This window comes from Cyprinus carpio, chromosome B3, assembly GCF_018340385.1.
Source record: "Cyprinus carpio isolate SPL01 chromosome B3, ASM1834038v1, whole genome shotgun sequence".
NCBI classification, from domain to species: domain Eukaryota; kingdom Metazoa; phylum Chordata; class Actinopteri; order Cypriniformes; family Cyprinidae; genus Cyprinus; species Cyprinus carpio.
In genome coordinates, this window is record NC_056599.1 from 15,697,180 (window position 1) to 15,839,349 (window position 142,170).

At 37.5% G+C, this 142,170-nt stretch overlaps 11 protein-coding genes across 23 annotated transcripts in view; 6 read left to right on the top strand and 5 right to left on the bottom strand.

The window, feature by feature from the left end:
* LOC109102360 (receptor activity-modifying protein 1-like) overlaps positions 1-3,029 on the top strand; it is a 7,067-nt gene extending 4,038 nt beyond the window's left edge. Inside the window, exons 4-6 of the mRNA XM_019115713.2 lie at positions 1,187-1,216; positions 1,392-1,560; positions 1,655-3,029. Of these exons, the coding sequence (XP_018971258.1) occupies positions 1,187-1,216; positions 1,392-1,560; positions 1,655-1,904 (449 nt within the window). The 3' untranslated portion in view covers positions 1,905-3,029. The remainder of the gene's footprint in view (positions 1-1,186; positions 1,217-1,391; positions 1,561-1,654) is intronic.
* An 11,323-nt stretch (positions 3,030-14,352) lies between these two features.
* On the top strand, positions 14,353-35,380 carry LOC109045267 (multidrug resistance-associated protein 1-like). Its single transcript, XM_042719872.1, has 31 exons — positions 14,353-14,697; positions 18,578-18,754; positions 19,244-19,369; positions 20,278-20,415; positions 24,547-24,672; positions 24,780-24,841; positions 24,942-25,073; positions 25,323-25,529; positions 26,831-27,008; positions 27,084-27,245; positions 27,711-27,803; positions 28,109-28,312; positions 28,403-28,549; positions 28,631-28,718; positions 29,753-29,822; positions 29,945-30,071; positions 30,155-30,331; positions 30,487-30,654; positions 31,163-31,346; positions 31,427-31,499; positions 31,581-31,698; positions 32,004-32,211; positions 32,315-32,625; positions 32,708-32,907; positions 32,992-33,118; positions 33,220-33,321; positions 33,436-33,582; positions 33,663-33,820; positions 33,908-34,075; positions 34,161-34,355; positions 34,442-35,380. Exons 1-31 carry the CDS (start codon positions 14,656-14,658, stop codon positions 34,548-34,550), a joined length of 4,524 nt encoding a protein of 1,507 aa, XP_042575806.1. The 5' UTR covers positions 14,353-14,655; the 3' UTR covers positions 34,551-35,380.
* Positions 35,381-35,527: 147 nt separating this feature from the next.
* LOC109045274 (ATP-binding cassette, sub-family C (CFTR/MRP), member 1) lies at positions 35,528-56,850 on the bottom strand. Its single transcript, XM_042719875.1, is given in 32 exon segments — positions 35,528-36,974; positions 37,134-37,328; positions 37,414-37,580; positions 37,725-37,883; positions 38,002-38,148; positions 39,104-39,205; positions 39,283-39,409; positions 39,539-39,738; positions 39,900-40,210; positions 41,936-42,143; positions 42,236-42,359; positions 42,791-42,842; positions 45,412-45,598; positions 45,732-45,860; positions 46,009-46,185; positions 46,839-46,965; positions 48,027-48,096; positions 48,341-48,447; positions 48,538-48,572; positions 49,213-49,302; positions 49,433-49,636; positions 49,715-49,807; positions 49,886-50,047; positions 50,594-50,771; positions 51,179-51,406; positions 51,499-51,630; positions 51,887-51,948; positions 52,038-52,163; positions 54,017-54,154; positions 54,329-54,454; positions 54,584-54,760; positions 56,695-56,850. Coding segments are annotated over 32 exon segments (4,497 nt in total). The 5' UTR covers positions 56,743-56,850; the 3' UTR covers positions 35,528-36,865.
* Positions 56,851-58,188: 1,338 nt separating this feature from the next.
* Positions 58,189-72,859, top strand: myh11b (myosin, heavy chain 11b, smooth muscle). 2 transcript variants are annotated; one of them, XM_042719870.1, is made up of 42 exons: positions 58,189-58,252; positions 59,001-59,366; positions 59,976-60,132; positions 60,665-60,692; positions 61,017-61,116; positions 61,537-61,563; positions 61,762-61,854; positions 61,934-61,997; positions 62,130-62,228; positions 62,390-62,533; positions 62,618-62,713; positions 62,799-62,917; positions 63,084-63,236; positions 63,323-63,496; positions 63,600-63,773; positions 63,956-64,070; positions 64,220-64,419; positions 64,616-64,737; positions 64,846-64,915; positions 65,030-65,190; positions 65,323-65,431; positions 65,975-66,106; positions 66,204-66,410; positions 66,587-66,724; positions 66,838-66,961; positions 67,109-67,280; positions 67,366-67,578; positions 67,684-67,828; positions 67,991-68,197; positions 68,319-68,423; positions 68,704-68,856; positions 68,995-69,243; positions 69,328-69,540; positions 69,652-69,864; positions 70,030-70,191; positions 70,286-70,414; positions 70,488-70,576; positions 70,679-70,802; positions 70,896-71,104; positions 71,191-71,299; positions 71,390-71,562; positions 71,725-72,859. In XM_042719870.1, exons 2-42 carry the CDS (start codon positions 59,025-59,027, stop codon positions 71,906-71,908), a joined length of 5,997 nt encoding a protein of 1,998 aa, XP_042575804.1. In that variant the 5' UTR covers positions 58,189-58,252; positions 59,001-59,024; the 3' UTR covers positions 71,909-72,859. The 2 variants fall into 2 exon arrangements, with proteins under 2 accessions (XP_042575804.1, XP_042575805.1); XM_042719871.1 differs by having other exon boundaries at positions 71,390-71,591; positions 71,725-71,866.
* Position 72,860: 1 nt separating this feature from the next.
* On the bottom strand, positions 72,861-80,955 carry LOC109049717 (nuclear distribution protein nudE homolog 1-B-like). 2 transcript variants are annotated; one of them, XM_042719874.1, is made up of 10 exons: positions 80,608-80,955; positions 79,943-79,989; positions 79,631-79,735; positions 79,292-79,445; positions 75,881-76,029; positions 75,646-75,782; positions 75,274-75,477; positions 74,827-74,912; positions 74,571-74,716; positions 72,861-74,452 (listed from the first exon to the last, which is right to left on the bottom strand). In XM_042719874.1, exons 3-10 carry the CDS (start codon positions 79,714-79,716, stop codon positions 74,404-74,406), a joined length of 1,011 nt encoding a protein of 336 aa, XP_042575808.1. In that variant the 5' UTR covers positions 79,717-79,735; positions 79,943-79,989; positions 80,608-80,955; the 3' UTR covers positions 72,861-74,403. The 2 variants fall into 2 exon arrangements, with proteins under 2 accessions (XP_042575808.1, XP_018922928.2); XM_019067383.2 differs by lacking the exon at positions 79,943-79,989 and having other exon boundaries at positions 80,608-80,952.
* Positions 80,956-83,564: 2,609 nt separating this feature from the next.
* LOC109045304 (eukaryotic peptide chain release factor GTP-binding subunit ERF3A-like) lies at positions 83,565-91,210 on the bottom strand. The gene is made up of 14 exons (XM_042719876.1): positions 90,773-91,210; positions 89,523-89,564; positions 88,447-88,689; positions 87,852-87,885; positions 87,679-87,756; positions 87,358-87,538; positions 86,945-87,099; positions 86,697-86,837; positions 86,238-86,331; positions 85,136-85,216; positions 84,873-85,046; positions 84,646-84,735; positions 84,309-84,477; positions 83,565-84,214 (listed from the first exon to the last, which is right to left on the bottom strand). Exons 1-14 carry the CDS (start codon positions 90,966-90,968, stop codon positions 84,162-84,164), a joined length of 1,731 nt encoding a protein of 576 aa, XP_042575810.1. The 5' UTR covers positions 90,969-91,210; the 3' UTR covers positions 83,565-84,161.
* A 321-nt stretch (positions 91,211-91,531) lies between these two features.
* On the bottom strand, positions 91,532-107,294 carry LOC109073838 (pyridoxal-dependent decarboxylase domain-containing protein 1-like). 5 transcript variants are annotated; one of them, XM_042719878.1, is made up of 24 exons: positions 107,011-107,294; positions 106,161-106,234; positions 105,949-106,017; positions 105,704-105,778; positions 104,856-105,002; positions 104,091-104,280; positions 103,879-103,947; positions 101,411-101,489; positions 101,221-101,305; positions 101,038-101,086; positions 100,849-100,950; positions 100,592-100,717; positions 100,442-100,492; positions 98,932-99,012; positions 98,045-98,105; positions 96,023-96,093; positions 95,792-95,897; positions 95,235-95,406; positions 94,849-94,967; positions 94,636-94,757; positions 94,439-94,531; positions 93,352-93,448; positions 93,154-93,252; positions 91,532-93,012 (listed from the first exon to the last, which is right to left on the bottom strand). In XM_042719878.1, the coding sequence occupies exons 1-24, from the start codon at positions 107,029-107,031 to the stop codon at positions 92,783-92,785; spliced, it is 2,388 nt and encodes a 795-aa protein (XP_042575812.1). In that variant the 5' UTR covers positions 107,032-107,294; the 3' UTR covers positions 91,532-92,782. The 5 variants fall into 5 exon arrangements, with proteins under 5 accessions (XP_042575812.1, XP_042575811.1, XP_042575813.1 ...); XM_042719877.1 differs by having other exon boundaries at positions 104,856-105,005; positions 107,011-107,293; XM_042719879.1 differs by lacking the exon at positions 98,932-99,012 and adding an exon at positions 99,133-99,177 and having other exon boundaries at positions 104,856-105,005; positions 107,011-107,293.
* Positions 107,295-108,852: 1,558 nt separating this feature from the next.
* Positions 108,853-111,256, top strand: LOC109073835 (mpv17-like protein). 2 transcript variants are annotated; one of them, XM_042719882.1, is made up of 5 exons: positions 108,854-109,255; positions 109,344-109,630; positions 109,708-109,778; positions 110,485-110,514; positions 110,658-111,256. In XM_042719882.1, exons 2-5 carry the CDS (start codon positions 109,447-109,449, stop codon positions 110,841-110,843), a joined length of 471 nt encoding a protein of 156 aa, XP_042575816.1. In that variant the 5' UTR covers positions 108,854-109,255; positions 109,344-109,446; the 3' UTR covers positions 110,844-111,256. The 2 variants fall into 2 exon arrangements, with proteins under 2 accessions (XP_018945451.2, XP_042575816.1); XM_019089906.2 differs by having other exon boundaries at positions 108,853-109,630.
* Positions 111,257-115,928: 4,672 nt separating this feature from the next.
* Positions 115,929-117,516, top strand: LOC109073840 (transmembrane protein 238-like). Its single transcript, XM_019089910.2, has 2 exons — positions 115,929-116,700; positions 117,274-117,516. The coding sequence occupies exon 1, from the start codon at positions 116,198-116,200 to the stop codon at positions 116,684-116,686; it is 489 nt and encodes a 162-aa protein (XP_018945455.1). The 5' UTR covers positions 115,929-116,197; the 3' UTR covers positions 116,687-116,700; positions 117,274-117,516.
* A 927-nt stretch (positions 117,517-118,443) lies between these two features.
* Positions 118,444-125,796, top strand: rrn3 (RRN3 homolog, RNA polymerase I transcription factor). The gene is given in 18 exon segments (XM_042719884.1): positions 118,444-118,599; positions 118,819-118,939; positions 119,032-119,088; positions 119,420-119,509; positions 119,600-119,729; positions 119,813-119,872; positions 120,587-120,650; positions 120,738-120,807; positions 120,893-120,991; positions 121,070-121,162; positions 121,507-121,671; positions 122,404-122,500; positions 122,573-122,702; positions 122,933-123,117; positions 124,336-124,444; positions 124,534-124,686; positions 124,796-124,883; positions 125,095-125,796. Coding segments are annotated over 17 exon segments (1,839 nt in total). The 5' UTR covers positions 118,444-118,599; positions 118,819-118,843; the 3' UTR covers positions 125,248-125,796.
* Positions 125,797-126,794: 998 nt separating this feature from the next.
* LOC109101474 (syntaxin-binding protein 4-like) overlaps positions 126,795-142,170 on the bottom strand; it is a 46,514-nt gene continuing 31,138 nt past the window's right edge. For all 6 annotated transcript variants that reach the window (XM_042719889.1, XM_042719888.1, XM_042719886.1 and 3 more), the window contains exons 9-22: positions 141,353-141,459; positions 141,100-141,241; positions 140,887-140,959; positions 135,671-135,759; positions 133,710-133,806; positions 132,712-132,839; positions 132,269-132,361; positions 131,458-131,523; positions 130,649-130,837; positions 130,081-130,197; positions 129,648-129,697; positions 129,438-129,568; positions 129,197-129,251; positions 126,795-128,109 (exon numbers count right to left, since the gene is read on the bottom strand). In XM_042719889.1, coding sequence (XP_042575823.1) covers positions 128,046-128,109; positions 129,197-129,251; positions 129,438-129,568; positions 129,648-129,697; positions 130,081-130,197; positions 130,649-130,837; positions 131,458-131,523; positions 132,269-132,361; positions 132,712-132,839; positions 133,710-133,806; positions 135,671-135,759; positions 140,887-140,959; positions 141,100-141,241; positions 141,353-141,459 — 1,401 coding nt within the window. In that variant the 3' untranslated portion in view covers positions 126,795-128,045. The remainder of the gene's footprint in view (positions 128,110-129,196; positions 129,252-129,437; positions 129,569-129,647; positions 129,698-130,080; positions 130,198-130,648; positions 130,838-131,457; positions 131,524-132,268; positions 132,362-132,711; positions 132,840-133,709; positions 133,807-135,670; positions 135,760-140,886; positions 140,960-141,099; positions 141,242-141,352; positions 141,460-142,170) is intronic.

Below are 142,170 nucleotides of genomic sequence, written 5' to 3' on the forward strand. Positions count from 1 at the left end.
CTACTGTACAGACATGAATTTACATTTCCTCCAGCCTGGGGCTTTTGGTGCCAAAGGGCTTTTACATATGCCAAAAACGTTTTATATTAATAGGAAACAAGCAAGCCCAGCCCAGATTTAAAAAGTAACCCAAAAGTAACGTAACGCATTACTTCCAATAATAAGTAACTAAGTAACATAATTGGTTACTTTTTTAGGAAGTAACGCAATATTGTAATGCATTACTTTTAAAAGTAACTTTCCCCAACACTGCTTATGAATCAGTCTGAATGCAAGTTGATGCTTTCATCAACTCTAAATTAACCAAGAGCTACGCTACGATGTAGCGTGAATAAGGCTTACTGTGAGACAGAAGTAAACTTAAGGTTGTAGATAAACATGAGTTTTATAATTAATGGTATTTAAAGTAAACAAATACACAAATTAGCACTTTTATCGCTGAATACTCTTTTTTAAACACGTGTTAGTTTCATATTTTAATATTTAAGTCAGTGAATGGTCTAGGGTTTTTTTTTTTTTTTTCCAGTTGAAGACTGACTAGAAAAGAGAGAGAGTGAGTGAGAGAGAGAAAGGCGGCCAGAGGTGGAGCATTATTACGTGGGAAAATTAAAGCGTTCTCGGTCAGCAGCTTTCTGAACATCTGGTAACCGTGACTGCACATGTGGTGACGGCGCATCACGCTTCCACCCGTCGCGTTTCCTGTTGTGCCTCGCGTTCTTCCAAAAGTTCAGACACATTCAGCGGCGGGTTGAGACCAGCTCGCCAGCGCTCGTTTGCTCTGATATGAGGCTATCGTTCAGCTTCTTAGGCGTCTTACTGTCTGTTATCTGTGGTAAGTGTGTGTGTGTGTGTGTGTGTGTGTGCGCGCGCGCGCGAAAACTTCAGCTCTCATTTAACCTGAATTAGACACTGTATACAGTCCATGACAAATGCTTTGAAGGATGCAGATGACATGGTCACAAACGATCTAATAGGATGAATGCTATAAGTCGTCGTTTTTTGTCCTTTTTTTCTTCTTTTTACTGAAGCAAGTCATGTTTGTTATTATTTTTAATAACCAAAGGAAGAGAGTTGCATTTCATTGCAACATGTTTGGACACATCATGTGCACATTTTGCCTAATTATATTTACATATTTGTGTATATCTTTATGTTTGTATTTATTTACAGTACTTATATTTTTTAGATCCTGGCTACGGAGATGGAGGAACATTTGGTATGTACATTTGTTATCATAAGAAAGTTTATGTTAATGAACTAAGATAATTACTGTAGGTATCAGCTTGACTGTGACACTTAAGATAAACAGACAGCTCCATTATGCATGACAGGATGATTCACGTCAACTTACATCAAAGTTCATTATTTATTTCATTTTGTTTACATCATAGGCTGTGGTAACAAGATCAACTGTGACACATACTGTTCATTTTGTGTGAACAGTAACTTGAGAACCCAAGAATGCTATGAACTGCTGTTGCATTTGTGTGAATATAATTTTAATGCTGATATGGGGTCCATGAACAGTACCGACTGGTGTTCATTGGAAAATGTAAAAAGGTACATTCTAAGGATTCATTATCAAATGCCATATAATACTAGATGTGTTTGATAGTAGTTGGTGACTTTTTTTCTCCATCTGTCTCTCTGGCAGTGCATACAACAATTTCACTGTGTGTACGGAGTCTATTGCTGAATGTTTGCTGCTTCCCTGGCCGAATCAGTTGGTTGAACATACATTTGTGAAAATCCACAAAACCTATTTTCAAGAATGCCCCACCGAGGCACTGAGAGACCCCCCTCCCAGCATCATCCTTGCCCTTGTCATGACCCCCATATGCTTAATCCCTGTTATGGTGGTCCTAGTTGTTTTCAAGACTAAAAATGGAGACAGGAGGTCCTAGACGTCCAGGTGCAAGAAGATTTTATTCTTATTCCTCCTTCTGCTCTGTTTCTTCTTCATCCAAGATGGTATCCCACCCCGGGATAATTTCCTGACTCAACGCTCCCCAGTAAATGTGCACCTGGCCGTCTCCAGGATTGACTAAACCAGGATGGACGATGAGCATTTGTTCTGGGGGTGATCTCTGACTGGAAAATTTTACTGTATTTCAATGAAATAATTGATGGTTAGAAATGTATATTTATCATTAACATACAGCTAATGTGCATTACCGATATTTCACAGCATTATTATCTCCAAATTGCACATAAACGTTTTGTTGTCTTCAGGATGTAAATACATAATCCATTGAAATGTGAAATAGCAATGGAAAAATTATTAATTTGCAGTATTCAGACAAATTGTGTACATAACCAAATGTACAAAACAACAATGCAGAACCACAAATTTGTTTGGGTGTCCACTTTATGCACTGTAAGTAGTCTTTAACCCATGTTTTAATGTAGATTTTGATGTTAGTTAGGTGACAAGAGCTGTTTAGCTGACAATTAGTGTAACATCTTTGTGATTTCATTTCTATTTTGACACTAGTCATAACGATTGACTTTTTAAATTTATTATGACAGCTATTGAGGAATTAAGCATAAATGACTCAATTTGAATGCATGACGAAACAAAGCCGACTGAAAGCCACCCATTTCAATAGGCAGCTTAATAAATAACTGTTTATTTATGTAAGTTAATGACATGAGGTGACTCTGAAAAGTAAACTTTTAAGAGGGAAGGGAATGTCAGAAAATGGAGATTTATATAGATTGTAATGTCCACTTGCATTGTTCATGTTAATTTTACTGTACCACTCAAACAGAACTGCATTATACTTTGCTTACTATATAATTACTGTATCAGTGTAGTCACACGAAAGAGACTGACATTAGTGTTTTATAATTATTTCAGTAATTGATTATGAAGGACATTTTCAAGCTTAAGTCTGCAGATTGTTCTCTTTTTTTTTTTTTTATAGACCAACCATTTTAAGAGCCTGTAAACTATTTTACAATTTTATACTTCACCTCCTACTTCGATTGGACATGTTTTTAAATAATTAAACCACATTTTACCTAGAGTCTTTCGTTGTGATTTTAGTAAAAGTGTCCTTGTTTTGTGGTTTTCTGTGTTAATAATATATCATATTTTGTTGTGCCTCCTAACATAGAAAAGCTAGCTACATGTTACTTGCTTGTCTGTGACAGAGAGCTCAAATATTCAAGCTCAAAATTCCCCTCACACTTTAGTCAGAAGGGTGGATGTTGGAGTCTAAGAGCGGAAAAAGCTGGGATAGTGAGTAAGAAAGCTGATTGTCTAACATGTTCCAGTGAACTCTGTTAAAGTCAATTAAAAGTACAAGATCTTATTTGTATATAGAATGAAATACTGAAATTCTAAAGAAAAGGGGAAAAAACAGCTTAAACCATCCTAAACTGGTTTAATATGGTCTCCCAGGCAGTCTGGCCAGCAATACAAAACCTTAAACTTAAACTACCCTTACGAAAAATAAGTTTATTCAAGTGTGCTATTAGTATACTTCTTTAAAACTTAAAAATAGGAAAGTATGCTTTTAGTTTACTTTTATGTACTTCTCAGAAAAGGACTTTATGTACTCCTCATTTAAGTATACTTGACACTTACAAAAAGTCATACTTGGCATACTTATTAAAATATATTTGAGCTATACTTGTGCTCCTAGAATCCGTGTTTTCATTGTTATACGGTAGAGGGCGCTAGTACACATCTTCTGTACAGAAAAAAAACACAAGTGAAGAAGAAAAAGAAACACCAGATACTAACACATGTAATCTAACACGATCATCTGACATGAAACAGCATCAAAACTAATATTATGGAATAAAATGTCGACCGATGAAGAGGTAATAATAACAGTCAAGCTTTGGGGTGTTGATCGACTCCATCTACATTTTGATTATCATTCTGAATTCAATTCATAGTCTTTTTTCAGCTTTTTGTTCAAAATGTTATTTTTTTATTTTTTATGAATCTTACCCATATTAAATTGAGCTAGAATAAAGCAGATACCCTGTTCTTTCTTTGGATGTTTTGTATGTTCAGATATTCCTATAACAAAATATATACAAATTAAAACCTAAATAGGGACATAGTGGTATACTTAAAAGTATGATGTAAAGTTCACTTAAAGAAAACATTTGAGTATACTTGCAGTTTAAAACTACTAAACTAGTAGTTTACTGAAACTATACTTCAAAGTGTACAAAGTATTTAATTAGTAAACTATCAGTATACCTATAAGGTAACTTTTAGTATAATTGCAGTGCAAACTACAAACATAGAGGTAAACTAGTTGTGTACTGAAAGTTTGCTACTGTTATACTTAAAGTATACTTAAAATGTATACTTTTATATACTAGAAAGTGGGCCAATTTAGTCCCAATGAGTACTGAAACAGTACATTTACAAGTATAGTACCAGTACACTGACATTTGTATACTTACTACATAAAGTATACTTAAAAATATACTTGAACTTTACTTAAGTATACTTAATAAAATAAACTTTCTACTACTTTTTGGTAAGGGTAGTTTAAGATGTGTTTTTATACCGCCGAATGCCTTAACTCTGTACAACATTTTGTAGATGTGAGTCTCTTCCACTGTAAAACACAGACTCAAAGTCTTCAGTGAAACCTTGTGTTTGTGGGGACTCGGTTTGGCAGGGTGTGGTGGGAACAAGAGTAATCACCCTCCTCCTGCTTTGTCTCGTTCTTCGGCTGCTCTCCTCCAGCTCAGGTCAGGCCTTCCATAGGCCCAGCCCTCCTCCAGCAGCTCATCCAATCCGGTGTCAGTCTCACAGGTCCCGTGGGAGAGGACACACCTCACATCTTAACCATTCAGCCATTCACAGCTGGCCAGATGCTGTAGGCCTTCATTACTGCCAGCTCTCACTGTCAGATCCCAGGCACTGATCCAAAACACAGATGCACATCTGTACCCTTCCCTGGCCAGCAACTTATGCAATTAAGATTTTACAGTTGCATTGTACAACCCTGCTCACGAGCTTCTGACAGACCCGTTTTATTCCGTTAAAACTATTACACACGGAATTCACATTGGATACATTGATTAGCCTATATAAAACCTAATTTGAAAGCGTTTCCAAGTAGGCCTAAACTTTTCAATATATTTTGATTGTCCTGGTTTGAAGTTATGAACACTATTTTGTTAATTCATGTTTCTGTTTAAAAATGATTAGTTATAAGGAGATAGGTTTAAAAAACTTTTTAATTCAATGGACTGAAAGGGAACGGATGTTGAAAGCTTTTATGTGATATTGCTGCCACCCAGTGGTTAAGTTATTTAAAAGCTTAAGAGATATTTATTAATATTTGTTATTAAACTATTACTCTCTCAGTGTCAGTTTGCGCTCTTGTTGATCTTTGTGCATGTACACTCTAAAAAAATAAAGGTTCCAAAAGGGGGTTTTCACAATGATGCCACAGAAGAACCAGTTCTGGTTCCCCAAAGAACCTTTGAGTTCTTAAAAGAACCAGTTTTTCTTAGAGTGAAGAACATTTTGATAATATAAAGAACCTTTTTTTTTAATGTAAAGAAACTTTTGTGGAATTAAAAGGTTCCTTGGACGGTAACGATTCTTTGTGGAACCACTGATGCCAGTAAAGAACCTTTATTTTTAAGAGTGTATGGTGTATGTCATCATTAGGGCATTTTCTGCTATTCTTTGCTGCTCTTATTTATGCTTTTGTCAATGATGGTACATGGTTCAACCAAAATAATAGATTATTTGTCTTCAGTTTAATGTTCACAAAATGCAAGACAATCCAAAAGACATTATGTCTAGTTGAATGAGTCTTTATTGAGGCTCTTATCACAGACGGTGGCAAAAGAGATAAATGCATTTTCACTTATGCTTTCATATCGTGTACATGTTAATGCTGCTGAATCTCCAACACTGGTTTCCCGTCGAATCACTTCTGACCACTGGATGTGGAGTTGCAGCCTGTGGCTGAGTTAAGGATGAAGGATGTTGCATCTTTTGCAGTACCACCTAATATTCCAACAAAGAAACAATGTTCAAGGTGAAAAATTTTCTTTGGTTGCTCAGATTAATGGATTGAAAAATATTCATACCCAAAGCTGCACATGCTCCTCCTTTAACTGAAAAATTAAAGAATTAGAACAAAGTCAATTTAGACAAAGACACAGTAGAACAGCCAACTGAACTTCAACTGAAACCAAACTGATGATAATTCCAAATCATAAATGAATTATTTTCGCCTACTTATTTTTGATTATGATAAGGATGATGATATGGCTTACCAAAAGAAGAAACATTCAGTTTCTTTGTGGCAACAACACAAGTAGCTTGGGGAGGAAAAATAAACATGTCTGTAAAATACTGATGAATTTACTTAATTTAATATATTTCACTTAAATATGCTAAAATCTGAATAATGTTCAGTATTTCTTACTCTATGACTAATTTAGTTGACTTAAAGAATGCATCACCAAGTGCAGTTTATAGAAATAAAGAAACAAATACAAAACTAAAACATGATGATGACTTGACTTGAACATAACATGAACATGAATAATATGAACAAAAACCTGAACATAAACATGAACTTGACAAAGATTCATAAACAATACACAACAAACGTGAGGGCTTAAATACATGGACATGGGGAAACACATGACAACAACAACCAGTGAAAAATGAAACTGAAAATAAGGCAACAAGACAACATATCAATTAATTAAAAGATATGAAAACATGAACATAAAAAAGTACATTCCAGAGTACTTTCTATTCATAAAGAGACTTCTGCGCTTAGAGAGCAAAGACAGAGCCACTTCCCAGAGGTGGGTAGTAATGCTCTACATTTACTATGTTACATGTACTTCAGTAACTGTTTGGAGAGTGTGTTTATGTCCATTTACCAAACGGACAGAAACATTGCGGTATATATTTTTATTTTAAACCAATACTTCAAAACCACTGTTACAACAGAGTGCATTTTAATATGTTTATTTAAAAAAAAGGAACAGCAGGATTTCAACACACTATCTAACATGTGTGGACATAATGGGGAGAAAACATCCTTATTGTAACACATATGTATAGTTTAGTACATTACTCACCTGTGGCACCATTTCCTACAAAAGAAGAAACAGGTCCAATCGAACTACAAACTTCTAAAGAAAGAAAAGAAAATTAGCGCAAAAAAAAAAAAAAAACTTAAAGGGATAGTTTCCCCAAAAATGACAATTCTGACAATTCAATCTTCAAAATATCTTATTTTATCTTCAAAATAAGAAACCAACTCATACAGGTTTGGAACGACATGAGGGTTAAATGATGACAGAATTTTATTTTTTTGGTGAACTATCCGTTTAAATCTCATAATAACCTGAAAACAAAGATTAGAGACACTTACTGAAGGAATTCTCATCCTTTTTTTGCCCTTGTGTTCCCATGTTGGCAAAGCCTTGGAAAGATGTGCTTGCAACTTCAGCTTGTATTGATAAAACACTACACTAGAGTAAAAGAATCTGTGTTAAATACTTGAAAGAAATGAAACCAAAACCAAACTACAGACTGGTTGTACAAGAAACACAAACCTCTCACCTACTCTAATGATGTAAGGAGTCATTTATTTACGTATGTAATAACTATAACACAATCATACAACTCATTTTCACCATTACAACATTTTTCTTTCATACTAATAATTTCCCTGGGCGCCGCAGCATAAATGGCTGCCCACTGCTCCGGGTGTGTTTTCACGTGTTCACTGCTGTGTGTGTGCACTTTGGATGGGTTAAATGCAGAGCACAAATTCTGAGTATGGGTCACAATACTTGGCTGCATGTCACATCACTTTTAAATTTGTTTGATTTTTTTGTGTGTTTTTTTTACACTATTCTTCCAGCTGGAAGTCACTTCAGACACAGAAGACTAAAACACATTTATTTTAATATAAATACATTAATATCCATAATCATGTTTAAAGTCTTCTTCATGTCTTCTTCAGTTTGATTGGTTACACTCATACTGGCCTGACTGCAGCTGGACCATCCCTCTAAGTACACAGTCTGTATTCTCCTTCCAAAATCTATCAAAACAAATAAAAATAATTCACATAAGTAATAAAGATGACAAAACATATTTAATAATTATGAAAGCTTGTAAAACTCCTAGAATTAAATGCTCTGATACAAAGTAAAATGGATGCATGTTTTGAAAATCATTGGATGAGAGGTTTGAAGAGGGCGGGGCTTAAGGAAGGCCGGACTTGTCATGCAAATCCGTAAGATGTAGCTATCTCTGTTTACACCAATAGATGGCAGCAATACTTTTGAAATGCTTTGTTTTCATACAAGAAAACTGTATTTGTTTATTAGTGTTTTTTTATGGCTGTGTATTATATTTGCTTGTTTTGCTTGTTTCTTTTAAATAATACAAAAATATGCAGCCAATTTAATTATTCATTTTATTTAAAAGAACAATCATATTCCCTGCAGCACCTCAACACTTCAACTGTCTGTCAGGAATGCACAACCAGCATTGTAATTCACTAAAGAGCTGAAGAATGCGGTTATCAGATGAAGCACTGTATGTCAGACCAAGGTGTTTAAGGGAGCTCAGAGTTCAGTGTTTCACTGTGTCAGACTAGACTGTTGTTGATACAAGCCATTACCCATAGAGAGGGCCAGAGTGTTGTCAGCTCTGCTGGTGTGAAATGCGGTCTGGCCTGAGGTGAGCCAGTGTATTTCATTTGGACAATGACCATGGCGTTGTGGTTTCAGACAGGCAGCAGTGGTCAGAGGGGGAGGGTGGGATGCCATATGGTGAAAATATCTTTCACCAATGGCATGCTAGGAACTGTTTGTTGATCGCCATAGTGTTACAGAATATGTCTTCCCACTCTTGTGATGTTAGAGCATAAGAAAATACAAACAGTAGAGGCTATGATCACAAACAGTGAAAGTCTGCACTTTTGAATGAATAGATTAGAGTAAACAAACTTTATTTTTCTTCTGCAATTCTACAAGCTATTAAATATTATCACTGCTGGCCTTTCTCTTGTAGCGAAGAGTTAAATCAAGATGCTTCTGACGTTTATTACAGTTTCCCTCTAAGAATGGTTTAATGGTTTTACCTGCAAAAACATGTAAATCCCTGCAGACATTTTGCTGTTGTAATTATATATAATTATGCCACTGTAGCTAACGCAGCTGCAGCTGTCCTATGAATCACAATGAATTTAGTTATTACCAGCTCAAAAGCATATCTGAAAAAAAATGCAGTACACCATTCAAAAGTTTGGAGTCATTTTTTAAATGTTTTTGAAGCCTCTCATGCTCACCAAGGCTGCATTTATTTGATCATACTGTAAATAAAGTTAAAACAGTAATATTGTAAAATATAATTACAATTTAAAACAACAATTTTCTATTTTAATATATATTGAGATGTAAATAAAGTTAAGATTAATCAATTAATCACATCCAAAATAAAAGTTTTGTTTACAATATATGTATGTGTACAGGGTATATTTTTTTTTATATATATAAATATAATATGATATATTATGAAAATATTTACATGTATATACATTTATATATTTATATTCTTATATTTTATATTATATATAAATATATTTAAAATAAAACATAACATTTCTTCTTAAATATATTGCATGTGTGTGTATTTTATATATACATAATAAATATATATCACATTCACACATATTATGTAAACAAAACTTTTATTTTGGATGTGATCGTGATTAATCATTGATCATTTGACAGCCCTATTTCTATTTTAATTTATTCCTGTGATGCAAAGCTGAATTTTCAGCATCATTACTCCAGTCTTCAGTGTCACATGATCCTTCAGAAATCATCCTAATATGCCGATTTGCTGCTCAAGAAACATTTATTATTATTATCAATGTTAAAAATTGTTGCAATGCTTAATATTTTTGTAAAATACCTGATGCATTCTTTTCATGATTATTTGATGAATAGAAAGTTCAAAATCATTTATTTGAAATAGTAATATTTTGTAACATCGTAAAAGTCTGAACTGCTATTTTTGATTATTTTAATGCATCCTTGCTCAATAAAATTTAAGTTTGATTAATTTAAACTTTTTAACAGACATTTTATTTTAGGCTGTATGTTATTTAAAATCATGACCAATCAGTCAAACAAAAACTACTTGGTCAAGAAGTGACTTACCTCAAATAAATGCACCTCTTACTAAAATGTCTGTGTGTAGAATGCTGGACAGAAACTCATATGAAATCACTTTTGTTGTCCAGTCAGTTACTGGTATTGTCTTAAAATCTTCAGGGGAAATGTATTCAGAACCTCTGAAACCCTAAGAAAAGAAAACTGGCTCATCATCATGACTAAGTCTTTTGCCTTCGGGCCATCTCAGTTCCTGTAAACCATCAACATTAAATTGTTCATGTGTTTTTTTTTCTTTGTTTTTTTTTGTTATGGTAGATGAAGGTTGGTGTTATGGAAAATTGGGGGTAATGAAAGACAATGAAGTGGCAGGAGCAGTGATTTAGCTAGAGAATAATTTTCCACCTTTAGCAGCCAGAGCTCATCATAAGAGACATCAAACAATGTAAAAGGCACCTGAGCATGAACTGTGAGACCTTTTACATATTTGTTTTGTATATTTGTTATGTTCATTATTTGTGAGGGATTTTACTCAGTGAAAACCACAAAATGAGTAATGTGATGTTTTGTTTGTTTTTACTGTAAGCTGGCACAAATGGAAAAGTTAGCTGGTGTGATTGGAAAACACATGTGAAAGATTTGCTGAAGTATTCATGTGAAATGGTAAAAGTCTTCATCTCACATGGACTTTTGCATTGGTTGGTAAAAAAAATCCAAACTGGCCCAATTTTGTCTGACCTTAATGTTAAATTAATCCTTTGTTTATTGAACTGTCATTATGAACTGTTAGTTTGCATATCGGTATGGCAAATTACATGCAGCCTAATCCTTAGCATAAACATGATATTGCTTAATCAGGAATGACTGCCCTCTATGGAGGCTAACCACATTGTTTTCCCACATAAGAATGTTTCCTGTTCATGAGAAGAATAATTTTTTGTCTTTCAGTTTTGGTCGCCATCTGATGTGAGCATATTTTCACGTCGTCTGAGAACTCAAGCAGAAACTTACACTATTATTTTGACTAGACTGAGTTTGCTCCAGCGTGAGAAGCCAGAGGAAGTGTAGGTGATCTTCGTCTGGTTTACCACTGCATTGCTGCTGCTTTCAGCCTGTCTGGCGGAGGCCGCTTTTTCGCACTACAGCCGAATGCTGTAATTGAGAGTGTGGAGCTGGCAGGGATCCAACTAGAGGAAACAGTCAATCTCCTCACTGCATCCCCGCAGTCGTGAGTCACCTCCCACAACATCTTATACATAAAGGCCACCAATGTTTTCCTCAGTGGAGCTCGCTGTTGAGGCCTCTAAGGAAGCTGTGTCTATGTTTCTGACCCTCAGATGGCCCTTCCCTTCCTCTATCTGCTCCTTCCTTCTGTTTTGGTTTGGGACGTGCTCATGCGTTACGTTCAATTAGAAGGGTCCAGTAACAGGACAGAAAAGCCATGAGGCTCATGGAGCTCATTTTACTGAGAAGACAAATTTAGTGAATTAGAAAGTATTCTTACTTAAGTATTCTTATTTGATGCTCTGAAACCCTTCACCTTCCCCAGCTCCACCTGTATAGATCTGCCATGGGTTATAATATATGCTCTTTGTGCAGCAGCAGTATGTCTTAAATACTCACAGCACTGTATTGGCATATACATTGGCAGTAGCAAGTTCTTGTACTTGTTTTGCAGCAGCAGCAGCAATAATCTATAACAATAGCAATAACTAACAGCAGCAGCAGTGGCAGCAACGAAGACCAAATACATTAACATTGTCATATCTATTACTATGCTAAAATCTTCTGAGAGTTGTCATAATAGAACTGTCATTACAGTTGTTCACTAGAACATACAAATGATATTAGGATGTAATATAAGGTATTAGGAATGCGATTTTGCATTAAATACCCATGCTTGAATTGAAGTGACTGTCCTCTGTCCTGTAAGCATGTTCAGTGATGTGGTGTTTAAAGCAAGTATCCTGAGACCGCATGTTAAACCATTCAACTGACAAGCATACAACAGTCTCCAGATGTCATGTTTTAGGTTTACGGTATGAAATATTTTAATGAGGTTGTGCAACAATGTATAATCGTGTAAATTATCCCTCTATCCATAGCAATAGTCAAATTGTGTATTAGATTGTGTAATTAGATTGCGCCAGACTTTTACAAGGAGTTTAAGAAAGCTATAAAACAAGAAAATAGTAGAGACTCACCTGTTGTTGACTTTTTTTTACCTATAAAAGTTGTCCAAAAGCACACTGTTCCTGTTAACCTGTAAACAGTCTCTTCTTGTAAACAAAATCAGCAGGGGAAATTGCAGCTTACTTCGGTATTTTCAGCCAAAGGTCACTGTTGTGATCTTCATTTTCGGTGGACAATGCCAAAAGCACAGGCCAGTGGCTCTGAGCATACAAACATCTCCTCGAGTTTTGGAGAATGGAGAATGCTGGCTGTAAATGTGTGCATCCCTGAATATAAACATAATGTAGTTTAGTTACCCTGCCATGCAATTAAGTAATCAATACATAATAAATCATGAGGAAAATTCCAGTGACTGTGAAAGTCACCAACTATGCATGATATGTATGATTCAGATATATATACATATTTTGAGGCTTTTTGGAATAATGTTTCAGCAATTAAAAAAAATAGCATATAAATCAATTTGCTTTATGAAAATGATTGCAGTTCTTTTTACAAAAATGGTTTGTCCATAAAAATTCCACTGTCATCTGCAATGACCATTCATTAAGTGTGGAAACAGGCTGGGACAGCAACCATTAATGAAGACAGAAATAGTGAGCAATGTTTCACTGTAAAAACACTTATAAGCTGTAAAGTTCCATTGCAAATTAAATGTTTTTGTGGTTGTTTGCTCCAAAATCGCCATGTTTAGATGAATATTAAATGTTACTACCAATCAAAAAGACCACTATTCTCATTTCTTACAGATGAGACATTTTCCCATGTTCCATTAACATCCTTGTGTTTGTTTTGATGACTGTCTAGTCGGAGTTGAATGGAAAATAAAGACAGAAGCTTATGTCATAATTCCACCATATGTACAGGAATGAGGGAATGGTTTGAAGTGGATGTGTGTCAGTTACAGTGCTTCATTAAAGCATAGATCTCCCAAAATGAAAATTCCCCTTTTTAAATTCTCTACTATGCATTTTTGCAGCCAAAAAAGAGGGAAAAGTGGGGGTAATGGGACTGGGAAATGGGATTTAGTCACAAGTGGGATTCATTTTGTACTCTTTAGAGCTTAAAAGTTCAAAGAATCCAAACAATAGCAAATGTATTGCTTCAGCACAGAGAAAGACTTAACTGCTGGACATAAACATTATGTAATCCCATAGAGCAGCATGTTTGACATGCTAGCCCTTATCTACACACTCACATACAACTAAATACACGACCTTTCTCAGTTTCTGCACACTGAGATGTTGCATTCCTCACACTAGTGTCAGTTGTTCTAATATCTGGTAAGCGGCATCCAGTTTAACCAGCTTCTGCAGCTCAAAAGGCAGCGTTGGGCTGCTTTTCAAGAGTCCTTCTATCGACTGGACCCCCGGCAGAACCTCCAGACACATTCACTGAGCTTCTCTCATTCTCAACTCAGTGCTGGAGCAGACACAAAAAGTGAAGGATAACAGGAGTTAAAAGGATTTTTAAAGAGAAAAACAGGCCTATTCTGATAAATAAACAAATATGCAACCATTTGCATGGTAAAAGAGAGTATGACACGGACTGCATTAAATCCATGTTTACCTTGCAACAAAAACATAGTGCAGTGAATATTTGGATAACATGAAACCAGTACAATTCAACTGAGTATGCTGACCTATTTTGGTTCTGTGTTTGGTTCTAACAAAAAAAATCATAAATTCTGATATCATATCCGAATTCTTATATTTTTGGGACGAACAAATAAATAAATAACTTTCTGTCAAGAATACCAGTAGCCTCATTGAACCCCACATAAAATGCCATTAGATCCACCTGTAAACAGTGACTCACATTCCTTATTTGCCATAAAGCATTTTCCCTGTCCATTAAAAAGCAGCATGAAGGGTGGAAGGGTGGTGTTGGGGTAGTTTACAGAAGCAAGACCTGAAGGAGAGAGGGGTGTGGCCACGCCTGCGGTGCTCTCATCTCCTCCAGGGGAGTGTCTGTGGTACTGTGGCCTCGGCACACGTGGGCCAGAGCGACGAAAGAGAGCAGGGAAGATAGTTTTACAGAGTCCAAATCTTCCACCCACCTGGCAGGCCGGCTCTCATAAACAGGACAGCTACACAAACCTGGTGTCAGACTGTAGCTTTGACAAGATTCAAGTCAGAACACAGGAGGCTGGCTTACCAAAAAGGGGCTGAAACACACACTCAGGCACAACTACTGTCAAATACACTTACACTGTCAACAGAAACTACATATAGAGGGGACTGGGACACTGCTGAGTTCAGGGAGCAGGGATTTACTACAGGAAGTGACGTGAAGAAGAGAAGAACCTGGATGGACACCCTCTGCAGTCTCAGTGGCCTGGACCCTCTCTGGGTGAGTCTCAGATAACTGATGGAGAGGGGATATATAACTATAATGAGATAAACTCAATCTATTCAATAGCCATTTAAAACCTAAGAAGTTCAACAGATATGAAGGTTTTTTTTAAAAAAAAAAATAACTGCTTGTTAGTGAGATAACACAAACTGTGCCTAGACATCCATTTCTGTTATTTATGCTCCTTTATTCTTGTAAGTGATCATGGTTTTTGACAGTAACAGTCATTTGGGGTGAGTCATGCATTTTTCAACCAATGATTCATTGAATAAGACTGAATGCGGGACCTTAAATGTGCTTTAACTTCTCAGGGTGTTTACATTCAAACAGCTGTACTCTGCTATCATTAAGAGTGCAGTGCATGTAACTGTACTTTATCCCATATTTTGAACAATGATACAGATCGGATGATAACCAGTGTTGGAATTCAGGTAATAATAAAAGATTAATGCACTCCTTATTTTGGATAGTATAGTAGGTCCTTTAAAATCAGGTGTAGTGATATTGGTGTGTGTGAAAGAGCCAAACAAATGTTGTCCCAGGCCCTGTGCCCACTAAGGTTCTCCATGGTACTGCATACTCATTTAGCAATATTTACCATTTCACAATGATGATGGAACAGATGATGCACATTCAATCAGTAACTGACCGCATTCTGAGAATGATTTCAAAATGCTACATTTGCATCCCAGCTAATATGAAACATTCTCAGGACATTCTCTAAATCTGTAACTTAAATGTTCTTGCAGTAATGTTAACAGAACAATCTTTCAATGTTATCAGATATACAATGTTAACATGAAAATGATTTATACATTATCAGACATACAAGACAGTTCAATATGTCTATTTCTTTGAATGGGAGAAACTGCAACCGCCAATACAATGAAAATCCCGCCTTATAAATAAAAGAGCCAATGATCAGTTGGAAAACTCATCGCATCACTGCAGCTGCCATTCCCATAGAAACAGTCAGTGTCCTTAGACATGACTGGGACTACACATTTTTAATGCTATTTCAGCACCATAATCAACATTCATTAAACCGTACATGTCATATTTTTGTTGCAGTTTTGAAAAGTTATGTAAATGTGGGTTTTGAACGCAGTATTTGAAGATTTAGTTACGTTCTCATTCAGATTGTGTTGGTTTTGCGTGCCTGAAATAGCTGCCCGGAGGCATTCCAAATGTGGCCGTTGAGCGAACCAACTTTCCTTGAAAAGGACTTTTGTTTAATAGTCTCTGATGTGTCATTAGTTATAATTGCTTATTTAATCATTTTACTTTGTATTTTACTGTTCTTAGAATGTATTTTTGTCCAGTCCTGTGTAACGCAATGAATGTTTTCCAGAACATTTGTATAATCAAGGAAAATGTTCCAGAACTTATGAAGATAACATTTTCATAACATAATGGGTACATAGGAACCACATTCTTAGAATATTAAATCGTTAGCTGGGAAAACGTGGAATGAGATGAAGAAGTCAAAGTCATAAGCTCATGTCTATTGAAGCATGTCTGACAGCAGCAATCTGGCTGAACCTTTTGAACCTTAAGTTAGACTAACTTGTTATGGGTAGCGTGAGAGATTGTTATTAGCTTCCAACTGGCCATTTCCAAAAGAAGTGACCAGAGATTTTTGAATTGCAAGCCATTCTCATAAATGTCCTCCAAATAAATCCAAACATTAGCGGTGTCATTTTTAAACTGTTTTTAAACGTTATTTGTGCTGACCGGCAGTCTGAACTCCTACACTTGCAGGAAGGGTACACACACCACTCTGAATCACTTCCTGAGACTGTGGTTGCCATTGGGTTTAGACCAGTGCAAACATAGTCTTAGAGGATGCAGGACGGGTAGAAGCTGGTGTCTTTATGCTCCATTGAACTCCTTGTGGAAAACTGTGACTGTGACTAGGCTCTGCCACGTGAACGAGAATCTCTTTCCCTTCCTGGGCCCAGACCGCAGTACACCCCCTCATAGATGAGGACATATCCTGACCAAAACAACAATGTAACGAACCGAGTGTCTCATCTTGAACCTGTAGTGTGTGTCTGGATTGCACTTGCAAGGTTTTAGATACTGGTCTAAATAAAGGTAAAATGCTAGAAGACTCAAATAGATCACTTAAACATTTTTCATCATTTACTCACCACGTCCAATTCATAATAGGCTCTTCTGTGGGACACAAAAGGAACTTTGTGATTTTTTTGTGATTTTTTTTTTTTTTTGCCAGAATGAATGAAATATCATAAAAGTGGTCCATGTGACTTTTATGCTATATTGCATATGAATTCATTATTTTACGTGAGATAAAGACCCTCAGTTCAAGCGGCACGTGAACCGATCATCTCTTCCTCTTTACTAGTTATAGCATAAAATAAACATGAATGAACATCAGAAGGTATCTTGTTTCAACCATGTACAGACGTCAATACACAACATTTTTCAAGTTCAAGTCCACCGACATAAATCTACTCTTCTGTCTGGTTTGTTTGTTGGACAAAATTGCAGATTTGGCGTTATGATTGGTCAATACGAAAAATCTAAAAATAAAAATTCAATCAGTGAAAAAGCTTTGTTTGTGTTTCATGTAAGAAAAAGGTTTGGCATACACAAGGCCAAGAAAATATGATTATTTATGAGGAAGACAATATACTGAGAAAAATTTAAAACTAAACCTCAGGCTGTATTGCTGTATGTGCGTGAGCAAAGAAGCTTACACAGAGATGTGTTTGGTGCTCATGGTCCTTCTCATGTCTCATATGGACTTTACATTTTGGCTTGCCAAAGGTACACTTCTTTTATACTGCCATAACACAGGACTCCTTCCAACCAGCATGCAGTATTTATCAGAGCTGTGCCATTGCCGAAATAACCACAGCATAAAACACAGCCAAGCAAGTTCTCATCAGTCCAGAGAAAGAAAAAAGAGCTGCGTTTGGACGTCAGCCTGTTTTCCAACATAGAAAGGCCATAAATAACTGAAGAGATAGAGTGTGAATTACTGATCTATGAATAGAACAAACTTGTGAAATTCAGCTTGAGAGAGAAGTCTTAGCAATGATGCCAAACTGGGATTTTGCCCATATTTTATGTAATCAAAATGCACAGAACAGTATTTTTGTCACAGACCACAGCTTTGCTTTGCTTTACTCTGATATTCAAACTGTCACTCAGCAGAACCAGTGTGCACAAGCTGTTACTCAACATCAATTTGTGTACACACTACAGTATGTGCTTTGAAAATTGATCTGCTGCTGGCGGTGCTTCTAAGTGGAAAAAAATATCAGTCTACAACAGCAAAATATTGAAAGTATTTGTTTCTTTGTAAGTTACATTTGTGGAAATTGTGAATTTTCTACAATCAGAATGTGTAATTCTAAAAAAAATAGTGCACCTTTAATATATAGAGTGACAAGTCATGTACATCTGTGGAGGCAAAACATTTTTTTTTTATTCATTTTTTTTTTTACATTACATGCCCAAGACAAATCCAGCAATACTCATCTTAAACTCACTTGGCAACAAAATTATTTTCCAAAGCACAGAAAAACAGTGAAGATTTATTACACTAATTTTACTTTTTTACTTTTGTGCAACTTCACACAATATGTCTGTTCTCCCTGCAAGAGAAAAATATAAATCACACACAGATATTATATACAGATATAAAACACACAGAGCCATTTGGACAGAACAAACACTAGGGAACATGAATGGACATCAAGGAATCTGATATATTTTTTTTTTTTTTTTTTTTTTTTTTTTTGCACAACATAATGAGTGCAAAGAATTAATACAATCTAATAAGATGTAAAATGTGCTTAAGTAGTTGTTTATAATTAGGGCTAATGGTTTAACATTGTGTTTTCAGGACTGGAATGTCACATGGTACACAGCACACCCAGACCTGACCCAGTGCTTCCAACACACAGTACTGGTGTGGTTCCCCTGCTTCTATCTCTGGGTTTGTGCCCCTTTCTACTGCTTGTACCTCAGATTCTATGACAATGGACGCATATCTTTATCCAGCCTTTGCTGTGCCAAGACGGTGAGTCATACTGGTCATATCAAGACCTCTATAGATTGAATATAGCATCAATCAGCTGATAAACTCAGAGGTTATTGCTATGTGCTCAGAAACGTTTAAATGGCTGACAGAGCATTTAAAAGCCAGGCAGTAAAAAGATTCTATGGGAAGAAAAACAGATCATATCAAGTTCAACACAATGATTATGTAAATCAATTCTAATAGAGCATACAGTACTGTTCAAAAGTTTCGGGGTCAGTCAGAATTGTTTTTTTTTGAAAGAAATTAACACTTATACTACATTTTAAAATATATTCAGATAGATTTATTTTAAATTACAATAACATAGCATAATGCATCTTTTGCTGTATTTTTAATCAAATAAATGCATCTAAAACATTATAAAATTGTACAACTCCAACCTTCTGAACAGTAGTGTAAGTAAAGGGAGGGGGCATGACACCACAGTCTTGCAGTTAATGCTTACATGTCCGTGTGTTTGTGTTGCAGGGTTTGGGTCTCTGTCTGGCCTCCTTTGGTTTGCTGGAGATGGTCTATTTGCTGGTGGAAAAGAGAAGAGACATAGAGCATCACATGGTCTTTCTCCTGAGCCCTATAATTCGCAGCTTTACCATGGTAAATCACACAATTACTATTCTCCTACCTCCAAAATAAAAATGGCTTTTAATTATATTCATAGTTGTGTAATCAGTGTAAAAGTATAAGGTATCAAGCTACACTGGACAGTGATTTTTTTTTTCTATTCATGGTTGTTGTGACTTTAACAACATGTTGATTAAGAAAAGAAAGTGAAGTGACATACAGCCAAGTATGGTGGCCCATACTCAGAATTCGTGCTCTGCATTTAACCCATCCAAAGTGCACACACACAGCAGTGAACACACACACACCATGAACACACAACCGGAGCAGTGGGCAGCAAGTTATGCTGTGGTGCCCGGGGAGCAGTTGGGGGTTCAGTGCCTTGCTCAAGGGCACCTCAGTCGTGGTATTGCCGGCCTGAGACTCGAACCCACAACCTTAGGGTTAGGAATTAAACTCTCTAACCATCAGGCCACGACTTCCCCACAAACACAAGATATGTTTTGAATTATGTATTTTTTACATTTTTTGTGGGGGGGGCTCTTTTAGAGGATAAGATTTATGATCTGTTATATTTAAGCTTGAATGAACAAATCTCTTTGTGGCTAGACGTCTGGCAGAAGTTTCCTGAAGGGATCAGGATAAATAAGCCTCTTTTACCTCTGGTCACAGCAGACAGCAGTGTCAACAGTGGTTGTAGTAAATTACTTTTTTTTCCAGATCTGCCCAACAAGATAAGTCAATTTTAAAGTCCTGACACAGACTAAACATGCACAGTAGCCTTTGCATACTAGTATGAAATCAATAGATTTTGGTTGAGAGATTTTTGTATCAACATGACTAAGCTGCCTAATGGTATTCTGTCCTGTTCTTCTAGTGTGTTTTGGATTTCTCAAATTGACCATGACTAGCAAACTGACCGAAATACACTCTGTCCTCAGATACTGGCAGTGTTGGTGATCCACTTGGAAAGGCTGAGGGGCTTTCGTTCCTCCATCTTTCTCTTTCTGTTTTGGACGCTGGCAGTGATCTGCTCACTGGTGCCTCTCAGAGCCAACATACAAACCATCATAGACGAGGTCTGTGCATTCCCAGTATATCCAACTATTGTATAAATGTAACATTCACACTTAAACTGAGGACAATAGAAGCAATTAAATAATCAAAAGAGCAACAAAATATAAGTGCTGTGACAAGTCCTGGATAGTCTACCTCAGTGCATGTAGCAAATTATTATTTTTTTTTTTATAATAAATAAAAAGAATAAAAAGTAGATTTTTTTGTAAATAGAAAACAAGTACATAGAAAAGTTTTAGAAATAGAATAGAGTGCTTGTGTTAGAGGGTCAAGTTTTTTAAATAAAAAAACAAGTAGATAGAAAATAAATAGAATACATTAGAATATAATAGAGTTCTTGTGTTAGAGGGACAAGTTTTTTATAATACAAAGGAAACAAGTATATAGAATACAAATAGAATTGAGAAGTATTAGAGGGTCAAGTGCAGATGGAAGAGATGTGTCTTTTGCAGCATAAAAAATGCTGTTTTTTCCATCAGGCTTTCTGATCTTACCAATCTTTTAGTTGATTAAAAAACTCAAGAGAGATATTTTGACTTATTCAATCTTGAGTGCTGCTCCCAATATAATTAGTAATTATTGCAAAATACTAGATTAAATCGGGAAAAAAAACACAAAATACTTGCAGTCACAGACATTTTGACCCCTATTTAAAGAGTTTATATTATAACAGCCACTAACGGTGCTTTGAGACTATAAAATAAAAAAGTGAATTTGACTTGTTGCCCTAAAATCTGAATCTCCGGCCCTATAAAATGCCTATGCTGTGTGATTCTCTATTCATGCAAGCGTAACACGGGCTCTCTCGTGGTTTTTTTAATGAATGTTACACAATAACACTCTCTAAATTTATCTGTGTTGTGTCTGAGAGTCTAAAACAGCGGTGCGTAAACAGAGTGCTTACAGATGGTGCTGTTCTCAGCACTGTCGTCTGGGCAGCCTGTCGGTTTTCCCTTTCCCCTTCCCTCAATGCCCTCTTTGTCTGGAGCTGAGGCTGTGCTGAGACCAGTCACAATCAGCGCTGGTGCTTTTCCAGACAGATAGGAGAAACCGCATATGTCTGCGGATCCCCTCAGTCTTTCTGTCTCTGGCCTGCTGTGATGCTCCCGCTCCATAATTATTTCACTGCATCTTGTCACAGAAGCAACAATCAACGTCTTGACATTGGAAAGGGAAATATACATGTAACTGAGTTTGCACAGTTTGCACACATACTGAATGTGGAATGTATAATCTTTAAGGCTATGTGCATATTTTGTAACATATTTATATCATGTGGCAACCAGAACTGATGAATAGTGATGACAGTGTGGCAACAAAATGGACCCATAGGCAATTCACTTTACAATAATGAACAAAATATCAACATTTAAAAAAACACTTCTCCTTTAGTGTAAGACACACAACAAATGCACCAGATCTACTTTATAAAATGTTATAAATATATGTTTAATATTTTATTACATATATATCACTAAATACGTGGCTACACTTCGCAATAAGGTTTAAGGCATTGATTTGTGCTGTACCTAAAGTAGCCATTCAAGCATTTCATTCAATCACTTCTTCACAGCACATTTAGTTCACAGACGTACAGTCATAAATAATCAAATATGAGTTTCATATTTCATATTTAAGACTTAAATTCAGCATTAGCAACTTACTTTTCAAGCTATCAGTCTAATCCTTCAGACTTTAAAGTTCTGGAGATCATATAAACCTTGGTTCATCATTCATTTTATTGATGACTCTTGTGAATCATTCTTTGCGATTTGTGAACTGATTCAGCTGATTCCCGAATCATTCACTGAAATTTGGTAACTGATTCAACGGGTTCTTTGAAAGTAATCAGTTCAAATAATTCAAACGCTTCAAAAGTTCATTTGTTCACGAGTTGGAGATCATTATTTTGTCTCATGGCGGCTCTTCAGTTCAGTTCAAGATGACGTTTCAGTGAAATGTAGTGGAGTTTAAAGTAAGATATTATGCTTTGGAATATACTGAAGTAAAAGTGGAAGTTTGAAAACATATAATTGAACTAAAATGTAAGTACAGTAAGGAAGTAAAAATACAGTAAGGAAATATAAAAAACAATAATGACTCAGTGATGACAGCCCATACGTTTACATAGGAACTGAAGCTTGGTTTGTGGTGGGATCTGTTGTGACCTAAATGAGCCCTCTGCCAATGGGCAGTGGGTCCAACAGCAACAGCAAAACAACTAGTGCTTGGTCCTCTCATACCACACTGTGGGAGGATATGTTCCCTGACCAATTTGAGTTTCTTTAAACTGTTTAAGCGTACAGTGTGGCGGACAAATAATCATAGTATCCAGCATTGTGGTGTCCAGAGTTTGGACTGTGACCATTTGAGTAAATGAAGCTTGTGTTTACATATTCTTAAAGAGGCCTGTGCTGCCACTTTCTCTCGCATCGTGGCCATTTGACACAGTTTCTGTCAGAAGCCCACAGGCATGGATGCCCTTGGTGGCCCCTGTAAAACACTCACTAGTGGCTCCAGGCCTCTGGCAGGCCAGCTGTTTTGAACCTAAAACCCTTACCTCAGCATATTTTCTCTTAAACAAATTTTGAACCTTGTATCGAGCACTACACAAACAGGTCAAACACAACATGGTGAAACTTTGTCCCGAACAACAACTGAGAACACTGTAAAACAATAATACAAACAGAAGCGTTACTTATACGTAGAAATACTTTAGAATTTTATAAGTAGAATTCTATAAATAGTCAAATTGCTACATTTGGCTGATTGAAAAGCAGATGCGCTGCCTCATAGATCATCTGCAAGTTTTGGTAGTTTTAGATGAAGTCCGGTTGTTGCAATTGAATGCTTATTGAATACTATTATCAACCACCATTATACTCTTAGAAGATGTGAATGAAGAGTTTGGGTCCATTGGCATAAATATGTGTCTGTGGTCTGTATGTTTTACCATTGTTTAGAAGTGTTCATAAAAAGGTTTGTTGAGTCATTAATCCTGGTTTGATGGAACATTTAGGTCATTATAATAAGCTGAGGTCTTTGAAAGGAAGGGAGGGGAACAGCAGGCAACATCCCCAAAAGAACACTCCCCACTTCAGCCACCAGTCCCACCTCCGCACACTGTGGTGAGACAAAGTGGGTGGCTGATTTCAGATCAGTCCTGGTGCTTGGGCAGACGGAAGAGAAAATATGGATCTGATCCCACAGGAAGCATGCAGCTTATGTGGTTATGACTCCTTGGGAAATCCCTGGCAAATGTGTATACACCACTCATGTGCCTAGTTGGTCGTCTTCACAGAAGGGGAGAATCAAAACATTGAGCGTTATTTAATCATTCATTTGTCACATAGTTCAATTTGTCCAAAAAAACAAGTGTTTATTACTGCTTAGGTCAAGGTTTTTCAATATACATACACATATTGTGACCCTGGACCACAAAACCAGTCATAAATATCACGGTTATATTTGTAGCAATAGACAGCAATACATTGTATGGGTCAAAATAATCAATTTTTCTTTTATGCCAAAAATCATTAGGATATTAAGTAAAGATATTTTGTAAATTTCCTACCGTAAATAAATCAAAACTTAATTTTTGATTAGTAATATGCATTGCTAGGAACTTCATTTGGACAGCTTTAAAGGCCTATACTAACAAACCATACATCAATGCAAAGCTTATTTAGTCAGCTTTCAGGTGATGTATAAATCTCAATTAAAAAAAAAAACCTTTTGACTGGTTTTGTGGTCCAGGGTTCACACACACACACACACACACACACACACACACACACACACACACACACACACACACAGTTACACACACACACACACACACACACACACACACACACACACACACTGTCCATTTGATTGTGCAACATTTAAGGTATCAAATCTCAAAGAGTTTAATATCAAAGATTATGTTGGTTTTATTCTGTGGTGTGATGGGCCAAAACTGCAGTTTAAAGAGGAGGGACTGACAATTAATTAATGTTATATACTAGTTTATCTAACATTATACCAATAAAGCACTGAAAAAAAAGAAACATTTGTGCTGTAGAATGAGTGTACCGAGTGCTCCACACTGCTGTCTACATTCTGCTGATGACCAGTAATGTGTGTTACAGGGTTTCTCTGCAGATGCGATGAGATTCGTGGCATTTTTCACATTCTTCTCTCTCCAGTTGGCTCAGCTCATCCTCAGTTGTTTCGCTGATCACCGCCCAGTGACTCTTAAACCCGTCTATGTAAAGGTACAGTGTCTTCTGTGTTATGATAGATTTTCTTTTTTTAATTATTAAATCAATATTTGAAACATGGTGAAAAAAATAATACCTGCACAAACTATTTTTCCCACTAGAACCCATGTCCAGTTGAGGATGCTTCTTTCCTTTCAAAAGTACTGTTTTGGTGGTACGGCAGGTAGTCATATTTTTGTCTCTGATTTTATTGACTTCTTGTAATGGTCTGCAGAATAAAAACCCATGAGATACTTAGAAACACACATATTCCTGCTCCACAGATTGGTGGTAAAGGGCTACCGCTCACCTTTACAAGCTGAAGACCTCTGGTCTCTAAGAGAAGAGGATACATCTGAAAAAATTATTTGTGATCTGGAGAAAGAGTGGGCCAAGCAATGGGCCAAAATGCAACAGTAAGACACCTGCTTTTTGCTTAACTGCATGTCTTCCATCCTGAGGTGATGAAAATAATTATTTTGCTTAACTGCATGTCTTCCATCCTGAGGTGATGAAAAAGTTCATAACTACTGTTCATAACTTCTGATTTATTTGTATTATTAATTAAAGCACAACTTCTTTACTTTGTTGCAACAATGCTTGCACAATAATATACCAGAGACTAAAGTCTGGATAATAATGTTGTGTTTTCTTCCTCAAACAAGGCAAGAGAGCGCTCTGAATGGAACACAAGCTCTTGGTTATAAACTGAGCGAGCAGACGCAGCTGCTCAGAAAACTTCATAAAGAACAAATCTCAGGCTTCTGTCTGCTCCGGACGCTAGCCAAAAACTTTGGCCCTTACTTTCTGACTGGAACTCTCTGTCTGGTCATTCAAGATGCTTTCATGTTCTCCATACCACAAGTGTTAAGGTGAGAGACGCATTAATGCTGTTATGGCATGTGAAATTAAAATGTATATAGCATGTGGTATTTAGTATAAGATACACTACTGTTCAGAAGTTTGACATTGGTAAGATTTAATGTATTTGAAAGAGCCTTTTATGTTCACCAAGACTACATTTAATTAAAAATACATTAAAAATGTATATTACCTTTTTAATATATATATAGGTTTTTTTTTTCAAATGTAATTTATTCATGTGATGGTAAAGCTGAATTTTTAGCATTATTACTCTAGTCTTCAGTGTCACATTATCCTTCAGAAATAATTTTAATATGATGAACTGATTATCAAAAAATGTATTATCATTAATGAAAGTTGTGCTACCTAATATTTTTGTAGAAACCACAATTTTTATTTCATTTTTATTTCTCTTTTACTGAATAGGTTAAAAATGAACAGCATTTATTTGAAATTCATTTTTGTAACATTATAAATGTATTTAATGTTATTTTAATCTATTTAACATATCTTTGATGAATAAAAGTAATATTTAAAAAGCTAATAAATCTAGTCTATGTAGGTGTACAAAAATAACATTTTACTGTACTACAAATTCTAGTATTGTGCAGTTACTGATTGTAAAAATGTCAAAATTTGAATAATTTTAATGCTTTAAAATCATTTATTCAGTTAAGACTAAAACATATTTTTGCATCTGGGATATATCTACATATCAAAGCGCCAGTTTTGTATGTTATTTTATAAGAAAACACATGCCTGGGTGCAAATGAAGAGCAAGACCTTTAGCACACAGTTGTAAAGTGAACTTGTTGCCCTTTCTCAGCTTGGAGTGTGAACTCCCGTCACAGACAGGAAAAACAGCACATCCTGCTGTGGTGCAGCCACACACTGTTAATTATGTCCCATGCACCACGAGTCCACGACACTTAGGAGAGTCTGCTCATTGCAGCATCATATTCTTTGTGGCTGAGCTTTAGCTCAGAAGAAACTGGATTTGGATCATCAAATTAAGCCACTCCATCTGGTATATAACAAGCCAAGAGCACATTGGTGGGTTCACTGCTCCAGAACCACAGGAACTGTGGCACTCTGATGCATGGGGATAATATTGTTCAGGCTCAGCTGTATCAGGTCTAAAAAGGCTCATATTTATAGTCATAAATTATGTTCAAATTCTGGTTTCTTTATGTTTGGTGTACTCTTAAGTCAGACGAACAAAATAAAGCTAAACTAATAACTGTATTTACAAAACTGGTCTGCCATTGTTTGTATCTCAATAAATGACAATGTGTATCTTGTTCTTCAGTCTACTGCTTGGCTTTGTGAGGGATGAAGACGCCCCCTTGTGGAAGGGTTACCTCTTTGCCTTCTTGATGTTCCTGTTGTCTTGTCTGCAGTCCCTGTTCAACCATCAGTACATGTATACATGCTTCTCAGTAGGCATGAGGGTTAAAACTGCAGTTATGGGCCTAGTGTACAGGAAGGTAGGCCTTTGAAAGCTTTGCTAGCAAATGCAAAGATGCATATAATGGTTCTCACATACATTCTGGTCTCCACAGTCTCTGGTCATCAACAGCGCGGCCCGCAGAACGTGTACAGTTGGAGAGATAGTGAACTTGGTTTCGGCTGATACCCAGAAACTCATGGATTTCGTGGTGTACTTCAATGCAGTGTGGGTGGCCCCGATTGAAATCGCCTTGTGTCTTTTCTTCCTCTGGCAGGTGTGAACAGATGCTTGTTTATTTTTCTTCTACAGTATGTTGGATTGTTATACAGTAGGAAAAAATGCACAAAATCGTATTTCTATGGCAGGGGTCTCCAAACTTGGTCCTAGAGGGCCGATGTCCTGCAGAGTTTAGCTCCAACCCTAATAAAACAACATCCTAAACCAGCTAATCATGGTCTTACTAGGAGTACAAGAAACTTCCAGGCAGGTGTGTTGAGGCAAGTTGGAGCTAAACTCTGCAGGACACCAGCCCTCCAGGACCAAGTTTGGAGACCCCTGCTTTAGGGGTACTGGGACAAATTAGTACCTTATCAAGTACAACTATTACTAACTTTGATACACATATTACTTTTTAAGGGTACTGCCCCAGTGACAGCCTGTTGTACCCCAATTTTATGCACCATATTTCTGAGAGCACAGATCTAAAATGCATTAATTAAAATGTCTCACCCCTGTACAGCGCCTCGGTCCATCTGCATTAGCTGGCATCGCCACTGTAATTCTCATCTTCCCTTTGAATGGGTTCATTGCCAAAATGAGAAGCAAGCTCCAGGTATAGTCTATATTTTTCCATTCAGTCAAATTTCCATGATGATATTTGTGCTGTGGTGACAGGAACTGCTTCATGCCTAAAAATGATTTAAAACACGAGCATGTGGACAGTCTGCCCTTTGATTGTCTGATGTTAAGAACATGGTAGAAACCACAGGATTTTGCTTCGTTGTAAAATTGAAATGTCTTTATTTGCCTCGTCTCAAACATCCAAAGAATTGAAACTCGCCCATATTGGTTTCTGTCTGGTCTCGTAAACAAGTTTGCTTGCGTAATTCTCAATTCGCATCTGTTTGTTGCTCTCAGGAGGTTCAGATGAAGTACATGGACGGACGCATTAAGCTTATGAACGAGATCTTGAGCGGAATAAAGATCCTGAAGTTTTATGCCTGGGAGAATGCCTTTAGAGAACGTGTTCTTGGCTATCGGGAAAAAGAGCTGAATGCTCTGAAGAAGTCTCAGATTCTTTACTCCATATCCATCGCCTCCTTCAACTCCTCCACTTTCTTGGTACATTTAATCATCGTCGTCGTCATCTTAACACATTAATATAGTCCTTACAACTGTAGAGTTTAATCATGTACGCCACTTTGCCTTCAGATTGCATTTGCCATGTTTGGGGTGTATGTGCTGATTGATGAGAAGCATGTTCTGGATGCTCAGAAGGTCTTTGTGTCCATGGCTCTTATCAATATTCTCAAAGCTCCACTCAGTCAACTCCCCTTTGCAATGAGCACTACCATGCAGGTAAGCACCAAATATTTGAACGCTTTTTATATTTTTGAAGAAACTTTTGAAGATATCTTTGTTTTTTTCCTTGTTTCTAAGGCTGTGGTTTCTCTCAAACGCCTTGGGAAGTTTCTCTGTCAAGACGAGCTGAAACTGGATAGCGTTGAGAGAGCTCCCTACCATCCTGGTGAGTGCATTAGCTTGTCATTGTTTTCAGACTTTGCTCTGACATACAACAGCTTATTAGCTCGCCAACATTGTTAATACATGTTGAGCAATCCAGTGATTTTTCCCTATTAATGTGATGGTGGAGTTTTCATTTAAAAGGGCATAACAAAATCTGGCATGCCAAAAACAAAAATAACGAGTTACTAATCTGCCAAAAAGACCCACCTTGAAGAATATTTTTTCCAGTTATTCTGCAAGACAAGCTACAGGGAAATTGTGTGGCTATGGGGTGGGTGTTGGTAGTGGCTGAAATGTGCATGATGACTTCATGCAGTGGTTAAAGGGGATTTTCAGCTTTGGCGCTGTAATTATATTTATATAACTTTTCCATATTTTTGTGTTTAAGGCCTATTTTAAAATTGATTTGTTAAAAATGCAACTTTTTATATTAAAGGTCAAAGAGAAGTTTTTGTGAAAATGTTTCAGCTTCTGAATCTGAATATCATTAATAACAGAGCCAGGTGAATAATAATATCCCATGGACGATTTTTAAATAATTATGGAAATGTATTAACCTAAATAATTATCATCACCCTGTTGCCTCATTAACTTGTGGAATTGTTTTATGAGCCTCAAATGCAATACACACTTAAAGAGATAGTTCACCTAAAAATGAAATTTCTGTAATCATTTGCTCACCTTCAAGTCATTCCAAACCTATATGACATTTCTTCCAAACTAACCTGTTTAAGAAATTAACTGAATCAGACTAATTTTGGTTTGTGATAGAAATTCAGATTAAGTTAATTTCTGAGAGTTTAGTCTCTTTCTCTCACAAAGCTATTATATGTCTTCACAATATTTATTAAAACATACTGTAGTGTCCAAGAGTTTTATGATATTTTATGATATTTTTATGGTATCTATCTAAATAGAGCACACAAAATCTTTAAATATTCTGCAGAGTATAAAAAATCATAGAGGTTTGGAAGGCCATGAGTGTGTAAATGATAAAAAAAAAAACCTCACCTCTTTATTTCCTCCTTTTGTCAGATATTGATGGTGTTGTTATTGACAACGGTACTTTCAGCTGGTCTAAAGATAGCACACCATGTCTCAGGAGGTAGATGCCTTTGAATATATTTATCCCTTACTGTAAATTGAAATAACTGCTGAAAGATCTCAGTAGGTCCACTATTCCTAAACATATAAAGATGATAATCTGGCAATGGTTCATTTCTGCAGGATCAATGTCAAAGGGCAGCGGGGTTCACTGGTGGCTGTGGTAGGTCACGTGGGCAGTGGAAAATCCTCTCTTCTGTCTGCAATGTTGGGAGAAATGGAAAAGAAAAGTGGCCACGTCACAGTATCGGTAAATCATTCAGAAAAATTACTAAAAATATATTGGCATCATTCACATATTCCTCATATAAATTTTCTAATACTTTCTTTCAGGGCTCTGTGGCTTACGTGCCTCAGCAAGCATGGATCCAGAACGCCACTCTCAAAGACAACATTTTGTTTGGACATGAGAGGAAAGACAGCTGGTACCAGAGTGTGTTAGAGGCCTGTGCTCTTCTACCAGACCTGGGGATCCTACCTGCAAGAGATGCCACAGAGATTGGAGAGAAGGTAAAAATAGACTATGAATGATTCTTACAAAGCAGACATGATAGAACAGTGAAGTTAAAAAGGTCTTAAATAGAATTTCTTTTTTAAACACCAAATATGCAGGGTATCAGCAGGGTCATGACTAAACTCCCATTACATTTTTACAATGTTCACAGGGTCTGAATTTGTCAGGAGGTCAGAAACAGCGAGTGAGTCTAGCACGTGCAGTCTACAGGAAGGCTGATATCTACCTTCTGGATGATCCTTTGTCAGCTGTGGATGCACATGTGGGACAGCACATCTTTGAAAAGGTCATCGGACCTAATGGTGTTCTTAAAAATAAGGTAAACATTAAAACATGAGTAAGATAAGATGTGAGCTTAAAGGGTTAGTTCTCCCCAAAAATTCAAATTCTGTCATTAATTGCTCACCTTCATGACGTTCCAAATCTGTAAGACCTTCAACTTTACGATCTGTGAAGGGTCAGAAAGCTCTCGGATTTAATCAGAAATATCTTAATTTGGTGTTCTGAAGTTAAATGAAGGTCTTACACGTTTACAGAACAATATGAGGGTGAGTAAATAATGAAAGAATTTTCATTTTTGGGTGAACTATCCCTTTAAAATCTAATATGTGAAATGCTACATTCTAAATTGATAGAGCAAAAAGGATGCAGAATCACAATTTTAATTTGAATGTAAGGAAGCAGAATTAAAATTGTTTTTGAAAAATCTTTAAAAAGTTTTAAAGGTTTCAAATTTCCAGATTTTGAATGGAAAGGGAACCTTTCATGCTTAAAATAGCAAACTAAATAGCTTGCTTGATGATGCTCTCCAATGCTTGCTAAAACAGACACGTATTCTGGTGACCCACGGGCTGAGCTTCCTGCCCCAGGCTGACCTGATTCTGGTGATGGAGGATGGAGAAATCACGGAGATGGGCTCTTATGCCGAGCTTTTAAGTAGGAAGAACACCTTTGCAGACTTTGTTAAAGCTTTTTCCGTGTGCGAACGCAAGGAAAGTGCCACCCACAGAGGTAAGCTAAAAGAATGAGTGCTTGATGACAACACTTTTGTATGTTGACACAGTTAAATATGCAGATTCACCTTGTTTTAGGGACCAGAAAATCAGTATCTCGTCTCAGCATGACAGACTTCTCTATTGACCTCTCCCAGGAGCAACTCATCAGGTAAAACTCACTATGTTTTGATAATGAAAATGCAAATTGAGGAGCACATATTTACCTTTCTGTCAATTTTGTTTAATAAAGCGGAGACATGGGAAGTGCCAGTATACAAACCATGGAGGCCATATCTGACACAGAACAGGAGCAGGACCAGGAGGAAGTTGGGAGACTCACCCATGCTGATAAAGCTCATACAGGGCGAGTAAGTAATACAGCCACATGCCCAGACATTTCAAACAATGGACAGACACATCAACATATACTTTCACATGTAACTCAATATCAAAGGCCAAAGATTTAGAGTGGCAGGTCAGTTTTAAAGTTCAGCTACGGGTCAGCAACAAGTGTTTCAGATGCTCTCATGTCGCCACAGAGATCTAATTTTAACCCCTGATTACAGGGCTTTGAGCTTCATTGTTCCAAACACCATAACATAGCCTGAAAGTGCACCATATCATCCAGAGTGTAGTTCCTCACACGTTCTTCTCCATAATGGGTCACACGTAGGTGAAACTGGAGATGTATGTGGAATACTTCAGGACCATCGGCTTGGCCTTCATCATCCCCATAATCTTCCTCTACGCATTCCAGCAAGCTGCCTCACTGGCCTACAACTACTGGCTAAGCCTGTGGGCAGATGAACCAGTTGTAAATGGAACACAGGTCGACACAGATCTGAAGCTTGGTGTTTTTGGAGCTCTCGGCTTTGCACAAGGTTCGAAATTCCTCATGTTCCTCAACCCTCATTGAGCATCCTTGGACTTTATTTATTGTTTATGGTATTGTTCTTGATCATTAACTGTGTTGTTGTATTGCAGGAATTGCAATATTTGGCACTACTGTGGCCATTTCACTTGGAGGAATAATTGCATCCCGGCATCTTCATTTGGAACTTCTCAACAATGTACTTCATTCTCCCATGTCCTTCTTTGAGAGTACACCCAGTGGTAACCTTCTCAATCGTTTCTCTAAAGAGATAGACGCCATTGATTGCATGATCCCTGATGGCCTGAAGATGATGCTGGGCTATGTGTTCAAACTTCTGGAGGTTTGCATTATCGTGTTGATGGCTACTCCTTTTGCAGGAGTTATCATACTGCCACTGACTTTGCTCTATGCCTTTATCCAGGTATGCTACTAGAGATTGCTCAGCATGCCAGAGTATCATAACAAGGAGCACAAGTCTGACATCTATTCTGCTGTGTTTTCAGAGCTTCTATGTGGCCACATCCTGCCAGTTGCGTAGACTGGAGTCGGTGAGTCGATCACCCATCTATACTCATTTCAATGAGACCGTTCAAGGAGCCGGTGTGATTCGGGCCTTTGGAGAACAGTCTAGGTTTATCCTACTGGCTAACAGCCGAGTGGACCACAATCAAACATCCTATTTCCCAAGATTTGTGGCAACCAGGTCAGATTTAGTCTTGGCTTATTCATTTTTGTTTCTGGTAATCCTGTCTAACTCTATACAATATCTTTAATGTTATTCCAATAGGTGGCTTGCAGTAAATCTAGAGTTCCTTGGTAACTTGCTGGTCCTTGCTGCAGCTATTCTCTCTGTTATGGGAAGGGCAACTCTAAGCCCTGGAATCGTGGGACTGGCTGTGTCGCACTCTCTCCAGGTATGAAACTCATCAAAAAGTCTTTCAAAAAATCTTTGGACAACCACACATGTTAGGCAAGCCTATTAGGCAACAACTTCTCAAGAAAAATTACATTGCAGGTAACTGGGATCTTAAGCTGGATTGTGCGGGCATGGACAGATGTAGAAAACAACATTGTGTCTGTTGAGCGAGTGAAGGAATATGCCGAAACAACAAAAGAGGTAATGTTGGTCTGAAGGGTGTTTTTTTTCCAATGAATTCCTTTATGTAAATTGACCAAAGTATATTTTTACGTTCATTCTTGAGGTCACTAAGTTAGTCTTGGGTTGTCGCAGGCACCATGGACAATTGAGGACAGTCCACTCCCATCAGACTGGCCCAAATCCGGATCCATTGGATTCCAGGAATATGGACTTCAGTACCGCAGGGGTCTTGACTGGGCCTTAAAGGAAATTTCTCTCAGTGTCAATGAGAGAGAGAAAGTAAATATAACATCTGAATACGTGTCATATTTGTGCTTTATTTTTTATTACATTTTAAGCGATTCACTGAATCTATTCAGGTTGGAATTGTGGGAAGAACAGGGGCCGGAAAATCATCTCTTGCTCTTGGAATCTTCCGGATCCTTGAGGCGGCAAAAGGAAAGATCTTCATAGATGGGATAAACATTGCAGAGATTGGACTACATCAACTGAGGTCTCGTATCACCATTATCCCACAGGTACACCTGAAAATGGAAAAAAGGATCGAATACCTTGAAAAACCTTAAAAAAAAAATGAGTGTTTTATTTTCAACCTTTTTCCCCCGGATCCAGTGCTGTTCTCTGGTTCCTTGCGTATGAATCTGGACCCCTTTGATGGCTACAATGATGAGGAGGTCTGGAGAGCTCTGGAACTCGCACATCTCAAGAACTTTGTATCTGGCCTGCCTGACAAACTCAACCATGAGTGTTCAGAGGGAGGAGAGAATCTCAGGTACAAACCCCTTCTCAGCAGTGTTTACTCATCATTTTAATAACATCTGATAGGACTGTTTCTGACCGGATATTCTGGGCTTCAGTTTGGGTCAGCGGCAGCTGGTTTGCCTGGCCCGAGCCCTCCTGAGGAAGACCAAGATTCTGGTTTTGGATGAAGCCACTGCGGCTGTAGACCTGGAGACGGACAATCTGATTCAGTCCACTATCAGAACTCAGTTTGAGGACTGCACCGTTCTGACCATCGCCCACCGTCTCAACACCATCATGGACTACACTAGGTATAACAAAGAGCATGTGTTTATTTCTAAGAATATGATTATGATTCCTGACAACATTTAAACCCTATTCAAATGTTCCCAAACAGGGTGATTGTGATGGACAGAGGGCACATCACAGAAATGGACTCTCCAAATAATCTGATCTCTCAGCGTGGTCAGTTCTATCAAATGTGCCGGGAGGCTGGGCTAGTGTGAACCTTCAATACCAGAGGAACCATCAATGACAAAATCATCTCTTCACTCAGGAGAGATTATAAAAATGGTGCAGAAATCTCACCAATACACCTGCTCAGACTACCTGAAACTTTTCATCACAGAACTTAAAGGGCATATCTTGCCTTCTCAAACAAGAGAAGCACAAAGCTCAGGGTGAAGAGGTTTCGCCAGTAGTAGCTTTTCAGGTGTCCACGTTTTCTCCAGTATTACAAGAAGTGGTGTGCTTCAGCATTCTCCTTCTGATTCTTTAACCAAGATCTGAGGTGCTAATAGAAAAGACTGATTCCCTCACGTCGTCAACAGTCTCATCTCAGAATACTTAGACTTGAGTAACGTTATCTTACCATAGAGGTGTTCAGTAGGTTAATATAATGCACACTTCAGATGGTCAGAGGGTGTGCACTGCCATGTTCACCACCTCAAAATTGCTGTCAAAGTGAAAATTTGTAGTTTATTGTTGTAGATCCTGGCGTAACAGCTGCAGAACTAGTCACAATTCTACTTGAAACTTTTCAGGTTGTTACAAGAATTTCTTAATTATATCAGCTCATTAAACCCTAAATTCCCATAAAGGTGAAAAGATGCATCTATTTTAAGATATTTATGATGTGAGAAAGATCCTTTAATGTTAAAAACAACGCAACACCCACCCATCCTTATACTGAATTTGTCTATGTGTATTAATACTAGTATTTCTTCCATAATCTAAAACTTTAAATCTGTATTTATGTATTTTGTACTGTATTTTTTATATATATGTATATATTTATAACATTTCCATGCACACTTCATGAGTGACTGTCAAACTTGAAAATGCTCTTTTTATTTTCTGGACAGCTTCAGTAAAATAAATGTTGGTAGTAGTGATCAGAAATTGTTTTCCTTCTCACGGTGACAAAACATTTTGAAAGACTGATTTCAAAAGTACAACACTGTAAAAAACACTAACAAAAGGCTCTTTACAAAAATTTATTCATATTTCCCCTGTACACATCAGCCTGATTTATGAAACTAAGCACACTTAAAACTAGTGCATGTATACAAATATCAAATAATAACATTATGTTTACATACAAATCATATAAATATGTAACAAATCAGATATATATTTTTTTATCATTCAAAGTGTGTCTTTGTCAGTTCTTTAAAAAAAACTGATTGGCCTTTAAAAACTCAGAAGGCTTAAATGATCTAGAGTGGAGGTACTGATGAATGAAACAACTAGAGTGGAGGTACTGATGAATGAAACAACGTGACACACAAACATACATTCAACAGAAATATGGTATACAGCACACAGAGTGAAGCACACAGCACAGTAGGTATGGCCATCTACAAGACAACCTGTCCTTAAAGAACTACTACAATTTAGGTATCTGACCTTAAAGTGGCATTATTCCTACTTGTTTTTAAAACATCACTCCCAACAAAGCTGAAAAATAAACCCTAGTTTGAGGTTTTTATTAAGAACAGTAAGTGCGTTCATAATTTTTTTGGTGAAATGATCACTGAGAAATAATAGTAAACAAAGAACATTAATCAAACACACCAACTAAATATATTACCAATGAAAACAGAAGGTCAGTATAGACTCTACTGCATGATATTGGTAAGATGATGCTAAAGTCACCATTAATGGAAGATACCCAGTAATAAATATTGTAACAGATTTTCTCAAACCATAAATAAAGATTAAATGAGAGAAAACAATGGAGATGAAACTAGAATTTTCAAATGTGTCGCTTCTTTGATAATGAGAATGGCTTCAAATATTAACTTTGGCTTGGGATGAAGTACCTCATGCGCATGGAGGGATTTTCCAGCAGCTGTTTGGTCAATACACAATTGATCACTGCATCAATGGTAAACTGCACAGAGAAACTTTGTTCTTTACTCTTTCTAGTGAAACAAAAGTTGCAAATATAATTGTTTTCATTACTCACAATCAACCACTAGCAGCAAAGTGTGGCTTAGTGGTAAACTGAGAAGTCTTCCAAATGAAATTGACAACAAAAACAGCCATGAATAAATCAAACTAGTTTCAAACCTCCCAAATGTTGGCAGCATAAAACCTTTAAAGCAACATTTGCAGTGAAATCTTTAAAATGTGATTGAAAACGGAGGGCTACAACAGCTGAGGATGGAGTGGTGTCATGTTCACATTGTGTGTGTGTGAGCTCCAGGCCCACAGAAGAGGTACCTTCAGAGTCCATGTCTCGCAAGGTCCACTCTCCAAGGGCTCTAGTCAGTGATATGTCCTGGATGAACAGAGGGCTCTTCAGCCCCTCTATTTTTCAGACCAAACCGGAGTCTTTGGCCATCTTGTAGAAAATTCCCTTCTTGGCAATTAAATTGGACGGAGAACCAAATTCTGCCATGTGGCCTTTATCGAGAACCAGCACCCTTTTAAGAAAACGTTGAGAGAACATTTTTAAAGAATTATTATATAACAATTATAACAGTGCGTGAGTGTAGTCTTTCAATTTTATTATTATTTATATAATTTTTTTATTATTATTTATTCTTCTTGAAGTTTCGTTATTTTAAAAAAAAATGTTATACCTAGTGTAGTCCATGATGGTGTTGAGACGGTGGGCGATGGTCAGAACGGTGCAGTCCTCAAACTGAGTTCTGATAGTGGACTGAATCAGATTGTCCGTCTCCAGGTCTACAGCCGCAGTGGCTTCATCCAAAACAAGAATCTTGGTCTTCCTCAGGAGGGCTCGGGCCAGGCAAACCAGCTGCCGCTGACCCAAACTGAAGCCCAGAATATCCGGTCAGAAACAGTCCTATCAGATGTTATTCAAATGATGAGTAAACACTGCTGAGAAGGGGTTTGTACCTGAGATTCTCTCCTCCCTCTGAACACTCATGGTTGAGTTTGTCAGGCAGGCCAGACACAAAGTTCTTGAGATGTGCGAGTTCCAGAGCTCTCCAGACCTCCTCATCAGTGTAGCCATCAAAGGGGTCCAGATTCATACGCAAGGAACCAGAGAACAGCACTGGATCCTGAGACAGAGGAATAGGTGTTTAGAAATACGAAAAGAGTTCAATTTTCATTGGCAAGAAAGCAAATCAACAGATTGAAAACTTTATTGTTGGTGTCCTCAAATGAGTGACTTTTCAATGTTTATGTGTATTTAAGTGTGGTACCTGAGGAATGATTGTGATTCTGGATCGTAGCTCATGCAGGCCCAGCTTAGCAATGTTGACTCCATCTATACAAATCTCCCCCTGAGCTGCCTCGATGATGCGGAAGAGCCCTAATGTCAGTGAGGATTTTCCTGCTCCTGTCCTACCCACAATTCCCACCTAAGAAAAACACACACATACATACATGATTAACGTTGCATGTTTATAAGGAAAAAAACGGTTTCTCGATGAAGTCAAAGCTTGAGCAGATTCTGAATATTGCAATGGCTCCAGGCACCTTTTCTCCTCCCTCAATGTTGACCGAGATATCAGAAATAGCCAGCTCTAAGTCCTCTCTGTATCTCAAGCCAAAGTTGCGGATTTCAATATGACCAGTGGTCGGCCAGCCAGCAGGCAGAGTTGAGTGCTCCAACCTCCATTCAGCCTGTAAACAGAGACTTTAATGCAGCATAGACCAGTCACATCTCAGCAATCCATCTTTAACATGGAAACCAGAAATACATGAAGTTAACTTGAAACACTTTTGGGACATTGATATGTCCTGCAGTGTGACATCCTGTAGCTCATCTAATACTATTTGAATTAGCTGACTGCTTATTACACTACTGTTTAGAAGTCTGGGGCGGGTAGGATGTTTAAGTGTAATGTTTAAATGTAAATGTAATTAAGTGTAATTTATTCCTGTGATGCAAAGCTGAATTTTCATAAGCTGTTACTCCAGTCTTCAGTGTCACATGATCCTTAGATATCTTTCTCTTTGTGTGTGTGTGTGTGTGTGTGTGTGTGTGTGTGTGTGTGTGTGTGTGTGTGTGGACACTGTATATACTGTCATTTTTGATCAATTTAATGCATCCTTGCTGAATAAAAATGATTAACATTTGAATGTTAGTATAAATAATCAAATTTTTATAAAGTGTGCATAATCATTCATAAAAATCATACGTAAAAATCACTTAAAAATTAATTTGTCAAACTGCCGGTCCATTTAAATTTAGCAAGTGAAGAAAAAAAAGTTCATTAGAAATAGTAAAAATTAAAAAAAAAACCTTGACCAGTGATCAGCATACCTAATGGAAAAAAGACCAGTTACAAGATCACAGACATAGATGATCCTTTCATACATTAATACAAATTTTAGTCTAAAATCCTGATGTTGGCAAAGGAAAAGTCCATGGAGACGTCAAATAAATTACCCAAAGCTCCAGAAACTAGTACCACATTTTGTGGACATATACTATCCCCCACCCCTCCATGTGTGCTAAATATCCTCATCTCTCTAGTACAGTGTGAGATAAGGGAGGAAACAGGGCTAATCACAGATTGCACTCTACACAAGAACAGACTGAACACACACACAATCTGCCTGATGGTGCACTGACCTCTTTCTCTGTGTCTCCATATTCCTTCACCTTCTCCACCGCCACTATGTTAGTCTCCACCTCAGAGGACATCCGCACCAGCCAGTTCAAAGATGTTGTGACCTGTGAGAAATACGGAACTAGTAAGGATTTGGATGTACATTTGGTCTGTATCTCATCATTTTAGAAGTTAGACTGACCTGCAGCGCATACGAGATGGACAGCCCCATGATACCTGGACTCAGACTGTCCCTGGCCATCACTGCAAAAAGCGCTGCAAATGTCACAATACAGTTGCCCACAAACTCTAACCTCACTGCCAGCCATCTGCGGAGGCACAAAGACACACAAATCATCAACTTTCCAAAAAACAAAACACTACTACTACATCAAACTTAATTACACTTAAACCAGAAAAAAAATAAAAAAAACTGGTGATCTTCTGCAAATTCTCACCGGTTGGCTACAATGCTGGGGAAATAAGCTGTTTGGTTGTGGTCCACTCTTCCGTCACTCTCTCTGATGAAGCGTTGCTGCTCTCCAAATGCTCTGATCACACTGGTGCCCAGCAGCGTCTCGTTGAAGTGTGTGTAGACAGGAGAGCGGCTCACAGACTCCAGTCGTTTTAGTTGCCGAGAGGACGCCACGTAGAAACGCTAACAGAGACAAAAAGGCAAATGTTAGAGCAGCACCCAGCATTACTACACTTACACTGAAGTTTTAGATCTCGAACCATTTCGATCTAAATGTTTTTTTTAGCCTAAAGAATAACTAGCCTTTTCTAACAAGCAGCTGCAAGGTAAAATAACTGACTGACCTGTACAAAGAAGTAAAGCAGGCCCAGAGGCGGGATGATGATGGCCACCAGCGGAGTGGCGATGAGGATGACAGCACATGAACCCAGCACATTAAACATGGAGCCCATGAACATTTTAATGATGCTAGGGATGACTGTGTCAATGGTGTCCGTCTCTTTGGCAAAGCGGTTGACCAGGTTGCCACTGGGTGTGCGTTCGAAGAAAGACATGGGCGATCTCAGGACGTTGTAGAGCATCGTCTGGTGCAGGTAGCGGGAGGCTAAGATCCCACCAACAGACACCGTCACAGAATAGCAGAACACTGCAATGCCTGTCAGAGAGAAAATGAAAAAAAGGAAGAAAGAGAGAAATCTGGCTTTTCTGAATCAAACTGGTTACTGGACAAATATGCTTAAATATTAATAAATAAATGAAAATAACTACACGCAAGTATATTAATGACAAAAAATAATATAGAAGGATACAGAGTTGCATAAAAAAATATTCTTAAGAGGCAATTTAACATTTATTTTAAATAAAAATGCTTGACACACAATTTTGGCATTAAACAATACTCAAAATTTTACCTTAAAATGTAAAAAAAAAATATATATACATTTATGAAAATACCATCATTATTAATTCGCAGCTATATATCACATATTAAATTGAGATGGCATTTAAAAATATATATATATTTTAGTGAATTTTGGAAGGTATTTGAAAAAGGTATTCCAATGATGTAATATTTTATTAAGAAAAAGAAAAACGTTGGCACACCAAGAAACATTTTTTATTACATGTTCTAAACAACAGTGACCATATGCCTTGAAACTTCACTGATGGTTTATGAAGCTCTGGTGTACCAACTTTTTCCTTTTCGTGATTTTTGTAGTTGCTCACTCTCACTGAGATTTCTGGCTTGCTGGATGTGTGCACTTATCATTTTTGCTGTACTGTTGATTGGAATCAAAATATTTTAATATTTAAATAACTGAAATATTCAGGTTAAACTGCATTACTGTTAATTTTAAAGACTTTTTGTACATTACATAACTATGGAATATTCATTTATCCATGTAACTACAAGCTAATCTAAAAGCTTGGTTGAGGAGGCTATGAAACCTTGAATACAAGGTGTCATTTTAAAAGCAAGTTTTCAGGAATTTAAACTATAAATATATGCAATAACACACAACAACATGAATGTCTCTTAAAGGGGGGTACAATGCTGTTTCATGCATTCAGAGATGTTTACACTGTTAAAGAGTTGGATTCTCATGCTAAGCATGGACAAAGTTTCAAAAAACAATTTGGACGTATGATGGAGTATTTCTGTGCCAAAAAAAAAAATCTTACTTCCGGGTTTGTACAAGTTTCTTAGAGCTTTTTTTTTCCGATCGTGGCTCTTCATGACATAGACGAGGGTGGAACTCCTTATATGGGCATTTCTCCTGGAAAATCGTGCACGCATCGATCAGAGCGAGAGCGAGATTGCGCCCATCAACGAGCTCCATCCGGCAGCAGCACTGCACAGGACTTGCTCGGGAAGAACGTCTCCAAAGAAGTGTGTTTTTGGTTGCAAGTGAAAGATAACTTTGTTCAGCTTCCTAAAGAATCCAGCGTTATGTAAACAGTGGATAGTTAGTTTTTCCGGGGTAGCAAGAGAGTTTCACTAGTGTGTTTGTTGATGAACGTTTTACAAACAAGGCCCAGTTCGACCCTGGATTTGCACATTGTTTGATACTAAAAGATGGAGCGGCCCCAGCTATAAAAGTTCACGGTCATGATTCAGAACTGCAGACAGGAAGTGAAACCGCATCAAATGTCGGCATTTGGCGAATCGGCGCTCAAGTGCTCGTCACTCTTTAGCTCCGCCCACGGCGCGCCTCCAGGAGCTCGGCTTTTTCCGGAGATAACTTTTTCTATCTTTCTTTTATAAATATGATAAAACTAAAGACTTTTCAGAGATATGAAGGATGCAGTACTACTCTATAGGTACTCAAGATTAACATGAGATTGGGTGAAACTGTGTGTTATGCCCCCTTTAAATTACCTTGTGTGAGTCCAAAGGCTCCATATACCCCTAAACGCATCTCTCTGTTGGGCTGTGTGTTGTTGATAACAGGGTCATCGGTCCAGAGACTGAGCCAGTAGTTTGAGCCCAGAGAGGACAGATGATGACAGAAGAACAGAAAGATACTGAAGATGGACAGGGGCAAGCCGATAGCCTTCATGTACTCCCAAAACACAGACAGCTTTACCTGCATAACACACAACATTCACTAAATCTCAAAATCAGATGGAAATAGTAACCATGATCTCGCATCCTGACATAGAGATGGCTGACTCATACCCTGCCAGTGTTGGCCTTGTCAGCCTCAGTCAGTCGGGCAGCTTCTGTGGATTTGGTCGTCTTTGCAGCCGCAACATCATTGGCTTCAGTTTTGCCTGCTGCATTAAGAGAGATCTGACTCTGCCTACAGCACACAGAGATAGAGCAGGCTAGCAAATAATGTCCAAATATTATTAGTACATGACATAAAATGTTAAATGGTTGTTACATATAAGACAGGGTCTTTATCAACCATAACAAGTCATTTTTAGTATCTAGCATAAATGAGTGAGTGATGCAGTAAGGTTTTGCTCTTGTTTTTTATCTGTCAAACTGATGGAAGGCATGTGGAATGACTGATTCAACAACTCTTGATTTGCTCACAAATAAAATTATCAGTGAATAACCAATTAAATTTCCATCTGTTTCTCACACAAATCTATCATGAGACTTCAGAAGACATATACAGAAAATTAGGAAAGACAAAATGTCTCGCCACTAGTGATTCATCCTGTTGAAACGTGTCTAGTCACAGTGTTTATTCATGAATCAAAATAAGAAGTCGGTATCTCTTACCCCAACACAGCAGCAGGGCCCCCATTCTCAAGTCCTTTCCGTGGAACTGCTTCTGTGGATGAGAAAATATTTTCTACATCAGACAGAATTACACACATCTTCCTGCATGCTTCATGCTTTTCCATGTCCATACCAGTGACTCCTTAAACTATTCTGTTACAGAAGCCAAGCTTTCTCAGTATGATCTATAAATCATGTCATTCAAAAGCACCTATGCAACAGTATCGTTTTGCAACAGATTTTGTAATAAAGCAGCAACTAAAAGACCAGGCCACATTTGATTACAAACATGCCTATATTTAATGTGGCAATAAAAGACAATCGTAATTTGCTTCTAAGCAACCACACCTCTTAGGCCAGCTGAAATGAAAGACAGTCTATCAAAACTGTAGACACTAAACCAGTGTTTTAGGCTCAGAGGTGTGGGTTAAGGTTAGAAGAATCACCAGCAGGCTGCCCAGCACCTCGGACACATGAGGAACTGACAGAGTGACAAGCCTGGTGAATTTCAAAGGTTGAAGCCATTCACAGTGCTGCATTCTAACAAAAATGATGAACGTAAATGTCCTGCACAGACTACAAACACCTTTTCCTGGATATCTTAAATGAAATTATCTTATTTATAAATATCATGTTTAAATACAATTTCTATTTCAAATAAATGTTATTCTTTTGAACCTTCTATTCAAAAAAAAAAAAAAAAAAAAAAAAAAATCACTTGAGCACCAAATCAGCATATTAGAATGATTTCTGAAGGATCATTTGAATTCAGCTTTGCCGTCGCAGAAACAAATTACATTTTAAAATAGAAAACAGTTATTAAAGGGGTCATATAATGCTTTTTAAAGATCATTATTTTGTGTATTTGGAGTAACAGAATATGTTGACATGCTTTAATGTTCAAAAAACACATTATTTTTCAAATATTGTACATCATTGTAGGTCCTCTGTGCCCCGCCTCTCTCAAACGCATCATTTTCTACAAAGTCCCTCCTTCTGACAAGAGCAGTCTGCTCTGATTGGCCAACTGACCCAGTGAATTGTGATTGGCCGATCACCGCAAGCACTCGTCAGAAATGTAATGCCCCTTTCCATAATCGCAAGCTTCATCTTTCAAAATAAATGTAAAGACAGTTAATAATGTCCTTAGTTTTACCATCAGTTCAAGCCCAAAAGGGGAACAGAATCGCGTGACAGACACAGTGAAGAAGATCGTATGTGTTTGCAGTACACAATCCACTGTGTGACGGTCTCTCTCTCTTTCTCTCTCTCTCTCTCTCTCTCACACACACACACACACACACACGCACGCACGCACGCATCTTAAGGTAATCTACTTTCGGAAGGCCAAATAAAGTGCTTTTGCTTTCGCCTAGAAACACACAGCATCTCCCTGACATGGCTGCTTCAACATTAACTGCGGTTACTGAAACCACGCCTTCTTTCTTTGCATGAACATTTGGGCGGCATCACGCAAATATTTCCAAATAGTGACGTAGACATGTGGGGGCGTGTTTGAATGAGCCGTTTTAGGGGGGCGTGGCAGAGTCTTAACTTTGATAAAGAATATCTCTTTAAATTTGGGACTTTAGTCTTTGCAACTTTACAGATCTTCTTCATGCACCAAGAGCTTGTAACACTCCAAAGAGAAAGGAAAAATTTAAATCGCATCATATGACCCCTTTAATAACAGTTATAATTGTAATAATTTTTCCACAATATTACAGTTCTTATTTTGGTAACACTTTACGTAAAGCCTTTAGGTATAATGCAATATAAAGGGTTAATGAATGGTATAATGCATTATAATTATTTGTAATGGTCATTGCAATACATAAATAATTACAACCTAATTTAAAATGCATAGTGTTGATAAATGGTATAATGTATTAACTGTGGTTACAATTATTTATGAGATTGTACAACGCATTATAAGGTGCTCTGGAAGACAATGTATTATAACTACTTTTATAATGCATTAAGCATGAAGGCTTTGTTTTTTATTAATTTATTCATGTTTTGATCAAATAAATGCAGTCTTGGTGAGAATAGGAGACTTTAAACAGTAGTGTATTTTCTCAAAAAGTGTCATGCATGAATTATGTAGTAAAACTCACATCATTGCATGGCTCTCAAGTGAGCTGAGAGGGGATCCAATTCTATTACTTTGAAAAGGGGTACCATTTACTCCATCAAAATGAAGCGCATTGCAAGGATGTGTAAAAGGTAAATCTAAGGGTTGTGAGTCCAATAGTAATGAAGTGGGAAAGTATTAAACAACTGTGTGCTCCTCAAATATTTCAGTCCTCAGACCAGGATAATAAGCCCTATTCTAACATGCAATACAGGCAGGTCTATTCAATTTATATGGCCCGGGGACAAATTACACCCTCAAACCTTCAGATTTCCCTTTTTTGTCCTCTGCCTCCCCTCCCTCCTCTGAAGAGCCAACAGAGGAGACACAACAAAAGAACAAATAGAGATGAAAACACAGACATACAGACCAAAAAAAGATCACTAGACACGGATTAATTTGTGAACAATAGTAATCATTTAGTTTAACGGCTATGTGAAAGGACAGACGCATGAAAGAAGTTCAGATACGAGGAGGCCAGCCTCACCTCCCACTGACTCCTCCACCTCCTCCTGCTCTGTGCTGGCGTAGGTACGCAGGAACTCAGCAAAAGCACCCTGTCTGCCCAGCAGCTCCGTGTAAGAGCCCATCTCTGTTATTTCCCCATCCACCATCACCAGAATCAGGTCAGCCTGGGGCAGGAAGCTCAGCCCGTGGGTAACCAGAACCCGAGTCTGAAAGAGTACCATGTGTGATGTGAAATGTCTACAAGAGATAACCAGAACCCGAGTCTGAAAGAGTACCATGTGTGATGTGAAATGTCTACAAGAGATATATTTGGATAATACATGGCTAAAATGGCCTTACTCTGCCCTGTAGCAACCCTTGAGGTCCGATGACCTTCTCAAAGATGTGTTTCAGATACACAGCACAGTTGCAGTACACAGCCCTGGCCACACTCACCCGCTGTTTCTGACCTCCAGACAGATTCACACCCTAAAATTACAATGTCACATGATTAACCCAACTGACTGCTATTTAAATCATGTCAGATTGCTGCATTAAAAGCAACCTGTGACACCATGCAACATTAACCCTCAATCTATCGTGCTTGTGTATGAATCTTTCTAAAGTCTTTATATACCTTCTCCCCAATTTCTGTCAAGTCTCCTCCAGGTAGGACCTCCAGGTCTGGTAGGAGAGCACACGCCTCCACCACCTTCTCATACCAGCTGTCTTTTGCCTCCCGTCCAAACAAAATGTTGTCTTTCAGAGTGGCATTCTGAATCCAGGCCTGCTGAGGCACGTAAGCCACAGAGCCCTGAAAAACATCAGATACTCAATGTATTTCTTTATCATCCTATTATCAATGTTATCCAAATACACAGTGGGCACCAAAATTCTTGGACCGCTTTGAAAAACTGATATTTTTCTTTCATACTGTTCTTAAGCTTCATTTTAATCTTAAATGTCTTTAAGGCATTGTTATTAATAAATCAAAACAAAGACAGGTTTTGGCATGTAATGAACCATTTCAAAATCAAATAAATAAATTTGGGACATTGATCATGTGACAGTCAGATGTTCTTGCTTTCACAGAAGCACAAGACGCTTTTTGGAACATTTTCAAATCATGTGGAGTTGACACCAATCAAGGGAACAAACCAAATACTTACGAAATTCAAACTTTAATTCAAATTTTCAGTACATTGTTATGCTGCTAATATAATGAAATGATGTAATATAAAAGCTATGAGTATTTTATGCAAAAAAATTATAGTAAATTATATTTTATACATAATATAATATTAAATTATAATGGGAAATCTAGTGGTCTGAAATGCCCCAGTGCAAACAGTACATAATCTATTTAACTTAAATACAACAAAGCACTTAACTCAAAGAGCCACTGTTTCCACACAAAATCATTTCAGGCAACCTTGCAATAAAGACACACATAGCTTGTGTCTGTACCTTGATCGAGACAGATCCTTCTTGCTTCTGCATCTCTCCCAGCAAAGCTGAAAGCAGAGAAGATTTCCCTGAACCCACGTGCCCCACCACAGCAACAAACGCCCCCTCAGGTACACGCACATTAATCCTGAAGAGACAGAAAGACACGATGAGACAAGAACAGATACAAACAACAACAGAGTTCAAGCAAAATGTGGACAGAGGCGGCATTGTGTCATGACGGTATAAAAGAGTTCATTCATTCATTTAGATTTCTTCATTCACTTCATTGATGATTGAATATTTCGGGCAAATCCTTCAGAGTGTACTGATTGAATTGTTCTCAGAGTGAACAACAATGCAAGTCAAATTATACAGTTCAATGCATGATTTGAAGTAAATGAGATAGAAATTAACCTAAGATTGAAGCAATTCAGCATACCCAAATTTCATTCTCCCTCTCATTATTATCAGTTTAGATTGACCAGATTACATTTCCTCTGGCGATTGATGCTCTCCTGTATCGGGGTTCATGCACATGTACTTGCCTGTAATGTCCTCAGCAGCCTGTTTCACTGGCTCTGCTCTATGTAACCGCAATATTCATGTCAATGCTAAAAGTCATTCTGATGCCTTGAAAGTAATAAAAACAACATTTGTGTAGAGTGCATAGAGCTGGGAACTGATAACGGATATTAAGCACAAAAATCGGATTATTTTCATGACGTTCTGTTACATTAACGTTTCTTGAATGTTTTCTAATGTGGGCAGAAACAGTACTGAAATACTGTAAACTGTGGCATTTACTGCCTTATAAATAGACTTTTGCATTGTTGCTGTTGCATATAACAATAAAAATACTGTATGACCGGTATAGTCAAACAAATGGCTAATCAGTCTTGCTAGACTCGTCACTGACAGGGTGTTTAAGTTAAAAAAAACACATTCTAAAAATATTTTTTGGGTAACAAATTGTACTTCAAATAAAAGTGATCATTGTTATCAAAAAAGTGTTGTTTGTGTTTAGTTTTGACTAATTGTTGAGGGAAATTGGTGCTTCTTTAAAAGTAATAAAATAGTTGTACATGGAATCGTTCATCAGAATGAAATTTCGTACAATTCCCATCCCTAGTACTCTATAACACTGAAAAAGTTGCTATTCATTGGATCACATAGTGTCTCTTTTACATGCAAAGAAAACGGTGTTACCTCTTCAAAGTAGGGGAGTCGTGTTTAGACCAGCTGAAAGCTCCATCCACAATCCTGATGCTGTCAGGAGCTGGATGAGTAGGAAACAACAATGAAGTCTCTTAAGTGAACATCAAAACACACTGGATGTCTTTAAACCCACATATCTACTGAACAGCTACTACTCTCTCATACAATGCTGTTTTATGTCTGTCTGTGGAAACTGTTTGAGGACTGCTTTGTGAGTCAAACACGCATAGCAAACTAAAAAATACACACCACAATAGGGCACATTTGTTTAATTCCAGATTTCCAGATTGAATCACTCGACTCACATGCAGTGATGGCTGGCCGCTCCACATTGTCTTCATCCAACTCCTCATGGGACAGAAACACACGCAGACGCTTCATAGACACACTGGCCTGATGGAAGCAATACATTCATAGTCATAAAAAAATTTAAATCACATGACAAGTTCCTGGATTTCCGTGTTAACCTTGCTATCCTTCTTGATCCAATCCCAAGTGGCCAAAAAATGGTTGAGATGTGACAACTTCTATCACATTCTAAGCAGAGCTCGGAAAATTTCAAAATCGCTGGTAGCCCTTCGGGCAGACATTCTTCAGATTTTGGTAGCCCAAAATGAATTTAAGTAGCCCGAATAAAAAAATAAATAAAAAAAAGAAATCGGCTGAACTTCACTGCGGACATAAAACTTATACTCAATAACAAATAACAAGTCAAGAGAGTAGGGGTGCAACGGATTACAAAACCCACAGCTCGAATAATATTGCATTATCATATCAGATTTTAAGTAACAGATCAGATCATTTTGCAGATGGTTCTTTATTATTTAAATAACAGAATACTTCTTTGATTTATCATATCAGATTTTAAGCATATAGGGATGTAACGATTCACTCAACTCACGATGTGATATGATTCACGATGCTGATTTCACAATACAATTTTCTCACAATTTCTTTTTTAACAAAATTAGATTTAAGATAAATTACAAATGAAAAGGTGTCCTTTTATTATTATTATTAGAGTTATTAGAGAGAGAGAGAGAGAGAGAGAGAGAGAGAGAGAGAGAGAGAGAGAGAGAGAGAGAGAGAGAGAGAGAGAGAGAGAGAGAGAGAATAATTTAAGAGAATGATTATTTCATTTTGCAGATGGTTCTTTATTATTTAAATAACAGAATACTTCTTAGGCCAGTGACACAAATGCCTTCTGTGCATCCAAAATATTATGGTCATCCACTAACACATATACTGCGAATGTGGAAAGGGCAACCTTTGTAAAAGAGACAAGATGACAAAAGCAAATGTCACTGCACAACCATAAGGTAACATCAAAATAAAAGTGGGCTATAATAAAGATAAAAAAAACCTTTCCAGACTAGAACTCAAAAGACACCACCTACCAAAAATGGTGCACAGACCCAAGTAAAGGTGGACACAGCACCAAGGTAAGCCGTCTTCATCAGCACACGCAATTCACTCTCTCGGATGGCAGAAACTTTGTCTTTGAATGCCAGTTCCCATGCGTAGAGTTTAAGGACTTTAATGCCATTCAGCACCTCATTCATAAGCTTGATCCTATTGTCCTTGCTTTTCATTTGGGCAACCTGTGAGTGAGTTTGTCAGATTAACAAAGACGATCTAATTAACAAAATTGCCTGCTGAGCAGGAAAAGAGGTACACACCTGGTAGGTTTTAGTTTTCATGGCAATGACTGCATTTAGAGGAACCATCAGCACCATCACAGCAACTCCAGCAAGCACAGAAGGACCCAGATTTATAACAAAAAGTGATGTGATGAGTGATGTGTAATGAAATAAGCATACAAGCAAAGACACCTTTGTGTAGGCACATACCTGCCACAGGAAGTATAGGGCCAGGATAACCTGCAAAGGTGCTGACCAAATCATATTGATATAGGTGATGAGGTCCATAAAACGCTGAGCATCTACAGACATCAGATTCACAATCTCTCCGACAGTGGATGTTCGTCGGGCAGCATTGGTAATGACCAAGGCTTGACAAAATGAAGGAAAATATTATAAATCACTACACTACCATTAAATTTTTTTACTTTTAGAAATTAATTACTTTATTCAGCAAGGATTCATTAACTTGATCAAAAGTGAAAGTAAAAGACATCTATAGTGCACATTTATAGTATACAGCTTTGCCATCACATGAACAAAATACATTTTACAATATATTATACAAAAAATTATTGTAATTGTTTTCTTGATCAAACAAATGCAGCCTTGGCGAGCATGTTGTTCTTTCACCAACACATTTTCGAAAAAACATTTTACAATATATTATATTAAAAAAAAAAAAAAAAGCTCTTACTGACCCCAAACTTTTGAATGGTACTGTATATAAACTTTAAAAGTCATTTTCGTTAAAAAACACATTTTAATAAAATTGTGTTCTGAGAGATAAAGTATGGCATATTCACATTTGACATGCATTTTCTGAAGTTTTTTGAGTAAAACAAATTACCTCCAAATATGCATAAACACAGTATTATTCCATGTTACAGATATTTTAGCAATCAAAAGTACACTTACTTTCCTGTACACGGCACCAACAATGGCCGTACGTAACCTCATGCCTGTCACAAAACAAACGTGGAAATATTTCTGCAGAATGAGGGTTTGCACGCAGGTACAAACTAACAGCAAGGTGGTGTAGAAGTAGCCATGCCAAGTGGGGGCACTTGAATCATTCACAAACTGGATCAGTAGCCTAAGATAAAAAAAAAAAGACCGAACTCACATGAGTATAAATTAACATGTCAATCACACAGCAGAATGCAGTTCTTCTGGATTCAAGTGCAAGAAAAGTGGGCAAACTGGATAAAGGTTCACTGCCGAGACTTCAAAGGATTAGAGAGGATTTAAACATGGTCCAGTGCACAATTTGATGGCACAACTTCTCAGCATGCCAAAACCAACTCTTCATTGGAGCTCTTTTAAGAGCCACAGCTGTTGTTTTGACAGAGTGGCCTTCCCACAGAGTTAAAGTCATATAAAAGGCAGAAGGCACACTTGCACTTTCCCCTGCAGAGAACTACTGCTTCTGAACTCGGCACAGATGGGAATAATTGCACATGGAAAAAAGAAAAAGATGATTCTGACACTGTATATTCATACCTGAGAATCTCTGGCCCAACAAACATCAGGATGTCATGAATAATCTTATACAGAGAGCTGACGAGAAAGTATGGTCCAAAGGTTCGGCAGAGCGCGCAGAAAAGGGATGGCTCGCCAGTTTTTTGAAGGGTTTTTGCAAGCAAAATCTCAGACTCTTCTATTGGTTGTCCTTCCTTCTTTTCTCCCTTTGCTGCTCTTTTTGGGGAGTAGAGTGTCTTATCTATGGGCCTAAAGCAAAAAGCATAACCCAATCAGAGGATTAGTCATTTTTGTAGCAAGTTGTCTACTTGAGAAAAAAAAAGTGACTTCTCACTTCTGACCTTTTGACCTTGTTGCATTCTTGGTCCCAGCGGCGCACCAGCTGTGGCACCACTTTTTCAGACTTATCCTCTGTGTTGAGCGACCACAGATCCTTCTCTTCCAGAGGCCTTTTATAACCAATCACCATTAATCTATGAGGAAACAGGAGGAACATACATCAAGAAAAAACATCCAGTCCGAATACAAGCTTATACATAAGCAAAAAATGAATGCTTCTTCAAAATGGATACTTTTACCTGATTCAGACAGTAGAGAGAAGATAGAAATTGATGAGATGAATGGGATCAAGAAATTACATGAGCCAGAATACACCTTCTAAATTTTTGTTGTGCAAAATTCTTTTTTTTAAGAAAGCGTGATAGAGATGCAGTCATTTATTTTTCTCACCCTGTGATCCACCAGAAAGTGATTCTGGACAGGAATGAAGCTCCCAACTCTGGACATGGATTCTGTACAAAAACATTCACAGCACTGGCCATCAATTCAACATTCATATAAGAAGCCATTCCTCTACCTTCTTTAAGTAAAGTTCACTAACCGAGTCTTTGACAGCCTGAGAAAAGAGCGGAGGCTGGTCGGACAAGCAGGCCAGGATCAGCGAGATGAGCAGCATGGTGTAATATATGTAGAAGGTGGTATATTTGAACACATTCACACTGGCAGGCTGAAAGGAAAGACCAAACAACATTTTAAGGATTTCCTCACATTTCAAACAAACCTGGGGTGCGTTTCCCAAAACCATAGTTGCTAACTAAGTTAGCAACTTTGTTGGTTGCAATGCAATTTCCCATTGCCAACCAACTAAGTTTTGGGTTTTGGGAAACACACCCCTGATTTGTTTTTGTTTTTTAATCTGTACTTTAGAACTGACTGTCCTTTTGCAATTGATGAAATATGATCTGTTTATCCAGTTTGTTTAATATCCTGTACAGATGCATCTCAAAAAATAAGAATACAGTGAAAAAGTTTCATATGTTCTAGATTCACTGCAAAAGTTTCATTATTTCAAAAGGTTTTTTTGGGGGGAAGGTTTTTTTTGGGGGAAGGTTTTTTTTGGGGAAGACTGCTGACTTGGCAACAGTTCAGAAGACAATCATTGACACCCTCCACAAAGAGGGAAATTCATAGAAGGTCATTACTGAAAGGGGTGGATGTTCTCAGAGTGCTGTATCAAAGCATACTGAATGCAAAGTTGACTGGAAGGAAGAAATTGGGTCGGAAAAGATGCACAAGCAACAGGGATAACCGCAAGCTTGAGAATACGGTCAAGCAAAGCTGATTCAAACACTTGGGAGAGCTTCACAAGGAGTGGACTGAAGAAGAGTCACCACACTCAGACGTCTTCAGGAAAAAAGCTACCAAGCCACTTCTGAAACAGAAACAACAGAAGCATCTTACCTGGGCTAAGGTGAAAAATAACTGGACTGCTGCTCAGTGGTCCAATGTCCTCTTTTCAGATAAAAGTAAATTTAATTTGGAAATCAAGGTCTGGAGTCTGGAGGAAGACTGGAGAGGCACAGAATCCAAGCTGCTTGAAGTCCAGTGTGATGTTTCCAAAGTCAGTGATGATTTGGGGTGCCATAACGTCAGCTGGTGTTGGTCCATTGTGTTTCATCAAGTCCAAAGTCAATGCAGCCGTCTACTAGGAGATTTTGGAGCACTATATGCTTCCATCTGCTGACAAGCTTTATGGAGATGCTGATTTCCTTTTCCAGCAGGACTTAGCACCTGCCCACAGTGCCAAAACACCTTTCAAGTGGTTTGCTGACCATGATATTACTGTGCTTGATTGGCCAGCCAACTTTAGATTTAAAAAAAATTATATTTTTGAAATGTTTTACTTTAGATGTAATGAATCTAAAATATATGAAAGTTTCACTTTTTGAAATGTTGCCAAAAATAAAATTAGCTTTTTCACGATATTCTAATTTTCTGAGATGCACCTGTATATCAATGATTATATATTGGTTGCTATATTAATGATGCAACAGTCAACATAATACTGAGAATCTTTCTTCTACAGAAACTGAAGAGTAGCTGTCAGTGTGGGAAGGGACAGGAAATTTGGCCTCTGCTGCGGTGTAGAACCCACGTGGTGCATGAGAGATCACGAGCGACAGAGACATCTGACACATTCATCTAGCATCTAAAACTGCTGATTCATTCATTCACTCATACACAATTCTCTATTACACTGTTCACTATATGAGGAAAGAGTTAACAAAAATGAGTGCATTCAGACATTACATACAACACATTCCAAATGACGAAAAAACTACTTCAAATGTGATCTGCCAATTCAGACTGAGGGGAATTGCCCCCCAAAAATATCTCATTTTAATCTGATTTGGAATCACTTATGAATGTGGATTGGCTCAGGTTTCTAAATCTCTTATTACACGTGCTTGTTAGCCATTCAGACTAAAAACTAAATAAATTACATCACACTGAATTAAAAAAATATATTACTACATGAACTGCAAAAAGTGTTCGTTTTAATGCAAAAGTCATATTTACCTCAGTCAGTGCATGCAGGATTTTGGAGCGAAAGGTGACTGTAGCGCACACTAGGGCAACCAGCCAAAAATTGAGCATCACCCCTGAGGACTGGACCCCCTTCATCCGCTCATACTGGATCAAGAACGTAGCCAGCAACTAAAACACATCCAATATGATATTTGGGAGAATTTGTATGACTTGTTTCCCTTTGCTCAAGGCAAGAAAACAGGAAACAGAAAAATTTGAATATGAAATCAATGCAGAGCGAAGAGTAATTTACAAGCAAAGTAGTTAAATTCAGCACTTCCTTTTGTGAAAACCGGTTCTCACCATTGTAACACCAAGCATTGTGGGGCTGACTAGGTAGACTGGGGCTATTGTAGCATCATGGCCTCTTTCCCAGAAAGAGTAGAAAACATCTGCCCAGCAGATAAGCCATAGGGCAAACCCAATAACCTGTTGGAGGAGAGTCACATGACCTTGAAACAGCTGTTGCCCTGGGCAGAGTTATCAGGACACACACACTCGCTGAGCACACTGCTACATAAAAGGCATCGTATCGGAATCCTGTTTGTTAATACTCACTGTTTTGGCTCTGTTGAGGTGGGTCATGCATATGTATCCACGGTCATTTCTTTTTAGGTATAGGATATAGAACGGTGCAGACAGCCAGAGGTAGAGGCAGGGTATCCAAACCAGCACTGTGTTCTGGAAACATGGTGTCAGGTCTGGATTGTGTGTTTGCCATGTCCGGTTCCAATCCTGAAAAACATGAGGACAAAAGGGTGTTTCATTTCGAACATAGAAACAAAGTAACAACTGGAGCAGACACAGAGCTCTAGGCCCCCAGCAAAGCACACAAAGATCTAATGATGTGTGCAAGGAACAAACACTCTTGAGCCGATCTTATAAGAGAACCAAAGTCAAGTGCAATCTTTTCTGCACAACAGAGCAGAGAGTCTTCAGCTTCTTGACAAAAACAAGTCTCCTTAGTAGTGACATCCAAAACATGCCTAAAAAATTAACTGAACCTTTTCTTACAAAGAAAATCTAATCTTGTTCTCTGTAGGGAGCATCTCTTCCCATAATCCTGTCTCTGAGGAGGAATAATAGATCAATAAATAAAAAGGAAAAACAGATCAATAAATAAAAGGTTGCTCTGCTAAATTTTCAAGAGCAGGACATGAAATGTTATTTTCTTGGCATTTGAGCTATTGAACTAAATGCACTTGTACAGCCTCAACATCTTTTTTGGATCTGTAATGGCACTAACGTTGTGGATCTTTCAAAACCGATCAAGAACTGCACATTTCACTCCAAATTCACCGTAAGGAAGATATGTTTTGCTAAAAGAAAATAATGCCTATGTTATGACCGTTAAGACTGTTTGCATTGTGAAAATGTAATTTTACCCTTAATTTCTCGTTATTGTAACGAGGGAAAAGCATGAGAAAAATTTAAAATGATAAAAGCAAATAATACATTATTCCGATTGTAAATTATTTGTCATGGCAGTATTTCCTGTACCTTTAAATTACTGTAATAAAAAAGGTTGTTTGAACAATTTAGCTACACTTCACAAAATTTTAATGAGAAATGAAAACATTTTCACCTCAAATTCCCAGTACTTTAACAAGGAAGAAAACAATTCTTTAAACTTAAGTATATGTTGCACCAGTTTTATTAAGTGATTGCAATACAAAGCACCAGTTTTATTAAGTTAAAAAAAAAAAAAGTTAAAAACAAAAAAAGTTTAAATAATATCAATTTTATTATTATTATTGTTATGGGACATGTTTGTTGTTGTTGTTTTTTCACCCTATGCCTCCAAACCATTCATTGATAATCTTTCATTGCATTGAAGCCTTGGACAAACAAAGGACTAACAATGTAAACATAAAAGCGGAGAGCATTTCAAGAAAAGTGACATGTTTTCTTGGCATGCAGTCATCTGTCAGAGTGATTGATTATTTAATGTTATGGCCTTTTGATCCTGAAGGGCAAGTTGACTGAATAAACCTGTCAGACTACAACTAATAATACTGATAATCCACTGACCTATCAGACCTTTCACGAACTGGAACACAAATAAACAAGACTTAATCATTTCTAAATATGACGAATAAATACATAAGTTCTCTAGTTAAGAGGAAACTACCTAGCGTTAGAGGAATTATCTAACCAAAAACAAGTCAGAGCAGTGACAAGTCAACCCTTAAGCTGTGATAACGACACACATTGAGCAGGTGATCGTGTTATAAATCACTCTTAAATGAGACGGTTAGACTGTCCTAGAGAAATATCAACACTACAGTATTAAAGTCCACAGAGAGTTATATGCATATGGTAGTTGCTGTGTGGCTAACCGGTTAGCTTAGCAACAGTGGCTACGTCTCAAAACCTATTACGCTGTCTACCTAGGCAGCAAAGTTCGGCGTTATAGGCGCATTCAACCCAAACTAATCTTTTCGGACCTGCACTAGACGCCTGAAATTCTCTGACCCCCAAAAACAACCGTCCAAACGCGCCTATGACGCCCCGAAATGATGCCTAGGTAGGCCGCTCGCGGTGTTTTGAGACACAGCCAAGTGTCTCCATGCTGCGGAACACAAACCGGCGAGCCTTGGCAATCTGTTGAAAACAAAATTTAGTCGGAAAAACACAGTTCACGTCAGTAGAACTATTTATTTACTCACCCAAAATGGATCAGAACCGTCCAAACTGCAGAAACTGTCAATACCCATTCGCCTTAGGGAAGGATCTGTTATAGTGTGCTGGGCTTACACTGCCTCCGTTTCATAAGCACTGCTCTGTGTGTGTTGTGATGTTGGGGACCTATATAGAGTGGGATGCATGAGCTGACATATAGGGGGTGCTGTCACTTCATCAATTTAACAACTGACGCAACGGGAGTCACACACATGACAGTGTAACATTTTAAACATTTCCCCCCTTTAAAACCGACTATTTTCCTGTTACCAGTACTTATTCATTATTTTCTTTAAATGCTGGGTGATTTATGGGGGGGGGGTAGTTTTTGTGTTAACAAGCTGTTGGGTTAGTGGCTCGGACAATCTCACTTATAGTTTATCGTATACAGGAGAGAGCAGTTAGGTGAATTAACGGTTTGTGTACATTTTATTTTATCTATAAAGTCATTACTGTACTGTAGGCTAAGTCATTTTACTTTATGTAAGGCAATAAATAGGGACAAGATGACAGTTAAAAGCATGTCTCAACGGTTGTTTCACGTGATGGAAATGTCTGATGCCTTGCATTAAATAAAATAACTTTTTTGTAAAGATACTGAATTTAATTACTTTGAATGTTAACATGCATTCTTAGAACTGTGTACTGTTTATGTATAGGTGTGCTATAAGGAGTCAAACGAGGCATCGTTCTGCTATTGGTGGTTTAATACTTAACTTAGAAGTTAATACTTACGGATTAATTTAGAGGATTTAAGTTGTTTTTACCAAGTATTTTATGTGTACTAGTACTTATTTTTTTAAATACTACTACTTATTCTTTAGTTACTACTACCTTTTTAAATATATACTAGTACTTATTCATTAGATACTAGATACTTTATACTTTACTAATAATAAAAAAAGAAACAGTAGATTTTTAGTTACTAGTAACCTTTAGACCAAAGATATTCTGAACCTATTAGATACAAGTACTACTAAATGAACAGATAATGGGAAATAAAAAAGTACTATTAGAATGAAAATAGATACTAATAATTTGTAAGGATTAAATGTTAAAACGGCTTGCCATTATAGATATGAAACTTGAATTGAATATGTGTCAAACTGCTTGTGAAAACCATGAAATTAAATCATAATGAGCTTGTATAATGAGCATCAACCTGAGCTTGATGACTTTTTAAAAAAGTTTATAGCTGACTTTTTATAAATTGGTTATCAGGTATACTGGCTAGGTTAAACAGAAATAATAAATATTGACTTCAGTCAAGGCACTTTGACAGATAGGCTACAGATAGTCATTTAGTGTTTAATGACCTTTACAAAACTGTCTTTCAGTAGAAAAGCCTCATCATTTGCATAGGCTGTAAGCTATATTCTGATGAATTTGGCTGTAGGATGGTCCAAATGACTTGCTCCACCCACCAAAGTCAAGTCTGTCTATAAATTAAGGCTTAAAATTAATAAAGATCATCCCAGGCACTCATTTTTGGATACTGCTCTAAGCATACACAGACACTGCAAAAAGAAGAGGTTGCGGTAGCATGTAAGTATTAGATTTATGCTTTTTTATATATATTGTGTATACATTATAAATGCAATTAAAACTTTAATTGAATATATAATATTTTATAAATAATATGTCTTTTGTAGCATTGCGTTATATTACTGTATCTTCAAAAAAAAATTATAAAAAGCGAACTTTTCTTGGTTTACGCTAGTTTCATTTAATGGTAGTATAATTTATTTGTTATTATTATTAATTTTTTTATTATTTTTTATGAAATGATAATTGACTAGTGTCCTCACATTTGCCATATTTTAGGGTGGTAGGTTGGAACTCTTGAAATTTTTTGTAAGAATTACCTGTTTATGCACTGCAGGGTTATTGAAATATTGCAGAGATCATAAGTATCTGTATCTGTAATTTTATTATATTTAACCATAAAAATATTTTCTAAGGACATGCTGACTGTAAAATGTCCTGGAAATTTGTCATGCAAATCCAGTGCTTAATCACAAAACAGGCAATATAAATTTGCACCAATATGTCAGTGGTGTGTGAGAAAGCTTTTACTGGACACACTCCATATAAGGAATGATTATGGGGACTTTATTATCACCTTTCAACAGGTTTACAGCTGTAGAGAACAAGTGGTCCATGAGTGGCAAAGATATGGCTGCGGTTTGCCTGATTAGAATATAAAATAAGGCTACATGTTTGCACATCCATCGGTAGTGTCAAAAAAGCTAATACAGACAGATGATAAAACACATTTCTTATTACATCATAGATTAACTCACAAAAATACTTCAAGATGACCAAGCAACCAGAAAACGAAGACAGCAGCAAGTTCCTTTTCCTTGACAATGACTTCAAAAACAGCGGGGTGGCCCAGGCCGACTGGACAACCAAAAAGATGGTGTGGATACCTTCAGAAAGGGAAGGTTTCCAGTCAGCCAGCATCAAGGAAGAGACAGGGAATGAGGTGGTGGTTGAGCTCGACAATGGCCAGAAGATGACCGTCAGCAAAGATGAAATCCAGAAAATGAACCCACCCAAGTTCAACAAGGTTGAAGACATGGCTGCACTGACCTGTCTGAATGAGGCCTCAGTGCTGCACAACCTCAGGGAGAGGTATTTCTCAGGTCTCATTTATGTAAGTTCATCCAAACTTCACCTTACACAGTTGGTGAAACTACAGAAGTCTTTATTTATGATCATTGCTCAGTCATAGGGGTTTTCAACACAGGGTACACAGACTTCCATTTCTTTTTATTATTAATGTCAAAAACAGTTTTTTATGGAAACTGTGATACTTTTTTTAGGATTCTTTGATGAGTAGATGAGCATTTATTTGAAATAGACGTTTTGCGACAAGTGTTTACAATCACTTTTGATCAAATTAATGTATCCTTGCTGACTAAAAGTATTAATTTCTTTAATATTAATTAAATAAATTGATTTATTAATTTCTAATTTCTTTTTCTTTTTTTAAAAAAAGAAAAGAAACTTACTGACCCAAAACTTTTGTTTGGGAGTGTATGTGAGTCTTTATACATCAAATATTATGCACTTTTTGTATTTAAAATATATGCATTTATACTTTAGAATGGGGGTCACTTCATATCCGGGAGTCTTTGTATCTAAAAAGTTGAAAACGCCTTACAGTGTGGAAAAAATGAAGCATATTTGTACCAATATATGTCAAATGTATAATATTGCATAATACATTTTGAATATTTATTTGATATTTATTCGAATCCAGACTTACTCAGGCCTCTTCTGTGTGGTGGTGAACCCCTATAAGTTCTTGCCCATCTACTCTGAGAAGATCATTGAGATGTACAAGGGGAAGAAGCGTCATGAGGTTCCTCCCCACATCTATGCCGTCACTGATAATGCCTATAGGAACATGCTGCAAGGTGACCACCAGTCTTAACTCACTCAATGCACCTTATAAAAACTATTAGTCGATTCACAGGCTTACTGTGGTTGTTACAGAAACTAGAAAAGACACAAAAACCATGTCTTTCTTCCCTAAAGTAAATCTTTCAGTGTGTAATAATATAGAATAAGGAAACTGTAAAAATGAAGATTATTCATAGTTGTTCAGTCCAGCAGAGCCAGCTGTGTATTTGGAGTGTGTGTGTGTGTGTGTGTCAGGAACCGTGTTTTACAGGCATCAAAATTGCCATACAAGGGGCCTTTCCCTTTCTCACTGAATTTGTTTTACAGCTATTTTTGGAAGGATGAACTGAAGTTAATCTCACCCTTTACTCAATTTAGAATATGTAAGATTTTGGAGGTAGGGATCTCCAGTGAACAATAGTGGAGTTTGTGTTTAGACAGCCGGGCCCCTTGTTAATCTCTTTCAGGTTCTTAACTGTGACAATTCATGCATTTCTTGTCCTGTCCTTGTACTGAGTTCAAATGTTTCTGTTTCTTTCTCAACAGAGCGTGAAGACCAGTCTATTCTCTGCACGTGAGTTCTAAATGCCCTACGTATTGTTTGCTCCATATACTCTTAAAAACACATTTTTATGAAACTAGTCCTTTAATAGTAAAGCATTTAGCCCAAGACTGACTCAGGAAAGAAGTATCCACTGTTTCTGTGAGGCACCATTCAGTAAAGATGTAATCTGCAGATACATTTGCAAGAATTACCAGAGCTTGAGTTTGACTGCTCAAATATCACATGGGCCATTTATATGCACTATATCATCAAATTTGCTAAGTAGCCTGACATGTAAATTATTATGCAAATGATTATGTGACATGTGGCAGCATTCTTTAATGTGTTTAATAGTGGTGAGTCAGGTGCAGGAAAAACGGAAAACACCAAAAAAGTCATCCAGTACCTTGCAGTTGTGGCATCATCACACAAAGGGAAGAAAGATGCTGGATCTGTGAGTTCAAAGTTTTTATCATTAAACTAACTAATGTCATACAGTATCTGTTATAATAAATGTTTTTGCATGCCCTCATTACTGGTATAGTTTTGATAACAGTGTATCGTTTGATTAGAATAATAGTCATGTCTTTATGACAGGATATAAACGTGTCAGCACTAAACAAGATATATTTAAATATTACATGCAAGGTGCAGTGCATTAATACTACTGTGGGTCATTTACAGTTGTGTCCATACAGATATGCTTCTGCATGTGCTTTGTGATTTTGGAAGGCTGTTCATGAACTGTTGGATTGATTACTGTTGATTTTTTTGCAATAATTCACAGAATATACAGATCTGAAATAAATAATCACTGGACATCAAATACACAACTTTTCAATTTTAACTCAATTCATTATTTACCCCCATTTAGCAACAAAAAGGACCCCAGTTAGCATTTGTGAGTACCTAAGCTTATTGTCATACATTTTTGGATGTCAAAAATTAATTGTGAATTAAACATGGCTAAAACCTGAATGGCCTTTTACTTTAATATATACTTAACTATAATGTGTAAAGTACACTAGAAGAGCTTTTATTTTATAGTTTGACTGCATTGAATCACAATGAATAACATTTGCTTTGTCTGTTTGTTTAGGGTGAGCTAGAGAAGCAGCTCCTGCAGGCCAATCCTATTCTGGAGGCATTTGGCAATGCAAAGACCATCAAAAATGATAATTCCTCCAGATTCGTAAGTTAACAGTTCATCAACTTTTCATCATATCATCATCAACATTAGTGTAAAAACTGTTGCTGTTTTTCCTTCTCAGGGTAAATTTATTAAAATCAACTTTGACAACACTGGCTACATCGTTGGAGCAAACATTGAAACCTGTATCCTAATAAATCTTTCCACTGAATCCAAACCAGTTAGAAGAATCATTTCCAGAAAAAAAATATTTAGACTTACTGTACATCATAAAGTCAAGCACATTCATTTTCACCTTAATGACTTAATGAATCCAGACCTCCTGGAAAAGTCTCGGTGTATCCGACAGGCCAAAATCGAGAGATCCTTCCACATCTTCTACTACATGGTGGCTGGAGCCAAAGACAACATGCGAGGTGGGTCAGGGCCAAGAAGTTCTATTACAGCAGCTTTGTATTGAGTCTTATGTAGTTACATTCACAAATACAGATCAGCTACTTTTTTGAGTTTATTAGTTTTAGTAGACCATTTTAGACATCATTTCAGACGTACCACTAGCAGTCATTCTCTTCCACAGATGAGCTCTTGCTAGAGGACTTTGGTAACTACCGTTTCCTAGTGGCTGGGCATGTGCAGGTACAAAACCAGCAAGATGATGAAATGTTTGAAGAGACTCTGGAAGCCATGGAGGTCCTGGGCTTCAATGAGGAGGAAAGAATTGGTATATAACAAAAAATGACTAGTTTTATAACTTAATATCCTATCTTTTCATGCTGTTTTACATGAAGGGTTGTGTTACTTCTAGGCATGTTTAAATTATGTTCTACTGTGCTGCAACTGGGGAACATTGAGTTCAAAGCAGAGAAAAACCAGGAGCAGGCCAGCATGCCAGATAACACAGGTAAACAATCTGTAATGTTGCTCTAATCCTGAACTATCCCTACTAAACCAAAATGCTCATATGTTGTGGTAAATGCATCCACCAGCTGCACAGAAAGTGTGCCATCTGCAGGGGATTAATGTGACTGACTTCACCAAAGCTATTCTCACTCCTCGCATCAAAGTAGGCCGAGAGCTGGTACAGAAGGCACAGACCAAAGAACAGGTGCATTACCACACTATGCCATATAATGCATTATTTTTAAGATTTCAGCAGATACAGTAGTCAACATATGAAGTGGTTGATCAACTGTGATGAAAGGTTTTGATCCACTTCAGATGCTGACTACTGTATATATCAATTTATATAATATATTATGTCCATTTTTCAGGCTGACTTTGCAGTTGAAGCCTTGGCCAAGGCTATGTATGACCGTCTGTTTCGCTGGATCTTGGCACGTGTCAACAAGGCTCTAGATAAGACTAAGCGTCAGGGAGCCACTTTTCTGGGCATCTTAGACATTGCTGGGTTTGAGATTTTTGAGGTGAGTCCAAAGGTCTTCATTAACAGAGTCTTAATCCAAATGTGAACTTTCAAACTCAAAGCTTTCCTTTTTTGCCTTTCTCACAGGATAACTCATTTGAGCAGCTGTGCATCAACTACACTAATGAGAAACTGCAACAGCTCTTCAATCACACTATGTTCATCCTGGAGCAGGAGGAGTACAAGAAGGAAGGCATTGAGTGGAACTTTATTGACTTTGGTCTGGACCTCCAACCCTGCATTGAGCTCATTGAGAGACCGGTCAGTTTATAAACAACACCATTCATTCATATTAAGTGAAATGATCTTTGATTATCTTTAAAAGTCACTCTGTCATGACATTTCTCTTGGTTTTCCCTTACAGAACAATCCTCCAGGTATCCTAGCTCTGCTAGATGAGGAGTGCTGGTTTCCAAAGGCAACGGATGTTTCCTTTGTCGAAAAACTCACAAACACTCACTCAAGCCACTGCAAGTTCTCTAAACCTAAGAATCTAAAGGAGAAGACTTTCTTCACTGTGCAACACTATGCTGGCAAGGTATTCAAAAGTCTGGGGTCAGAAAAGATATATATTTAAAATATTAATACAGTTATTCAATAAAAATGCATTAAATTTACTGATTAAAAGTTGAGCAGTTGTAAAGCAAAGTACTTAACATGAGATCCTTATGAGAAAAAAAAATATGATTGCTTTAATAATAATGTTTTAATTTGATTTAGGTGGATTATAATGCCACATCTTGGTTGACTAAAAACATGGACCCACTCAATGACAATGTCACAGCCTTGCTGTGTAACTCTTCCAGTGCTTTTGTTCAGGACATCTGGAAAGATGGTTAGTTTTTGTCAGGATAAATAATAACAGGGTTTACTTGCATCTGAGCAGGAAGACAGTAATGTATTCTCTATAAAAAAAGCTTTTATTTGTATTTATTTTAAACTGGTCTAAAATGTATATTGAAAGAAATCCCTGTGTTCCCACAGTGGACCGTGTGGTGGGTTTGGAAACCATGGCTAAAATGGCCAAGTCTGATAGCGCAGCTCCTACTGCTTCTAAGTCCAAGAAAGGCATGTTCCGCACCGTAGGACAGCTGTACAAAGAGTCTCTTGGCAAGCTCATGACGACTCTCCATAACACTCAACCAAACTTTGTCCGCTGCATCATTCCCAACCATGAAAAAAGGGTATGCCACAGCAAATATCTAAATATAGTGATTCATATCTAAGATGCCTTTTCCAAAAGGTAGACAAGAGCAGGTTTCACATGATTTATGTTATATGGGATTTAAACATGAATTATACTCTTCACCCCAAGAGTATGCATACAGTTAAAAAAAAAATAAAACTATAGTAAAAGCAGTAGTAAAATTTTGTCCTTAGTCTGGCAAGATAGCTGCCCATCTGGTTCTCGAGCAGCTGCGCTGTAATGGTGTACTGGAAGGGATCCGCATCTGTCGCCAGGGCTTCCCCAATCGCATTGTCTTTCACGAGTTCCGCCAGCGGTGAGTCATTTCTGAAACACATACTTGATCATTTCAAATACAGAGTTTGTAGATTTGGATGTTTCTAATTGGCCGGAATACTGATTGCAATCTTTGATTATTTCCAAGCTATGAGATCCTAGCTGCTGGGGCTATTCCTAAAGGATTCATGGATGGAAAACAAGCCTGTACACTTATGGTAGGTTGAGCAAAATATACAATATACTTACACTGTACTGACAATGCATTTTTTATTTTTAAAAAGTTTTTATCGTTTATTGATAACAATTCCTCCCTGCTTTTTAACCATCAGATCAAACATCTAGACTTGGACCCCAACCTGTACCGGATTGGTCTGAGCAAGATATTTTTCCGCACAGGAGTGTTGGCACAGCTAGAGGAAGAACGTGACCTGAAACTGACTGATATCATAATTGCCTTCCAGGCCCAGGCCCGTGGCTTTCTTGGCAGAAAGTGAGTTCTTGTTAAATAAATGCAAATATACTATATACCATCCACCTTTGAAGCTTCTTGCCGTAATTGTAGTTTCATTGTGGCTAAAGACAAAAAGTAAACCACTCCATCTAAAAATATTGAAATTTACAGGGCATTCAGCAAGAAACAAAAGCAGCTGACAGCCATGAAAGTGATTCAGAGGAACTGCGCTGTTTATCTGACACTCAGGAACTGGCAGTGGTGGAGACTTTTCACTAAAGTAAGTCGTAAACACAAATTCAGAGTTCTGGCATGAAATTCTATATGGCGCAATTCGATAGGTCAAACTCAATCTGACATAATGGCATCATTTATACACATGATACGCTGATTGGTCTTTTTGTATCAGCTCTATATGGCGCAATGCATTTGTGCTTGTTGTTCGATGTTTTGTTTTTTTGTTTGTGCTTGCTGTGGCAGTTGCAGCGCGCTTCAGAAACTCTCCACCTTCCCCAGCTCCACCTGTACAGATCTTCTACGGGGTGATTTCACATGCTATATGGGGGTTATTTCATATGTTATATCTGCAGCAGCAATATTTCTTACATGCTCAAAGCAGCATGTTGTGGATGAATTGCCAGTAGCAAATCTTGTTTCTTGCTCTGCAGCAGAAGAAGCATAGCAGAACTATTCCGTCAAGACCAAACACATTCTCATTGTCATGTACATTACTATGCCAAACCCTCCGAGAGTTGTCATGACAGAATCCATGTAAATTTAAATACTAATGTGGTCATTTTGTGGTCAATTTATGTTTGTTTAGGTAAAACCCCTGCTTCAGGTGACTCGTCAAGAAGAGGAGATGAGTCAAAAGGAGGAGGAGCTTCAGCAAGCCAAAGAAATTGCCCAGAAGTCTGAAGCTGAACTTAAGGAGATCACAAAGAGACACAACCAGGTACAAGGGCAGAACCATATGTGATTCAACTCAACTACAATGGTGCATTCATTCATACTGATTCACTATCAATACACCCATAATGGCTGGAGTGCAGGTGGTAGAGGAGAGAAACCAGCTACAAGCCAAACTACAGGAGGAGGCAGAGTTGTATGCAGAGTCTGAGGAGGTGAGGATACGGCTGGAGGCCAAGAAGCAAGAGCTGGAGGAAGTGCTGCATGAGATGGAGGCTCGACTCGAGGAGGAGGAAGAGCGAAGCCAGGTCTTTCAGCAAGAGAAGGCGAATCTGCAACAACAACTCAAGGTTAAGCGGTGATCAGTTATAACAGACTATGTGGAACAATAAATGAGGCTTTAATTTGCTAATTGTAATTTAACTGTAATTTTTTTCTCGATCTAATTTTTGTCAAAGCATAAGATTTGGAAAAGAAAATGGAAAAAGTAAATAAGAAAACTGTACTTATCTATTGTTTTTTGCAGGATTTAGAGAAACATTTAGTAGAAGAAGAAAATGCCAGACAGAAGCTTCAACTGGAAAGTGGGGCTGCAGATGGGAGGATTAAGAAACTTGAGGAAGATGTTTTCATCGTGGAAGATCAAAACTGCAAGTTGCAGAAGGTTTGTAGAAGGTTTCACCGGGTGATATTTTTATCTGGATCATCATTATACTTTTTGTGAAAAATGAATATAAGATCTGAGTAATATGGCTGCTGCTTCTGTGTGTGTTTTAGGAGAAGCAACAGTTGGAGGAGCGGTTAGCTGACTTTTGCTCCAACCTTGCTGAGGAGGAAGAGAAATCCAAAAACTTGACTAAACTGAAGGCTAAACATGAATCTATGATTTCAGATCTTGAAGGTTTTTTCATAGTGACTTTTGGTTTTTATAGAATGGAATTGTCTGTAGTTGAAAATAATTTGAATCCTAACCAAATTAATTGATATGTCAATAAGTAAATGCCTCAAGTAAATACGTGAAGCATTTGCCATTTCTGTGTCTGTGCAGTTCGAATGAAGAAGGAAGAGAAAAGTCGGCAGGATGTCGAGAAAGCTAAACGTAAACTGGAGACTGAGTATAATGATGTACAGGAACAGCTAAAGGACACACAGACCCAGATAGCAGAACTCAAGACACAACAAGCCAGAAGCCAAGTGGAAATTCAGGAGCTTCAGGCATGGTACATTGTCACTCACATGATTGTTCAAAGACATTGCTTTACTGCTCATTGTAAATCGTAACCAGATCATCTGTATATTGACCAGCATAGAAAAAGAATCAGCTCAGAAGAGCAATGCTCTGAAAAAGATACAGGAAATGGATGGGCTTGTCTCAGAGCTTCAAGATGAGCTCGAAGCTGAGCGGCAGACTTGTACAAAGTCAGAAAAGGCCAGAAAGGAGCTGGAAGAAGAGCTGTCGGCCCTAAAGACTGAACTGGAGGACTCACTAGACACCACAGCAGCACAACAAGAGCTACGGTGATTATTTAAATGTGTAGCTTTCAAATGGTCATTTATTACTTTTTTACCATTGACATGGAACATGGTAGAGTAGATATTAGCCGTAGCCTCTTTTTTGGACAGGGCTAAGAGAGAGCAGGAGGTGGCAATGCTGAAGAAGATGATAGAAGACGAAGGCCGAAGCCACGAGGCTCAAGTGAACGAGATGAAACAAAAACATGATCATTCTGTAAATGAACTTGGTGAACAGCTAGAGCAAACCAAACGGGTAAGAAAACTGCTTAACACTGGCATATAACAAAAAATTACAGTGCTAAAACAACTAACCATTCAATTAGATACGTCAGTACTTTTAGTCTCATAACTAATATCCTGCGAAATGATTCAAATGAAATAAATTAAAATTTCCTAAACTGAACCTGAAACACAGGCCAAGGCCAATCTGGAGAAGGCGAAACAGGCCTTAGAGAAGGAGGTTGTAGACTTGAATGGAGACCTTCGCTCACTGAGTAATGCCAAGCAGGATGTGGAACAGAAGAAGAAAAAGGTGGAGACCCAGCTTGCTGACCTTCAGACTCGCTTCAGTGAGAGCGAAAAGAAGAGAGAAGAGCTTGGAGATGCAGTGTCTAAACTGACTGTGAGTTTTATATTTAGACATGTGCTCGGAATAAACACTTATAAATGATTACTATAGATACAATGCAGGGTTTCTGTATAGAAACACCTGATTTATGGATGTCTTTTGTAAAAACTCTCAGATGGAGTATAACAATGTGAATAGCATCCTCAATGAAGCAGAGAGCAAGAACATCAAGCTGAGTAAAGATGTTGCTAGTCTCAACTCACAGCTCCAGGATACACAGGTATTGTATAATCTATAGCAGGGGTTTTCAAACATGAGTCATTAGAAAAGTTCAGAAAAAAAAGAAACATTTCATTGTGATTTCTAAACACTGAATTTAGTAATTGTTTTTACATATCATTGATTTTTTTAAATAATGAAAATTAAAAAAATTTTTTTATAAAAATTATATTTTACACAATATTTTAGGAATCATAATTATGGTTTTAAAAATTATTGTGACAGAATTATGATTTTGAGAAGCACATGGCTCTTGATGTTTTGCCTATCTGCCTATTTAGGAGTTACTTGCTGATGAGACCCGTCAAAAACTTAATTTTTCCACTCGGTTACGTCAAATGGAGGATGAACGAAACAGTCTACTAGAACAAACAGAAGAAGAGGCAGAAGCCCGAAGGAACGTGGAGAGACAGGCCTCCAGCCTTACCACACAGGCCAGTCACTCATATTTGCAAAGAACACCTTCAAAAATTTAATTAAGCATCTCAGTATATGACAATCAGTTGTGCCAAAATAAAAAAACAAATGTACAAATTTACAATTCCTTTACAATAAGTTAGCTTCTACTATAGTTGTCAGATGCAAAGAAGAAGCTGGATGAGTACTGCAGCAATTTCCAAATGCTGGAAGAAAGCAAGAGACGGCTTCAGAGGGATCTGGAAGCCACAACTGGAGAGTTTGAGGAGAAAGCTGCAGGCTATGACAAGCTAGAGAAGACCAAGAACCATCTTCAGCAAGAGTTGGAGGATGTGCTGATGGACCTGGACAACCAGAGACAGCTGGTTTCAAATCTGGAGAAGAAACAACGGAAATTTGACCAGGTTGCATTTCTATGCTTCAGCTAATTTCAGCTATCCTAATTTCGTCAGCACAATTACTGCTACTAAGTGATTTTTTTCTCATTGATGCTTGCTGATGAGAAGACCATCTCCAGCAAATATGCTCAAGAGCGTGACTGCGCAGAGGCAGAGGCACGGGAGAAGGAGACCAAATGTTTGGCCCTCACCCGAGTACTCGAAGAATCCCAGGGTTCCCTACGAGAGTTAGAGAAACTCAATAAGACACTTCGCACTGAGATGGAAGATCTGATCAGTTCAAAGGACGACGTGGGCAGAAATGTAAGTTGTGTTTTACAGTAACATGAATCTTGGACAGTAGTTCATAGTCAACTTAGAGACACAGTTGTGTGAAATTAGATTACTAAATGTTGTGTATAAAAACTACGGAAGGTCCATGAGCTGGAGAAGGCAAAACGTGGATTGGAGGCTCGAGTGGAAGAGATGACAATTCAAATGGAGGAACTTGAGGATGAATTACAGATGGCAGAGGATGCTAAACTCCATCTGGAAGTCAATATGCAGGCCCTCAAAGTCCAGAATCAAAGAGACCTGCAGGTCAGAGAGGAGCAAAATGAAGAGAAGAGGAAACAACTGCTCAAGCAGGTGAAGACTGATTTCTTTGATTTTATTTTTGTTGCTCAATGGGTAAGCAGTATCTGATTTTGTAGGTCTTCCTGAACTGCATGACACTTCTTGTAGTCTCCTAACCCTCAGGAATTGGGGGAAAAAAGGTTCTTCTGTTGTAATATTTTCCCACTTGGCACACAGGTGCGTGAGCTTGAGACTGAGCTAGAAGATGAGCAGAAAATGAGAACTTCATTGGCAGCTGCCAAGAAGAAACTTGAGGGGGATTTGCAGGACCTTGAGGACCAAATTGATGCAATCAGTAGGGCGAGGGATGAGGCCATTAAACAGCTCCGCAAGACTCAGGTCAGAGGGTTAAACCTTAAAATTCTTTTGGAGTTTCCCAAGCCTTTATCAAACTTCATCTATGTTAGTTTTCTTTTTTTTTTTACCATGACAGACGCAGGTGAAAGATTCCCAGAGGGAGCTGGAAGATGCGAGAGCATCCCACAAGGAGGTTCTTTCCGAAGTTAGAGAATCTGAGAGAAAGGCCAGAGCCATGGAGGCAGAAATCTTACACCTACAGGAGGTATACATGAAACCAAATGGCTGATTGCAATAGGCTTAAATATCTTGCCATACAATTGTCTGTTTCTTTGTAGGAACTGGCTACAGCAGAGAGAGCCCGCAAACAGGCTGAGCGAGAGAGAGATGAGATAGCAGGGGAGATGGCAAGTGGCTCATTTGGAAAGTATGTTGGGAATTGATATTTGCAAAGATATTTGGAAAAATAAAATTACTTTGAATATTTTGAAACTGTAAAATACAATATGCAATGACTGTCCACTGAAAGATCTGGCATGTCTGATGAGAAACGTCGTCTGGAAGCCAAAATTCAACAGCTGGAAGAGGAACTTGATGAGGAACAGGCAAACATGGAGACGCTCAATGAGAGACTGCGGAGAAGTGTGCAGGAGGTGATTGGGTTAATGTTCCGGTCATCCACTTGTATACTGTAGTGAAGGTGTTCTTTCAAGGTGATAACGTAGATCATTTTCATCTATAACTAGGTGGATCAGCTGACCAGCGAGCTGCATGTCGAACGCTCCAATGCTCAGAGGATGGAAAGTGGCTGGCAGCTAATGGAGAGGCAGAACAAAGAACTGAGGGCCAAGCTGCTGGAGATGGAGGGACAGGTCAAGTCCAAGCAACGGGCCTCTGTAACTGCACTAGAGACCAAGTTACAACAAATGGAGGACCAAGTGGACCATGAGAGCAGGTAAGATCATCAGCGTTAAGATGGATTTGGCTGTAAAGGCAAAGGGATTCCAGCTAGTCCAAATTTTTTATTTTTTTTGGTAACAGGGAGAGACAAGCTATTGCCAAAGCCATGCGTCAGAAAGACAAGAAACTAAAGGAACTGTTGATTCAGATAGAGGATGAACGAAAACAAACAGAGCAATTTAAGGACCAGGTATGAAGTATTCTTGTTCAGCATTTGAGTTTTTGAGGTTCCATGCTTTTTCATAACTTCGACATCTGACTGATGTCATCCTTGTTGTAGGCTGAAAAAGCAAATCTGCGAGCAAGACAGCTTAAGTTGCAGGTGGAAGAAAGTGACGAGGAGTCTCACCGTGCCACTGCTGCCCGTCGTAAACTTCAAAAAGAGCTGAACGAGGCCACCGAAGCCAATGACGCCCTGATTCGAGAAGTGTCTTCACTCAGGAGCAAACTCAGGTTGTTCTGCAGTAACCCCTTTCTGTAATGTATGTGAAACCTGAATCGCATTCATTGACATCCTCCTTATTGCATTCTACAGTAACATACATTAAGAGACATAAGTTTGCACGTGGTATGTTTGGAGATGCGCGGTTTCTTAATTCTTTGTATGTTCCTCAGGCGTGGCAGTGACTCATCTTTCAGCAGTCCATTAAGGCGTAGTGGAGGTGGGAGCTTTAGAAGAACACGCAGGAGCATGATGGAAACGTCTGAGGTCCCAGAAGATGAAGGTCCTGCTACTCCTGTGCATCAACCTGAAGGACCTCATATCGAGCCAATCAATGGCACCAAGGATGACAACTAAAGAATTCATTCCCAAAGCCTTTCACTTTTCTGAATGATAATTTATGCTTATTTAATCTTGACTATCTCCTAAAACAAGGTTTGGTGTTTATTTCTGTTCTTCACTGATTCCAACAGCTGACTAATTCTAATGGGGTTTTTACACTCAGAAAGTACCAAGGTACCTCCATGGTTTTTGGACATGTACAATAGTAATACCATGTTTCATCAACTATATACTATGCCAACAAAAGTGGCATAGTATATATACAAGCACTACAAAGTGATACAAAAATTATACCACACTGTACCATGGTATATATTGTTATTATTATAAAACTAATTATTATATATTGTTATGCATTTAGGGGGTAATTCACCGCTTTCAGGTTGAGGCTTTAATAAAACTTGGCTGTCAAGGGAGTAGAAATTGAGGGTACATAACCAGAGAAACCAGAGAAAAACCCTGAGGCATGCCTTTTTGACAAAAACCTAAACACCCGTAATGATTTTTTTAATTCACTGTACATGGGCACTATCACAAAAATGATGAAGTTCAATCTGTAGTTTTAACAAAATCACTGGAACTGTCTGAAGTCTGCCAGATGATGCAAAATGACAACTACAACTACAGATCAAACTTCTGCATTCCTGCTGACTAATTAACTGGGATATCTGGGTGCATGTAACATGGAGAAAGAGTACACATTATTAATTTACATATAATACCGACACTGTAACAATGTAAAGCTGTATGGTAATCGGCAAACTTATCCTTTAAAGAGATGTCTTGAAAAAAAAATACTTAATTCAAAGTGTATAAGGTGCTTTTGTTGACCTAAATTGTATTTTTTGCTTCTACATAGACCAATAGCTGTGCCTTGCATGTGATCCAGCATTTAGGACCACAACCAAGAGTTCTATCATTACTCTAACAATACTGTTTCTGGGGGAAATAAAAGTCAAATAATCAGTCCTGTTAACTACACATTTATTTTGAAGGTTATGGATTAACCAACAATGAAATGGTTTTACAGACAGGATAAACTTTAGCATTGCCTTTGCTGAGGAATGCATGGACACTGCAGATGTTTAGGTTCATTAATAACAAAGAAAACCCATGATAACAATAATTAGCAACTGTGCATGTCTTGTGCATACAGAGACAAATACTTGACAGAATTTGAACTGTAATGACTTCTTGAGTGAGGTTATTGCTTACATGAGGCCCTGAGATGGTGCGATCAAGTGTGCTAAATTTTCTATTAACAATCATACTCTATTTCTATAATTTTTCATTAGTACCTCTAGGCAAAAATGGATAATATAAATGTATCAATTCTTCCTTACATTTCTATTTTTAACATAAAAATATCTGTACCCTTCACTGAAGTATTCATATTGCTTGTTATTTAAATCTACAACTCAAAGAGAAATGTGAAAACTAAGCGATTCAACTCCACTCAGAATTCAATTTCTCCTCTTCATGGAATCCCTGACATATCAGAGAATTAATACATTGGGAAGAATAGCAAGAGAAGCTGCAACTCCCTTCGGGCTAGTAAGTTCCCCAATAGCCAAATTAACTTTGAGGCAAAGCTTATTATGGCCACAAAATTAAGGCACATTAAATTCATGTTCAGCGCATGATATGACAGCAACTACTCTCCAGTACTGTAGCACTGTAATCTTTGAAAACAAAGATGGCACTGACTGTTCAAATGAGGAGTTCACTAGCTATTACTAGAAACAAAAAGGCCCCAGAGAGGATCATGTATAAACATTTCAGCTAGTGTTGGTTACTTACGCCAGCCCCTACAAGGCAACGAAATGAACAACAGCTTAAGCTAACAACATCTCACCAACCTCCTTAGAATTTTCAAATCGAAACACTAAAGACAAGACATTCAGTTAGTAACAAACTTATATATCATTAAAATGCTAGTTTCTAAAAAACCAAATCAGGTATTTCTAAATTAAAAATGAACCTGCTATATATACCTTGCTCCAGTCCTGTGACCAACAATAAGCATGTGCAGTTGACGTTTTCATTGGACATTGATCAGTAGTTTAGTGCCAAGTACAATGGGACTGCAGTGATAAATCTGCCAGGCACCTGCAACAGTCTCCCAATTTATGGTCCCAAAAAGAGCAAATAAAAATTACAGTGCAGATAACATTTTAAAACGGCTATAATCACCAGATATCTAAAAACAACAAACAAAAATAAAAAACAAACAGTGGGAATTTAAGGGATAGTACATATGCAAAACACAATGCAAATCTCCAACAAAATAGTAAAACAACAGGTAGTAGTTTCAGTCCACAGACACAATAACAGGGTTGATATGAATGTAAAAGCAGACCCCTTGGCAGATAGTTGCAGACTTGGGGCATAAGATATGATTCAGCTCTTGAAAATAAAGCATTTTCATATTAATGCTTCAGGCGTACTTGTTTTCCAATGATGTGAGAGCGAAAGACATGCTTGTGCACTGGTAGCGAATAGTACTTTATTCACAGCATTATTTTGGGTCCTGTTCCAAAGTCCAACCGTTTCACCATCCTGCAACACGAAACAGAGAAAGCTTGGAGAAGAATTCTTATGAACAAGTCAGATATGATACAATCTACATCATTTCGGTCAATTACAGAGATGTACGGAAATGAATACTGAGACTAACCCCTTATCATACAAGCCATTTGTGTTGGATGGGATTTCTTGGGCTTCCCGTGAAATGCTCGGTGTGCCCTGGCTTATCGCTGCACGGCTGGGTGTTTTCTCATGGATGTGTAACTCTCTGCATGATGCCAGCTTTGATTCAAGGTTCTGAAAAGGGAACAAAGGGACATAGAACATGATTATCCAAACTACAGACCAACCACAGTTGAAAGAGTGTGTATTTTTTTGGTAACATCCACAGTTCCAGCTGGACTCACCCCAACTTTCCTCAACAGTTCTCCAACTATGTTAAGGGCAGATATCCTTGCAGATGTGGTGAGAGGAGTTCCAGTCAGACCTTCAACTGGACATGACAGAAAAAAATAAGTTAATAAATCAAAAAACTCTTAAGTGTTAAAAATATAAAGCTGAAAGATGCGGGAAATGTTCTTTTATTTCTCTCTTTCCTACAAATTTGTTCTTTCTCCTCATTCTTTCCTTTAACAATCCTTCCCTTCACTTACTTGACTAAATTCTTGTACGCAAAATACAATGTTCTCCATTAAAGTATATGATTTAGTATCATTAAACGGTGATAAATCAAGTATAATGCACAGTGTGCAAAAGACACGATCAGGAAAATTTGAGTTGCTCCATTGGACACTGTCCTTGGGCCAGTAAGCAGCCCTTACAGAAATTAGTGGCCATGCAGTGTTTGTGCTCACTTCTGCTGTAGGAAGCGGAGGGGGTGTTGAATGCAGTCCCTGAGCCTGGAGGTCTGGAGGGTGTGGCGTGGAGAGATGGGAGGGCGGAGGTAACAACAGACGAGGGTCTTGAGGGTGTGGCCTCTGGCTTCTCAACATCTTTAGGAAGACTGATTGATGGCTTGCGCTCCTGTTTCTGCTGAACGGCCAGCTCCTGTCTTAAATCTGCCGAGGAGAAATCAGACCGCAAACTGAATCAGCACACAAACACTGTTAAAATATCGGAGACTGGCAAATCAGGTGATTATTCTACTGATCATTGACAAAAATGGAAGTTTGTCAGTTAGATACGAGTGAATGGTGTATATGCAAAGAGGTCTCCCTTGAGTTTACCTCTGGCTTCGTCTTTTAATCTCTGTACTGATTCTAGAAGATTCTCTTTTTCATCAAGCTCACTCTCAAGGAAGGCATTTCTCTCTATAACATGATTCATTCTCTGCTCAAAGTCCTCAAGTGACATTATAGTGGCCCTATAAGAACATGATAGACAGGTATTAGTAATAAATTGTTGAAGTCATAAATATCTAGAATGTATGACATATATTTTTGGCAAAAGCACTAAACGCACCTCTTAGCTCTTTCCAGGTCATCGTTAGCTTGCTCTAACTCCCGGATATATTTGTGCAGTTGGTCTTTGATGGCTGTGGTCTCTGCCAGGTCTCCTTCTAGAGTCGAGATCTGCCGAATTGCCTCGGAGTGTTGCGTCTCATACTTCTCCTGTTAGCAAACAAGACAAAGGACCACACAAATAGAGGTAAAACAGATATTTGATGAGATGAAGAAAAACGCATGTGATAAACTACACTTAAACTTACACTTTCATTATTCCTAGTATTGTACTTATGTAAAATACTAGAAATACAAAAATACAAATATCAAACTATAAAAATAATAAACCACCATTCAAAAGTTTGGCATATTAAGGTTTTTGAAAGATGTCACATGCTATCCAAAGCTGTATTTATGTAATCAAAAATACAATAAAACAGTAATATTGTGAAATATAATTACAATTTAAAAACTCTTTTATATTACATTTTATTTAAAAATTTAATTTTTTCCTGTAATGGAAAAGCTGGATTTTCATCAGCCATTACTCCAGTCTTCAGACTGATGACCCAACAGAAATTATTCTAATATGCTCTTATTATTAATGTTGAAATATTTGCTGCTTAATATTTTTGTGGAATCAGTGATGCTATTTTTCAGGATTCTTTGATGAATAAAAAGTTCACAAGAAAACCATTTATTTGAAATAGAAATATTTTGTAATATTATAAATGTCCTTGCTATTATAAATAGTTCATGCTAAATAAAAGTATTCATTTCTATAAAAAAAAAAAAAAAAAAAAAAAAAAAAAACCTTACTAAAACTACAGTGTGTATAAACATTTGAAGCCACTTTTTGTTGCATTCATCTGTGGCAATAAAGTAATATCTTTGAATTATTTTCTTTTGGGGTATTTATAATGTAATTTTGTTGTTATTAATCAGCTAGCATGTAATTAAAAATACTTGTACATTTTATATTTCAAACGTTACAATATTATGATTTTGCTAATTTTGGTACTTGAAACACTGTTGTTCATTATTTTGTAGTAGTGTTAACCAAACGGAGGAGACACCAGCAAACAGAGGAACAAGCTGAAACTTACTGTACAAAACAATGGTGCTGACGACAAAAAAAATTAAAATGAATAATGATAATGTTTTTGTCAACTAATAGATCTGACACTTGTTCTATGCAATGTGTTATTTTTATAGGAAGATTGCACTTCTGTTATAGTTCAATAATCTCTCAATTTCTCAAAAAAAAATACAATTTTGATTGCATCACATTTGTATCATTGAAAAGTGCTCTTTATGTTGTTTTCAAGCGTAAACAAACAAGCAACACATCTGTTTCATGTGACCCAGCAACACAGTGTTTCCTGCACTGTTCTTAATAATACCGTTCAGTTATCTTTTCAGGCTTCTTATTTGTCACCTATGGTACTGATTTAGTATCGATACCGAGGTATTATGCCGCTTTTCCACTGCATGGTATGACTCGGCACGGCTCAGCACGGTTTGCGTTTCCACTGCAGGTTAGTATCGCTTTAGGGTGGGCGGGATTATTCACATGTCATTTTAGTTGCGCCGCCTCTACTGCAACAACTCCTAAAAAAAACACTTTTTTTATTCCACATCGCCCCATCAAGCTCTAGCTGGATCCGCTCCTCTGCTATCAGCGAGAGGAACGTCTGTACTTCCTCAACAAACAACTAAACTTTTTGGTTGTTAAAAAAAAAGGTGTGCTCGTTCAAAACGGTTGCATTCAATCCTTCGCTGGCTGTGCTGATTTAAATCTAGCGGTTCTTTTGTGTTTGTGTCGCAAGTTCAGTGATGCAGCTAGTGACGATTCTCTCCTGCCAATACATGATCAGCAGAGTTTACACGTCATGTTTTGGTAACGGTACGGTTCACTTGGAACCTCAATCAAGGTGGTACTAAAAAAAGTACCAGGTGCTAGGTACTGTACCCAGTGGAAAACTCCCCAAAACTGAACAATACTGAGCCATACCATGCTGTACCATGCAGTGGAAAAGTGCCAGATTCTGGTATTGTACCACAGTCAAAACTGATGCTATTAGATTATGCATTTAAATGTACCCCGACTTAGGTCTCTTTTTAAATGAATCCCACAACATGGCTTAACAACCATGTTTTGCAACAAATGCCAAGTAAATACATGAGTGAGCATCCATGCCCTCCAGACACTGATGCAGAAATAAGCATCAGCTGATTTCCTCATCCTGAATTGGATCTCTGTTGTTTGTCTGTGAATGTGTGATTGTGTTCTCAGTAAGCATGAAAAAACCAGACAGAGACATTCTGGATGTACACTTCCAGCCAAAGAACATTCAAATGGCTTTTATCTGTGGTTATATGCTTACAAATGAACGTCAGTTATAGATTAAATTCTTATTCAAATATTAGATAAAACCCCATTAATGTGTTTTATGAGACATCGGTGTCACAGCTATTCACAGTACGGTTATTCAGTTTACAGCCTATTATTATTATGTTGTCCACATATGGTTTGAGCTAATAGATCAAATTGATTGATGTATTAGAAAAATAAGCACAACATACTATTTTTTCATGTAATATTTTGCTGAGCCATCTTTTGCAGCACTTACACTGTGACTGTGCCCCTGACTGTAATGTATTTGCAATCAACTATACTCATCTGCATTTTTGTTTACAAAAGTATGACCTTAATGGGTCACATAACTGACCCTTCGCAAAAATCCCGTCCCCCTTAGTTACTGTTGCTATGTCTGACAAGTCATGGCACTCTCATGCCACGCATCCTGTTCTCCTGCAAAAAAAAAAAAAAAAAAAAAAAAACGCTGCAGAGCAAAGAGGAAACTTGACAACACGCCAACAGACAAGACAAAGCAGGTTTCTTCAGGTATGAAACAGTTTTAGCTTTCAAATTGTCATTTAAGAACTTCTAACAATAAACACAGTCTTGTGGCTCTTCAGTGTGTCATTACAAATCGCTGTAGCGCCTCAGTTCAAGCGGCATGTGAAACGATCATCTCTTCTTCTTTACTAGTTATAGCATGAAATAAACATGAATGAACATCAGAAGGTATTTTCTTTCAACCGCAGAAAGACGTCAATACACACCATTTATCAAGTTCAAGTCCACCAATGTTAATCTACCCTTCTGTCTGGTTTGTTTGTCGGACAAAAATGGCAGATTCGGTGTTATGATTGGTCAGATCGCCTGTCAATCAAACTCCCAGCGAAGGGTCAACTAGCACCTTAGATCAGCATTAGGTCAATGTAACATGGGCTCTCCAAGTATCAGAGAAATCTAGTACACTGGCGAGTCACCCACGCGACTGCTCAGCCAAATACATCAAAACCTAACAGCGACCACCATAAATCAGTTTATTAACCATGTGTCTATGATGCACCACAGTACCTTGTAATTTTCTAGTTCCATGCGGAGTCTGTTGCTGGTCGTAAGAAGCTCACGATAACGAGCATCACACTGCTTCAGCTCTGTCTCCAGCTCTGCCTCATAGTCTCGACTCATCTGCTGAAACTCCTGCAGCTCCTCCTGCGCCTCCTCAGCCCTGAACAAGCATTGATTCAATACCATGACTGAACGTGGGCTGTAAAGTTAGATCCTATACTTCGATATATCCCAAGTGCTCAGGAACAAACACGGGCCCTTCAAAACTGCCTTATTTTTACTTAGATTCCTTTATGTCCGATGTAGATCAAACGTCAGAATGAATGAAAAACAACACTGAAGTACCTCTGCTGGTATTTGGCAGCCTGCTCCTTCCAGAAGTCCCTCTCTTGTTCAACAGATGCGAATGTTGCAGGCTCAGGGTCACTCATTGCTGTTCAGTCAGGTTTACTGACAAAATAAAGCCCATCGATATATTACAAAATGTAGTGATAAAAATTAACTGATTGCCAAAATATATAAATTATATAACATTGTATAAAAACACATATTGTTTAGAGTAACACATTTATCAAATCGATTGTGGATGTGTTCAGCCAAAAGCATTCATAATGATAATTATGAAGATAATACCCGAGCAAAATCTGTGAAACTTACTAGACTATTCTGTAACTGATATTGTTTCTTCTTGAAGGGATGCTCAACTTTTTTTGTCATAGTAAAGGGGTTAAAAACAGAAGAGGAAGGGCGTGTGTTGTGATGATTTTGAAAACCTAAATGTATTTTCCCTCAGGCGCAGAACTCACTATTAGGCTACAATTTTAACAGTAACAATATGTCGGTATTTAAGAACTGTGTGACTTAAAAGACCATCTATAGACTTCTTAAGGGTTTATAAGCTAAGCTAAACTAACACCAAAATTAATTCTCTAAACTGCAATAAAGCGGTATGTAGTTACGCTTCGGATAAAATAAGCAAAAAGTCCCAATGAAGTAAACATTTTACAACACATCAACTTTCTATCACCATCATATGAAAAGACTTCAGTCTCAAGTTTGCTAACTTAACGTTAGCTAGCTAACAACAAACCGGCCACTTAAAGTTGTTAACAGTCGGCGGATTTAGGCTTCGACAGAAATCACTTTAATAACCAATGAACAAGAAGTTGAGATGTAACTTCGACTGCTTTATATTTAAATAACGATATGATTAACGGCTTGTTGCGTCGCGTTTTAGAGAACTAACACATCTCAGAACTGAACTGAAGTGATAAAACTACCCCCACTATTCTCAAGAGCCATCGCGCTAGCTAGCAACTTACCTCCGGCTAACGCTCAAAGTCGCTTTCTTACAAATATTTTTTTAGTTCCCGTGAGAGATATGTTGAGCTAAATAGTATGATTACGATTCTGAGGATAAAATAACAACACTTTACAAACTATTTTTTTTTGGCACGTTACACTCCTGACAATGGGACTCTTCCGACTGTTGTGTAAAAACTCTCAGCTCGTGGTTTGTTTCATGCCTGTCTCTGATTGGTCGATTTGTAATAATGCCATAATTTTGCAAGCCATCGGTTGGTTGTTCGAATACGTTTGTTTAAAGAGATCCTCCTTCCATCCATCCTAACCCGGACACTAGAAGGCGCTGAAAATACTGCTCGACACCTCTAAAATATTAATTATTCACTGTAGCGATTTAAAGTTTCGTTGCATAGTTTTTTTTTTTTTCGAACGGTTCGATTCAGTAGTGATTCTTTTACGTCATGGCGTAAAATACGTCATGACGTGGTGCCTTAAATTCCTTCCATAACGTGGCAGGGTTTAGTTTTCTCTAGTAATTACCCCTTGCCACGTTATACAAGGAATAACTCTAATACATTACTAAATTCAGCATTTTTCCAGTTGCGTTTTTTAAATAATAATGTTTACTGTAATTCCACGTTTCACAGTTAGAAGCAGGCATGATTCAGCTCTCATAACAGTCATTCAGAAAAGAATTGCATTACATTGAACAATACTTATTTATACAATACTAGCAATAATGACAATACTCATTTACCTCCCAGCTAAAAATGTGTGTGTGTGTGTGTGTGTGTGTGTGTGTGGAGGACCAAACCTGCAGAAGGAATGAATGAATATAAAAATTATAAAAAATAAGTTAAAAATAAATACTAAAATAATAAATAAAATAAAAAGTATTAATAAAGTATAAATATTAAATTTTTCAAAGAATAGTTTTGGCTTTATCAAGTAATGTATTCGTTTATTTTCCCGTCATTACACTACATTGATTGATTGTAGGCTAAGTCCTACGTGTGAGTTATAAATATAACGTTATACTTTGAAACTATTTTTTCTCATGTGTGTTGACAAATCTGTCATACAATCATGAGCAGTTTTAGTAACTTAATTTTTAATACGCTTTATTTATAAATTTGCTGCTGTTCGGAATAACTTTGAGAATACCCCAAATTCTCGGTTGCTCTTGTAGCTACTGCGGTTCTCGGTTCAGTGAGTCGATTGCAGACCGATTCAGTCTAATTCGCAAACGAATCGTTTTGTGCATGACATGTAACTTGATAAAATGAAGAGACCCAAAAACCGATTCGTTCATGAATCAGGCGTACTTATTACTACCGTTTCCTACCATTAAGCGAGAACATACAGAACATTAACATCTTTTCTGGGGAAATATATAAGGCAGCTAGACTTAGGTGCAAAGTATCACAATGAACACACTCATCAGTATGGTATAAAAAAATATTATATTAGTAATAATTCATACCCAATGACCGAATTCCTTAAATCATAATCGATGAATAATGATTTAATGGTAGACAAGCACAGTGCTTCATGTTTTCAATCTAAATGTTTTATTGTTTTTCCTCACAGAGCTGACCTACATATTTGTGCTTTTTCAGTATTCTGCATATCTTTGCTATTCAGTTTGGGCTGAATTAATTCTGACCTCTGATGACATCAGCAGTGAGCATTTAAAGCCATTTTAATCCAGTTGTAGGGATTTGCATGGAACAAAACAACAAAAAAAAAACACTTACAACGGGAGACACATCTATGGACTGTACACACACACACAAATAAAAAACATTTCTCATTTCAGGAGGATAAAAGAAACATTATATAAATAAAACAAACATTCAGCTCAGAGTTCCTATGAAATGGTAACACAGGACTGTGTATGAACTCCTTGCTCAGGTAGCAGAGGTCTGCCATGGTTCATTTGGGTCATTGCTGTGTGGACCATCTTCTGCTTGATGACAGGCACCCAGACAAGTCCAGTGACCAGGAACATCAGCCCCACAGACAAGAATATAGGTCCTACTAAATAGGGCACATTGCCCACCTGGGTGAAGTACAACAAGGACAGTGCAGTGCCGGTGCCAAAGAGAAGACCCCCAATGAAGATGGCCAGGGCTGGCTTTTTAAAGTGGCTCCAGCCACATTTCACTCCTTTGTGGGACGTCTTTCCAGGACATGAAGCAGCTTCATCAGTCTCCGTCCGCACAGCAGATACGTTGGAATGCATCTTGACCTACAGAAATGTAAGACCACCAACATAAACTTATCCTTAAGAGGATTCAAAACATAGACACAGGTAACTAAAAATATTGCTTTTATAGAAAAATCATCCATAATCACTTTATAAAAAACTTTATAAATCAAAAAATGAAGTACACTCACTTAGAAAGCCCAGAGCCCATCAGTGGTTATACAGAAGCTCTTCTTGTTCCACTTCTGCCTGCCTGTTACTGTATTTATCCACAAAATACAGTGGAGAGAAAGCCACTCCCTGTGGGTGTGTCAGTATGAACATCTGGAGCTGGACCACACTGCCCTATTTGAGTAATTGCACCCACAAATACAAAAATCACATTGCAACCGGTTTAAGCAAAGGGCTAAAGATAGTTCATAACGAACCCATCTTTTACAGGACAAGGGATTTATACCATCTACAAACACTGAAAATATCACTGCAGTTTGCACACACAATGTATTCAGTGATATGGGAATCAGTAATGCATAATACGTAGGATTTCTGTCTTTGACTAAACATGAAAAATAGAAATAGAGTCCAAGTTAAAGAAGAAATATAGCAACACCACAGATCAAAGCATTTTTGAAAAAGGGGTTACCAAGAAATCTGTATTACAGTATAATTATCAGGACAGAGATATAGGTTTAAACAAATTTCTATCACATTCTCTTTTTTTAAGAAGTAACTCCATCATATAGAACAAAAGAATTCAACAATTAATTTTTTTCCCCAGTTTTATATTTTATTGTCATAGGAGATGCTTTAATAATGTGAACACGCTCATGCACTTTGCAAGAACGTTATGTGAACAGAAACCAAAATGGGAATAAGCAGTGGGAGACATGTACAACCAAGATATTGACATTTTGGTTTCGATTGGTTAATCATTCAAACTTTACTGCTCATAAATCACTTTATGTTAACAAGCAAATCTTGGTCCACATACGTTTACTGTATTTGCTGCCATTATATTTCTCTGATGGAAGCAAAAAGAAAAATGATTAAAAAAAAATACAAAAAAGTTTGGAAGAGAGCTAGATCTCTTGCCATTTAATGTGTGCAGATTGATGAAGAACAGGTCATGGGGGAGAACCTAAAACAATGGCATCGCTGAGCTCTCAATATGAGAAAGCTGACACATGTGGACTTGATTTCATTTTCATTTGCTTAAAAACAGATTTCTTTAAGAGAAGTTTTTTAAGCTGGTCTTCGGGAGGTGGAGAGGAGAAAGGACAGGAGGGCTATGAAGTGTGCTGCGGCTGAAGCAGCATCTACCTCCGCCTCGGTCAGTCGTTTCACAACCACCAATCATTCTTTTCAGTCCTTCTCGGCAACAAGTTTCAACACTTTTCCAATGGCAATGGTTTTCCCTAAAAGACAAGACATATTCACAAAACACATAAAATGAAAAATCCAAATTAAAGACAAGTTAGAGAGCTGCTTTTGCTAATAATGTCCCCTCACCTTCATCTCGTAAGGTGAAGCGTCCCATTTGAGGGAAATCTTTGAAAGTCTCAAGGCAGATGGTCCCAGCTGTTCTCAGGCGAGCAATGCACACCTGGTCCTGTTTGACGAAGCGGGGTCGTGTTTTGCTCTTGTCCCCCGTCTTTTTGTCTACCAGACAGATTAAGGCCTGTAAAGGGGCCAGAGGCACATTTAAACCACTTTGATACAGGACTAACTGTAAATGAGGGCATTCACCCGAGCTAAAGTCTACAGGTTTATGATCACAGATTTACACCACAAGAGAATTTCTGCACAAATACTAAATGTAAAAAAAAAGAGGGCTTGCAGCCATTACCGTAATTTGCACTTCTTCAATGCAGGTGTGGATATGAAGAACTGCATTGTAACCTGGGCAGATGATTGACTTGTGTTCAATGATGACTATCTGAGATGGCAGAGACAAAAACACAATTAATATGTAGTACTGCAAAACAAAAACAAGAAAACTGAGTAATCATATTGATAGAGCTGAAGTTGTACTGAAGCTGGATCATTCTTTTAATTACAGTGGAGTTCACTGACCTGGGCGTCAAAGGTGCGCCCAGTGTGGCAAAGGTTCTCAGCATTGCAGAGGATGAAGCCTGGCAAGATCTCCTCCTCTTCAATGCCTTTGAGTCGCAACTTCAAGTTCTCTCCCGGACTAGCATCATCGGTTTCAACATCGTCAGAAAGCAAACTCAGCACCTCCACAGTGTGCTACACACAGAAGAGACAGGCACAGATTTGCCAGTCAATTCCTGCCACAAAACCTGACGTTTTAAAGGGTTACGTTACAATAATCTTACCCTGTTGGGCATCATCACCAGTTGCTGAGCTTTGCTGATTGATCCCGACTCTAATTTTCCCAATATCACAGTGCCCATATCCTGCAAAAACACCAGAAGCATTTTTTAAAGTGCCCCATTATGGATTTTTGAAAATTGACTTTCATGCAGTGTGTACCACAGCTCTAAGTGAATGAAAACATCCTGCAAAGTTTTAAATCTGAAAGTGCACCATGTATAAAGTTACTGTATTTCAAAAGAAAGAGTCGACTCTGAGTCATGAAAACGAGTCATTTTTAAAACGAATCTTTAGGTGTTTCAAGGTGACGTCAAAATGAAATATTAGCATATTTATGCTCGCCCACTTGTTGTGCACACAAACCCAGAAAAACCTCCCCTCCCTCAAACACTGTAGCGGATTCCTGTGGAGAAGACCTGCTTGGGTACTGTTAGGGTGTGTCAAAAACACTCCCAACTAATTTTCTTCTTCAACTTCAAAATCAACCTACATCGCTGCAGAAGCACGGACCCAGTGTTTACAAAGTGAACATGCAAGGAGGGTCAAACACCCTTACCCAAAAAAAAAAAAAAAAGTAAAACAACGATGTAGGAAAATGTAGGATGATTTTGAAAATTGGAGAAGTGTTTCACCTGTCTTGAACCGTTGTACACAGAGTATGCATGCGCCTCGCAGAGCTAGACAAAATGAGCACTTGTGTTTAAAAAGTGTATAGTGCAGTAGACCAATCACAACTGACTGGGTCATCAGACCAATCACCGCAATTTAGCGTCATGCAATGGAGGGGTTTGGAAAAATTAGCCGTTGAGCAATGAAAGTGTTTTTTTGACCTTGTATGCATGTCAACCCTTTTGTTGTGGACTCCCAAAACCAAAATATGAACCTTTCATTACCCATAATAGGGGTACTTTAAACAAAACCATATAAAGATTTTCTAAATAAAACATCTAAATAAAGGAAAGTCATGCATGACATATGATGAACTTCAAAGTATTCATACAGTTCAAGAAAACAAGGGGGAAATATATAATATATATATATATATATATATATATATATATATAAAATTTCATTTTTTTTCCTCCTCCTCTCCACTCTACATACCTTGTATTTGTCTACTATGGGTAACCTGACTGGTCCATCACTTGATCTGTTGAAGTTTGGCAAACTGTCCAGATGTGGAATGAATGGTAACCCTCTGTCCAAAATACACAATAGTGACACACATTATTCATGTACTTTTATGATATTTAAAGCAGTGGAACTCAACCAGGGGCCCCCGGAAAATCAGGACATCTTAGCCATGTTCTAGGGGGTCCCCAGTAAGTACCATAAAGCCTATGGTAATAGTACTAAATTTAAATATTACAAAGGAGAAAGTACAATAATAAACTGACATCATATTTTTGAGCTTATTAATTCTTATTACAGAAGCACAAGAGGTATATTCCAGCTAAGAAGGGATGGCTTGGAGTCAAAAAGGTTGAAAGCCAGTGATTTTTTTTTCTACTTGTCAAAAAGTATTCAAACAAAAACTGAATAACTGCAAATCAGCACACTTACATATACCAAGGGCAGTACTCCGCTGGCTCCTTTAGATTGGCCCCAGTAAGTCCCGAACATGGCATGAAATGAACATCTTTCCTGGGGTTGAACCCAACTTTCTTCAAAAATGGAACAAGTTTCTCCTTACATTCTTCGTACCTATGTGCAAACAGTATAAACATATTGACACTCAATACCATTTTTTTCATAAAACCAAATAAAATACAGTAACAACAGTCTCTGTATATAAATGTCCATCTTCTGACCTCTCCAGACTCCAGTTCACTGTTGGATCATCCATTTTGTTTACAAGTACAATCAAATGCTTGACTCCAGCAGTTTTGGCCAACATGGCATGCTCCCGCGTCTGGCCTCCTTTCTCAAAGCCCGTTTCAAACTCTCCTTTCCTTGCAGAGATTACCTTCAGATAGAAATAATGAAAAATGAATTCAGAGTCTGAAGTGAATGAACAGGCAGTAGTTTCTGGTCTGTGAGTGTAAGTCAAGCCTTTTGAGACAGACAAATAGCGCCCTCTGCTGTGTCATTAACACATTCAACCTGCTCACAGCTCAGCAGTGGAGAGGGTTTTTTCCCATGGAGATCATGCTACTCATGCAGGTAGCACGAGTGGATATTTCTCACGGCTCTTTTTGAGTGCCTACTCAATGCTATGACTCACCAGCACTGCCAAATCAGCCTGTGAAGCTCCCCCAATCATGTTGGGCACGAAGCTTTTGTGGCCTGGTGCATCCAGAATGGTAAAGTGCTTTTTCTCGGTCTCAAAGTATGCACGTCCGACTTCCACAGTCTTCCCTTTGTCTCTTTCCTCCTGGTTTGTGTCAAGGGCCCAAGAGAGGTACCTGAGAAAAAACATGAACTATAAAAAACTGCTCCACCTTAAAAGTACTGAAGTGTTATGAGCTTCAGCTGAATTTGGAGGGAATCTGTTTGACTGCCCACAGATGTTTTGGTAAATAAACTTATTAACTAAGCTAATTACCAAGTTTCCCTGTTCTTCTCCTTGGCTTCTCTCTCATACTTCTCCAGAGTTCGTTTATCCACCATTCCTGTTAAATACCTGTGGAGGAGGGGCAGGATATAAGCTATCAGAAACATGGGACGGAAAAACCAACAATATCTGCTAAAAACACTGCGGCAAAATCAACAACTCACATGATTTGTCCTCCAATAGTTGACTTGCCAGCATCTGGAGGAAAATGAGATAAGAGAGAGACAGGGTGAGGCCAGGACAGATAAAATTCTGTTCTCTAAACACATTTTAAAAGTGTTCCCCATGATGCTCTTGAGATATGTATGAACTGAGATGCCTTGAGGGTAACTGATTAATAATAAAGTGGTTATATAACAAATCCAAGCAAATTAGAGCCAAGTGCAAAAAATTGAGATGAATGAAACTGTGACGTTACTGGAACTGCTTATTTTGAGAAACTTAAACGGAAGCTAAAGATAAAAAGTTAAAACACCAAAACTGTAAAGAAATGGCATGAAGATCTTGCCAAGATACATATTATAATTCAGTATAACGCCAGCTATATATTAAGGAATCCAAAATGAATGAATAATAGAAAGTCTAAACTAAAATATATTTTAGTTATTTATTTATTGTCCTTTTAAATATAATATTTTTTATTTATTTTTTTTTTGTAATCTTTTCATAAGAATTAACCCAAAAGTAAACAGTCCTCGAGGAGATAAACTGGACACTGGCATCAAATATATCATGTAAATGCAGTATGCAAACACTAACCGACATGGCCAATAAAGACCACGTTAACATGTTCCTTCTTGGGGGCATTTGGCTGTGTGGGGACTACTTTAGGTGTTGGCACTACTTCTTCTTCCTCCTCCATTCCTTCCTCTTGAGGGGAGTCTTCTTCAGCCTGACCCCCGTCTCCTCCTGGCTCTGCCTCAGCCTGGCTAGGCTCACTCCCTTTCTGCTCCCAGGTGTCACCTGCTGCCATCTCTGCATCGCCGTTCTCCACGGGTGGAGCTGATGTCAAAGGAAACATTATCATTTAACACTGTTTATCCAATCACTGTTGGTCTTGTGCAATAACAGTCGTTTCCTTTCTGACTAATACTGCTGTGTATGCTGTCAACATAACTGTGCCTAAAAGCTATTTTGAACCACAACAAAACGTACAATCAAGATGACATGAAAACACGATAAGAAAATAAACAAAAACGGCTTTTCTTTTGTAATAATGTATCCTTGTGTCTATTAATAAGGTGAAGGTCTGTTGCATGAAATTCCAATCTAATGCATTAAAAATGGCAAACAGGCTGAATGAGAATGCAAATTTACTCTCTGACAGTAGGTGGCGCTGGAGTAGAAACTAAGAAGTTCACAAAACACTATGCAACTTTCCATTTCTCACACCAGCTTCTCACTGAGAAGAATGTGAAACAATATTTGTTTCAAAAAGCCGTTTAGATTTTTTCCTTCACTATGGTGTTTATCAAACTTCACCTAAATACACCATAATTTGGCTAAATACTTGGCTTATGAGTGCCACCTAGTCATGGCTGTATGTAACAGAGGCAGCTCTGAGCTTATGACCACGAGCACGGTTTGTATAAGTTCTTCTGTTCGAGTTCTGCTTAAGCAGAAGCATTAACATGTTCATTCAAAATAAAATGTTTATCACACTGAACCATTCACACAAAACATCCATCTCGGTGTGAACAGGACTTGTGTTAGATCGTTGGACACTGGAATGCGAGCAAGCACAAGTTACTAGCCACAGACTCATCTGTATGTTTATTATCATTATTACAGGGATGTGAAGCAAACTGTGGTTGTGTGTCTCAGCATTTACTTACCCTCGGCCTCCGACACTTCCACATTGGCATCTGCGTCGGGACCTGCAGGAATATAAAATGCTTCTTTTTACGGCTGTAATTAAACGGGACGGTCTAGTTACTAAGATTCAACACTTCTACAGACAAAAATCTGCAGTGTGTAATGGTAGCATGTGAATGGCGTATCTTCCTCTTGTGGTGAGACAAAAACAGTTAAAAGGTCCTCCAACAAACTCACATGATTTTGTCTAAATGGGCATTTTATTTTGTAACATTCACTCATTGTATCACTCATCTAAATAAATGCATAGTCTGAGTACCATACATTGCGGTGTTAAAAACTAACTAACTTTTTTTTTTTTTAACTCAAATAAGCTTGAAAAAGTTTAATAAGCAGGTCAGATCACATCACATGCGTTTAGCTCCATTACACGCTACACTGATCTTTCCCAGAAGACCTCCAGTGTGTACCTTTTAAACACAATGTATTCAGATACAACAGCTGACACAAAGGCCAGAGATAAGAGTTTAGAAACTTCGCTTTAGTGAAAACACTTGACATCAGCCAAACTGTGCTGGTAAATACTTCTGTATTTGTACAGATGATGGCCAACGTGTCCAGTTTTCTAGCGTCGTGATTTAACAGGCCAACAGCTGTCTTTCAATGTTACACTATAACAGCACAACACACAATAGTACATCATGTTTGCATTGAGACAGCATGAGGGCCACACTCCACCCTTAAACAATCAGCCAAAGGAGGTCCCTCAAACAAAGAAGTCAAGCAACGGGAAAAAATAGTTTATGAAGCTCCAGGCCACTGATCATCAGTATTGATGATACTGTAAATGCAAACAAATACAAGCACACTTTGTGCAAGTTCACGTGTGTTTATAAAAATGCGATACCATGTCTAAATGTCCAATTAAAAAAAACAAAAAAAAAACGAATACACTTTTAATCCTTTATTAGCATCCAGTTTTATACTGTTATTCGTATAAAATTGCTTTAAAAACACATACACAAAAAGTATCCACCAAGCTGAATCACTTTTCAGCACGAGGAGCTGTAACGGGGTTATTGAACACTTCTAATTCGCGTCAAGAAAGTTTTTTTAGCTTGTTAAATCGCAAATTACACGTTGGCCCCGTTTCCGCTTCGAGTCGTTGAAGGCAACTCTGATGTAGCATCCGTGCTAAGCTCACGCGAACAAGCGTGTGTGCGGCTAACAGCTAACGCGGCTAACAGTCGTTAAATAACCGGGAACTCACCCGCTGGCTCCGCCGTTTCCGTGGAGCCCTTCGGTCGGAAGGTCGGGATGAATTCCGCGGCGTGCACGTTGGGGACAAACGGCTTGGCGTCCACGTTTAGGCTGGTAGAAAAATCCTTGTTAAGTTGCTCGTCGACCTGGGCCTCGCCATCGTCCTCCTGATCCCAGGAATCAGGGGCAGTGTCTATCGCGTCCATCGCCGCACTGCTGCTCCACACACGCGCTTTCAAGCCACGGACTTGATCACTTTCGTGTCCGGCCTTAGCCGCTGTTAAGAAAACTTTCTGTTGGCGGACTGTGGCCTTCCCCCCGTTTGGTTGAAATCAAACAGCCGGTGTCTCTCAGCGAGGGGCGAGAGAAAAGGGAGGTTTGACTAAGCACTCGGAATGAGTCCTCGTGTGTGCTGACGACTCCCCTGACCTCGCTGAGCAACAGCGAATGGGATTCTGGGAAATGTAGTGCTTGTGCTTCTGAAAGAACGCGAAGGCACCTGAGTGGTGTCGATAATAAACTACATTTCCGCATTATGGATGATCCCGATCGTTTGCTGACCTCTTTTAAAACTAATAAAGAGCCTATTTCCGTTCAACGCAACTATAAAATGTGTACAGCTAAAAATTTTTGTGTGGTTTAAATTTTTTTTAGTGTTTATTATTTTTTTAGTCTTTTAATGATGTGATAAAGCACCCGGTTTTAACTAACTGCTTAGATTATTTAAAAGTTCAGGAGAGTTTTGGGGGGAAAAAACTCAAAGTTCTTATTTTTGTTTTAGAACCATTTTCTTTATTGTCATTTACATAACTGCTCATTGTAAAATAAAATTGTAATTAAAAAAAAACACTCTATTCTTACTTTTGACACAACATTTCAAGTCAGCACTTATCTCCCCCAAAGAAAAAGAAAAAACAATGATTTATTGCACCAGTTAAGACAGAATCATTTTGAAAAGATGAGCAGATCTACAATTACATTATTCAGTAAGGAAGCACAGTTACAAAAAGAGCACCATATGCCCCCCAAAATATGGATGGATGTGTTCTAGCTGAGGTGAATTTACTTCTCATGAATAATTCACACAATATTCATATGCTAAATGAAACTACATCATTTCCCAGTAGCAAAGCTTTTTTTTTTTTTTTGTATGTGCTAAAACAATTAATATTGGTGTAAACAACAAATAAGGATCTTCATTTCAGTACATTATATTTAGCCTTCATACACTTCCAAAAACGTAACAATTACTCAAAAGAGACATCTCTGAAACATTCTTCACAGTGAGAACAGTATATGATAATTTCACTATTGGTAAAGCCAAAAGTGCTGGATGGATATCGGTTTAATTTGAACTTATTCTAGACGTATAGCAAATGTTACTTAATTCTAAATAGCCTAATGTCCTCCATGAGAATTATTTATGGAATAAATAAATATTCTGCTGTTCTGATTAAACTGTGACATTCTGTACATGAAAGTGCAATAAGGCTATCGTTCGATTAGAAACAGCTGCATGAGTCTTCAAGCATCAACCTTCCTTCTCACACGCCTGCCTGTGGAGAGTACATAAAGCTAGACCAGCTTTTGGCAAACAAGACATTTTGACATTAATGTACATGACGGTAAGGCCACAATAGCCCTTTCGTTGTGTAAATAATGTGTGGAAATGGATCAGAAAAACCTGTCAGACAGGCCCATATAGATGACAAAGATAAGCGTCCAAAACCAAAGCGTGACGGCTGTGTCAGCCATTATGGAAGGATATACTGGCAGTGCACATAAAGAACCCTATAATATATGATTAACCGAAACCTTAAAAATGTGCAACTGATTACGAGAAGAAAAAGGGACGTATATTCAGACATTATTTCCATGAGATTCCAGTGTTTTGTTATTTACATTTAAAGCTGCTTCTTTCCTTAATTTCAAGAGTGGTTTGCTCAAGGCATCAAGGTCACGGGTGCATATTCCTCCGTGAGACAAAGCCAACCTTTGGGACATCCCTTTAGGAGGTGTCTTATCTAAGGGTGTCTACACTCTCGGTCTCTTGTCCCTCAGGTACACGCTGGTCTGACAAAGCCATTTCCGCCACTATGTGGACATGATGCTCCTGAGGAACCTCTGCCTCCTCGGCATCAATGGCCTGCACGTGTGCCGTTTCCCTGAACGATTCTTCGAGCTGGCTGACAGAGCTGGTATCACTGACAGAGTCTGAGCCCGCTCCGTGCCGCCGGAAGAGTTTCTGGCCTGTGAATCAAATGGTTTGATTAACCTGAGAGCTCTGTAAACATCAGTGTAAGACCAAATGTGATTTAATAATTTTGTGGACACAAAGTAATTAGGTGTAATTAGTGTCACACTGATCTTAGCTCAAGATGTTAATGTTACCTGGAAACCGTTTGGTGACAGACTTGGGGGAATCAAGGGAAGCTTCTTTAATCATCTGTGCTTTTACAGAATAAACAGGCTCGGTGCTGTCCAGGCAACCTATGGAGGTAAAATAGATGCTATAAAAACCCGAAAACTATAATTAAACTGATATTTATTTGACATATTAGTGCATTTCAAACTTTAAAACATCTATACCTTCAGCTAGGTTGAAAGTTCTTCCTTTGACCGAGGCCTGAACTGGGGAGAACCAGTTGAGCACAGAGCCCACCAGAGGGATCTGTCGAAGCACACCCTGAAAAGTAACATTTTTTAATGATTTCATCAGAAAATTATTCATTAAAATTATATAACCAGCACTGTTGAAACAGAAAATACATTTCTGAGTGTTTTAGTATTTGGATTGTCTTGATCATGATTGCACATGAGTCACATGCAAAATATCACACATTAAAATAAATCAAGTGAAACGGGTCATGAACTGTGAAACCAAACTTCCCTTGATCTTTTGACATAAAGGTCATTGTACTATAAAAACATCCTGTAAGTTTCAGAACTAAAAATGTTCTCATTACTCTAACAACAGCTTATATTGAAGCCAATCTACCAAAATGACAGCTTGTTGAATGTTCTCCTGATGTAATAGTGTGGATAAGTACTGCCTCCGCAGAAGATCATCAACGCCTGCTTCTACATCGCTGCCTGTTTAGCCCCGCCCACTGATTTGCACATGTAGTGTGAATAACGAGAAGCGAATGCACAGGTCTACGCAGAAACCAAACGATAAAGATGCTCTGAAAACAACAAGACACTGTGCAGTGCCGCACTGTGGAAAAACAGTCTTTCCATTGCCTTCCTTCTGATTGCAATGTTAGGAAAGTGTTTTTGATGTTTATTTTTTTTTGATATCAAGATTAGGTAAGTGAGTGATTTGTATTTTTTTTGTTTTTTTTTACCACGTATGTTAGCAGAGGGCGTTTACGTCCGAGTTTATAATCCAACACGGCTATTCAGACGGAGAGTTCTGATGAGGGGGTTAAGAACTCACTTAACTTAAAAAGAAAGAAAATAGCCTATTACTTCTAAATTTTTTGATGTTAAAATCTTGATAACATAAGTGTACCTCAGAGTACCAAATAAAAAACAATGGCAGTTCATGAACCCTTTAAATAAATCTTGACCACTTTATGCCATAAGGTTTCTTTGGTTTATTTTAAAGGTTTGAGTGAGATCTTGTGATCTCAGACTTTTGGACCCCACTGTCCACCTAGACATATTCACTCACCTCCTCCATAAGTTTCTCTTCATTTGCTTTCTGAAGCTGCTGCTCAGCTTCCTGTATGCCTCTTCTCACAACCTCCGTCATGTTCTCAAACAACTAGCCACAGACATACACAGATGCATTATATCTCCTTATGTTTCTGATTTTCATTTTCTGCTTCAATTATTAAACACCTGTCCAAAACAGAAGTCAGTGCAAACCTTTCCACTTTCCTCAATGTCTCTTCCGATAGACACTATAGTTTCCACCAACTCTGCCACATCCAGGTCTTCTGTTGCCATACCAATGAATATGCAGTTTTTCTCCTCACAAAACTCAGGACCTGCACACAAGACAGAAGTTTTGAGGTCACTGAGTTCATGTGAATTACACCAATTCTACAATTGTCAATCATAAGACCATCAGAAATATACCATCAGAGAAGTACAGGTCAGTATCCAGCTCCATCAGCTTCTTAAGCAAGTCACTGTTGATCCTCTCCACCCTGTATTGTCTCTTGTCTTCATCCAGGTCTGTGGTTCTGGCCTCATACTTTTAAAAAACAAACAAACAACAAAAAGAACCTGTTTAACACTGTGGAAACTAACAACAATGCGAGTTTCCTTCTTCGAGAGAGAGAGGAATGGAGGATATCAGGGTCACTCAGCTGGTAGAATAGGTCACGTTTTCGATTTCCAAAGAGCACAAAACTGACCACATGTATACTTCAAATGCACTTTGGACAAAAGCATCCATCAAATGCATGAATGTAATGTAAAATTTGCTGTAAACTGATGCAGGTTTGACTCCAGGGTCTCACCTCACACCTCCAAGACCAGGCCAGCTCTGGTCCTCAATGTACGAGAGAGAAGCTTGTTGTAGAACCTCGTCCTTGAAGTCCTGTCTGAAGCGCAGGGTGCAGCTCAGCACTGGAATCATCTCTCCCAGCTTCTCCACCAGTGCAGCCACGTCATTCTCCTGAGTGCCAAGAGCTACACACACACATAACACCACTGTTAGCATGAACATGTTAACAGGAATTGGGTCTCATCAATGCAATACAACTGACAAGTCATAAAATCAGTGATACTTTTATATCTTTGCGCACTGAAGAACTAAGGACAGAGGATAGTCCACTCAATCCCCTATTTTTGCTGAATTATTTTTCTCAATCCTCTCTCTCTCTCTATTTATTTATTTATTTGGGAAAAATATTTAAACAGAATTTCAGAAATCTATCTAGCCAATTTCTTCCTTGCACCTATTTAATATAGGATTTCTTAAATTTATAATTAGCTCTATCATGTATGCCTCCATTTCTTAAGTCAGTATGGCTTAGGCCTGAACACTGTGTTAGCATTCTCCCAAATGTCTTACCCGCAGCGGTCATGAGGGGGCTGAAGCGAACACAAGTGCCCTCATCTTCCAGCTCAACCACATCCACACCACTTAGGGGAACCTGCTGCGCCAACTGCTCACCCAACTGTCAAATCAGATCAAAGCAGTCGGGTGACTCATTTGTAAGGAAATGATCTCGGCACTCTATTAATGCTCAAAATTCAGCCTGCTTATTTCTCATAATACATTGTGAGTAAGAGAAGCATTTACCCATCTGTTAAGGGCATCAAGGATATCTCTTTCCCCCGCAAGATAGCCTTCTACTGAGCCACCACTTGAGGCTGAAAATGAAAGTTTTGTGGATTTTAGTCAATATCTCTTAGTATATACATGTATAACATTTTTGTAGAACCCCATTTTTTCAGAAATCTTTGATGAATAGAAGGTTAAAAAAAGAATAGTATTTATTCAAAATCTTTTGTAACATGCTGCCACGTTAAAGCTGCAGTCTGTAAGTTTTGCCTCTTTGTCGCCATCTCTGTTTGAAACCTGAAAGTTATTTTCTTAACGTTATTTTCTTCACTTCTTGCCCTCCCGTCCCATAATCACAGATTCTAGCCTACATCTTGGAAGTATGACCCAAATAAGAATTTTCACCGGATATTGTCATCTGAACAAGTAACAAGTCTGACACTTCTGTTCTGACCAACTGAGGAAAAAAGCATTACAATGAATTGCGCTACAAACGGTGATTAAATTTAACGATCACTTAGCTATATCACATCAAACCGTGCAAATTATTATTACTGTTATGCTTTGTTCTCAAGCTGTTAATGTTAACAACATCAGCCTTGCATGCATATGTATGTGTGTATTAGTGTTACATGTAGATTTCAATTTCTGTACAGTCTAATCTCTAATTGTCATACCATTCGAATTTCATATAGAAATTCTTTAAACCCAAAAAGCAAATTATTCCTCCTTAGAACTGGTTCCCTTTAAAATACAAAACTTGTGTTATCCCACATAGGCCATCTGTAATCAGATGCACATTTAAAACTGGAATAAAATCTAATTTTAGTCACTTGTGTTTCATAAACAAACGTTTTTGGATTACAATCCGACATCAAAATGTTAAGATTAATTATTCCAGCTGCTGTGAGAAAAGGCTATAAATGATCCGCCATCTGCAGCATCCAAACACACCATAACCTACTAGCCGGGACAACTTCTTTATGTATACAGACATGACAAAATGACACAGCGGCATGCTCAAATTTCCAATGAATTCCTACCAGCACCACTCAAATTAGAAAACATTATTATAAACTTACCATTGTGAATCGGGCGAAGGTAAGAAGAAAGTTTTGAACACTGGCTTTTTATGTATTTATCCAAGATGTCTGTCTTTCTTCAGTCGAAAAGAAATTAAGATTTCTGATGAAAACATTCCAGAATTTTTCTCCATATCGTGGACTTCAGTGGTGGCCAGCTGGTTGAAGGTCAAAATTGCAATGTCAATGCAGCTTCAAAGGGCTCTATGCGAGGAATAAGGGTCTTATCTAAACGATCTGGCATTTTCTTTAAAAAAAAAAAAGTACATTTTAGATACTTTTCATCCACAAATGCATTTCTTGCTAGCTCTGTGATATGCTACTTGACACATTTTGTAATCATGTGTGAAACGTCAACCACAGTTAGCTCTTCGTCTGTGTACTCCGGTTCAAAAGTTAGGGTGGTTAGGGTTAGGGTTCTCCTCCAACTTCAAAATCGTCTGACAACGCCGTTTATTTTTTAATTTTTTTTGTAAAGGGTGTTTGACTTTCTTTGCACGTTCGCTTTGTAAACACTGGGTTGGTACTTCCACCTACATTACGTGTGACCTTTCCAACATAATTACGTAACACGTGAGGTCGAGCTAGTGCAAGACAAGCATTTGTGGTTAAAAAGCATGTAAACTTTTTGTGTAGTTTTTTTTAGAAAATGATCAGTTTTTTCGCTAGATAAGACCATTATTCCTCAGCTGGGATCTGGGATTAGCTGCACCGAAACTGCTATTTGGCCGTTCAACCCATTGGCCACCACTGAAGTCCACAATATGGAGAAAAATTTAATATTTTCCTCAAAAAAAAAAAAAAACTTTATTTCTTTACAACTGAAGAAAGAAAGACATGATCATCTTGGATGACAATGCAGCCTTGCTAAATAAGTGTTTTCAAAAAAAAAAATTTACCCAAAAAGTTTGAATGGTTTACATAAACACACACATACAACCAAGAAAAGGAAACTTACGAGCGCTGTTGTCTTGTGAAAACCTGAACACCACCACAGGAGAATTCAGTTCATCCTCCACCTACAAACATCAGAGAGACACAGAGGGTGGGGACGGGGTCTCAAAACACCTGTTACACATATGAGCATTCACTACAGGAGGCCTTAATGTCATGCTGGGAGCACTACCATGTTATTGCGAAATTGGTTTAGTATTTAAATGTTGTGATGCAATGTCATGGAGAGGCTTTTTTGCTAGCTGGCTACTGGTTTGACAGGTCAAACTTAACAACGTGGCACATGACCTAAAGTCATGCATTAGTGCTGCTGGAATGTCTATATGATGCTGGAACCTTTGTTATTACTAAGAAAAGCTTATGTCGTTAAATTACAAGACAAATGCCCATTATTATAATTATCAAACAATGCTTCCTTCATGACTAATGGACATTTTCATGTATAACTACCATTGACATAAATTAAGGAAATGAAGCCATATAAATATCAACAAGTGTCTCTACCACTTTGAATATTTTAAAAACATTAAATAGGTGTTATACTGTGGTTCCTGTTACAGTGATGTAGTTTATTTTGAACAAACAAGTGTTAGTATTACACACAGGAACACCACCGCTTATTTTCTGCTCAGTTCCCATGATGCTGCATCATTGCTCCAAAGCGAGGTCCAGCATTGATGCCCAACAAGTCATCAAGCTCTGTGAAGTGACATTTCTCAAATGTTTTTGCACATGCCTGTAGCACTGGCAGGCGTTTACATGAATAAAAGCCTTTAAACTGAGCACCAGCACTTATGGGTGGACATGGTGAGGGAGGGAACAGTGGAGAAACAGCGCGAGTGAAAGGGAGAAGGAGTGGGATCAAGCAGGGAGAGGGTTGGTCCCACCTACAATAGAGAGTATAAGAGAGCCCAGCACGTCCCGCAGCGAGCCCCCGGAGATGGGAGGGACCCGGGAATGAGACACCACATCCTGAAACCAAGGTACCCACGCTCACTACCACACTATGTATACAGTATAAGAGCTGCACACAGTGCTGACGGTCACAAAGCACACCGCCAACATACATATGACGAACACTCTGCTCTTTACCATGCGCAAAGCCTCGATGAGAGACACCTCACTGTCAAGGATATCCTAATGGTGGTGACACAGAACAGAGGTGTTTGCTTTTTAGGTTTTAGCCTAGATGCTCTGAGTGACAGGAAAAAGTGGGCCACTGACAGATAGAAAAGAACAAAATTTAAAGTAGCTGCCAGATAAAGTGCAAAGAGTTGTGTCATTAAGCTACCAAATGTGTTATGTATTAATATTTTCAGCTGACATATTTCAACACGGTGATACTGTCTGGTTGTAAATGGCGGGTGCTGATGATGTCATAGAGATTTTAAAGGGATAGTTCACCAAAAAAAAAGGTAAAGTTGGTCATTGTCCTTATTGATCTGCCTTCAAGTCACTCCAAACCTTTCTTTTTGTCTGCGGAACACAATAGGGGATTTTTTTTAAATCATTATTTTTATTGTAGCTGTTCTTTCCCACGTAAAGCGAATGAGAACGTTAGCTGTCGAAATCCAAAATAAAAATAAAGCACAAAAAAAAAAAAAAAAATCTAAGTAGTCAACTTGTGTTATTATTTTGTCTTCAAAGGCCATACAGCAGTGATATTTTAGTATTATTTATCTGCAATTCTTTTATATATATTAGTATTTTAAAATTAGCTTTTATTTTGTGTTGTTTGTGTCACATGCCTGTTTTATTAGTTTTTTTATATTTCTATTCAACATTCATTTACATTTATTTCAGTTTTGGTAATATTATTATTTCAATTTAAGCATATTTATTTCAGTTACTGCCGAGGTAACATTTCTCAGTTTTTATTTCAATTAGTGAAATATTTATTTCAGTTACTGCCGAGGTAACAAACACTCCAACCAAACATTTTTTGTGGTGCCATTTGAGGGAAGCTGATACTTGAATAATGTCATATTTCAATCTGTTGCTCACACAAAACTATTTTCTGGCTTGGAATATAGGTCCCAAATCAAATGGACCACTTTTATGCTACTTTTAAGGAGCATCACTTTCCAGTCCCCGTTTATTTTTATTATATGCAAGTATGAAAAATGTCAATTTAAGCATATTTATTTCAGTTACTGCCGAGGTAACATTTCTCAGTTTTTATTTGTTTTGGTGAACTTGGGATGAGAAAAGACATTTTTGGGTGAACTATCCATTTATTAAATGAAGGAAGCAACACCAACTCAGGACATAGAAAACACTGATATACAGTAGCTTCAAAATCATTTTGATTCATATTCTTTTTTTTTGTGATGATTGTGATGTAACACTAAAAGACTGTGTACCAACATTCAGCTAAATGGATGAAGACAAGTTCACCTACCGAGGTTTTAATTGAAGCCAGTGTCTTCAAATGCTCCAACAGCTGTTGACTCTACAGAGAAACAGATCAATTCCCAACAAGGTCAGAGTAATTCTTGTGTTTAAAGTACAGTGTGTCGGATTATCTAAATTAAGTTGGCAGGGTACTCACTAGCTGCGAGGCATGCTTAATCCTCTGTAAAATCCCATCATGCCCAAGGTACTGAAGGGACAGCCAGAGAGGCAAAGCCCGAAGCTTCTCCACTGGTTGGCTAGAGGTCAGACCTGCTGCGAGAGACTGCCCCCAACCGACAGGGAGGATAATTAGCATCAGGTTTTTGCACACAGGACAGTCATATCTTTGGATTGCATTTCCATATGACGTGCTGTAATATGATGATTGGTGTTTAAAATTACAGTCCAACTTACCAGGGCCGGATCCTCATGTCTGTACAGGGTGACAGCAGGCACAGCCGGCAGGCCCAACCACGGGCCTGGAGTTAAAGTAATACTATCACACTTGGTGGCCGCTTGATAGAGAGAGGAAGAAAATTATAGCACATACTTTACAACAGGAAATAAATGCGTGCGTATTTCTGCCAAAAAAACACAACATACCGTGACAGTAGAAGAAACCTGACCAAGAACAAGTGTTGCCAAGTTCACCCTGAAAGAATGGCAAAGAAAAGCAATTTAAACTATGATGAATAATAACTGTAAACATCAAATCTGTTTATTTAAATGTATAAAAGTAAATCAAGTAATGGTGGTACTACAAAAACAGGACCAGCTAATACCAACCCCTCCACATGGAGCCACATGTTGTACTGAACGCAGAGCTCTTTCAGACGACTGAGTTTGTCTGTGTGACCTGCACCTGGCGTTCCTGAGAGATTCAATGAATTTTAATGATTGCATGCAAAACTGACAACCAACAAATGCTTGCAAAAACTATACTGCTTGAATAAAGAAGGTCTAATAGCGAACTGACCAGCATTCGCTATCAACAGCAATGGAAGCTTCCCTGATTCACGATCATCTCTGATGAGCTTGTCAAGCAATGCAACATCCTGTGCAAAGACAGCTTAGTGAAAACACCATTTCAACACATTTTCTATTAATTGCATCAAAGGGATACTCCACCCCAAAAAAATAAATTGTGTCACTAATTATTTACCACCATGTCATTCCAAACCCGCAAAAGCTCCGTTCGTCTTCAGAACACAATTTAAGATATTTTGGATGAAAACCTGGAGGCTTGTGACTGACCCATAGACTGCGAAGTAAATAACAGTGTCAAGGTCCATAAAAGTATGAAAGTCGTCATCAGAATACTCCATCTGCCATCAGACGTGCAATTTGGGTTATATGAAGTGACGGGAACACTTTTTGTAAGCGAAGAAAACAAAAATAACTTTATTTAATTCCTTTGTCAATGTCTCCTCTGTGTCTCCATATCACTGTATGCTGTGTATGCTCTTCTGTATTATCCGCCACAAGGATGTGCTGTTTTCTTTTCAAATCAAAGCCAAACACACGTAGAAACAGCGCATTCTTGTGGCGCGGATGAAACAGTAGAGCATACGGTGATATGGAGAGACACAGAGGAGACCGTTGACAAAGGAATTTTTGAATAAAGTCGTTATTTTTGTTTTCTCGCTTACAAAAAGTGTTCCCATCACTTCATACAACCCAGATTGTACGTCTGATGGTAGATGGAGTATTCTGACGACGACTTTCATATATTTTATGGACCTTGACACTGTTATTTACTTAGCAGTCTATGGGACCGTCTCAAGCCTCCAGGTTTTCATCCATAATATCTTTAATTGTGTTCTGAAGACGAACAGAGCTTTTACGGGTTTGGAACGACATGGGGGTAAGTGATTATTGACAAAATTTTCATTTTGGGGTGGAGTATCCCTTTAATACGGTCTCATTACTTGCACTTTTCTGAACAAAGAGTTTCTATTTCATTTGTCTTTCAATTTAATGTGTTACATGTGTCTGTCTGTAGTGTTTTGCATGTGCACTACGGCAAATTCCTTATTTATTTTTTACTTGGTTTAATATAATGGGGGGGGTCAGTAAGATTTTTTTTTTAAATAAAGTAATATTTTTATTAAGCAAGGACTCATTTAATTGATCAAAAGTTATAGTAAAGGCATTTATAATGATACAAATGATTTCTATTTTAAATAAATGCTGTTCTTTTGAACTTTCTACTCATCAAAGTGTCCTGAAAAGAATTATCACGAGCTTTAATAAAAATTATTAAGTAGCACAACTGTTTTTAACTTTGCAACCAATTGTTTGAGCAGCAATCCAACATATTTATTACATTTTTAACACCATCATGTCAGCAGCAAGGCTATCTTCATGGTGAAAACTCAATAAATAACAAAAGTCATACAATTAACAAGACTATATAAGTCTATATAAGACATTTAAGGTTAATACTAGACAAATTCGAAAAATACACTTAGGTGATACTTTTTAAAATAAATCAGTTAGGCTAAAATCAATTTCCAAGTACAAATGTTGTCTATTTACCTTAAAAACAGTCAAATCAGCATATTAGAATGATTTCTGCAGGATCATGTGACACTACCCGGGTTTCCATTCAAAGTTGTGAATTTAACTTATGTGCAAAACTGAAACATCGCATAAAATATTTGCCATTCCCATCCAACGAGTCAAACAGAACAAAATCATCACTTTCTGTTAAACCGACACTATATATCACTAAGAAAAGTAGGAGAAGCCACTGAATATAATAATTTTCATAAATGACTTGTGCCTCAGACCGAGCAGACAAAACAAAATAAATGGGGTCATTGCTTTCGGAGGTGGATGCCTGCTGTTTGGGATGCCTCGTGTAACAGTTCTGGGAGGCAATCACAGAAATACTTTGATGACAGACTTTGCTTAGTCATTTTAAAATGACCATAAAAACATTTCAGATGCTGTGGAACAAGATCGCCCCACTGGTTAGTCAGGTTTTGCCATCCCATAGTGCAAAGTCACATGACTTTTTTGATGTGCATGGAGAAATTTACTCTGCAAATGTGTTTCCATCTCCCATTATTTGCATTAACACTTTTTCAAACAAGCCAAAAACCACCTCAAGCGAGCGTAAAAACTTTTTATTTGAAATTTGTCGTTTCCATCACTCGTTTCTGATGTGATACTTCAAAATGCACATAAAAAGAGGGTGATGGAAACATAGCTCCTGAAGACTAAAGTAATGGCTGCTGAAAATTCAGCTTTGTAATCATAGGAATCAATTACATTTTAAAATATATTAAAATAGTTCATTTAATTTGTGATATATTTACCAGTGTCACTGTTTTTACTGTGTTTTTGGTCAAATAAATGCAGCCTTGGTAAGACCAAGAAAAACCCCTTTTAAAAACATAAATATATTCTAAACGTATCTACCAAAAGACAACTTCCTACCATTTGGTGCAACGAGCCAAACATGGTGTTACAGGGCACAATACAAAGACTTGACAAAGGCAGTCCCAGCTGAAAAACAAACACAAAAAAAGTTGTCTAATCAAAGTAAGCAGTAGCCACTACACACAAACACATTTTTTTACTATAGTGAGGTAATATGAAACACTTCAGATCCTGCTGCACTGGCATGTGACGTGGAGGTGACACTGTACCTGGCTGCAGAGATGTTGTCCCAGGCCAGGTCTGCATGCAGCACTTTGGTAAATCACAGGATGTTTAGAGCTGAGCAATGTAAAGCCCTCTGTAGCGTAGTCCTCATAATGAGTATTAATAGCTAGCCGACACATCTTCACCAGCCCCTCACGATCATCTTCATGATAATATGCTGAGCCATTTTCATATCTACGAAAAAGAATTAACTTTGAAATATCTTAAATGTAATCTTTAGCAAAACTCAAAATGGATATCCATTATTATAACGTTATGATGTCTAAAGTTAGCAACATTTAAAATTATTTTAGTGTTTATTTAAATTGTTTTGACAAAATACTATAGAATTTTAATGTTGCCCATTTATCGGACATTCGATGAAAATAATTATTTGCTTATTGGTATCAGCCAAAATTGTAAAATCAGTGCATCCTTAAAAAAAAAAACCTGTAGAAAAAGTTAAACCATATAGTAATTTGCTTCAAAAATCATCTTATAAAATTGGAAAAGGCACCTATTTAATATAATAGGTGCACACTGAAAAGAACAGACTGAGATAAAGATTCCCCCGTCCACTTGTCATTGTTCTAATGAAAAGCTCAGTGTTTTGCCGCCTAAGCTTTTTAAGTGAAGACACTGCCAATAACATTTGCTGAGGTGAACCAAAGGTGGAGCCTATTATTAATGCTCTGACACACATCTCTATAAATAGCTTTAAATCACTTAAAAGTGTTTGTATGACAGGGAGAAGAGAAACCCCGAAATACCTGAAAAGCCTGCAGAGCCAGAGAGTGGTATCCGACAGGATGCGTGTGGTCAGCTTTCTCAATCTTTCTCGTTCCAGGACAGAAATATATGCAGCCAGACTGTGTCCCAATAGAGCCATGTGTCCCTGCTCTCCGACATACTGCATCCTGCTAAACAGACGTTCATAGTTTTATGACACACGCAGAGGGGTTTACACATGCTCTGAGTGCAATATAATGGAGCTGTTCGGTCTTGACGTCAATTTGTAGACCAACCCTAAAGACTATTTCAGCACAGGTTTGGTTAATCAGTAAAAAAGGCCTACGGCGTTTCTCAAAAAGACTTTTATTTAAGAGACTTCTCCATTTTGTTCTACGAGTAATATATAAAACAGATCTTATTTTACTAAAGAATCTTTTAGTAAGACGTTTTTGGAAGAAGTGTCTAATGCTCACCAGGCCTGCAAATATACAGTAAAAACAGTAATATTGTGAAATATCACCAAAATTTAAAAGAACTGCTTTCCATTGTAATACATTTTAAAATGTTATTTATTCCTATGATGTTTTCAGCATCAAGAAGACTCCAGTCTTCAGTGTCACATGATCCTCCAGAAATCATTCTAATATGCTGATCTGCTGCTTGAGAAATATATCAATGTTGAAAACAGATTAAGATTTTGTGGAAACTGGGATATTTTTTCTTTAGGATTCTTTGATGGATAGAAAGTTGACTTTTGACCAATTTAATGCATCCATGACCTTGTTGAATGAAAGTATTAATATATTTATATTATAAACCTGTTTATAATTTGTAAGCGGTTCATTTCTTGGCTTTAGGATGACAAACCGAGCATGCGGTGACCTACCGATGACCCTGCTGGTCATCATCTCCATGCATCAGGTTCTGGACAAGCTGGAGTATGCTGACAACGTCCTGTCCACTGTCAGAAAAATACAAAAAAAGGAAAAGGATAAGAAAGGCCTTCAAGTGTTTTATAGCTAATATGCGCTGACTTTAAACCCCACAAAATGCCTTAGAAATGAACAGGGTAGAGTTACAGAGCAAGACAAGAAACAGTGTAAATGTAAACAGTATTGGAGTCTCACTCACTCTCCTTGCAAGGGTCCTGGAAAGTCTTTCCAACTCAACTTTCTTCTCTCTTTGCCCTGTTCAGACTCCCTGAATACATCCCAACAGCGTTATATTAGTTATATGTGAAACTGAACTATGGACATACTGTCAACATAACATAAAGATGGCTTAGCATTGACATTTTAAATGCAATTACTGAAAATATTGAAATATGAAAGGTGAAGTCTCACAATTTTCCACTTTCCAAAATCTTCATGGCATCAGAGAGATGGTTTCCCATCTCAGCAAGTGTAGGGTCCATCATCTACAATTAAACAGTAAATATATATGGTTATCCTTGCAGGGCACTGCACTGAAACACTGGAGAACTCGCACACTTGATGACAATGGCTGTATATAACATTACTTGTAACATCAAATAAAATTCCTCAGGAAATTAAATTCTTTAATATATATAAAAACTGTTCACATTTAGGGTGTTTTTGATTTTTGCTGACTATGAGAGAGGAGGAGACATTTAGGCCTCTGTCCTTTTGTGATAATTATACATTACAAGCACAAACACTATTTGCAGACTTGATAAACACTGTTCTATTTGTGAACTGTGCTAATTTGTGTAAAATGAGCCTGCAGCGCTGTCTTAATTCCTGCTTTATCAGTTCTACACTTATAATTCCTGATATTCCGGATGTGGGGCGTGTTAAAGACGAAAACCTGTCGGATGACAAGGCTCATTTCAATACACTGCCACTCATCTGGTGCGTCCACCTTGTACAGGCAGGGAAAATTTAATGTCATGTCCTCATGCGCATCCTGCTCTAACACAACACTTCATTTTGCAACACAATTGATTTTTTAGCCTCAAACTTGCACATGAAAGTGGTCTGCAGACCAGCATCTATTAACACTTCAATTTTCACCGGCTCTTTCACGTTTACAGAAGACGACGGCGAGCATCAAGCTCCACGCACTAACAGCAAATACTCGATACAAATGATGGCAATGACAGTGAATGAGCTTCCTGCACTTTAATCAAATGAGCGAGTCCTTCAGGGAATGATACGAGCTGTCCTACATTACCTTCACAGGCGGCTTATCCATGCAATGTTGAAAACCCCGTCGCAGGGACTCTGCGTGCCCCCCGAGCGTCGTCGCGTGCTGTGTATTTTAGGGAAGCAAATCCAAAAAGCACATAAATCCACCTCGGGTACCCTCTGTCTTCGATATTTGTATAGTCAATTGAATTGTGTTACTTCCTGGTGTCATGCCGCTCCACGCTGGCAGCGCTGACGTAGCCTAAACATACACCCCCTGACAGTCTCGTGAGCTCCTCCAATGCAAAGACATGTAACGATGCAGAGAAGTGATGTGGAGTCCGAGCCGAATCGGTTCTTCGAACAGTTCGTTGCAAGAATAAATAAATATTTTTTTTTTATTTTTTTTTTATTTTATTGATTTCCAACATATAATATAGAGGTACTGAACAAATATAAACTACAACAAAGAAATAGAACATATACAGTATAATATAAAAATACAGGTAAAAAAAATTAAGAAAATAATAATAATAATAATAAATAAGTAAATAAATAAATAGAAAAAAAGGTATGAGATCATCATATAAATAACATAAAAGCTTCACAAAGAGACCTAGTGCGTTTTGCTTTGCTGTTTTTCAACCAAAGTAATAACTCAATATAATTTTTCATATATATCTGAAATAACAAAAAATTGGGGTTTCCTTTAGCCCATTTCTGTTTATGTATATGGTATTTCCCCATAATCAAACAAAGATTAACAATAAAGGCCACATTTGGTGGTAATCTTTGTCTATTAAAATAAAAAAAAAAATACATATTTTTCAGAAAAGTAAACTTTCATGCCTAGGCATTTACAAAGGAAACATTCCAGATCTATCCAAAACATTTAGCTATAAATGCAGTTAAAAAAATAAGTGCACAACATTTTCTTTCTCAGTCCCACAGAAGTAACATACAACATCTACATCAGTACAAAATCTAAGAAAAAGAGTTTTAACAGGGTACACCAGATGAAGTATTTTAAAATGTACATCCTCACCTTATTTTTTATGCAGTATTTTTTAGGCAGCAACCATGCATATTTCCAGTCAATGCAATAAATAAATAAATAAATAAACTGGTTCGAAACCCCTTTTTCGTCATCACGTGGTCTCTGACATCTCAAGTGTCAATCACATGCCTTTTATGATTAAATAAAAGTAAGGTGTCCATGTTCAGTTTGTTGTTGCCATAACTGAGCTCATAAAAACATGGTAAATAAGAATGAAAGTCTAAAAATAAAAATTAATATATGCAAAAATACAAAATAAAAAATAATAATCTACATGACTTTTTTTTATTCTATTCACCAAAACAAATCAGATTCGTTTGCGGTTGAAACTGTCAAATATTTGTACAAATAATTTTTATATGTGGAACTGCTGTTATTCAAATAATTTTAATCATTTACTTTGTTATTACGAACCTGAAATGTTCGAAATAGACTTCTCCGATTCGTTTAGGCGAGTTTTGATTTTTCGACATTGAAAAGATATACGATATACAAAACCCAGGAATATGCGTAGAACCAGTGGTATAGGACAAATGAAACAATATTTTGGGAAGTTTACGCATATTAAATTTATGCATGTTACAGTTATAGTATGAGCTCATCTCAGTGCCAAACAAACATGTCACATACATAACATTATTTTTATAGAGCATATAAAGATGAAATGTGTTAAAATTGTGTAAGCATTAAAAGTCTCAGTAAATGTTGATCACACGAACATAAAAGCTCGTGCCTGGTCTTACTGAGTGTGTGGTCGATCTTTATTACATACAGATCAGACTTAAGCGCGCGCCACCCTTGAAGGCGCAGGAGCGCGCGGGCAGATTAATGTGGGATTTGAGCACTTGACCAAGTGACGGGAAACTGCTGATCACTGGATGCATGCGCGCTGGAACCTTTTAATTTAATTGCTAATGGATTAATGACGCGTAATTCTTATTTTTGCCTTGCTGTCTCTTTTAAAGTCAGAGAAGATGGACTGAACTCAAGTACTCGATTGATCTGTGTTTTATTTGGCAGTGCTTTGTAATGATCTTCTAATGTTTAGAAGCTGAAGGATGTTCACCAAGAGTCACAATGAGCTGTCAAACTAATAATCTGTAACTTATTGTGCCTTTTAAAAATATTGAACCGGACTGACTAGAAATAATAGAGTTTAATTGAACATTTAACTTGAAGAGCAAAAGGTCATATTTCATGAGCTTCTATAGCTGCGGGCGTCTGTCAATGTCAGGTCACTGCAGTTTTGTTCCCTGTCCATCGACATCATTTGCAAAGGTTACGAAGGTTGTCTTGTTGAACATGGTAAAGTCTTTTTTCAGACGAGCAAAGTTATTGCCGTGGATAAGCAATGTGACTCTGTACGGGTGCTTGTTCGCCGGTGGGGACTTCGTGCATCAGTGCGTGATCGCGCAGAGAGAAGACATGGACTGGAGGCACACGAGAAACGTGGCGATCGTGGCGCTGAGCTTTCAAGGGAACTTCAATTACTTCTGGTTGCGAGCCTTAGAGCATCGTTTCCCGGGAAGATCGGCCGGTATGATTTTCCGCAAACTGCTTTTGGACCAAACTTTTGCTTCACCTTTGGCGACCAGTGTCTTCTACACAGGTGATGTAGCCTAATGTCAGTCACAGTCTCATATAACACACTTGTTTGTTTAATCACCGAATTCATTGTCTTCACAGGTGTCAGTTTCTTGGAGGGCAAAGAGGACATATTTGCAGATTGGCGAGAAAAGTTTTTTAATACATATAAGGTAGGCCCTTGATGAACCACCAAAAAGAAGTCATATTTTACCGGTTATAGCTACCTCTTTAACATAGACTAACTTGCTGAAGTCTAAATCATATATGTACAGTAGTTGAAAAATCCCTCATAGGTTCAAGTTTTGAACCTTTCTAGTCTTTCTGAACCTTTTGTGTCCTTCTAGAGGCAAGATTTTCTACTGATGTCAAGATGATGAAGAGAAAAAAGCTATATAAGCTTTTATAAAATCTCTCAACTTGGAAGTGTCAACTGAAGAGACCAAAGATGATGTACAAAATCCACAGATAAAATGTAATTTTAATTGATCATTTATTAGGTTTGTGTTCAAAAGGGTTATATATGTTTATAAACGGCCATTTGTAATTTCTATGGGTCTGGCTTTGGGTCTCATCCACGTCCAGCTATTTTTAGCTGTACAGAACAGTTTGTTTTGCTGCTTGATATTGAAAATTGGTGTGTCTTACCATGTTATTGTAATGTATTATCTTAATTGTGAACACACTGGTTTGTAGTGCAAACAGCTTTACCGTTTACTGCACGGTGTTATTCTTCTCGTTATTTACGTATAGTGGCTAATGAACTGAAGTCTCGCCCATAGGCTTACTTCCGCGTTGAAGAAATACATTTATTATAAAATGAATGATATTGAGAACATCTTTTATGGCTGACAATCTACATATATTTTTACATTTCAGACGGGACTGATGTACTGGCCATTCATGCAGGTAAGAACCACATAATATATAAACACGGATAAACGTGCCAAAAGCACATCTTCGTCCTTTGCTTTGTCAATATTCTTAAATTGCATTGTTCATTTTTCACATCTAATCACTATTTATGTTGATTAGCCTGTATTTTCTTTCAGTTTCTGAATTTTGTTCTGATGCCTCTGTACCTGAGGACAGCATTCATGGGCTGTTCAGCGTTCCTGTGGGCCACCTTCTTATGTTTCTCACGACAGAGTGGGGACGGCACGGCAGCAGTGGCCTTAGCTTGGATCATGGCCCCCAAAAAACGGCTTCTAGCTCGCTGTACAGACGAGAAGAAATAGAGACACAGTGGCACACATGAACAACATTGTGCCTTTGTGGATGGACAGCTGAGTCCCACAATGGTACTACATTGACGCTGTGTTGTGTTTATAGATCTTGTTGCTTATGATCTTATTAAGAGTGATATTAAATTAACATATTTGTGTACTTTATATTTATGTTGAACAAGCCCATTTTACTTTACATAGTTTTATGTGATTCTATTTATTTATTTCTCAAAGGAAATGTATTGTGTCTTTATGAATTTCACTGGGTGGGTTGGAGGGGCCTCGTGACATTTGTGCCCCATGTTAGGTTGCCATTCAACCCAAATACCTTATTAATTTATTTAAATATTTAAAAATGGACATGCTGTGCAGTGTTTTATCCAAATGTAACTGTCTTTCTAAAGAAATAAAGATGCATTCACTCATAAGGTTAATATAGCACATGTATTCATAAGGGATGCAGTTTTAAAAAGATTTGTATCTTATTAAACTTGTAATAGAACAATATATTTATTGTGATTAAATATTACAGAGTTTATACTATTTTTAGATTAAGCAGTGATCACTTTGTTTGTAGGAGAGTTGTACAGTTTCTTGTGGTGCTGTTTTTATGAAAGTGTATGTAAGAGGTGATGTGTTTAACCACGCAGAATTGTGAAACGCGACAGCTTATTGTAGATTTTATGAGATATTGAGGGTGATGCTGGGTAACAGATAAACAGCTTTTCCGGTACTGATTGTCTGTGTTGGATTAGGCAGGATCACACGCTTGCTCATCTTAGAAGGGCAAAAAATGCCTGGTGTGTGCTCTCTGCATGCAATGACCTCTGATAGCAGGACAGAAGAAAAACTCTTAGGTATTGTGCACATTTATGTCATGACTTAAGCATATTAGTGTCAAAAATGCCTTTTTATTTTGATTTTTAAGTGTATGTTATTTTTAGACAAAGAATGATGAGAATAAATCAAATAAATAGATCAAATATTTGCTATTTCTTACACACGTTATTTTTTGTTAATGTATGGGTCCTTTAAAGCACTCAGAACTTTGAAGGTCTCTGCATTTATCTGAATATATTTTCAAAAAAGAGCCAACCTTGAACTCAAGGATTTCCGAAAATCATTTTTTCCTATTTCTAAAGGTGTTCACTGTGCAGTGGCTCTCAACCAAGGGGCTGAGACCCTCTAGTGCCCCAAACCCCCCCACTAGGTGGTCTCGGGCAAATTCAAAGGAGGCCTCAAGATCATGTAAAACAAAATAAGCTAAAACTAAAAATCCAGATGAAAAACTTTTCAAAACACATTTTAAAGTGTGAATTGTAGACCTGGAAAATAAAATCTTTAAAACCTTATCCAATAAATTACAAAGTGGATGTCACAAATTAATTTTAAAATAATTATTTTGGTTATTTAATATATTGGCAATCCTGGTTTCTGTACATTAAAAGTTTGAAAACAAGAAACTCTGTAACTACAGCAGAAATACCAAACTCTACATGGGGCTGGGCTGTCAAATATTGTCTTGGAAAACGAAAGTCCTTGGAATCAAAAAGGTTAAGAACCACTGAAGTGTGTTTGTGTACACACACACACACACACTTCAACTTTTGAGTCTGAGTATAAAAAGAGTGCAGTGTTGAATCTCCCAAAAGCATCGGGAGCAAGTTTACCCTAGAAATCATTGCCACCAAACTCACATTGTTTTTGTAAAGCACAGCATAGTTTTACCAAAGATCTTACTTAAACATTTTCATTGAACACTTACCTTACATTTTCATTAAAAAGCTTGGTATAGCCACTATTATCAGGGGATCTAGGAAGGAGGACCCAATTGCAGTGTGAGATAACAAGGGTTTATTGACAAAACAGACTGATACAAGAGGGTAGTGAAGTGCACAGGTGATACCACAACAAGTAAAAATTTACTAACACAAGGAGCAAGACAAGAACATGGAACTACAAGGACTAGGCAAAACAAGGGCAGATACCACAACAAGTAAAAATTTACTAACACAAGGAGCAAGACAAGAACATGGAACTACAAGGACTAAAAAAGACAGCGACAGCGACAGTGGGGGGTACAAAATGGTAGGGAGCACTATAAATAAGGAGGAACACACATGAGGAACAGGTGAGCACAATTAGACTAACCAGGCTAACAAGAGGGTGTGGTAGAACGGAAACAAGGAGGAGGGGCTAAAGGAGCACATGCCCGAGAAAACAATTAACAAGGCCATGTGCTGACACAGGACATAAACAAGAAACAAAACACAAAACAGAGTGACAGTGCAAAACCCTGACAACTACAGGTCCTTCTCAAAAAATTAGCATATTGTGTTAAAAGTTCATTATTTTCCATAATGTAATGATAAAATTAAACTTTCATGTATTTTAGATTCATTGCACACCAACTGAAATATTTCAGGTCTTTTATTGTTTTAATACTGATGATTTTGGCATACAGCTCATGAAAACCCAAAATTCCTATCTCAAAAAATTAGCATATTTCATCCGACCAATAAAAGAAAAGTGTTTTTTAATACAAAAAAAGTCAACCTTTAAATAATTATGTTCAGTTTTGCACTCAATACTTGGTCGGGAATCCTTTTGCAGAAATGACTGCTTCAATGCGGCGTGGCATGGAGGCAATCAGCCTGTGGCACTGCTGAGGTGTTATGGAGGCCCAGGATGCTTCGATAGCGGCCTTAAGCTCATCCAGAGTGTTGGGTCTTGCGTCTCTCAACTTTCTCTTCACAATATCCCACAGATTCTCTATGGGGTTCAGGTCAGGAGAGTTGGCAGGCCAATTGAGCACAGTAATACCATGGTCAGTAAACCATTTATCAGTGGGTTTTGGCACTGTGAGCAGGTGCCAGGTCGTGCTAAAAAACAAAATCTTCATCTCCATAAAGCTTTTCAGCAGATGGAAGCATGAAGTGCTCCAAAATCTCCTGATAGCTAGCTGCATTGACCCTGCCCTTGATAAAACACAGTGGCCCAACACCAGCAGCTGACATGGCACCCCAGACCATCACTGACTGTGGGTACTTGACACTGGACTTCAGGCATTTTGGCATTTCCTTCTCCCCAGTCTTCCTCCAGACTCTGGCACCTTGATTTCCGAATGACATGCAAAATTTGCTTTCATCCAAAAAAAAGTACTTTGGACCACTGAGCTACAGTCCAGTGCTGCTTCTCTGTAGCCCAGGTCAGGTGCTTCTGCTGCTGTTTCTGGTTCAAAAGCACATGCCTGTGCACGGTGGCTCTGGATGTTTCTACTCCAGACTCAGTCCACTGCTTCCGCAGGTCCCCCAAGGTCTGGAATCGGTCCTTCTCCACAATCTTCCTCAGGTTCCGGTCACCTCTTTCTCGTTTTTGTGCAGCGTTTTTTCCCACAGATTTCCCACTGAGGTGCCTTGATACAGCACTCTGGGAACAGCCTATTCGTTCAGAAATTTCTTTCTGTGTCTTACCCTCTCGCTTGAGGGTGTCAATGGCCTTCTGGACAGCAGTCAGGTCGGCAGTCTTACCCATGATTGGGGTTTTGAGTAATGAACCAGGCTGGGAGTTTTTAAAAGCCTCAGGAATCTTTTGCAGGTGTTTAGAGTTAATTAGTTGATTCAGATGATTAGGTTAATAGCTCGTTTAGAGAACCTTTTCATGATATGCTAATTTTTTGAGATAGGAATTTTGGGTTTTTCATGAGCTGTATGCCAAAATCATCAGTATTAAAACAATAAAAACACCTGAAATATTTCAGTTTGGTGTGCAATGAATCTAAAATATATGAAAGTTTAATTTTATCATTACATTATGGAAAAATAATGAACTTTTTATCACAATATGCTAATTTTTTGAGAAGGACCTGTATACTGTCAATAAATAAGCAAATAATTTAATGAACAATTATAAACATTTTATATTTGAATATTAAATAATGAACTTTTATCACAATATGCTAATTTTTTGAGAAGGACTTTAAACAAATTGAAATTCTACAAACTCACCACATTGTTTTATTAGAATTTAAATTTTATCAATATATTAATATAGCCTAAATTTCATTCTAGTTATTGTTACTATACAAAACTCAGTTTTCCCTGAACATCTGCTTACTTTGAAAAACAGAACTGTCATGCAAAAAAAAAAAGATTAGAGATAGATTCTAAAACCATTCTGATACTACTGTAAAAATGTTTTTCGAGGCTGTAAATACAACAGATTACTGAAGTACCTCTTAGTCTTTCTACTTCAAAATATCATGTTCAGTCCAGTGTCTTACTTGCCCATTCTTTGTATATACATTGTGGAATTTCACAAGCAATTTTTGAGCTAAATGTTTTCTACACCTTATGTTTTAAGGGGAGACACTGCATGTTTTTTCATGCACCTGTCATGTTTGAGATTTGGGGGTTTTTGTTTTTCTCATAAAGTGTTTTTTTAAACTAGTGGAAAGAAAACATCAAAACGACACAGTTAGGTGTTTCTTTTATAGCACTTTATCTATTTGTTTCAATATATTTCAATTACAATATATATTTTAAAGGTCGTTTTCTCAAAATGAGTTTTTTTTTACACTGAGCCATAAATCTCCACTTCAGAAGCCCTTACACACACCAAACTTTACATTTTCATTTCTGTCTATATCCTGAAGGTTTTTACAGAGCGATTTGTTCATATAATTTGCTTAATAGGCATTATAGGCTATAAAACATTTTTATTCCCCTCACAAAATGTGAAAATATATTGTTTTCAGTCTATTTTCTGAATTATGGAGTGACAAAAATGAGATAGGCCTACTCAAAATTCCCTCTGCAAAAACACTTTTTTTTTTCCAAAAAAAAAAAAAAGAAAGAAATTTGAAACGGACTTCATCAGTGTTTAGATTACTAGAAACAACTAGAAATGTATGCAAAATTAGCACATATTTCATTAAATAATGTATCATTTGCATATTTAAACCTAACATTTTATACCTTGTAATACAAAGAATGTTTGCAACTATCGGTGTAATCAATCAACTGTTGGGCTATTTTTTTAGTCACCTGCAATGTCTAGACAGCTGAAGATACGCTGTAAGTGTTTATACTGAGCACAGCAGAAGTGCTCGTGTTGTGTCGGGGGCAGCGCAGCTCAGGTGTACAGTATCCAGGTGAGTCTGTGTAGTTAAGACGCACCCACCGCTCTATGCCACTCCCTTCCAGGTGAAGTGTTAACGGAGCGCTCCTTTCCTCGCGCCGCTTACCTATGAAACAAACGAAAACACTTTCAAATCCATCCAAACTCGTCCTTTAGACGGCTGGTCTTTCAAAAAAGCATCTGAACTGTCCCGAACGACCAAGCACAACAGTGGAAGCAGGGTGAAGATGGAGGCAGCGCCGGGCGGTCTCGGGCGCTGTTCGTGCGCGTTCTGGCTCGCGGTGGCTTTCGACGCTCTTGGTCTCATCATATTATTGCTTGGCGTGTTTGGGGACTTGTTTTTCTACGACTTCTTGATATATGCGGGAGCCATCATCATTTTTCTGAGTCTGATTTGGTGGGTTTTCTGGTACACGGGTAATATTGAGGTGCCCCCCGAGGAGCTCGAGGACGATGTGGGTCTGCTGAAGAAGGGCAGAGGTCTGGCAGGGGTCGTGAGGAGGTTCTCCAGCCGCCTCTCGAGCGGAATCAGAAACTCTCTCCGGAGAAATGGGGGGCCCCGAGGTCAAGGCGCGGAGCCCGGTCAAGTAAAGCACAGGCGAGATGGCAGTCGAGCACCAGTGGCTTTTGCGATGAGCTCTCAGGATAATGTGAGCACTGTGTCTGCGACAGTGAGCGGAGGAAACACTCTCAGAACAGAAACACAGGCCATATGAACCATCACGTACAGGTTAACACCATTTCATTACGTCTAACTGTCTCTATTACATCAATAATTAAGATAATAACAATGTCGCTTCACCAGTTTAGTAAATAATGTTTGATGAAAAGTGACAAGCAAAATATGACTGTCTCTAGGCTATTTATTCTTGATTTAATAATTGGTTTTATATTAAAGTTGGTCATAATGAGAAAGGAAACATACCAATCAAATGACTTTGAGGAATATTGGTGTCATATGTAAGGGCAGATCACTCTGTTAAACATCAACCATGAAACCAATAGCTCATACAAACAATGGAGACTTACAGTGTAAAGTATAACGGATGTATCTTCATATTTAAGAAGATGTACCCTGCTAATATAATATATGAAGATTGTTTACCACCTGATATATAGGCCTAACTCATCAATATTAAGTGAAATAAAATAGCAAAAATTAATATTTATAAACTGTGTAGGCTATGAAAAGTGCATTATTCAAGTGGACTCATATAGGGCAAATAGACTCTAGAGAGAGAAATAGACCTTTTAAATGACAAAAATAAAAATGTTTAAACATTTTCTTGTTTTATTTTAACAGGTTACAGAAGAGGATATTCAACGATATGGCATTGCCTAAACTGACTTTTGTTTTTCTCTCCTGTTGGAATATTAATCTTTTGACATTTTTTGGTGTTTTTATTGAAAATGTTTACAGCTGAATTACATTTTGTACATTTTGTTGATTTGATTGATTTCATGTTTTGTGCTTTGTATGCACTATTTCGAGATTATGCACTGACAAGAACGGCTATATGACAAAATAAACACAATTATGTATTTTCCTACATTTCATTGTCTGTGTATGAGTTTCGAACAATGTGATTGTAACCTGGACATGTTCTAGTGTCCTGCTTTTATTGAATCTTGTACATACTGACCAACCTTTGGACATTGAGAAGTGTTATTAGGTTTGCTTCCTCTTATCTTTGTTTGCTCATACCAATTTAGAAGCAGCAGGTGTAAATGAACCAGATGGGTGGCACACAGTTTGATAGGTAACTCCACAACAGTGTTCTCTTTTATTCAAAACCGTTTATATGCAGCTTTCCAGTGGATTTACAGCTTTATTTCTCAGCAGGCCATGCATGCCTTTTATGTGATTTCAGATGCATTCATGCATTGACACTAAAAACGGCCTGTTTGAAACGTTTGCACAATTAAGCTAACCAAAGAATCTAGAAAAGATCTGTAGAATGTGTACTGTCCAAATCTCATTTATTATGACATCCTTTTCATTACAAAAGCAGAACAAAATTCTCAAATCTGTGCCAGTGGTCTTCAAAAAGTAGTCCACCAACTATTGTTTGTTTCTCACAAATGCACAAAAATATTGTAGCCTATGAAACATAAAATATTAAAGGAGTAGTTCACCCCAAAATGAAAATTCTATCATCATTTCCTCGCCTTCATGCCATCTTAAACCTGTGGGACTGTCCTCTGTGGCGCATGAAAGAAGATACAGTGTTTTTTAAACTACTTACTTTAAATACTTTAAGTTTAATGAAAGCTCAGTTAACTATTTCACATCGCACATTAATTCATTATATAAAAAGAGGAATGTAAGAGTACATACTGCATTTACAATATATAATACGTGCCTGTTTAGTCTCTCTTTCATCAAAGGACTGCTAAACGTCATTGCATGCAAAGCAAGCATTTATCGAGTCATCACACTTCAAAGCACTAGGTGGCACAACTTTCATTTCTTGAGCACAACTCAACTAAACACGCTACTTCCGTAACAACAATACAGCACTTCCGGTCGTGCAGAGAGCGCTCGGCATGGTTACGCATGTGACTATTCCTAAAACTCGCGTATAATGCCTGATTTAATTATAGAGTTTTTTTGAATTAACATTATTTGGTGAGTTGTGATCTATTAACTCTCGTGATGTAGTCCGGTTAATAACTACGTGTCGTGCAGATGTTAAGTATCTATTGTTTTATCTTCACGCAGCCTTTGTGTTTTAATGTATCTGTTCTCGAGTGTGTCAATGCAGCGGATGTCGTTTACACGATGAAAGCTGAAGCGGGTTTAGTCGACGATAGTGGAGTTTAACGTCGTTTTGTTTTGTGTCCGCAGAGTAAAAAATTATTTGTGATAAATAATGGAAATCGAGGGCAGGGATTTTCTCAATACACCTCCGAAGAAAACTGTGCGCTTTGGAGGCACAGTCGCCAATACATTAGCGAAGCTACAAAAGGTGAGATTGTGTGAATAACGTTACAGTATAAAGCTGATGAAAGGTCTCTGTCTGTAAAACATGCCCTGACTTGTCTTATGTGACGTCTACAGGGCGACACAAGTGATTATGAACTGATAAAACATCAACTCTCAGATCCTGATATTAAGGCAAGTGTTGTTTTTAATCGGTGTTTCAATTTTTCCACGCTTAAGATTGAGTTTTCAAGACCTGTAAAAATCATGGAACATAAAAAACCTTAGATGGTATGAATGGGGAATACATCTATATTTATATTTTTATTTACGTGCCTTAAAATCTTTCATTGGCTGGATGTTACCTGAGTCACTTTTCATTGAATTGGTCAAAGCGACTCACGAATCAGTCTAAATGATTCGAAATGTTCTGAATCAGAATTCTGTTTGAAAATCCTTATTCAGTGCTCGCAAATGATTGGTGTGGGATTCCTGAAGTTTGAAATGTTCCTCTTTCTCGTTGTAGGACGCTCAGATTATCAGCTGGCTGCAGGAATTCAGGACCTGTGTCACTCAGCTTGGCAAAGATCATGAGCAGTTAATATATGTTGTTTTGGTGAGGGAAACACTATTGTGTCGGATGATGAACATCGGCAGTCAGGTGGTTTTCACTGTGTGTTAATGCAAGGAGTGTTTCCCCGTGCAGAAGCTGCCATGGCTCGGCCGCAGTCAGGCTGTGGTGGAAGAATACCTGGCTTTTCTGAGCAACCTGGTGTCGGCCCAGACGGTTTATCTCCGAGCCTGTCTCAGAATGGTCGTCACTAATTTTGCACCAAGTAAGATGTATTATGATAATGCTTCACTCCATTCACATTGTTCGGATGACTTGAAATAACGCTTTACTTTCTTCTCCTTTCAGAGAGAATACGAATCCAAGAAGGAAACGTGGATATTTCAGATTCTGATGACGAAGATGAAAGTTGGTGTACTTTTTTTTATATCACCTGCTTGTTTTATGATTTAATTTGTATTACTGACTATTGTTTTTGTTGGTTAATTATACACAAAGTCATATATAGCTGGATTTATGATCCACCCACTAATCTAACTGGCTGTTTTGTTTGGATATTGTTAAATAAGCATGTGTTTTATCTCAGTGTTGTATACACTACCATTTAAAGGTTTGGGGTTAGATTTTTGTTTAAAGAAATTATTCAGCAGGCACTCAGTAAATTGATCCGATTTGACTTTTTTTTTTTTTTTGCAGTAAATTGATCCGATTTGACTTTTTTTTTTTTTTAAACGAATGCTGTTCTTTTTTTTATTATTTCTACTCATCAGATTGTTTTAAACGTTCTAGTAGTAAGAGAGTTGTTTAATGATATTTATATCAGCATATTAAAATGATTTATGACGGATCATGTGACACTGAGGACTGGAGTAATGGCAGTCTTGCCACCTCAGAAATAAATGTTTTCTAGTAGAAAATAATTATTCAAAATTATAATAATATTTCACAATGTTAAGGTTTTACGGTTTTGATCAAATAAATGTGGATTTGGTGAGCATAAAAGCATTCATTATGCTGTCATTATCTATTCCTGTCATCAATCAATGAAATTGTATCTGTATATGCCATTAATATACCTTCTACTTTGCACCATAATTCATTGTTTTTTTTTAATTCGCACAGATCTGCCGAGGACATTTGATCACTGTCATCAAGCCTTACAGCTTATTGCAAGATATGTTCCATCGTAAGTGTCTTATAAGACCTCCAAAAGTGTAGCAGTTTACGGATTTAGTTTAGCAGTGACTAATAAACCCTTGCTTTGTTCTTTCAGAACCAGTCGATTCCTGATGCCAATCCTTTCCGACAAGTTCCCTTTTGTGCAGAAATCCTCCAGAACACTTGTGAGTTATGTAGAAAGCATTTAAAATGAATATCATTGCATGTGTGAATGTGATTGTTCTGAGGCCATGTTGTGTGTGCACACAGGAGTGTTACGTGCACAACCTGTTGAGAGTTTCGATCTACATCCCTGACCTGAGGAGAGACATCTTAGAGCTCATCATCAGCAAGATGCTCACGCTAGATGTGAGGGACTTGTGTTCTGTCACTGTACTGATAGCTTTGCAGCTGTGCAGCGGTTTGACGGCTGTTTTTGACATTTAGGTTAGTGCACCACGGAGTGAGATTGAAGAAGTGGAAAGTGGAGCTCAGCAAGATGCTAATGGAGCATCACAGGATGAGTGCCTCTTTGACATGGTGAGCCCAAAACACTTCAGAAAACCAAACTCATGTTTGCAAAACATATTTAAAGGGATAGTTCAGTCATCATCATATATTCAGCCTCATGTCACTCCAAACATGCAAATTTCCTTCTATTGTGAAATCTTGAAGTATGTACTGTAGTCACTCTTTTACATACAATGAATTTTCAAGCTTCAAAAAAGATGCAAAAGCATCAAAAAACTACATTTGAAAGCAACAACAGGTTTGCATGAGGAACCAACTTAAGCGCTAATTTAGGAGTAACTTGGTTATGTTGTAGTCTTTCCTTTCATGTTTGAATAGTCATTTTAATGTAATATTTTGTGTGGTTTATTCAGGATGAGGAAGAGGACGCTCCACTGGATTCATCGAGAGCTGATGGAGCTGTGATGGTTCATCCGGTAGCAGAGAGACTGGACACAATGATGGCTGTCCTGCTGGCTTATATTAAGGACATTTGCCATGTCAATGGTCAGGATATTACCATTTTATGAACAACAGAAGTTGTTTTTAGGGCTGTCGGTCAATTAAAATGTTGAATCAGAATTCAGTTAGGACATTCAGTCATTTTTTAGGAACGAAAAAAAACACGGCCATTCTAAAGTAAGATTTTTTTTGATAGAAATGAATGAATTTTATTTTTGATGGATGTGTATGATTGATTTTTTTTCAGATTGGTTGCGTTATATACCTTCTGTTCTATTCATCAAAGAATCCTGAGAAAATGCATCATAGTTTGCATAAAAATATTAAGCAGCACAGCAGGTGTTTTTTTTTTTTAACATTGATAGTAATAAGAATCACCAAATCAGTTTATTTGTTAATGATTTCTGAAGGGTCATGTGACACTGAAATCTGGATTAATGATTCTGAAAATCCAGCTTTGCATCACAAGAATAAGTTAACATTTAAAATATATTCGAGTAGCAAACAGTTATTTTAAATTATAATAATATTTCACAATATTACAATTTTTACTGTATATTTCAGCAAATATATGCATCAGTAAGACTTTCAAGAATGTCCAAAGATCTTCTGAACAGAATGTGTAATTGTTGTGTTAGCCAGTTTGATTAGACTTGCCATTAAAGTGCATTAAAATGCACAGGCATTAAACATATTTCATACACGTGCATTTTTATTTAAAAAATTTTAAAATAATCTTTCCTTTTTTATTTTTTTTTGTTTTAATTTGGTTAGTTTGATTTTGTGTTGAGAAAAAGATGTATGTATAGAGATGGTTTGTGTGTGTGTTTGATAAGGTGGTGCTTCCCACTCACGCTTCCTGTCACGTGCAGTACTACATGTTCTATCTGTGCAGCTTCCGCCTGGTAGGTTCCCACTTCTCTCTCATTCTCAAAGAAACAAACAAAAACCAAGACATAACTTTAATCTCTTTGTTTAGTTTGGCTGAAGCTTTTTTGGATCACTTATGGAAGATGTTACAAGCCCCCAACCAGCCCCCCGTCCTGAGACAGGCCGCTGCTGGATACATGGGCAGCTTCATGGCAAGAGCCAAGTTTTTGCCAGTATCGTATGTGACCTTTATCATGCAGTTTTATCTTATCTAATGCAACGGTGTTCAATATTTAATCATCTTTCCTGGCAGTGGTTTGTGACCAGGATTAAGTAATTAAACATTAATGTGTCTTTGTTGTTATCTGGAAAAGAAAACGGTTGATTGGACGCAGATACCTATATTTGTCACATCATTTGAAACCTACATGTCAAAACTGGTGCTGTAGAGTTTCCTCTCTTCCACAGGACAGTCAAGGCCTGTCTGGACCTGTTGGTTCCCTGGTTGCACCTTTACATTGACAGTCAGGACGCAGGATCCAAAGCATTCTGTGACATCAATCTGCACGGCCCGTTTTATACAGCCTGCCAGGCTGTGTTTTACACACTCATCTTCAGACACAGTGCCATTCTGGAGGGCAATATGAAGAAAGGTCAGTTCATGTGGAATTTACCTGTTTATACATGAAGCACAAGCGTGAAAATCATTTGAGTTTGTTTCAAGACTGGGTCAATTACACAATTTTTTGCCCTGAACTTTTCATTTATTAAAGTAATCATGCAAACTGATCTGAATTCACCACTTTTAGAATGTATTTTTATTACTGAATTTCTGTTTTGATTTTAGCAGTGCCATTCTGGAGGGCAATATGAAGAAAGGTCAGTACATGTGGTATTTATATGTTTTTTTTTTTTTTGGGGTAGTAGATAATGATATTTAAAAAATGTTGGTGTTTTATATATACAAAAAAAAAAAACTTTAGTTTGGCATGTTTTATAAATATTACTTAGAAAAAGTATTTTAAAAAAAAGTTTGTATTTAGTTTGTGTTTCATGTGTTCTGACACCAACCAACATGCACACAAAAAAACAAAGAAACATAAGAAAAAAACTTTTATACGTTTTACAGCAAGGAAAAGTCAGTTCAGGGTGTAAAATGTTGTGATCCCTCAACAAAAAGTTTGTCTTTCAAATCAGTGTCATGTGTTCTAACTCCAACCAACATGCACACATAATAGTGTTTTGTTGCATCCAAAATAAAAGTTTTTGTTTACATAACTTATGTGTGTGTATTGTGTATATTTATTATGTATATATAAAGACACACTCAGCATATATTTTGAAAATATTTACGTTTATATTTATATTCATATAAATTATATATAAATTTATTGAATATATAAACGAATGTAAACAAACACATTTTTCTTAAATATATACATGCGTGTTTTTATATATACATAATAAATATACACAGTACACACAAACTTTTATTTTGGATGTGATTAATCGTTTGACAGCACTAATATTCACACTTTGTTTTAGTGTCCTTGTTACACGTTACATGTACTTACTGTAGTAATTACAGTAAATTATGCATAATTACATGAAACTAACCCTAAACAAAACCCCTAATCATAAACTTAACACTGTAGTAAATACATATTACTAATATTATTCAGTATTAAATGTACAATTAAACTCTAACAAAGACACCTTAAATTAATAATTCATGACGTTTTATAAAAATGCATGTTAATTTTCAGAGTCATAAAACTCATTTTTCAAAAACCTTTTAATTGAATGAAAACTAACATAAATACAAAAGCATTTGACAAGAACTGTGTCATTTGTCCTCGACCCTTCTGCAGGGTTGGCGTACCTTCAGGGTTTGAATCTCGAGCGTATAGTGATGTGCCAGCTCAACCCGCTGAGGGTCTGTCTGCCTGCTGTCACCAACATGTTTGCAGCCATCACCAGGTACAGCACAAGAGATGGATCATCACATTACAAAACTGCATGAAATAAAAGCATGACAAATGAGGGCAATTTCACCCGTCTGTTGGCAGGAAGTACCAGCTCGTCTTCTGTTACACCATCATTGAGCGAAACAACCGGAACTTGTTGCCAGTGGTGAGCTGTTCAACGGGCGGCAACTCGGTGTCCACTAACACAAACCCTCTGGATACCTTCTTCCCTTTTGATCCGTATCTCCTGAAAAGGTAATAAATTCATGCTCATTCCTGTCAAACTCAGCCTTGGAATGGTGGTTCACTAAAAATCATTTATTTGTCTTTTTATTTGTTTTTTTTTTTGTTTTTTTTACAACAGCTCTGGAAAACTCATTGAGCCAATCTACCAGGTGTGGGAGGAGCCGTCCGATTGTATGATAGATGTGCCCAAGAAGCAAGTGAGAAAGGTGATACACATTCACAGTGGCCACAAAGAGGATGCAGATATTTCAAATATTTTGTCTTTTTGAGTTTAATTTTGTCTGCACTTTCAGGCAATTTTAAGTGTCCATATACTTTTTTTTGAAGCCACCATAAGAAACCTGACTCTTTTTGGCTCATCTCAGTAGTTTAGTCTCCTCAGAGAATATCCAGTAACACTTTGATCTTCTCTCACAGGGGTCTATGGAGGAAGAAGATGACTTTTTGCATGGAGAAACACCTCAGGGTGACTCAGTAGTGGGCATGACTCCGGGCTCTTATGACTCCCATCTGCACAGTCCGCGGAGCTTTGGCTCTCCCCCGGTCTCCTTCCTGCAGCGGCCTTTCTGATCCACCGTTGTAGCACTCGGCTGGCCCAACATCACACCAGGAGGGGGCGCTCAAGGACTGCTTGTGCTTGTGTTAGCACAGATCTGACTGGAGCCCTTCACACACCAGCATTACTGACCCCCGTGTTTGGCAGTAGTTTTACTAAACCCTCTACTTCAAGACTGCATCATAAAATACAAATATGTGTTTATTGCACACTTGTGCTATATTAATAGTAAAATGAAAGAAGCATTGGCGGTTTCTCAAGTAGACAGTCTGATGTATTTTCTGTGCTATATTCAGGACAAACTGTCAGCACAGATTTAGTGAGAGTTTTAAAGAAATTATCACTGTTTACTCAGAGTAAATGTGAGGGTTTTTTGTAATATATTCAGTTTATTCTGAAATGATTAGAATTGGCTGGTGGTGTGTTTCAATGGTAAATGGGTGTCACTTCCCATTTTATGAGTTTGAGCTCTGACTAAGCCAGTGTCTGTTTGCACAAAATATTCTGTAGAAAATTGACATGCAGAGAATACCTTCATTTAAAGATTATTTGTTGAATTTTAACTGTTGTCATCCTTGGCTTATTCTGTTCTTGTACTTTTGCGCTACAGTTTTGAATTCAACTTTTGAAATTAACATGAAGTAATAAAATGGTCTAGCTGTTTTATTACAATGTGGAAAATATCATCTAATTGTTGACTTACTAAAAGACGTGTTACACTTAAAATATTTTTTCTTTTCTTCCACCAGAAATATGACATTTAAATGATAATTACAGTAATAATTATAAAACAAGTTTAATGGGAGATTAACAAAATGGTCCTCACCTTAATTTTCTGTGGTGTATGCTTACTAGTAAATAAGTGATATATTAAAGTAAAAAAAGTTATTTTAAACTGTAATGATATTTCACGGTATTTATGTTTTCACTGTATTTTTGTATTACCAAATTAAGCTTCGGTCAGAATTAGAGATCAAAGTAAAAGACTTAAAAACATTTTTAAAAATAACTTTTGGAGACTTTTAAATGGTGTGTGTGTGTGTGTGTGTGTGTAATTTATTATATATATATATATATATATATATATACACACACACACACATACACACACACACACATATATACATATACATATATGTATATATTAACAAAGTGATGAAGCTTGACTATGCATGTTACCATAAAAAGGTAACTGGAAGGTCAAATTCAGTGATGCATCCTTAATAGAAACTGTACAGATGTGCATAGTCATATATAACCAAAAAAAAAAAAAAAAGATTCACGCAAGCTGTTGCAGATTACACAAGCATTAAAACTGTGTCAGCATGCAACCCTTGGTAGCCAAATAAATTTTTCAGATATTGTACCATGTGCCAGCTTTGGCTCAACAATGCAGACTGGCACGCACGCACTGCTATTCCTACAGACACGCAAGCATGAGCATGTCTGTCTGTTGACCACAGTGGATTTGAATAAATGGCAGACAAATCCTCTAGTATTTTTAAATCTCTGCACTGTTGTACTGAATTCCACTGCATAAAATACAAAAACAAAAACCACATCACACATTTGTTCCGACTTTAATAAAAACAATAAAAGAAAGATATTTAGGCCACACATATGATGCAATCTAGTTAAATCACGAGACTACATGTCAGCATTTGCAAAGCATGTGCTGTTATTAATATCAACAAACCATCTGCATAACCGTACACCTCTATCCTCAGGAAATGAATGACACCAGCTTATTACACATTGATATAAGTGACTGTAGATCCTATACGGCAAGACAAAACAGCCGAATACAGTGTGCTTATGAAAACAGTAACCCGAACCATGTGCATTGTTCAGATGAATGGATAGAAACACTGCAATATGACTCCCATTACTCGACACCAGTACCATGACAAGAAAAATCCCCCCTAGAACAATCAGTTTAGTCCCAAAGACGGCGAGATGGAGCAATCAACGTCCATCAACTAAACAAACCACGAAGGATCCCCCCAAAGCACTTAACAGACCATAACTGATCGTAATGCAGTGGATGCTGGGTGACATTGGACTGACCTGCACCGCAAATGCGTCCCAGCGTAGACTGACATGATCGGCAAAGACATGAAGAGGACATCGAAGGGTTCGACGGCGAGATTTACAAGGTTTATGACGGCAACCGCGCACATACTTAGAAGCGAGCGTGTCTACGTGTCTCTGAATAATAAAAGATTTGGACCGAAAATATAAAATCTTTAAAACATCATAGCACTTTTCAGAACAGATACAAATAAGCATCATATCAAATGATGAAGAGTGGGGACTGTCCCGAAGATCCCTAAAGTGAAATGTAATACATGTACTGTATAATATACCTAACTCTAATAAAGAGGTCAGCTGCACAGCCACATGTGTTTTCATTACAGTCGTTGAAATGGGGAAATATACCGGCTGAATGAGATCATCTTCTTAACTGTGTGTGGTAACTGCTTCATCTGCTATAAGTGTTATAAGACACGGCTGAAATCACTTTTGAGCATCTCAAAGTCGCCTCTGCTGTTAACTGATGTCTGTGTTTCAGATTGTAATTCCCTTGGTTGGTTTCTGCCTTTATGTAATGACACTCAGTACTGCTACATGTTTAATATGTACACGGACTGCTTTAAAAAATGAGTATGACTTTGATCAGTAGAGCTCAGGCGTCTGATAACCGCTTGAAAGAGTACAAACCACACTGCAAATCTTCACAGTCTCTTATTTTCCACAGTATAGGTGCAGTTTGACCTTGATGAGCCCGGTTTGTCTGTCCATCCCAGATGCTCTACTGACCTCTCCGCTCTACTGCAGGAGCCCCGAGGACAGGAGGCTGTGGCCACTGAACGAGGCTAGAGGGGAAGAAAGAGAAGTTAAGTATGGTATTATGCAAGTCTGTAATCTTCTAATGTAAATACGATGAAGATTCTCATAAGAATGTTTGTGATTGTGTTCCATTTAGAAGTGATATGCATTTTTCATATTCCCTTAAGAGTATACACTTTCCACGGTGAGAACTTCGGAAGTTAAAAAGGGGTAAAAAAATAACTGTCATTCAGAGTCAATATTACCAACACACAGTGGCTGACACTAATGGACATCCTTTTTTCAATAATAACCTCTTAATAATATAAACATTTTTTTTTTTTAAATCTATTAGACTTTAAGAACAGTTAAAGTTGACATTAAGAAAAATTAAGAAAAAAAAATACACATTTTAAATGATTAATGTAATAATGAAAGCTTAATATAATAAATATATAATAAAACTTTTAACCTTTTCTAACCTTTTTTTAACTTTTCAATTTAATACTATTTAATAAATTAATACTATATTATAATTAGTAATTTAATACTATTTAAACACACATGTATATGCAGTGTTTACAGAAGAAAAAATCTTCAGTATATATGTTAAATGAAAATAAAGAAAACATGCTTCATACATTAAATGAATTATTATTTTAATAATACATAAAGGAATACATACATACATACCAGTAAACAAATGTACAGAGCATGTTCAATAAATAAATTATTTAACAATAATCCAGTTAAAATTTCGGAATGATAATTAAAGACTAGTAAAACTAATAAAGACTAATAAAACCAGTTTTGTTTCAAAGGATTTTCTGAAATGCACCCTTGTTAGGACTGACCCTACAACAAGGCTGCCCTTGATACTCATTTCAAAAGAGCGTGATTAATATGATTTAAAACTCTACATGTCTAAAATTTGGGCCACATGACCCCTGCTTTGGTGTTTTTCAAAACTCCTTGTCAAACTGGATAAGGGAGAGACTTTGCAAGGTTAGCAGTTATAGCGGAGGGTTTTGTGACAGTGAAATGAATATTTGGCCTGAGCTAAACTCAGCTGACAGCAGCAGTTGAAGGGAAAAATGCTGATTGCTTTATAACACAACAAAAACGGCCACTCACTCTGAATCACAGTCCTCTTCAGCCTTCACGTCTCCCTCTACATACTGCACTAATGCTGCCAAACAACCAAACATTTTGTGAATAATAATACCATACCAAATACACAAGTTTAAATGAGTTCATTACAATAAAAAGTCCAGAAACTGTCCTAATGTCCCAGATTAAGTGAGTCACACTCCACTAGAACAGACTGATGCGGCTTCAAACAATCAGACTAAAGGAGAGAGGCTTTCTCACTCACTGTGATCCTCAGTGCAAAGTGAGCAGACACCATCTACAAGCACTTTGGCCTCAGCTGCGAGCTGGCAGGCGGGGTCTGGGATCGGGGAGGGTGTGTCGGGGCTGTCGGTCACTGGAGACGCTTGTGCGCACCTGAAGGATGAGGAAGGTAAGTCATGAGCTCTGAAGGGAGACACACTGCAACTTTCTGTGTTTGTCTTGAGAAACTTACCCACTTTCAATCCCAAATAAGCTGGAATTAGTGAGAACTTTGTGGACATTCTGTAAAAACAGAGCGCAAATTTTAAAGCACCACTGATACCTAGAACAGTCAACTTTAAAGGGATAGTTCACCCAAAAATGCTAATTCTGTAACGTCGTTCCAGTCCTGTATGAATTGGTTTCTTCTGCTAAACATAAAAGGAGATATTTTAAGAAATATTGGTACACAGTTGACACATTGACTTTCCTGGACATTACTGGAAGTCAATGGCTACCGTTAACTGTATGGTTAGCAAAACTTAAAAAAATCCTCCTTTGTGTTCAACAGAAGAACAAACTCATGCAGGTTTGGAATGACATGATAGAGAGTAAATGATAACCTAATTTGCATTTTTGGGTGAACTAAAGGGTTAAGTCAAAAAAATGTGTTTGTTTGTGTTTACCTGTGCAAAGCCGAGCAGCTTCTTGTTGGATATCTCCAGATGTTTCCGAGTGAGTTCAGACCTTCTTAACTGGCTGTCAATGATGCTGAGCCTCCTGTTCAGCTCCATCACATCCTCCTGTGAAGAAAAACAGCCTTTAAAACCAGTCCATTTATAGTTTACTAAAACTATTAAAAATCATTTTCATTGACTGAAATTAAGCTGAAATATAACTATTTGATGAAAAGTGTAAAAAACTACAAATGTTGCTTTAGCAACTAACTGAAATTAAATAAATAAGTTTAGTACTCCAAGTAGATTAAAAAAAATTAAATAAATAAGTTTAGTACTCCAAGTATTAAAATGACTAAAACTAAAAGTTAATTCAAAATTCATAATACTATACAAATACCAAAATAGCACTGTTTCTTAAGACCAGTTTAACACAAACAGGACTGTGTTATACTGAATAACAGTTGCCTGCCAACTCATTCCAGTCTACAAAAGTTTTCAGTCATCTTGTAAATCTTCTTAAAAAAAATAAACATAGTTTTTCATCAAACAGAGCGATGTGATGAGGACGGTTTACCTTGGTAGCCTCCAGGTCTCTCTGTTTCTTTCCAGCGAGTTGGTTCTTCAGATCTTTGATTTCAGCCTCCAGGAGCTGAATGACCTCCTCATAGTCTTGCTCGGCACTGTTAGTCTGTCTCTGAACAGCCTCTGCTACTTGCAGCTTGCTCTTCAGAGACTTATTCTCCTCCACTGTGGCTGTGGCCTTCTGTTTCATCCATACACATGGGAATAAGGGAATGCACCAACTGATGAGTGGAGAAATGTCTTAGGGCCAGATTTACTATCAGCCTGTGCCTGCGCAAACCCTCATTTGGCGTTTAAAAACTACTGTCAGGATTTACTAAAATCACACAGTGGGAAATTAGCACTGAAAAGGCATAGATTTGCGTTTTTCAATTTACTGGTATTTGTGGCATTATTTAACGCCTAAAAAAAAACATGTCTTAAAGCAGGAGGTACTGTAATTTGCGCTGCTCTTGGTAGATTGTGCTGGTCATTATGGAAATGAGATGTTGCATCTGTATTCTTTAATATGCACATTGTTAGTAAATCACCTGCAGAATTTTCCCCTCCCATGTGTGCTTTTATGGAATTGAGCTTTGATGCTAATTTGCCATTTAGTAAATCTTAGTTTAAACAAGTTCAGATGTTCATGTGTTTATAGCTTATATTTGGAATACACAAATATAGTGAGTTAAAATGGCCATCACAAAGTGCTGATGTATTAAAACAGCTCACATGCCTCCTAATATGTGGATGGCATATTTTGAGGCATTTAAGTCACATCAAACAAATCATGTTTATTTGAGATGCTGCAGGCTTCACCTCAGCCGTCTTCTGCAGTTCCTCCTCCAGAGTCTTCTTGCTGTCTTCTGTGTCTTTCAGTAACACCTGAGAGCATTGCAATGAATGTTCATGTCACAAAGGCTTTCTGCACAGATGTTCAGCTCGGTTTTGCAAAGTTTTTCTTTACTAAATGTATGATATTGATCTTATAGAACGATTCGTCCATGCATATATTCTTTTTTTAAATCCAATTTCCAGTAAAATGATACAGTGATGCATACTAAACGTCAATCATTTATAACTCCGCTGCTTTCAGCCTCATACTCATATTTAAATCAACATACAATGAATAGATCCAAGTTCCCACCCTGCATTTATTTTTTATTTTTCAATAATCAATTTCACTTCATATTTCAATCAATATACATCACAATACAAAAAGTGTCACTACTTCTACTTAATCATGACTTTTTTGCCATATCAATGGTGGGAAATAAAACTTTATTTAACATTGAATCACCTGTCACATTGTGATTTTGTTTCTCTTAATTTTGTTTTAGTGGCTTAATGTGAGAAACATTCCCCTACATTTCTTGAAACAAAAATGTATGAAAAAACTAAAATAAAAAAAGTGGTTAAAAATGTTATATTTGTATGTCTTTGAATCAGTCAGACTAACATTTTAATCTGATAATATGCATTATGTTGTATTTCCTAATGGAGTTATAGGTCAACTTATGAGTAACTGTTTATTAAGTCAATCTTGACTTGCATTTGGCACTTAATGAGTGTTCATTGTGGACCCTGCAGGAAGGACGCAACACAATCCAGTGATTATTTCAGTACCGACCTTAAGTTGTTTCATTTGCAGCTGGAGTTGTTTGACTTCAGTCTGAAACTCCTCGAGTTCCTCACTGCTGTAGCTGCACTCTGACTCATAGGTCTGAAAGAGAGAGCGACACTCCTTCATAAGTGTGTGACCCTGCCTCTGAGATCTGAAAGGAACATTAAAACCAGGACCAATTCAGAGCACATACATCGAATGTGAGACGTATCCTAAGGCGCAGGGTACAGAACAGGAAAGCTCTGACAACTGAAGCGTTTAAGAGCTTAAAAGACAGCTTTGATAACTTTCCTGAGCAGCAGAAAAGCTCCTTTAAGAATGCAAAGTAAATCACCCGACATGCTCAACTTTAGGAGAAAGTGAAGTCTCAATGTGAGGAGGTGCTCTGAGGATTGCGCTGAAGTTTAGCCCAAATCAAAGTCACTACTAAATCCTGCGGGTCTACTTACTGGGGAATGAAAAGCAGAGGTGTCCATCAAACTAGCTGCTTCCTGATAGGAGAACATGAAGGGACCCTGTCCCAGTCCCGCCTCCTCCAGCTTCTCCTGATAAACACTGCGGGTGGCTTCCACAAAGTCATTAAGAAAACAGAGGCGTAGTTAGAAATAGCCAAGAATAGCACTACAAACATAAAAAGCATGTACGGAATTACAGCATCGAAACCATCAAGACTTCTGCTATGTTGATTTGAACATATGTGATTTCAGGTCAACCTTTGCTTGCTACACAGAAAATGGGTGCAATGTATTCTCTTCACCTTTCACTCAGTGGAATCTATCCAGAATATTCCAGGAGAAAGAGCGTCTAGAGGGAATATTTATGTTCAGGTGCCCTTGCTCTAAGTGTTTGCACAGCTGAAGTACAAGAAAACAGGCAGAACTCTTGCTCCACTGCAAGCACTTTGATCAGGATTTGCAGCGGTGGCATCTTCCTGCTGACGAGCGTAACTCCCTGTCGTGAGCAGCCTGGAAATATACTTAGCTGTCTAAGTTTGTACTGAACCCAAATATCCCCCCCCCCCGACAGACAATCTGTCTCTAAAAACTCATTCTAAGTGTTTCAAAGTGTAAACTCGAGCTCAATATCCAAATTTGGATTGTGATTCCCTTTTCAGAATAGGTATTTCCGTCCACGTCAAAATGTGATTATATCCTGTGGTTATTTCAGAGGTTGGGAACCTTAGGCACGCAAGCTGCACCGGTAATCACAGGCATCCGAGCAATGAGTGCAAGAGAGATTAGTATTACAGTTATTTCAGTAATGTTAAATTCCGCCCCAGTTGCATGCTAAACTACAACTTCCTTTTTTTGCTAAACTGCAGTAACCTTTTTTCTTTGTCATGCAAACTGTTTTATTTAGGCTTGTTCAAAAAAAACTTTATCTAGTTGACCGGCCGAGGATCATGTTATGCAGGTGCAGCATAAAGGTGTAAAGGATGTGTCTATACCTCCATACGATACCGTTCCCTGAGGGTCTGTAGTGAGACTCTCTCTGAGCTGCCGCTGCTTCTCATCTGTTACATCCAGACCCAGGTACGACAGAGCCTGCAAAATGACCAAACTGTCATTATTGTGCTTCAGGCCCACATCCTGCACCTTTGAAATTCTGAGAGCTCTGCAATGCCATTCTCCTATTAAAAAAAAACCCATTTAATTTATCTTTTTTTAATTTACATTTTTAATTAATATATTTATTACAACACTGTTTTGAATTTATTGCTCAGAGCAGAAAAATAAAAAAAATATATAACTATAAACTATTATGCTTAAATGTTTAGTGAATAAACATATTTCAAGAGCTGACTGATGATTATGATTCTTTTTCGACTGTACAACATCCAACCAAGCTTGAAACGAATGTTACAGCTATGTACACAAGAGGGCAGTGTGGTAACAGAGGTCAAGTCAGTAGTGGATAAATCCAGGCTTAGAGGTCCATAAGACTTCAAAAGACTTTAATAAAGCTAATCAGATTAAGTTCAAACCTACAATCTGATACTGCCACAAAAGTAAGATATACGTTCAAGTACCAAGGGCAAGAAAACTGTCCTGTTCCAGATAAAACATCTACTTAAAGATGAGACAAACAGAGAAATAAACAGCATAAAGTCACATCAAAACTTTGAACCATGTCAAATACCTGTTCGTGCAACACTTAATATTGTGTGCATTGTGCCTTTAGTCCACATTTAAGTGCTCTCGTCCATTGAGACCTAATCCTATTAATGGGTCGGTAGATTAGGGTCAGCCTCAGGATCAGCAGGATTAAATTAAATCTCTGCTAAACAACTGCATAACAAAGAGCAGAGACAGAGATCTATGATAGGTATGATAGGTTATCTCCATAAATGCTCTGTCACAGGCTCCTCTTGAAGTCACTGGTTCAGATTTCAGTGGGGATTAACCCTTTAAATTCCCCTTGTTTTCTGAACTGCTGGGTCCAATCCTGTCATTACTAAAAATACAGGTACAAGCACTTGGCACATGCCACTGCAATCATAAACTATATAGAGAATTAAAGTCTTATTTTTCTCAATAAATTATTTTACACACAAATAAAAAATATATATTTTAAATAATTATTCTAAAATGTTTAAAAGAATATCCACTCATATGAGTTGAAGACGATAGAAACTGATTTATTTTAGCTGGTTGCCTCATGGGGGACACCAGGTTAAAGGGATAGTTAACCTAAAAATTTAAATTCTGTCATTAATTACTCACCTTCATGATGTTCCAAACCCGTAAAACCTTTGTTCATCTTCGGAACTCAAATTGAGATATTTTTGATGAAATCCGAGAGCTTTCTGACCCTCCATAGACAACAATGCAACTGACATGTTCAAGGCACAGAAAGGTAGTAAGAACACTGTTAAAACAGTCCATGTGACATCAGTGGTTCAATCGTAATTTTATGAAGCTACAAGAAAAACTTACGGATTAAGGTCTTACGGGTTTGGAACGACATGAGGGTGAGTAATTAATGACAGAAATGACATTTTTGGGTGAACTATCCCTTTAAGGTCACATGACTAGTATACTATTCATTTTATGTCACACTTTCACTCATGGAAATAAACTGCTGATGTGAACTGTAGTCATATTTTGGAATGTTATCTAGCTCAGTGGTTCTCAGTCAGAAGATGGGGACCATTAATAATATTTCTTAATGTTTCTTAATATTTTTTATAATATTTCTTTCTTCCCACCAGTGTTAATTTTGGCAGCAAATAAAATAAAAATATTACAAGCAAATAAAATAAAAATATTACCAGTTATGTCAGCAGGATGTGTCCTTGATTATCAGTCAAATGTAAACTTACCATTCACAGCACCTGACTGCTGAGAATGTTTTATGAAGCATCACTCTTTGTACACATGCAAAACAGTTTGTGTGAACCAGGCTTACCAGATCGAGCTTCTCTGATTTGAGCCGTATGTGGGGGTCCAGTGAGATCTTGGGTTTGGAAACAGTGGCTTGTCTCTGCACAGTGGAGGCTGAGGGGGAAAGTGGGACAGTAATTCACCTACTTTAAGAGTCATACTCACATTAGAGCATTTAGTGGCGAATGCTAGTAAGCTGCATTGGAAAATGTGGCCTTAAATGTTTTTTTCATTGTCTGGGAGCTCAAACGAATGGGTATTATATTAATACAATAAAGATTATGAACTGTGTGAGGGATTTGAATTGAGGGGTGGAGAGAGATAGCGATAGAGAAAGTCAGGTATTAACACCAGTGCTTTCAGTGGCGTGTGTATTGTTAAGCAACACTGGCTATAAGAGGTATGAAATGATCACCCCCACCCTAGGGACACACTCCTGCAGGGGATTTATCTGCCTTCTGACGCTCATGATTGACAGCTTGAGCTCAGACACGTCAGACTCACGCAGACTCAGACAGGTCCCATGCCAGTAATTCAGGACCAGCACGCACAGCAGGAGCTCGCTCAGGGGCAGTGGATTTAACAGGTGGTACTGATGGTACACAATCCAGGACAACTAAAACAATCCAGATTAATGGTGCTTCAAGGAATGTTGCACCAGAATTGCAACTCATTAAAGGGTTGGTTCAAATAAAAATGGAATAATTTACTCGCCCTCATTTTGTACAAATATGTATAAATTCCTTTTCTTCTATGAAACACAAAATGTGAATTGCTGAAGAATATCCTGGCTACTGTTTTCCTTATAATGAAAGTGAATGGCGAATCTGTCAAGCTCCAATATCACAAAAAATTACATTAAAAGTATATAGTGGGATAGTTTTTTTTAATGTTGTCATCATTCACTCAACCTCATGTCGTTCCAAACCTGTATGAGTCTCTTTCTTATGTTGAATATTACAAATTTAGTTTTGAAGGATGATGGTATTATTGTTTTTGTTGGTAGTTATTGACTTGATTAGTATTTTTTTATCTTTTATTGAATTTAGTGTAGTTCAACAAAATATATTCTTTAGCGTTCAACATAAGAAAGAAACTTATACAGGTTTGTAACAACATGAGGCTGAGTGAATGATGACAACATTTTCATTTTTGGGTGATCTATCCATTTAAGTGCTGTATTCCCAGTGTTCTCAAACTAAATATAGCAAAATTAGGCTGAAGTTAGAATGGCATTTTGTCATGATGACTTCTGTAGTCTATTTCAGAGCATCATGGGAGTTGCAAAAGATTATTCGTAAAGATTTTTTAGATTTCAGTCTGTTTCATACACAAAGCTATTATATGATTTCAGAAGACTTGGAATACAGCACATGATTTATATAGACCAGGGGTTTTCATGACTAGGGTCAAACTAGTGCCCTACCAACATTAATTATGAATTGCAATATCCTTAGTGTGATTTTCAAATTGCAATTAAGTCCACAATTTAAAACATGTGTTGTTTTGAAGCACGGGCGCACAGGAGTTGTAATAAAAGTGAGGGTCTCAGAGCAACATCATTATTAAAAGGTTCAGTCGGTCTGCATTATTAATGAGAAAAAACTTGCTCACTTCAAAGTACTGTATTCTGCATGAGATTGCATACACCAGAAAATTCAAATGTTACGAAAACGGTTTCAGGTAGGCTATGTTCATTCATTTCTATCGTATGAGCAGGGCACAAATGCAGGGTTAATTGTAACACTACAAGATTTAAACATTTCCACATAACAAAATGTAAAAAATTTCGTAATTTTCCTTGACATATCATCTCTATATAGAGAAAAAATGTGCCAAAGTTAAAAAATCTTTTGAAGATATTGCTGAACATTTAACCATTATTAGTAAATTTGTCATCTCATTTTTTTATATTTAAAAAGAAATATATTTTACCTATTTCACAATTATTTTAATCTCCAAACTGTTTTAGATAGTTCTGCTTTGCTTCTTATGGTTTTCTAAAAAAGTGTTGGATTTTGCTCCCTTCTCACATACAAACACAGAAGGACCATGAATGCATTTTCTGCGCTGTGCAACGCGGTGATTTTTTTAAAAATAGTAGCAGAGATTATTACAGTTCACTGGAGTGAGCCTGTTGCACGTTTTTATGGACGTTTCATATTTTAACGTCTGTAAACAAAGAAATTTAAACTTAAATATTAGTAGTGAAATTTTACAGTTGTACTCTAAAATAAAATGGTTATTTTCCTTAAATACTTAATTTTTGTCATATCAAACTTTTAATTAAGATTAGGCTTAAAGTTATGTCAATTGTTTTTGCTTTTTTTATCTCAAATATTTTGTTGGGTCGTGAAACAGATTATACTTGTCTAGGTGGGTCGTGGAAAGTTTGGGAACCAATGATATAGACCACTGTTATAATGCTTACTTTTTGTCACTTGACAGCCCCAGTCCTCATTCACTTTTATTACATGGAAAAGAGCAGCCTATATATTCTTCAAACGTTATATTTTAGTTTTCTATGTCATTTGGGTCATGGGGTGAGTATATGATGACCAAATTTTTATTTTTGTCTGAGTCATCTCTTTAAAAACAATAAGAGATCAAAAATTCTCAAATCCAAATCACAATGATTAAAAAATGACAACGAATGAAGATAAGCAGGTCTCTGAGTCTGAGTGCATCTAGTCTCCCTTTCTAGGAAGGACACCCAGAAGGGCTTTTGCAGGATTACAGCACCTATTTAATTCAGATAAGACAGAGCTTCCTTATTCTTATAAGATTTAATCAGCTAGTCTGGATAAATGGGTAATTAAGTACTATACACTCTATAGATGTCAAGAATGATTAGAATGCTTTGGGTGTAAACACAACACCATCCAGAGTTCAAGGGCGAGCCAGGCATGCTTACATCCGGTCTAGATTAACCTTAAACTCTGGGCCAGGGGATAGCCTGATGGACAGGTGCGTGGTACACATCTAAATTTGGACAATGGACATTAATGCCACTTTTGAAATCTCTGAATGTCATTGCATTAAATAACAATTTACAAATGTTATAGTTTCTTAACAAATATCTTATTCCAATAATAATATCATCTTATACTTATATCATCGTCCATTTACTTGAGAAGAAAAATATGTATTATAATAAGAATTGCTTTCAGGGAATATATTTTGAGGGTTTTAGTATTTATAATTAATATGCATAACATTAATTATTAATAGTAATAGTTCGATTTTTTAAAATGTATCCACTGCCAATTTTTTAAATATTAATTATGAATATTCTGAATTATGAATAATTTTTTTAGTTTCATTTATTTTAAAGACAGATACACATTTTAAAAAGTTTATTGGGTTAAAACAATACAATAAAATCAATATATTGTTAAAATCAATCAATATATTGTGTAAAAAACATTAGGGTAATTTCATAAACAAAAAATAACTTGGTCAAAAGAGTTAATTTCAGTAACTGATTATTCTGCAAAATGTCCAGCATATTTTATTTCATATTCCACTTTCTTTGATATATCTAATACATGACACATTCAAATACACTAGAATGACAATCAGCCATTTTTAAGTGTGAATTCAGTGTCAAAATGTTTTTGGGGTCTCTGTGTAGAGAAATATAATGGTGAATTGATTTTGGGGCATTATTTCAGCATAGAAAGATTTCAGCGTTCAGAAAAGTGACTTGAACATGTTAACATCCACTCTGACTGCTGCTTCAAAGTATCTATGAGCATAAAATGGACTAAAGTGGTGTCACGTCATGTTTCTGTTGTGTTTTACCTGACCTGTGTCTTGATCAGTTCATTGTTCCCACCTGTTGTGTTATTAATTATCCCATTAGTCCCTGTGTTTTATAAGCCCTGTCTGTTCCTTAGTTCCCTGTCTGCTATTATTTGTATTTTGGTCTATGTGTTGTGCTATCCCAGCGCCTCGATTCCTTGTGTTTGCTTTGTGGATTATAACAAAAGACTTTATTGAACTACTCCTGCGCTTCTTAGACAGCCAGCACTTGTTACAAGTGGCTTTCTCTGAATGGTTTCTTTAACAATTTATCAATCCCATTTTATGCCCCAAGTAAGGATTACACACTATGCACGGCAAACCAATCTGTACCAAACAGTTACCCAGCTGCTGGGAACTGAGATAAGAGCACTATCTGACTCGACATGAAAGAGGCCTTCCTCTCTTTTTTTTGGTACGTCTTCTGGAATTTGATTGTGTAATTTAAACACCTCACATTCATGCCTGACCCCCGCAGCACAGAGAGATTACTTTGCAAGTAGCCGTTGATGCTACTGACTAATCCCCAATCTTTCTCTCTGAAAACAAATAATTGCTTTGCAAGAATCCCGTTTCTCTGAGCTCTGGTTAATTTTAGATGCTACTTGCACTGAGGCAAGGTGCAATCTGTAAGGTACAGTAACCTAAAGAGCAACTACTTTCTGTATTCATGAACCTGCACTTGAACACCACTGGTATTTTCCCTTTTAGTCTGTAACCATGAAGGATTTTAAAGGATGTTTTTATTTATAATTCATTTTAAAATGTAATTTATTCCTGTGATGCAAAGCTGAATTTACAGCATCATTATTCCAGTCTTCAGTGTCACATGATCCTTCAGAAATCAGTCTAATATGATGAATTGCTGCTCAAAAAACATTTCTTATCATCAGTACCGAAGACAGTTGTGCCTCTTAATAATTTTGTGGGTTTACTTCAGGATTCTTTGATGAACAGAAAGTTTTTTTGCATTTATTTGAAAAAGCAATATTTTGTAACGTTATCAATCTATTTACTGTCACTTACGATCAATTTAATGCATCCTTGCTGATCAAAAGTATCAGTTTCTTTTAAAAAATGTTCTAACCCTAAAATTTTTTATTTATTAAATTTTGACTCTCAAGTAAATACATTTTTTTTAAATAATGTTGAATTCTGTAAATTAAAAAAAAAATATTGCAGTAAAACAATAATGTAGTATGATTTAGTATGAAAGGCACAAAGAGCACAGGATATTGTGATTACTTTGCACAAAATGCACTCATTTCGAAAGGTTATGATATTAGAGCACTCCTTTCAAAAGGGAAATATGAGCCTTATAAATAACAAAATCTGCACTGTTCATGTGGGTGATGAGAATGGGTGGGAACTTAGCAGCAAAGCTTGTTAAGATTGAGTTAAGGGGGTTAGATATACGAGTCCACCTTTGTGACGTACCTGAAACCTGTATGTCTGGAGGGCAGATATCCGGGGAGGATGAAAGCACTGGAGCTGTTTCCTCTAGTCGCATCTATGAGAAGAACATTATGAAGCATTAAGCATGCTTAGCAGAAAGACCATGACAAGTGTGTGTATTATGTAAGCCACAAGACTCTCTTGTTGTTGAAATGCCAAAGACACGACATGATCTGTACACTAGTAAACACTAACCTCAGGAGATCGGACATGAACCTTTAACCGGCTGGAGTTGTATCCGTTCCCAACCCCCCTCTGAACTCCATTATGCAACAATGGGCTGTTGGAAAAAGGTCCTTTTCCTGGGATGAAGGCAATATCCACCACTGGTTCCTGTTCAAGGGCAAAGAACAGGGGTAAAAGATACATTATGTAAAAGAAAGATGTACAAAGATACTGATTAAACATTGATCAAAAGACATAAAGCTACATTGAACAGAGTGAATACCTGAATTTGACTTTATTGAGCACACTTTTGGCCTCCTCATACGTGATTCCGATCAATGACTCCTTGTTAATGGCGATAAGCTGATCTCCAGGTCTGAGCCGTCCATCCTATAAGGCCAAAGGAATGAAAATCCTTACTAAATGTTGCTGATCAGTCACAATTCATGGCAGACATTCAGTTTGAGAAAGCTGTGCCAACAGGATCAGCAGGAACATTAGCCACTGTACTACTCATCAGCAGGTGGAGACCTGAGACCTGTGACCTCATGTCACAGAGGACACCACTACAGCAACTCCATCTCCTCTGAGACACTAAAACTACACAACTGTGGCAAAAGTCTCTGATTCGTGAGAATCCTATCCACTCCCTAGCATTTCCAGAAACTGGGGGTTTACAGATGCGCGATATATTAGCAGTCATATTTCTGACAAAGCCAAAAACATTCATCTGTTTTGCTGTTGGTGCACCTATAACACAACTAAAATAATGTTTACTTAGAGCTTGTTACATTTTTTATACGTGGCATTTTGTATCTTTGTCGTTTCTTAAGGTGCATAGACGCCTTGTCGTAATTACTGGAATTACGAGATGCCAACTTGTAAAAAGCGTTCACATCCTTGTAGAACTCGTAATTACAACTTTAAACTTGTAAACTGGGAATTTTCTAAGAGCTACAACTTCTACCACCTGACCACCTGATATTTCTTGAAGATACATTTCTTTTAAAACAGACATTTTAAGTTTTTTGTTTGTTCTAGTCTCACAAATTTTAGACTGATATTTGATATCTGCCAACACATCTGTTATTAGCTTAAAAA

What these genes read in the sequence shown, in the direction of transcription:
- LOC109073838 (XM_042719877.1), bottom strand. Translation starts at nt 107,031, where the DNA reads ATGGATAAGCCGCCTGTGAAG. An exon ending in TGGCTCTGCAGGCTTTTCAG is followed by an intron (nt 104,281 to 104,855) that starts GTATTTCGGGGT and finishes TCTTTTTCGTAG; the next exon opens with ATATGAAAATGGCTCAGCAT. An exon ending in TTAAGCATGCCTCGCAGCTA is followed by an intron (nt 100,493 to 100,591) that starts GTGAGTACCCTG and finishes GTTTCTCTGTAG; the next exon opens with AGTCAACAGCTGTTGGAGCA.
- LOC109073835 (XM_019089906.2), top strand. Translation starts at nt 109,219, where the DNA reads ATGAGCTTCTATAGCTGCGGGCGTCTGTCAATGTCAGGTCACTGCAGT. An exon ending in AGTTTTTTAATACATATAAG is followed by an intron (nt 109,779 to 110,484) that starts GTAGGCCCTTGA and finishes TTTACATTTCAG; the next exon opens with ACGGGACTGATGTACTGGCC. An exon ending in TGTACTGGCCATTCATGCAG is followed by an intron (nt 110,515 to 110,657) that starts GTAAGAACCACA and finishes ATTTTCTTTCAG; the next exon opens with TTTCTGAATTTTGTTCTGAT.
- LOC109073840 (XM_019089910.2), top strand. Translation starts at nt 116,198, where the DNA reads ATGGAGGCAGCGCCGGGCGGTCTCGGGCGCTGTTCGTGCGCGTTCTGG.
- LOC109045267 (XM_042719872.1), top strand. Translation starts at nt 14,656, where the DNA reads ATGGACACCCTCTGCAGTCTCAGTGGCCTGGACCCTCTCTGG. An exon ending in GTGGCCACGTCACAGTATCG is followed by an intron (nt 30,072 to 30,154) that starts GTAAATCATTCA and finishes ACTTTCTTTCAG; the next exon opens with GGCTCTGTGGCTTACGTGCC. An exon ending in TGCTCTATGCCTTTATCCAG is followed by an intron (nt 32,626 to 32,707) that starts GTATGCTACTAG and finishes CTGTGTTTTCAG; the next exon opens with AGCTTCTATGTGGCCACATC.
- LOC109045304 (XM_042719876.1), bottom strand. Translation starts at nt 90,968, where the DNA reads ATGGACGCGATAGACACTGCCCCTGATTCCTGGGATCAGGAGGACGAT. An exon ending in GAGAAGAACAGGGAAACTTG is followed by an intron (nt 87,539 to 87,678) that starts GTAATTAGCTTA and finishes GTTTTTTCTCAG; the next exon opens with GTACCTCTCTTGGGCCCTTG. An exon ending in CCATAGTAGACAAATACAAG is followed by an intron (nt 85,217 to 86,237) that starts GTATGTAGAGTG and finishes GTGTTTTTGCAG; the next exon opens with GATATGGGCACTGTGATATT.
- myh11b (XM_042719870.1), top strand. Translation starts at nt 59,025, where the DNA reads ATGACCAAGCAACCAGAAAACGAAGACAGCAGCAAGTTCCTTTTCCTT. An exon ending in AAGGACCCCAGTTAGCATTT is followed by an intron (nt 61,564 to 61,761) that starts GTGAGTACCTAA and finishes CTGTTTGTTTAG; the next exon opens with GGTGAGCTAGAGAAGCAGCT. An exon ending in ATTCAGGAGCTTCAGGCATG is followed by an intron (nt 67,281 to 67,365) that starts GTACATTGTCAC and finishes TATATTGACCAG; the next exon opens with CATAGAAAAAGAATCAGCTC.
- LOC109049717 (XM_042719874.1), bottom strand. Translation starts at nt 79,716, where the DNA reads ATGAGTGACCCTGAGCCTGCAACATTCGCATCTGTTGAACAAGAGAGG. An exon ending in GACCTGGAAAGAGCTAAGAG is followed by an intron (nt 75,783 to 75,880) that starts GTGCGTTTAGTG and finishes ATGTTCTTATAG; the next exon opens with GGCCACTATAATGTCACTTG. An exon ending in AATGGCTTGTATGATAAGGG is followed by an intron (nt 74,453 to 74,570) that starts GTTAGTCTCAGT and finishes TTCGTGTTGCAG; the next exon opens with GATGGTGAAACGGTTGGACT.